We start from the raw sequence: 121,896 nt of genomic DNA, 5'->3' as shown, positions 1-121,896 counted from the left end.
CTCAACTGTAAGAGAGCTGCAGTGCTAAACATTTTATATCAAAATACTAAGTCTGACAGCGTGACAGCTCACATTGTGAACGAGTAACAATTTTATTTCAAAGAAAAAAATAATGTTAAGTAATATTTCCAAAACAATGAATTTTATAGATTTAAGCTCATACAGTTATAAAATCATGTACTGCTTAGATTAGCGATGCTTAGATTGGCGATGAGCCTACCTAAAATATTCATGATCTTTTTGAAAGTAGAATGAGATGGTTTTCTTTAAAGTTTATTTGAAGAAAAAAAAATGGTTTCTTGGTGTTTCTATACATTTTAAACCTGATCTTCCTACTCGCTTATCATGTGGTTATTCTAGGTTCTCCAATTATAATCTGCTATAGTTATTTTTTCCCGGTATTTACTTCAGGAAATTCATATTTTTGGTGGTGGGTTTTAGTTGCCAAAAAATATCTAGCATGTTATTGCTCAACTATATTTATATATGTTTAGAGAACTAGTTGTTTTGTTATGTTTAGAGAATTAGTTAATAAAGATAATACAGTATTTTAATGAATACAGATAATTAGTCTATGATAGAAACTGTTGATTGCGAATATATTGGGTTAAAATCCTCTTCCCGACTTGTTAACCGTAGTATGTTTTCGTGGTTTTCCTCTCCATGTAACGAAAATGCGGCTTAGTTCCATCTAAAAGTCTTTCACCAAGGGTAGTTTCGCCCAATACTTGATACTGTGTCTTCGTTGTTGGGTTCAAAATTATAAGGCTGCTGAGTTGATAGTCGTAAACTCAGAATTGGGTCGACGCTTCAAAATAGTCAAACATATCCATAGTCGTTGATAAGAAAATGTTTTAATTAAAAAAAAGTACGTTTTTGAATATTGTAAGCTAATTGTTAGTATAAGTCAAAATTATGAAATGTTGCTACTGGCCATTTTTTGCAATGGTTACTTCTTTTCAACTTACGGACGTCCCGCAGTGGACTGATCGTTAAGACACGGTTCCCAGCAGATCACCGAAGTCAAGCATCACTGGCTACGGTCAGTGTGCGGGTGGGTGACCACTTGGATCAGTCTGCGTAGGGACCGAGGGAGTGCGGTATTGGTCCTCGTTAAGCTGTGCTACCGTAAAGTGCTCGACTTCGCTTACAGGTCATCGAGCTACCGAAGCAGGGGTGCCATCCCCTCCGCAGAGGATCAAAATTGTGATGGCATGTCTTCGGATCATCCTGCGGGATGTTTCCCAGACCATCGCCAATAGCCCATTGTGCAGCTCTAGTGCGACGTAAATTAACAACAACAATCAACTTACGGACACTTTTTAAAAATTTTAAACAATTTAAAAAAGACCGTGGATAATCATAATGAAATGTGAAGTCGATTAGACTGCTTTTTAGACCCACTGGAACAAGAAAGCGGGAAAGGCCGCTGTTGAAATAGGCTGACTCAGTGGAGTCTGATTTTCTCGAAATTAATGAAAAGAATTGGAGATCAAAGATAAATCGAAAACCGTCATGGAGAAATCTCCTGAGGAAGACATTGGCTCACATTGGGCTGTCTGGCCAACTATAATGATTATGATGACCATTAGCATAAATCATTATAGTGCATTTTAATACAATCGTCTTTTTTGGTAGGTGGGTAGGTACTTCATTTACGTCGCACTAGAGCTGCACAATGGATTATTGGCAACAGTGTGGGAATCATCCCTGAGGATGATCCGAAGACATGCCATGCCAATTTTGATTCCATACCGAGGGGATGACTCCCCTGCTTTGGTAGGCCAACGACCTGCTTGCGAGGTCGAGCACTTTACGGTAGAACAGTTTAATGATGACCGACAAAGCTGACCTTCAGTCCCTACGCAGAAGGATCAAAGTGGTCACCCACCCGCTAGCTGACCGCAGCCAGTGATGCTTGACTGCGGTGCTCCATTGGGTGCTCCTTTACGATCAGTCCACTACGGGACTAGTCTTTTTTGAAAAGGTTTTCAAAGATAACAGATGTTTTTTAGAATCTTTTACCGATTCTTATAAATTAATGATAACGATATTGATTTGACTTTAAAGACGAATTTAGTTTTATAAAAACAACTTAATTGTTTAGTGTGCTGAACTCGAGCAAATCGCTTAAAAAATTGCAACTGTAATTTACCTAGCTATCCTGACTGGGATTTTGTCCACATTGATTATGCTTAGTGCTTAAAAAAGCATAAGTACGAAATTATTCGTTCAGTTGTTGAAAAAGCCGTTTTTTTTAATCCATTTTTTTAAACACGTTTTTTTAACTGGATCCTAAATGAAAAGTTCACAGACCTAATGCTTTTAGTCAAAAATCGCATATTTGACATGAAAAAACCGAAACCATAATTTTAAATTAAGATTGATAATGACTTTTTTTTCACTTCAATAAAACTATCAGAACCATAAAGCACATTTTTTTTTTTAAAAACAAGCAAAATATTAGTTCCGAGAATTATTTTAAATACGTATGTCTTAACTAGGACTGGGCGATATTAGAAATTATATATCGTGATGCATCGTCAGTTTTGCATCGTGACATAGCGATGTATCGCGATATAGTATTTTTGAATTTCATTTGCTTGTGAGGCACAGAAAGTCAGATTTCTATCAAAACTTCATACTCAGATTGATTTAAATCAATTTATAAATTTGACGATATATATGTTTTGCTTAAGAAAGATATTAAATAAATTGACAACAATGTACAAATCTTACTTAAAATATTTGTTGAAATGTTTGTTTAGAAATTCATAATACGCGTAAAACAAAGTGTTAAAAATTTTTTTTAAAGCGTTTTTTACAAATTAATATTTTCTTGTACTAATGCATAAATAATTTCATCATTATTAAGTTCGATCGTAATGTTCAATTTCTAAATGAAACGTTAAAAATTATTTGTATGTTTAAAACAAAGTGCTAAATAAATTTTAGAAAAAAGAAGAAAAAAACGCTTTTGAAACACTATTTTTTATTATTATCATTTCAGTTATTATAGTTCATTTACGTCACACTAGAGCTGCACAATGGGCTGTTGGCGACGGTCTGGGAAACATCCCTGAGGATGATCCGAAGACATGCCATCACAATTTTGATCCTCTGCAGATGGGATGGCACCCCCGCTTCGGTAGCTCGATGACCTGTAAGCGAAGTCGAGCACTTTACGGTAGCACAGTTTAACGAGGACCGATACCGCACACCCTCGGTCCCTACGCAGACTGATCCAAGTGGTCACTCACCCGCACACTGACCGCAGCCAGTGATGCTTGACTTCGGTGATCTGCAGGAAACCGTGTCTTAAAGATCAGTCCACTGCGGGACCTTATCATTTCAGATAAATAATTAAATTAAATTAAATAATGAACGAAAAACAAAGTAAGATTTAATTTCTTAAAAATAAAAAAATTGTGATATTCGATAATATATTTAGCTAATTAACAAATAATATGAAAAGAATATTTTAAAAAAAAAAATTATTATACTCTCTAATAAAACGAAGTGCTAAATGATTTTAAAAAATGAATAAAATACGCAAACCTTTCAAATTTTTTTTGTATAAACAAAGTTGATTGATATATGTTCAAATCCAAACGACAAAAAAAAAATTTTTTTTTTTACTTTATTTCTAAAAATAAAAACAACAAGATTTATAAATTTAAAATCGGTAATAAAAACTCATTAAATTATTTGAAGTTTCATCAAAAAAATTTTAAATAAATTTAAAGAAAGTAAAAAAATAACCTAATAAATTCAATTCTTTATGGGCGCCTAAATTAGATTGCCGATAATTTTCATATTTAAAGATAAAAAGAAGTTTTTTTTAAAAAAAAAACTTATCTAATTAATGAAGAAACTCTTCTTTATATATTCTTTTCAATAATAGATTGCCTTCAGAACGAGGTAACATCGGCGATCACGAAGTTAGTTCCACTGAAAATAATCTACAAGAAAAGTTGCGACAAAGAAGAAAAAAGCTAAAAGGTGCGAAAAGGAACATGCGATATAACGATATGTGCTCTCAAAACTCTGATTCTACAGCTCACCATCAAGGCCATTTCAACATAACGAAACGAACATCGTCTTCCACAGCGCGAGTCGACATCGGAACGTAAAGAGAAGAGTCTTTTATCCCTATATCGTTATCTTATATCCTTGCGTGTCTTATTTCGCTATATCGTTTTGCACTCGCCTTGAATGAAAGTCGCTGTATCGTCTTGCCGATATATGCGTTAAATCGATATGTCTCGATACATCGATTTATAGCCCAGTCCTAGTCTTAACATTTTTACTACGTATAAGAGGCTCACATTTTGTAATAATTGATAATTTATTTTTATTTAACATTAAAATAGTATTTAAAATTAAATTAAGTTGGAAAAAAACTTACTTTATAACGGTTGTAATTTGGTAAACAGATTCACCTAAATGCAGTTAATAAGTTTCTAAAACACTTTAAAAAAAAAAAGAAAAGAAATAAAAAAGTCTGGATGAAAGTTTGGAGTTTTTAAGGTTCCCCTTCTGAAAAAATTGTCACCACAACACTGTTCAAAAAGGAATGCATTTTTTTTAAAAAAATTTAAAAAATGCGTCCCTAATTGAATATTTCAAAAGTTTTGCAAAAATTATTTTTTCTCCTCTTGACTACGCTAGTATAAATGTACGCTCGTAATTTGTGATTTGGCGTTGTTGTGTTCTGAGATTTGGCGTTTTTCAAACTTAATCTGGTAACCCTTTAATTGTTTTCATAATTTACAAAATAGTACTCGTTCAGTTCAATTTGAATTTTTCCAAAGCGACTATTATAAAAAAGCGATTAGTTATTATTAAATTAGTTAATTATTAATTTAATTAATTATTTAAGAAATTATTCTTGATAAAGTTATTCTTGGTGAGTACGTTTTATCTTTAATTTGAACATTTTTTTAAAAACTTTTTTAGTATTTATTTTAGTATTTATTAGAATTTAAAGCGTTTGTGACACGCAATGTTTTTTTGTTGTTGATGTATTAAGAAATATACAGTCGGACCTCTATTTAACGAAATCGCTAAATCCCGATAATAAGTTCGTTATATTGAAAATTCGTTAGGAAAAAAATCACCTTTTGAAATACTTAAATAACACAAAACAGGTTTTAAATTCATAAACACTATAGGTATAACTAAAATCGCAATAGATACACCTTTATTTTGTAGACGATAATCTACTATTTTCTTTATAAATCTTAACCATAAAAGAAATCCGAATGAAAAGCAAGAATAGAGTAGAACATTATCCAGTACATACATTTTCAACTAAAAAAAAAAGCTAAATTTAGGTATGAAATTATAATTTTAAACATGCATTACCACATGCGATCAATTACCACATAAGTTCAATTACCACTGATAAATTTTGTCTGAGTTTTTCGTTTGAAATTCAAACAAAAAGGGATTTTACTGCTTTCTCTAAAAGTTAAGTGACTTCGAAAATATATTCAATGTAATTTCCTCCACAAAATGTGTTAACAAGTTCGAAATGTTCTGAAATATTTTGGGAAACAGGGAAATTGAATCTCAAAGAAAAGTTCGTTATATGGAAAATTCACTTCGCTATTTGGAAGTTATTTTACGAAGAAATTTCCAAAATGTTCTTTGTTCATCGAAAAAAAAATCACAAAATAGAGAAGTTCGCAAAATGGAAGTTCGTTAATTAGAAGTTCGACAGTATTTTCTTTCAGCTGCTATAAAATTAGGTTTATTCTGTATGGACAAAATTTAAAAATGTACTTTTAAATTTTTTAAATTCAATTTCAACTTGTTTGATAAGTGTTTAAATACAAAAATAACAATAAATCAATTTTACTCGGATAGCTAAGTTATAGAAGACGTATTAAATTTATCCAGCATTTTCCTACATAATAGCAATATAGTCATATTCTATCTGATCATTGGTTTATTTTTCATATTTTTACGAATATAGTAGTGAAATTAATTTTGTAGTCAAAAGAAATTTTAAATTGAAGTTAAAACTTAAAATTTAGCTATCCAAGCAGTTGCGAAAATTTTGATTTGACTTCTTGTAGCTGTCTATTGAAACGATTGAAACTATTATGATAAACAAGCAATAATGAGCAACTCTACAGTTTTTCTTTTCTTTTTTGGGGAATTATTCAATTGCGGAAACTTCGGATTTGCCAAACAAAACTTGCTTTGTTTAAGAAAGTTATTACTGCTTCTAATAATTGAAATATTCCGGATAGAACGTTTTGATACATTTTATTTATACATTGTTATAAAATAATAATAGTTTTGAATAGTTAAGTTTAAAATTACTATCATCATTCAATAAATGAGTTTTGGTATAAAAATATTTCATTTTTAATATTTACTTGCATTATCGGTCAGATAGTAGTAAATTTTTTTTTTGTACAAAAACTTCTGAATAGAGATGGGCAAAACGAATAATCTAAGTGATTCAAATCTATAGAATCACTCCACCTTATGATTCGCACCACTGATTCGAATACCTTACTGATTCAAATCACTTACTGATTCAAATCACATTTTGATACTAGCAGTTAAATTATAACGAATAATTTTGAGTAACTAATAGAACAAACAAAACTAATTGAATTTCTTAAATTTCAGTTAGTTTTGTTTCACAGTGATGCTATGTCATATGCAGTTAAAAATTTCTTGTAAAACCAGACAGATCCTTACGGATTCATTATTAAGGGCTCAAGATTTTTCAATTAAAGAATTCGCGAAATTCAGATAAAAAATAAATAAAAATTAATAAAATATTTTTTTTGTAATTTCTTAAAATGTACCATAGTTAAATCTTTATAACAATTAGCAGCATATACAATATAATTATACGAAAGATATAATAAGTATATTTTAGTTGCTTCAAAGAATTTATTAATGAGAAAGAATTATGTATTTTTTTCGATCGATATTAGTTAAAAGAAAAATAGTGATAAATAAATTTTTTTCTAGTTTTTTGAAATTCCGATTTTTTTTTTTGAAGTACTTGATTCGAATCACGTAATTTGAAATGTGAAGTCGTTTATGTCAAGGTATTCGAATCAGTGATCCAAGTTGCTAGATTCAAAATGAGATTTGAATCACTTCTTGTGATCCGAATCACGTGATACAAATCGGTGTTTGAATCACATGATTTGAATCGCAGATCAGAATTAATTGATTCAAATGGTGATCCGAATCGTATAATTCGAATCAGTGATAGGAATCACTTCATAAGAATCAGTTATTCGAATGATTCGCTTTAAGTCAGTGATTTAATTCACTTGATTTAAATATTGATCAAAATTACATGATTTGAATAGTGATTCAAATTACTGATCGAAGCATGCGATTTGGATCAATGATTCGAATCCAGTGATTATCTTGAAAATGTAAATTGTTTTTAGCAGCATTCTAAGTAGCTAAGTAGTAATTATTTTGAAAAATGCTATAAAAACTTTCCACGATCATCAAATCTCATTTCTTTCATTAGCTGTCAAAAACGATTCAATACAAAATTATGAAAAATTCTTTGGTTTTCTGTGCATGTGCACACTGAAAAAATTGGAATGATGGGCAGGGGGCATGGGCAGGGATGATGGGCAAACTTTTTTGATCGAGGGCAAAAAATAGAGAAAAAAAATAGTTTGGTGAACCGATTAAAAACTTCTAAAAGGAAAAAAAAATGATTTACAAGCATTAATATAAATATTTAATGAGATGAATGAAATTGCGATTTCATTTTCAAAAGTTCTTTATATTGAGGTTCGAAGTGAGATGTGCTTATTTTAAGGAACGAGGTTAAATGCTTTTCTGTTAGTCTACTTCTGATATTTTTTCTAAGGTTCGTAGTTGAAAACAATTGTTCACATATATAGGATGGAGCAAACATAACATTGATTTTCTGGACATGAGATATTAAATTTTGGAAGCAACCTTCGGTAATGATTTGTAAAACTCAAACTTTGGCATATTTAAAAACAAATGCTTCAGAGGATTGGTTGATTGCAACTCAATTCTAGCTGCAAATCTGATCTCACTTTTTCACAATTTACTTTAAAAGGCATGATAAGAATTTTAATTCTGTTTGAATGGCACTGAAATCTTGAAATCTGAGTTCAAATTCAAAATGGAGTTTTTTCAAGCCATCTTCATAATTCTTAAGCTTCAGTTTAAAAGCTTTGATATTAAAGACTTAAATGTTAAAAGACTTGAGTGTTAAGATGCAAGGGACTTGCATCTTAAGATTGAATATTTCCCAGGAAATAAATATTCAATAATTCAGATTTTCAATTCAGTTCACGTTGTTCTGGACTATATATTTTATAATAATATTTAATATTAACGATATGTAATGTTAATGCGATATGTTGTAATATGTAATTGAATAGTTTGAGTTAATATTTTTCATAATCTTGTTTAAAGAAGAGACAAAGATAAAAATCGCACATTATTCATAAAAATAGCAACAATTACAAAGAATTTCACCGGAGAAAACATTTACATTATGAAAAAATTTAAAGAAATCCGCGTTGTTGAAAATAGGAAAACCTGCTTAGCTCACTTATTCACCTCTGCTTATTTATCCCTTCCCTCCTTTTTATTCACTCACCCAAATTCAAAATTTTATCTTTTTTATTAAAAAAAAAGATTTAAATAAAACCGAATTATCAGTTTCAACTCATAAATAAGTATTAGATGATTCTTTTATCGAATTTAAATATTTTAGCATCCGCTAATGTCTTGTAGCAAAGACGACTAAGATATTTCATGTTTTGTTGGAGTAGTATTTCAGTGATTGTCAGTAAAAAGTTGCTTCAAATCTAAACTATTTCTAGTATATTTCTGTCTTAGTATTTTTCTGTTCTGTTCATCGTACTGTGTCTACATCGTTACACTTATCATTTTTATAACGAATGGTTATACTGTAGGCAAGTCAGGTACTTCTGTCACATTTTCTTTAAAATGACCTGTGAAAAGTTTTATTACCCGGTATTTAGTACCTGGAACAGTTTTTAGACCCGGTGCTGGGTACCTCGCCAATTTTACCGGGTATCTCGTGTCCAGATGACACTCATTTATGTTCGACGCAACCATATTTAGAAGAAAAGTAACCATATTTTTAGTTTTGGAAATACGCATATTTCATCTATCGATCAAGATGAAATAACTGCAGGACATATTTTGCACAGAATTCTGGGAAACCTCGATAAAATATACCATAAGATCTATATTCTCTTAAGAAATCTGTCTGCTTAGAAACAGAACATGCTGAAAACTATTTAAACAAAATTAGTATGATAGTTAAATAAATACCAAATTATACACAAGGTCAAAGTGAATTAAAAAATAAGGAATAAAATTCAAACTTTAGATAGAGAGAGATATAGATTAGTTATTGATAGATCGATAGATAGATAGATAAAGAGAAATTATTGCAATTTATCCACAATTATTGCGATTTCATTGTTAGGATGACGGTCTTAAGATTGAGTAATAAAAATTACAGTTTTAAAGAGATTCCGCAACAATATGCTTAAAATTACTTTTTTCTTTTCCTTAACTGTCAATAGCTATAAAATTTTAACTGCAACAAATTTATGATAGTTTTTTTTTCCTACTAATTAAACAGTAAATAAAAACAAACATAAACGCTTTGATAGAAGAAAGAAATTTATTTTGAAAAAAAGAAAAAAAGAAAAATCTAGTCTTTCCCCCCTTTTACTCTTTTCTTATTATACAGTAGAAAAGCAAAAGAACTTTATATATATATATATATATATATATATATATATGTTGCATACGCCATGCAGCGCCACCTGTGAGTAAGCAGACTCCCTTACATTCTCTCACTGAACGGCTACGGGGAGCGAGCTCATTAAGATGTTCCAGCTCTAATTATTTTGTACTGCCATTTAAGTGTTTTTTGTCACAATAAAAGCTTTAAAATGCAACCCTAGACTGCTTTGAAGCTTCATCGACACTCCCCGTCCGTAACATGGGGGCTCTACCCGGTCATCGGAACCTGATGCTTAAAATTGAAAGCGATAGCCGCCCAAACAAAATGGCGCAATAACTCTACTTCATAAGTCGGCCAATAACCCCGCCGCATAATTCAAAATATCTTCGATCAATTTTATCTACGAAGGCCAATTTTCCCGCCTGAACTGAAAAGCCAATTTCCCGCTTTGAAAACAACGAACTATTGCTGAAAAATATTCAACTACAAAAGGCCAATTCTCCCGCCTATACTGAAAAGCCAATTTCCTGCTTTGAAAACATCGAACTATTGCTGAAAAATATTCAACTACAAAAGGCCAATTCTCCCGCCTATACTGAAAAGCCAATTTCCCGCTTTGAAAACATCGAACTATTGCTGACAACTGTTCAACTTCAAAAGGCCAATTCCACCGCCTATGATATATTTCCAGATCTAAATATCTTCTACAGCGAAAAATCAACAACTCAAGAGGCCAATTTCCCCGCCTAAGTGTCTAAAGAAATATCTTCCACAACTACGTTCTACAACAAAGCCAATTCAACCACCTGTGTGACCAATTTCCCGTCCACAATTAAGGAATCTCTCTACATCAACATTCAACGAATTAAGAAATCGATACTTCTCTTCTACATAAGTCACGGCATTCAACGTCAACAACGATAAAAGTCGTAGCATCGTAGTGAAACAGTAGTGAATACTTATATCAACAAACACCGATATCTTCAAACAAGGTAGGATCAATCCTTTTTATTATCAAATATGTATCGAAATACTAAAAAAGAAGATTTAATTAATACCGTTAAGGAATTAGGAATAGATATTCCAGAAAATGCTACTATTATTTGTTTAAAAGAACTTATAGAAAAAACTGATACGTTCAAAAATGAACCAGAATTTGTTAAAGATATGATTTATTTAATCGTCGAAGAAAGAAAAGAGGCAGAACAATCGAGAAAAGAAGCAGAACAATGCGAAAAAGAAAAAATCAAGTTAGCTCAAATCGAAAAAGAAATCGAATTAGCATCAATTAACTCCGGCTCAAATCAAAATAATTCCGAAAACACAAACGCGATAATTACAACATCATCTTCAGATCTAGAAAGTCTAATTAAATCAGTTAAAACTCTTAGTATGCCGATTCCTACTAAACCCGAAAATTTTAACTTATTCTTTCATTCTTTAGAACGCGCGTTTACCACCAAAAATGTTCCGCCAGAATTCAAATCAGAAATATTAATAAATATTCTCGGTGAAAAAGCGAATAGTATTTTACTTTACATTTCGGAAAACGAACTCCAAGATTACGAAAAAGTTAAAAATATTATATTACGAGAATTTCAGCCAACACCCCAGGAATGCTTAATTAATTTCCGAAGAGCTCAACGATTACCTAATGAATCACACGTACAATTTTCGTCAAGATTGACAAGCTCTTTTGAATACTATTGTAACCTTCGTAACGTTAATGATTATAAAAGCTTGTGCGAATTAATGATAGCCGATAAATTGTTTTCTACCCTCGATCGTGAAACGCAACAACATATTGCGATACGCCAAAACGAAACTTGGTTTAAACCAACTGAACTAGCGAAAGAATGCGATGTATACTTTGTTTCGAAACGGAAATCTTTAGCCGAAATAAAACACTACCGTCAACAACCGTTCGAGTACAAGCAAAAAAATAACTCATTTCAAAGCTCTAATCGTAATTCATATGAGAGAAATTATACAGAAAACCCATCACGAAATAATCCGCGCGAAAGCTTTCACAGAAACGAAACTAATTCAAATCGTAGATTTAACTCAAATCGAGATCCTGTTTGCAAAGTCGAAGCTAAAATATTTAATGAGTCTAAGCATGAATTACAATATGAAAAAATTTTCGTTAATGATAAACTAGTTGTTCAATCGTTAGTTGATTCGGGAGCCAATATTATTTGCGTACGAGAACACTTAATTCCCTCCAAAACTAAAAGTGTCGGAACTGTTCAATTAACTTGTGCTTTCGGAAATGAAGTACAAGCTGAACTTTCAAAAATAAAATTAGCGCTTCCAAGCTTTCGTGAAAATCCCATAACAGTAACGGCAGCTGTTTGTAAAAATCTTTATTGTGATTTAATAATTCCCCCAAATATTTTGGATGATTTAAATGAAGCAAAAAAAGAATATGATCGAATTTCAAAAGAAAACATGATTTCTCCTTATTCTAAAACTAAATTTCCTTTGCCTAAAAACGAACAACAAAATATTTTCGAATTAAACTCAATGTCTAAAAAAGAAAATCAAAATTCTTTCATTTCCAATACAGAAAACGATAATTTTTCTCCCCCAGTTTCTAAAAATAGATCCGACAATGACGCATTACAGTCGCGTCAGTTAGACGAAGGTCAGTCTTTCTTTGAGATAGAGAATAATAATGAACCACTCCCTTTTCAAACTGAAACCGAAAATTTGTTATGCGAATGCAAAAGTACTTCTACTCAAAATTTATTTGACAAACAAATAAATGAGTTTGATTCAATGACGTCTGCATCTAATAGGAAAGCGGATACTACCGAAACACGTGATCGCTGCGTCACATCCAATGTTCACCGTGCTCTTTCCGATGTAAACAAACAAACCGAAACTGATATTTTTTCGTCAGCCGAAACAGAAACAAACGATTTTAATTCTTCAAATCCGGAAAATAAAGAGATTAAAAATGCGTTTATTGAAAATACAGACTATTGTTTATCTAATATAAATATAGTTTACACCGATGTTGATTTATCTCATTTAGAATCCGATAAGCGTACTGAAATCGAACAACTTATTAAATCTTATAAGCCAAACAAAATTAAAGATACCAACTTACAAATGAAAATAATTCTTTCTGACGATAAACCTATCGCGTTACGACCAAGAAGGCTAGGCCAAACAGAAAAAATTATCGTTGAAAACCAAATTGATCAATGGCTTACTGATGGAATTATTTCTGAAAGTTCGTCCGATTACGCCGCACCTTTGGTTCTTGTTAAGAAAAAAGATCAGTCAACAAGAATATGCGTAGATTATCGCGCTCTTAATTCCAAAACAATTAAACAGAGATTCCCATTACCACTCATTGATGACATTTTCGATAGACTTCAAGGAGGAGTGTTATTTTCCAACCTTGACCTTAGGAACGGTTATTTCCATGTTTCAATTGAACCTGACAGTCGCAAATTTACCAGCTTCGTAACACCAACTGGACAATACGAATTTAACAAAGTTCCTTTTGGCTTGTGTAACTCTCCCTCAGTATTCCAAAAATACATTCAAATTATTTTTAAAGATCTTTTAAATGATGGTACTGTTATAATTTATATGGACGATATCATAGTGCCTTCTAAAAATAAGAGTGAAGGAATTGTAAAACTCAAAAAAGTATTTGAAGTAGCTTCTAGTTATGGTGTCGAATTTAATTTCAAAAAGTGCAATTTTCTACAACGTAGGATAACCTTTCTTGGACATATTATTGAGCAAAACACCATTCGCCCTTCAGCAACTAAGACAACCGCCGTCATGAACTTTCCAGAACCCAAAACAACTCAACATGTTCAATCATTTTTAGGACTAACCGGATACTTTAGAAAATTTATTAAAGACTATGCACTAATTGCAAGACCTTTAAGCGACCTTTTACGAGACAAAGTCAAATTTATTTTTGGCCTTGCACAGAAACAAGCTTTCATTTCTCTGAAACAAATTTTATCATCTGAACCTGTTTTACATCTATATCAGCAAGGTACTCCATTACAACTCCACTGTGATGCCAGTGCTAAAGGATTTGGTGCTATACTCCTTCAAAAGGACTCTGAAAACAATTTCCATCCCATACAATACATGAGTCGTAAAACTTCACCCCAAGAAGAGAAATATTCCAGCTACGAATTAGAAGTTTTAGCGATAGTTACAGCATTAAAAAAATTTAGACACTATCTAATAGGCACAAAATTCCAAATATATACAGATTGCCAGGCGTTTCAAAAGACAATGACCAAAAAAGATCTACCACCCAAAATAGCACGATGGGCACTCTTCTTAGAAGATTTTGATTACGAAATACTTCATCGGCCAGGTAAACGAATGCAACATGTAGATGCTCTTAGCCGTTATCCAGTTATGGTAATACAATACAACGAAACAACACAGAAAATCAGAGAAGCACAAATCAATGATGAGTTTACAGCAAGTATAAAGCAACTAATTAATAATTCTTCAGCACCTGATTATACATTAAAAAACAATGTGCTTTACAAAATAGTCAATGATCAAGAACTTTTGGTAGTTCCACTTGACATGCAAAAACAAATTGTACAACTTGAACATTCTAAAGGACATTTTGGCATAATTAAAACGGAAAATTTGCTAAAACAACAATTCTATTTTCCAAACATGCGAAAGACTGTTGAAAACGTAATTTCCAATTGCATTCCATGTATACTCTCATCACGTAAAGTAGGAAAACAAGAAGGTTTCTTACATCCCATCCCAAAAGGAGACATTCCTCTTGATACATACCACATAGATTTTCAAGGTCCCTTACCCAGTACGCATAAGAATTATAAATACATTTACACCGTCGTCGATGCTTTCACCAAATTCTTATGGATTTATCCAGTCAAGTCAACATCAGCTAAAGATGCCTTGGAAAAACTACAACTGCAACAAATTACTTTTGGAAATCCAAGAAGAATCATATCAGATAAAGGATCCGCATTCACCTCAATAGAATTCAAAAAGTACTGTGAAGACGAACAAATTGATCATGTCACAATCACCACAGGTCAACCTCGTGGGAATGGACAGGTGGAAAAATTTCATGCAACGATAATCTCAGTCATCACCAAGTTATCCCTTGACAACCCCAGCAAATGGTTCAAGCATGTACCAGCAGTCCAACGTGTAATCAACAGCACTGTTTCTTCAACAACAAAGTTTACACCCTTCGAGCTCTTAACAGGAGTTAAGATGAGAAATAAAGAAGACCTGCACATCAAGAAAATCCTCGAAGAAGAGCACATACATATTTTACTTGAAAATCAACAACAAATGCGAAAAGAAGCAAAAAGCAATATACTTGAGATGCAAGAAAAAACCAAGCACAATTATAATACTAGACGAAAGACAGCAACGAAGTATAAGCTCCACGACAGAGTTGCCATCAAACGAACCCAATTCGGGACAGGTTTGAAACTTCGACCAAAATTTTTCGGTCCATACACAGTGACAAAAATCAGACCCAACGATAGATATGATGTTCACAAGATCGGTATAGGAGAAGGACCAACTGTCACATCCACGTCAGCGGACTTAATGAAACCATGGGAAGATCCATAAACTTTTTTTCTTTTTTTTCATATGAACTTTTTAACTGTGCAAGAACTTTTACACAGACTTTCGATTTTTTTAAAAATTTATTTTCATTTTGGATTTTATTGCATAAATCAAAAATTAATTGAACATATTTAACTGAATATAATGACAAATTTCTATTTTAATGATCTATATATTCATATTGATCGTATTTTTCAGAAGTGAAAAAAAAAAAAAAATTTGTGGATTTATATATTTGAAAATATCTTTTTATTACTTATTTAAGATTAGTTAAGATTTAAATTTTCATAAATTTATTGTTTTATATTTCAATTGAATTGTCAAAATATTTCTGTCATCAATATTTATGTTTATTACCTTTAATAATGTTTAATATTTACCTTTGAAGCAATTAGTCGGAGACCGACTAAGTCAGGATGACAGAGTGTTGCATACGCCATGCAGCGCCACCTGTGAGTAAGCAGACTCCCTTACATTCTCTCACTGAACGGCTACGGGGAGCGAGCTCATTAAGATGTTCCAGCTCTAATTATTTTGTACTGCCATTTAAGTGTTTTTTGTCACAATAAAAGCTTTAAAATGCAACCCTAGACTGCTTTGAAGCTTCATCGACACTCCCCGTCCGTAACATATATATATATATATATATATATATATATATATATATATATATATATATATATATATATATATATATATATATATAATATTCCATATTATTTAGTAGCTGTAACAGTGACCGGGTTGATAGAGTTGAGACAAAGTGTCTAAAAACGTACCTTTTTCAAAATTTAGCGGTTAAAAAAATAAATAAGAAACATTATTTTTTCAAAAATTTTTTCTGAGATATATTGTCCAAAAACTGCAAAAATGTAACAAAATCTAAGTTAACTTCAAACTCGTAGTTCTAACTCTTTTTATTGCATTCATCACACATTCTTAACAAAGAGAAGAATGACTATAATCTGATAAAATATTCTTTTCATTTCATTTTCTAAAATTCATTCATTTGAGCAGGGATGAGTTTTTTTTCCTCCTTATATATTTTTTGAAAAAAAAAAATTTATCTTCTTCAACCTGCTTTTCTTTATTTACTACAACGCGATTTCTTGATGCCGGCAATTACTTAAAAGCTAAGGTATGAAAAGAAAAAGCAAATTTTTCCACTTTCCCAAAAGGTCTAATTTGAAGAATTTCTTTCTTTTTTTTTTTTTTTTGCTAAAAAGCTTCACTGGCGAATTTTCTTAATGAACCTTTTTCTTCTTTTAAATACATATATAACTTTCGTTTTCACTCGATAGCTCATTCGAATTTTAAAATCTTTGTGTTCAATTTATTCTTGATATTTCTTATTTTACTTTCGTTAATAAGGGAGATTTATGGTTTTATCGTTTTTGTTCAATTTTCTACGCTTAATTTTATCGCTAAACGAAACTTAGTTCTTCAGATTCGCTTTTATTCCGTTTGAATTACGAATCTCATTTTCACAATTTACGAAGTTATTGCAGCTTGGGAAGTGGAATCACCTCCGTGATTTACGATTAAGATATACGTGATTAATGACAGGTTTTTCGAATCTTAATTTTTGTAATTCATTTTGACCCGATTTATTCATCGTGCTTCGTAATTTAATTTCAATATACTAATCACAGTTGCGATCCAGAGTCGTCGAATGAGTAGCATTACACTTGCAATTTAAACATAGCGTTTTGAAACAATTCGCATTAAAATTCGTCTTAACGTGATTTATGAAGTAAACATCGTGATTTTTATTAAAGTGATTCGTGATTACTATTCACGTTATTTATGACTCACTGCCTCACTTGTGTCCCGAACATTATTATTTTTTACTTTTGCTATTCATTTTGTCTCTATTTAGAAATTATTGTCCGAAATTTAATCTCGATTTGCTAGTCGCACATGCGAACCCTCGTATCAAACCCATTTCATATATAAATAATATGCAGTTTAGGCACGCGATTTATAAATCCCACATCGCTATTCGCATTCATGCGGTGGTTTAAAAACCAAATATAACGATTCCTGTATTAGTGAGTTAAAAATAAAACATGATTCAAGTGTTTTAAATTGCACTTCACAATTTATATTCATGCCCTTTAAATGCTAAACATCGTGAATCACCTTCACCATTGGCATTCAAGCAACTCTAAAATGCATTCCAATTTTGACATAACTGACTTTGACTCGTATATTGCTAAATGATTTCCACCCTTTCTTTTTGCGCACAATTGGAGATTTTTTTCTAAATTTCAATTATATATTTTCTTAATTAAACTAATTGTGTTATCTATAAGAAGGCTGTAGACAATAAGACTTCAAAATTCTCATTTTATTTCATGACTATATAGAATTGATTATTTTACTGGTCAATAATAAAACGAAAAGTTATATTAATTGGTGAAGTTAATAACTCTGATTGAAATCGGTAAGTTATTATTCATCCCTTTTTTTTCTTGTCATTATTAATAAGACATTAATTTGGCCCATCATGACTTTCATTTCTCCTAAAAGCTTGCTTGTCACGTTTGCATGTTATGTTAGCTTGTAAAGAGCATAGAAACAAAAAATTCATGCCTTATTTAAGTTTTTCAAATTAGATATGTTGTGAGCACTAAAGGTTAAACACTGGGTTCTAATGCTTCATGTTTAACACTACACTGTTTTCACCATTATGTAAAAGATGGAAAAAATGAAAGAAAATACAAATAAAATAGCAATAACTTTGGAACAAATTGGAATTTTGAAGAAGAAAAAAAAGCTCATGTTAAATTATCATGCACCAAATGGCTCTTACAGCTCGACAAACTTCAACTGCTTAATTGCGTTTTTGTGGGCTGTAGAGCATCGCACATGATATTTTTCGCTACAAGTTTAACTGATAATACTTCAATCCATCGAACAGCTTGTCTACACGCTTTCAAAATGTCGAGTTTCTAAGTTTTCGATATCGCAGATAAAAGTTGAACTGCTCTTTCGATTTTTTATTAATGTAGAGATTTAAAAAAAAATTATATTGTTTGAAGTTTACTACCTTTACCTTTTCAATTTACTACCTTCTAAGTTTACTACTCTGCTACCTTTACAATAAGTCTTGGGTTCTTTGGGAATTGAAAATGCAGAATTGTTGAATATTTATTTCCTATTCAACAGATTTCAATCAAATATTTAAATTCCAACATTTAAATTTACTCAGCTTTTCAAAAAGGGTAAAAATTATTATGCTTCATTATTCGAATTGTTTTTCGTGTCTTCGTGCTTCGTTGTATTACTTTTTCGACGAGCTAATGGCACGTAAATTTTAGAGTTTACTATTTTTTAATATTAGAGCTTCGTACTTTTTATTATGATAATTTCAATCGTTTCCAGACAGCTACAAGCCGCCGAATCAAAATTTTCACAACTGCCTGGATAGATAAAGTTTTAACTTTAGTTTTTAAGCTGAATGACAAACTTCTTTTGACTACTGAATTAATTTCCCAACTATGGTCGTCAAAATATAAAAATAAATCGATGGTTAGATAGAATATGACTATATTACTATTACGTACAAAAATGCTGGATAAATTTGCTCCGCAGCTTAATAACTTAGCTCTCCGAGTAAATTATCACTTATCAAACAAATTAAAATTCAATGTAAGAAGTAAAAAGTACATTTTTAAATTTTCGGAAGAAAAATATTTCCTAATGCGTCAAGAAAACGTCTATTTCACGTTTCACTAAGCCAGTGATTTCCAAAAGGAAACGTCGTGAGGAAAAATTTATAGTCTTTCAGTAAAACAGGATATCAAATACAAATCGGGATATCAATACAAATGATAAAAAGGAAAAAAACACTTAATTCCACGAGATCAATTAAATTTTACAAAGAAATTTCAGTGTTCTTAAATACTAATTATTGTATTGAATATTACTGTATTTAGTTACTGTGCCCCCCCCCCCTTCTACTAAATAAATTTATGTTCCTTAAGGACTTTGAGATGCTGAATAAAAATTATTAGTTAATTTATGTTATTGCCGGTTTTAAATGCCTTTTACGTTGTGCAAAACAATGTGCTATTTTTATTTAATCGATCGTTATATTTTTGTGAAAAGTTATCACTTTCAAGCTTTCGCTAGTTCGAAATTCTTAACTAGGAAGAAAACTGAAGGAAAATTTTATTTAACAAAATATTTTATTAACTATGCATTTATTTTTTATATTGACTAAATTTTCTAAATATGAAATTATGGAGTATTTTGAAATCTTACAAAAAATATATATTATGGATCATATTTTTTTAAAAAGTTTCAAAACTTAGATATTTTTGATAGATATTTTTGATTTGATTCCATATTTAGTTTCCGTAACAGTGGCTGGGATGATCGAATTGCAACAAAGTGCGATAAAACTTTCTATTTCTAATATTTAGCAGTTTAAAAAAATAAAAATACTATTTTCTTTCTTTACTTTTCTGCGATACATAGATACCAAAAACTGAAAAAATGCAGCGAAATCAAAATTAACCTCAATTACGAAATTGACTTGAGATTCTGCAAAAAGTTTCTCTTTGTGTAAGTGATCAATCTCTTTTATTGCATTCATCACACCTTCTTACTTATTAACAAAGAGAATGATATAATCTGAATAAAATATTCTATCTTTTTCGATTTCATTCTCTAAAATCTAGTAATTTCAGCAGGAATGAGTTTTTCCTTCTTATATTAAAAAAAAAAAAAACGTAAGAAAAAAAATTAAAAATTTATCATCTTTGGCCCGTTTTTCCTTATTTACGACAACGCGATTTCTTCATGCCAGCGCTTACTTAAGAAATGCTAATTAGCTTTTAATGAAAAAATTATTTTTAATGAAAAGAAAAAGCGAATTTTTCTACTTCCCCAATACGATTGATTTAAAGAATTTTTTTTTTTCCCATTGTGCTGAAAAGCTTCACTTTCGGAATTTCGTAACGGTTTTTTCGAAGCAAACATCGTTATTTAAATTAAAGTGATTTATGAATTGCCATCGTGTTTTACGATAAATATTTACATAATTTAGGATTCATTACTTCACCATGTTCACAAATCTTATTCTTTGCTATTCATTTTGTCTCTCTTTAGAAATTACTCACCGAAATTTAATCTCGATTTGCTAGTCGCGCAAATGATCCCGTCACATCAAACGCATTTCGTATACAAGTAATCTGCAGCTTATGCATACGATTTATAAATACCACATCGCGACTCGCATAATAGTATTCACATGATTTAAAAATCCTACCTCGTTATTCGCATTCACGAGGTGGTTTAAAAATCACACATAACCATTCCTATACGCGTGAGTTAAAAATAAAACGTGACTAGCATTCACTTGTTTTAAAACTGCACATCACATTTGATATTCACGGACTTAAAATTCTAAACATCGTGATTCACCTTTACCCAAATTTCAGAGTCAAGCATCATCATTCGCATTCATGCAATTTTAGAATCAAACATCGCGTTACTTATTATCTCTATTTTAAAGTTGCACCTTGAAATTCATATCCACGCATTTGCATTTTATTTTTAAAACGTAGTTTTGTAACTATTTATAATTCAAAACAGTTTTGTATCAATTAGTTTTTCCTGGTCACACAAATAATTAAAAAGATAAACAAGATCAAACAAAATAAGAAGAAAAAATCATAAGTTTATGAATTTTTTTCTTCGGCTATCTTCTTTTTTTTTTTTTTTTTTCGTTCTTGTGTCTTGTGTTTCGTTCAAAAACTCGAAGATCATCCAAATCTCAGTTGCAAAATTATTGCAAGCAGTAACAAAGACATGATGTGTTCTCTCTTTTTTTCAAATCTTACAAGTTACTTGCATCATTGTTCCCCTTAGTTATATCCAGGCAAAATTTCGTAGTAGGCTTATTTCGCATTGTTGTATTAATAGTACAGTTTTTCTAATGGAAGTCGTAGAAATTATTTTAAATCACAGACGTCAAATATCCACTTGCGAGATCTCATTAAATGAATTAAATACGAAAATTGAAGTTCAGTTATGCAAAGAATACACTTAAAACAGAGTTATAAAAGTTACAAACTAACTCTCCTATACTACAAAACTTTTTTGGGTTGCCAGATGCGTTTCTCGAGAAAATAATCATACTATTGAAACCTCTCGATACGCTACCGTTTCTAATCTTTAATCCTGTACTTCAATAAGTCCGGTAAGGCTGGATTAATTTGATTTCGCCATTCAAGGAAACTAATTTTTTTTTATTAAATAGAAACTTAAAAAATTCCCATAGTATTCGTTGAGAATAACATATCATAGAATGGTAACTATTATAGTAATTATTAAGCTAACTAAGAATAAGCAGTAGGAATTTTTACAATGTATATCTTGGCCACACAAAATTAACACACACTCCTTTTACTTAACGAACCAGCGCCTATTTGGGCCAGTTGTAGAGATCTCTTCCATCCTTGTAGAGACCAACCATCTCTTGAACCAGTGTTCCAATTTTAAAATGAAAAGAAAACGATATTTTAGCAGTGAATATCCTGAGTTATCGAATTTAATTGGAGACAATCCACTTAAAAACCATGTTGAATATCTTATACACACAGCATTCTACCGAAATTTTTAAACAGATTTTTACTTTTGATCAGGTGTTAAACGAGGTATAACCTTCTTTTGCGCAAAAAAATGACTAACTAACAATGCATGTCTCTCCATTCAATAATTTTCTTTCTCTCAAAATATTATATTTGAATTATCAAATTTAAAAAAAACGGAAAAGAAAATGGCCTTTTTTGATGAAAAATTGCAATGACTAGATACCAGAGAATTTTTTTTCAGAAATTAATTGTTTAAAAACATTCATCTTCACTCAGTCATTAAAGAAAAAAAATTATGATTTAAATTTTTTTATTTGTTTATTTAAAACAGTAGCCTGCCACTTATGCAACAGCACATTTCTTTTTCTTGCTTGCTAGTATTATTCAAGTTATATCGGGTCTAAACTTTTTCCACCTTTTAAAAAACAGGTAAACGTATGAGTCATTAGTTTTCTAAAATGATTAACTCTTTGCTTAAATTACTTGTTTTTGCCCAATACTATTTGTAATTACAAAATAATAATGATTATAAATGAAAAAGTAAGCAGTTCTCATTGATAGAAAATTATACTTGTGGGTACGTGTAATTGGTCTAGTAAATTTCGAAAATTTTCCAATCATATGTAGTTTTGTATCATGAATACTTTTTAATATTTATTAGGCTTAGTAGGAAATACATTTAAACATGAATTAATCCATTAAACTATTAAAAAAATGCAATAGATCCTATTCACGTCTCAGTTCTGCTTTGCCTTTATTGAGTGCAGAATCCGAAAAACCTATGTAGGATTAATCCGCAGAAAATAATATATCAAATAATACCCATAATATTTCGTGCTTTTATTAGATTCTGGGAAATTTAAAGACAAGAAATCGAATAAAACCTATACGAGAAAATGTAAAATCCTTACGCACCTTTATCAGCTACAGAACCTGACATGTCTTCGAGCAACGAAAAATAATGCGCAAATAAATTCCGCGCCTTTATTAAATTTAAATTCTGAACAATCCTCAAATAAAAAACAAAATGAAAACTGTGAATCTTTTATACCTTCATAATTATTTGCCGTTTATGATGCTTTTAACTTGAACGTACCAAAATTTAAATCCCTTTGAGATGAATGTGACTCAAGTATTTGTCTCTTCATATTATTTATTTGTTTAATTCTCAACTGTAAGAGAGCTGCAGTGCTAAACATTTTATATCAAAATACTAAGTCTGACAGCGTGACAGTTCACATTGTGAATGGGTAACAATTTTAATTCAATGAAAAAAATAATGTTAAGTAATATTTCCAAAACAATGAAATTTCTAGATTTAAGGTAATACAGTTATAAAATCATTTACTGCTTAGATTGGCAATGAGCCTACCTGAAATATTCATGATCTTTTTGAAAGTAGAATGAGATGGTTTTCTTTAAAGTTTATTTGAAAAAAAAAAAAATGGTTTCTTCGTGTTTCTATACATTTTAAACCTGATTTTCATTCTCGCTTATCATGTGGCTATACTAGGTTCTCCAATTATAATCGGCTATAGTTATTTTTACCCGGCATTTACTTCAGGAAATTTAGGTTTTTGGTGATGGGTTTTAGTTGCCAAAAAATATCTAACATGTTATTGATCAACTACATTTATATATGTTTGGAAAACTAGTTGTTTTGTTATGTTTAGAGAATTAGTAAATAAAGGTAATCTAATATTTTAATGAATACAGATAATTAGCCTATGATAGAAACTGTTGATTGCAAATATATTAGGTTAAAATCCCCTTCCCGTCTTGTTAACCGTAGTATGTTTTCGAGATTTTCATCTTCGTGTATCGAAAATGCGTCTTAATTCCATCTGAAAGTCTTTCACCAAGGGTAGTTTCGCCCAATACTTGATACTGTGTCTTCGTTGTTGGGTTCAAAATTATAAGGCTGCTGAGTTGATAGTCGTAAACTCAGAATTGGGTCGACGCTTCAAAATAGATAGTCAAAAATATCCATAGTCATTGATAAGAAAATGTTTTAATTAAAAAAAGTACGTTTTTGAATATTGTAAGTAAATTGTTACTATAGGTCAAAATTATGAAATGTTGCTACTGGCCATTTTTTACAATGGCTACTTCTTTACAACACACGGACACTTTTTAAAAATTTTAAGCAATTTAAAAAATACCGTGGATATTAATAATGAAATGTGATGTCCGTTAGACGGCTTCTTAGACCCATTGGAACAAGAGAGCGAGGAAGGCCACGATTGAGATGGGCTGACTCAGTGGAGTCTGATTTTCTCGAAATTAATGAAAAGAATTGGAGATCAAAGAAAAATCGGAAGCTGTCATAGAGAAATCTTCAGAGGAAGGCATTGGCTCACATTGGGCTGCCTGGTCAACTCTGATGATGATGATGACCATTAGCATAAATCACCAAAGTGCATTTTTACGCAATAGTCTTTTTTGGTAGGTAGGTACTTTATTTACGTCGCACTAGAGCTGCACAATGGATTATTGGCAACAGTGTGGGAATCATCCCTGAGGATGATCCGAAGACATGCCATGCCAATTTTGATCCCATACCGAGGGGATGACTCCCCTGCTTTGGTAGGCCAACGACCTGCTTGCGGGGTCGAGCACTTTACGGTAGAATAGTTTAATGAGGACCGACAACGCTGACCTTCAGTCCCTACGCAGAAGGATCAAAGTGGTCACCCACCCGCTAACTGACCGCAGCCAGTGATGCTTGACTGCGGTGCTCTTCTGGGAACCCTGTCTTTACGATCAGTCCACTACGGGACTAGTCTTTTCTGAAAAGGTTTTTAAAGACAACAGTTGCTTTTTAGAATCTTTTGCTGGTTCTTATAAATTAATGGTAGAGATGTTGATTTGACATAATAGGAATTTAGTTTTATAAAAACTATTTTATTGTTTAGTGTGCTGAATTCGAAGAAATCGCTTAAAAAGTTACATCTGTCATATACCCAGCCATCCTGAGTGGGATTTTGTCCGCAATGATTATGCTAAGTGCTTAAAAAAGTATAAGTACGGAATTACTCGTTTAGTTGTTGAAAAAGCCTTTTTTTTTTGTCCATTATTCCTTCAAAGCGCGTTTCTTTTTAACTGCGTTCCAAATGAAAAGCTCACAGACGTAATTCTATTAGTCAAAAAATGCATATTTAACACGAAGCATCTGAACCATAATTTCAAATTAAGATTGATAATAATTTTTTTTTTTTTTCATTTCAATGTAACTATCTGAGCTATAAAGCACAAAATTAAAAAAGAGCAAAATATTAGTTCCGAGAATTATTTTAAATATATTTTAAAATTTTTACTAAGTATAAGAGGCTCGCATTTTGTAATAATTGATAATTTATTTTTATTTAACATTAAAATAGTATTTAAATTTAAATTAAGTTGGAAAAAAAACTTTAAAACGATTGTAATTTGGTAAATAGTTTCAGCCAAATGCAGTTAATAGCATAAGTTTCTAAAACACTTTAAAAAAAGATGAAAAAAGAAAGAAAACTTTTTTAAACAACGCGAGTTTTATTTGGCAAATCGAAAGTTTTCGCGATTGAATAGTTCTCAAGAAAAGAAAAGAAAATGATAGAGTTGATTATTCAATTTTTTTCCTTCCTCCTTAATTCCTCGAACATGCCCGAAATCATGAACGATACAAATTTTAAAAATGATAGGGGAGAGTCGGGTAGCACCGCCCAGCGGGTACCCCCGCCCACTGTCAATTTCATATGTATAGAATATTTTTTCAATTCAATGGGCCATCGGACATTAATTGTTATATTAAAAAAAGATTATTTTCAAAGTTTCAAGTATTTATGCAGCTGTTAACATGGTAAACAATAGTTTTGAAAACATGTTGAATACAGTAGTCATGAAATTAAAAAAAAATTGGTTGAATGTTTCGATTAAACTTCATTTTAATACTAGACAAAAAAATTTTTTTATACATACAGCATTAAAGTATGTAGTCTTAAGTTTAATTTGCACAAAGAAAGAAGTTTACTTGTGAAAAATTGTTCGAGTAGTTACAAATTTACAAAAAAAAATGGATTTCGGGTAGCCCCGCTCACATGAATGTCGGGTATCACAGCCCAATTTTATTTCGTCGATAAATGTACGGTTGCAACGATTATTATTTTACTGCTTCAAATTTGAATGTTATATGCATTTAAAAAACAAATATTTTTGTTATTAAATTATAGTTATTAAATGATAGAATTCACTAAAAGTATATAAATATGTAATAAATAAAATAATTTTGTGATAAAAATGATAAATGAAGTTTATCTTTTGTCAATACATTGATCATTTTCATTTACACCTTAAAAAACAGTCAAAAAACGTAATTTCTGTAACTGGGCGGTGCTACCCGACACATTTTGAAGGGAGCTGAAAAACATGTTTTTTAAAATTTCTATTTTTTTAAGTTAAACTATTCTTTTTTTGGTTTGTTCTTTTTGCATTATTTAATTAGATGATCAAACAATAGAAACATACAAAAATATTGATTATTACTCAATATTATACAGAAATATAAGCAATACTCCTTAAGTGGGCGGGGCTACCCGATTCTCCCCTACATGTTATTCAACCGATTTATTTTAAATTTTGTACTCTAAAGTTACTTCTTAGATTGTGCAAAGTCACTTTGTTTCAGGTCCGATAAAAATAAAATTCTTTCATCCTTTTTAGAAAAACGTAAACATTTCTAGCAATCCAAGTTTTCCGACTAATAGCTAAAAAACACTAAATTAAAATTGCTTGTCTGATGCGGGTTTCATTCATTTCCTGATCACTACAAGCAGAATGTTACCAACAATTTAAAGTCAATCGAAATTATCAGAATTTTTCAACTAGGTCATATTTTAATTAGAGAAACGCGGTGGTAGACAAAAATTTCGAATAGTTCTTCATAAACAAAACATGGAATTTATCACCAAAAGAAATTTATTATCCTAAATCAAAATTTTAATTTTTCGACTAGCAAATGGCACTTAAATTATAGATTTTATTATTTTTGAATATTAGAGCTTTGTACTGTTTATTATAATAGTTTTGATCACATCCTGACAGCTACAAGCAGCCAAATTAAAATTTTCACAACTGCCTGGATAGCTAAAGTCCAAGTTTTAGCTTTCAGGCTGAATAACAATTTCAAACGTCTTACTGAATTAATTTCCCTACTATGGTCGTCAAAATATAAAGATTAAAAAAAGGAATCTATGGTTAGAAAGAATTAGATTATGTTAAAAAATGTTGGATAAATTCCGAGGAAATTTGAATTTGTTTAATTTTTGTATTTTATCGTTTATCAAACAAAATAAAATTCAATTTTAAAAGTTAAAAGTACAATTTTTAATTTTCTTCATGCAGAATAAATCTAATTTTGTCACAGCTGAAGGGAAAAAAATTCCTATTACGTAAAAAAAAAGAAAAAAGAACGTCTCACGTTTCAACTCAGTTCTATTCTTTCGAGTCACATTTCTAAGCCAGTGATTCCCAAAAGGTGTTCCGCGGAACCCTAGATTTAGTGAAAAGGTCGCAGGGGTTCCTTCAACTAATAATTTTTTCCACACTATTCGAATCAGTTGTTTTTATCAAAATAGATTTAAATTATAATGAATAATTGTTTCTTAAATTTTAATTAGTTTTGTTTCACAGAGATGCTACGTCATATACAGTTAAAAATTTCGTGTAAAACTAAAGAGATTCCTACGTATTCATTATGACTTAATATTTTCCAATGAAAGAAATTCGATGAATTCAGATAAGAAAAAGATTAAAAAAATAAAAACATTTCTGTTGTAATTTTTTAAAACTTACCATAGTTAAGTGTTCATAGCAATTAGCAACACATAAAATAAACAATCAATACATGTAATTATTTTTTCGGATTTAAATATTTTAACTTCCGCTAATGTCTTGTAGCCAAGACGACTAATATTTTTCGTGTTTTGTTGGTATTTAAGTGATTGTCAGCATAAGTTAAACCTGTTTAAAACTATTATTACCTGCTTTAAACTATTTCTAGCATATTTCAGTCTTTTCTATACTGAATCCCATTGTTATACTTTAATAATTTTTATAACGCATAGTTATACTGCGGGTAAGCAACTACCATGCCACATTTTCCTTACCAAGAGTTTTATTAACCGGTATCTGGTACCCGGAGTCGTTTCTTAGGCTCCCGGTGTGCTGGGTACACGGCCCATTTTACCGGGTAACGCTCATTTATGTTCAACACAACCATATTTAGAAGTATAGTAACTATATTTGTAGTTTTGGAAATACATGTACCCCATCTACTAATCAAGCTGAAATAACTACACTGCATATTTTGTATTGAATTCTGGGAAACTTCGGTAAAATATATCATAAGATCGTTTCTTTTTCACATTGCTTTTTGCTTTTCAAAATCTAATCAAAGTGTTTACAAATAAAAAATAATTGTTACTCTTCACTTTCCTAACCAAAGAGCAATGCATTCATTTTTATCCTTGCAGCGATTAATTGCTTTTCTATTCTCGGTATAGTTTTTTCATTTAACATGGCTTATTTTTTGCCAGTACATCATTGCTAAATGATTATTATTTATTATCTCATGCATCAGAGAAAGAGAAAATTTATTGATTGAGAATTGTACCAAAATCATTCATAAATATATATAAAAAACTTCTTTTCAAAAAAAAAAAATACACTTTTTATGTAAATAAAATGTAAGGTATTAATTTCTAATTGCTTACTATTTCTAAATTCATACCATCGAAATATATGTTTTAATATACAGAAGAAAATTCAATAAATTTGATATACTTAGTTTAATTGCATTGTTTTATTAAAATAATTTATCCGCAACATTTATATTTAAAGTAAATGTAGAGTGTAAAAAATAGCCTTTGTTGAAGATTGACATAGTAGCAGACGATTTTTTTCAAAGACATAGTAGCAGACGATTATTTTCAAAGACATAATAGCAGACGATTATTTTTAAAAAACAGAATTTAAATTGCTGTTGAAGGTATTAACCAGGCTGGCAACAAGCATGAAATCAAAGAAGGACATATTGTATTGGCGGTTCACCCTTTCTCTTTGCTTTTTTTCTAAGGAACAAATCGAACATTATTATCTTCCTTTTTGTTCCAAGTTCCTTATTCTTGTGTTTTTTCTCCCAAGGTGAGATTTTTTCGTTAAATTAAACAATACAATTTTATTTGCTTACTGTTTTCTGTGCTACATTTAGTTTATTTATTTAGTAGTTTAGATAAAAGGTTCTCTAATTTTAGTAACTGCCTTATTTCCAAAATAGGATTTGACATTCAATGATAGGGTTCAGTTTTAGTATTTATGTCTAAATAGTTAGTGCAGAAGTAGTAGAACAGAAAATAACGCACGGAGAAAAAGTTACGAGGAAAAAAATTGTAACAAAACCAAAATATATGGTATTTAAACCATTCAATTGGTATTTTTTTTCGTTCGCATTATATTTTCGGCAAAAAGTTGATAATTCTCTAATTATCGAATGTTCATTTTTTAAAATTTAATCTTTATCCCTGTACACTTTTCTATACATCAAATTTCAAGTTTCTAAATCTTACATTTTTTGAACAGTAAATAATAGATCGGGGTTATAAAGCAAAGAGCAATGCTAAGGTGAACCCTCAAAATGGCGGCGACGGTGGCCCCTATATTTCTTTAACATAGAGAGATTATTTGTTAGTTTTAAATGACATCATTTTCTCTTCATTATTTAAATAGAAGTTTTTTAAAATTAGTAATTATTAAGAAACTAAATTGTTTTTAAAATCAAAGCATTTTCTGGAATTAAAAAAATTATTTAATTTAAAAAATTTAAAACGATTCTAATGTTGTTTTTAAATTTCACTTTATTAAAACTTTCTACTTCAATTATTTATTCTTTTAAATAAAATAAAAAAATTTCCATTAAAATGAATTATTTTATAAAATTTATAAAAATACTCTTTAATTTTTATTTATTGCAATTAATTCTATTAGTTATAAACAATATTTTTCGTGTTTTATTCAATATTTTTACTTATATTTATTAAAGAAATAAGTAATTCTCAAGGAAAAAAATCCTTATTTTTTAAACATTTTGCAGAAATAAAAAAATATTAAATTAATAGTTCTTTTATTTGAAAAAATGATTTCAATTTACAAGATTAAATTAAACATTTATCATTTTTTTCTAAATTAAAAATTCAATTTGAAAATGAATATGCTTTTTAATCTATATATTTCTAAAACATTTTTTTCAGTATTAAGAATTAAAAAATTAATACTGTCATTAGCTAGGGTAGAAACAGAATTGCCCCTGCTTTAAATTTAATTCGTTTATTTTCGTATTTTATTTATTTACTTATTTACTTGATTAATTGATTTAGGATGTTTTAGCTTTAAATGAAATTGAAGTAAATGAATATTTAGTAACGAATTTATAAATACACAAATAGTAACATTTGCTTTAATTATTTTTTAATATTTTTTAACACTTTTATTTGGTAGAATGATTTACTTTTTGTTTCATGTTAGAATTTACACCAGTAATTAAGCAGTAATTAAAAATAATAAATTCGTTATATTTCAATATTGGTACTGTTTTTTCGTTGATTAAATGTTAAACATTAACAGATATTTGTCTTTTAAAACATTTCATTCTGTAATAAGATAATTATTCTGCAATTGTAATTATCTAAAACTAATTGCTAATTGATATAAAGCTTCAGTGTGTTCCATTAATATGTCGAATGCTCGTTTTGGCTGGATGCCCGGGACAGTTGCTCTTTCACATCCTAGCCACTATACACGATCAAGAGCAGAGCTGATACTTTAAACCCGTATGACATTTATTCTCTCTGATATTTAATAGACCCTTTAATAAATCCATAAAAATATAAGCCGAAAATTTACTTAAATAATGACAATTTTTTTTTCTTGCACTAAAACTTAACAAATGTACTTAAAATAATTAAGAAAAAAAGCAAAAATGGTGAAGAAATATTTTCAATATGAACATCAATAAAATAATATCAGCTTACGAAATGTTCTTTTTATTTTTACAAACAGTATTAATATAACGGCCCTCACCTGCTCCAGGGACTGCTGGATTGGGTTCAAAATGACAAGGCTACGGAGTTGAATATTAGTAGTCGTAAACTCGAAATTGGGTCGGCTGTGCCATGACTGTTATAAAATAAACTAATAAATTTGGCCGGGATAGCCTGGTTGATAGGGCGTTGGACTCGTGTTCGTGAGAATGGGAGTTTGAATCCAGCCGGCAGAGGAATACCCATGTATAAAATGGTGACTGGTGCATGTTAAATCTGTCGGGGTCACAAAGTCTTCCAAGTTCTCATAACAAATAAATACCTCTGGGTACTAATATAGCAGTTCCCTTGTCTTCTGGATTGGATTCTAAATGACAAGGCCACGGAGTTGAATATTAGTAGTCGTAAACTCGAAATTGGGTCGGCTGTGCCATGACTGTTATAAAATAAACTTATAAATTTGGCCGGGATAGCCTGGTTGATAGGGCGTTGGACTCGTGTTCGTGAGAATGGGAGTTTGAATCCAGCCGGCAGAGGAATACCCATGTATAAAAAGGTGACTGGTGCATGTTAAATCTGTCGGGGTCACAAAGTCTTCCAAGTTCTCATAACAAATAAATACCTCTGGGTACTAATATAGCAGTTCCCTTGTCTTCTGGATTGGATTCTAAATGACAAGGCCACGGAGTTGAATATTAGTAGTCGTAAACTCGAAATTGGGTCGGCTGTGCCATGACTGTTATAAAATATACTAATAAATTTGGCCGGGATAGCCTGGTTGATAGGGCGTAAACTCAAAATTGAGTCGGTTGTTTAACGGCGGTTATAAAAAAAAATAAAACTAATAATCAGATGGTATTTTCTTGTTTTCTTTCTAACTCTTTGGATATTTTCTACGCACATTCAAATTTTCATGTTTCTAAGTCTTACAGATTTTGTAACGTAAAGAAAAAACAATTGAGAAAAAAATTCGTGAAAAAATCATTAAAAATTGCAAATAAAATATATTCAAAATGAATCTAAAAAAAAAAAAAACTCTGTTAAATATATAGTGGCCCCGCACGCCAAATTTTTACTCTGTGCTTAAAATGTGTTTCTTTTGTAACTTTTTCCCCTCGTTCAAAAGATATATGTGCAATAAAAGAAAGGTTCTACATAATAGTCTCATCACAATTAATATATTTACAATAAAGTAATATTATCAAGTTTTTTAATAATAACTATAATGTTAATACACAACAATAAAAAAATAGCGACAGTTTACTTTAGGTGTATAGAAATGGAATTATATTTATAAGGGCCCCATCATTTTCAGTAGCTTAGGGCCGCACCAAGCTTAAATCCGGCCCTGCATCACATACTCATTAACAAAGAGAAGGAAGACTGATAAAATATTCTTTTGATTTCACTCTCTAAAATTCAGTCATTTCAGCACAGGGATTCAGCACCTCCTCATATAATATATTTTTTTGAAGAAAAAAAAAATTATCTTCTTCAAACTGCTTTTCTTTATTTAAGACAACGCGATTGCTTGATGCCGGCAATTACTGAAGGTATGAAAAGAAAAAGCAAATTTTTCTACTTTCCAAATACGATTGATTAAAAGGATTCCTTCCCCCGTATCGCTGAAAAGCTTCACTTTCGGAGCTTCTTAATGAACCTTCTTCTTTTTAAATACATATATAACTTTCGTTTTTACTCGATAGCTCATTCGAATTTTAAAATCTTTGTTGTGATCAATTTATTCTTGCTATTTCTTATTTTACTTTCGTTAATAAGGTAGATTTATGATTTTATAATTTCTGTTCAATTTTCTACTCTTAATTTTATCGCTAAACGAAACTTAGTTCTTCAGATTCGCTTTTATTCCATTTGAATTACGAATCTCATTTTCACAATTTACGAAGTTATTGCAGCTTGGGAAGTGGAATCACCTTCGTGATTTACGATTAAGATATACGTGATTAATGACAGGTTTTTCGAATCTTATTTTTTGTAATTCATTTTGACCCGATTTATTCATTGTGCTTCGTAATTTAATGTCAATATACTAATCACAGTTGCGATCCAGAGTCGTCGAATGAGTAGCATTACACTTGCAATTTATACATAGCGTTTTGAAACAATTCGCATTAAAATTCGTCTTAACGTGATTTATGAAGTAAACATCGTGATTTTTATTAAAGTGATTCATGATTAATATTCACGTTATTTATGACTCACTGCTTCACTTGTGTTCCGAACATTATTATTTTTTATTTTTGCTATTCATTTTGTCTCTATTTAGAAATTATTGTCCGAAATTTAATCTCGATTTGCTAGTCGCACATGCGAACCCTCGTATCAAACGCATTTCATATATAAATAATATGCAGTTTAGGCACGCGATTTATAAATCCTACATCGCTATTCGCATTCATGCGGTGGTTTAAAAGCCAAACATAACGATTCCTGTATTAGTGAGTTAAAAATAAAATGTGATTCACATTTACGAGTTTTAAATTGCACTTCACAATTCATGCACTTAAAATGCTAAACATCGTGAATCACCTTCACCCAAGTTTGTAAGCCAAAAATCATTCGCATTCATACAATTTTAATAATCAAACATTGCGTTTCCCTCTATTTAAAAGCTATTCCCGCTATTTATTAATTTTTTTATTGAAATTCATATTCACGTATTCGCATTTTATTTTCAATGCTTATTTATATACCCTTATTCACTGGTAAGTTTTGTATTTAGTTTATTTGTAACTTAAAACAGTCTTGTATCAAATAGTTTTTCATGGTCACACAAATAATAAGCAAGATCTTTGCAAAAAATTATAAATTTATATAACTTTTCTCCTGCTATCTTCGCTTTTTTTTTTCTTTTTTTTTTTTTTTTTTTTTTTTTTTTTTTTTTTTTCAATTACTCAACGATAGTTCAAATCTCAAGAATAGAAATCGCCATTAATAAGAACTGAATGTGAATCACTTCAGAAATGCAAATAATAATTAATCAACTGGAAATGTTGACCAGATATTATCTGTAATCACCATTTCATAATGCGAAAAATTTATTTTATTACTTATTAAATGCTAAAAGTTTCGTGTATACTAAAATAATTTTTGATAATTTTAGATTAGAAGTATGAAGAGAAGCTCACCATCGTCTAGTGATGCAGCGGCAGGACCGTCTGGTTCTGGGGGACCTTCGGGTTCCGGGGGACCTTCGGGTTCCGGGGGACCTTCGGGTTCTGGAGCAGCCGGCCCTTCTGGATCTTCCCAGGAGGGTCCTCGGAAAAAAATGTAAGTACAGTATAAGCTTTACCTTTTTATTTAATAACCGTCGTTGAACAGCTGATAAAATGTTTCGGTATTCGACTACTAATGTAGCTTATTCCTTTATTATCACTTTTTTTTCTGTTCGGTAAGACATATAACGGCAATTTTCAAAATTTAATCTATATTTTAAGAACTAAAGGTAAAAAATTTTCTGTTTCTCTTTTGTATTTTTTATTAACTTTTCTTCTTCTCAGCGTATTTATTATGACGAAATATTTCTTAAAGAGCATTTCTAATGAACGATATTTTTTTTTATTTACACTTTTTTCTAAAAATATGACGTTGGAAAATGATTGAATTGAGATTTATAGCGTTAAATTTTTTGTTCATAAACTAAGAATGATTTTTGTCTTGGTTTTAATCAAGCTTTTTCTTAAAAAAAAAAAAAAAAAAAAAAACTTTTGCTTTTATGGACATTATGACGTGGTTAATTAAGAGTTTCTATTAGACTTTACTCTTCTTTTTTTCAATTTTTCTAAAAAATACGGTAGTTGGAAAACTGAGATTTCCAGCTATAAGATTTACTGTCAAAATTAAGATTGATTGCTATTTTTTCTGTTTTGCTTTTGTGTATAATCTTTTTTTGTTGTTGGAGTTTTTATTATAGCCCGGCATTTTTAAAAAGAATTTCTGATAGACTATGCCACTTCTAACATTTTATGGATATTTTGCAGATTTTTTTAAAGAAATAGCCTTTAGTCTTTTATAAATCTTAAATATTTCTAATGGATAACTACACTTCTTTTTACTTTTACCCCATGCCAATAATACGAAAGTTTTTAATAACGACTTACCTTTTTCATATATAAAGAATAATATTTATTAATTTAAAAAAAATTTTGCTATTCGCCCACTGAATAGCAACATTTACCGCTTTACTTACAAGATCAAAAATTTAAAAAAAAGTCATGTATGAGATCGTAAGGTCATGTCTTGACTATTAATTGGTCGTTAAATTCATTAAACGGTCAAAACTTTTATAAAATGTTTCACATAAAAATTGAATGATTCTGTTTTTTTGGGGGGAGGAGGGGATTGAAACTTTTTACCGGTTGCTTTCGTTCCAGATTCTTTAATGATGTGCTTTTTTCGTGATTCATCATAGCTATTACTGTCAACGAAAAGATTGATGTTATTATCAGTGTTATAAACTGAGTTGGGCTTTTTAATTTTGTTTAAAAATTGAGATTAAATGGCACTTTTGGATGAGATGAATTGAGCTTCTTTTGTTAATTACATTCTTAATTGGTCTAAAATTTAATTAAATACTTTGCATGTGTTTTGAATCTTCTGATATATGATGCTCAGAAAAACACAGAAACCATTTTGATTCAAATGTTTTTACTGCATTACTGAGTGGCAATTTTATTAAAAATATATAGGGGTGTTCTGTTTAGACCATCCTTAATAAGTATTTTTAGAATCTTTATCGAAAATTTGAGAAAAAAAGGGATATATTTATAGGTGGTCGCAAATAAATGTTTAAGTGAAGAAAAACGCGATCGATATATATATATATAAATTATAGTAGCGAAAACGGTGTGTAATAAAAATCAAAGTTTGATGGTAAAACTCTATAATAATCGTCTTTCAACATTTCTATTTTCTCATGCAATCAAACCTATATTGTTATTTATTGCAGCCGCCATCCTTCATTGTAAATAGTCTGATTTTGATAACTATTTTGTTCTTTTCCTCTCACTCAGACACTAATTTGTGATTCCTAATGTGCATAATTTTGGTTTTCTTTTTTTTTATACGGATTCCAAAATATTTACGAAAATGGCAGGAAGAAAAAAATCCTCCACTTTATTTTGAAATTAAGAACCAAAAGAAGAATTAGGTTCTCACTTTTCCTTACTTATTTAAACTCTAAGCATAACTATTACTGGATACTAGTCCCAGACTTTAGGGTCGTGGTTAACTTTTTAGGTGATTCAAAACTCTAAACTAAAAATATTCAGTTTTAAAACTCAAAATTCAAATGACGTAAATTTTCAACCACTTTTTTTTTGTTGCCTAAACCTAAAATTTAACCTAATGTTTTTTTTTTGTCCTTAATTCTTAGAAAAAAGCAATTTTTACAAAAGAAGTTGGAAATACAGAATGAAATGCTATGTCCATTTTTATAGTTTAAAATGCGTGTCTAAACATTTCCAGCTCTGTTCATTAACAGGCTTTTCGAGCTGTGTCCACTTTTAAAGAAGTCTTTCACGATATCTTCTTAGCAGCAAAAAACAAAATAGATTATTCCTTCATCGGTATATTGCTTGATTTAAATATGTATAATTGAATATGAATAGCTGAATTCTGGGAATTGTTTATTTTGAATTCTACAACCAGATGCTTTGTAATTTACTTTGTTGTTGACTTATTCCTTTCGGTCAGCCGAGACCAAGTCAATGAGCTCGAAAGTCTTCAGGAAATCGAATACAAGTAAGGGAGTAGAGGTCTTTCTTTTCCAGACCAAGAGACAGAGTGTAAAATGTGATCGGGAGAAGTTCTGTGCAGACTTCGTGAAGGTTGAATAGGTCTTTCGCTCAAAAGAGAGACACCTGATGTGTCCACTTATGAGCCTACTTATAGTGGACTGTATGGATCTATCAGCCCCTATGGTAAAGTGGCCCACCAGGAGTGTGTCCATTATACCAAGAGTGGGCCGGAGGGATGTTCCATAGTTGTTGGTTATGATCTTGGAACAAATCTCAGGGAAGGTCGACTTGAAATTGTGCTATCAGAAGCTCCCTGCTTGGCCAAAAAAATCAGCATTTTCATTACGAAAGAGGCCTATGTGAGAGGGAATCCATTGAATGAAGATTTTACACCGATGAGAGAGTTGTTTAATTTTATTAAGTATAGAGGCAGAGTAATTTACTTTAAATCAAAGAAATTGATATAGGCTTGTTTAACTTTTGTTATAATTATCGAAATTTCTCTGAAGTGCCAAATATGCTAATTAGTCTTAACTAATTTACAAAATCAAGCAGACGTTCTCTAAATACCGGTTTTCTCATTGATTTGGAACATAAAAGTACGCACTATCTGAAGGGCACTATCTGAAAAATAGGGTACAAATGATTTAGTCAGAAGAGCTGTCAAAAATTTGGGTCCCACTTTTAAGACACCATTTTGATAATTTAAGTAAACCAAAGAATATTTTCAGAATTATAAAACTTTTATCCTCAATATAATAAGTACCTTGCCAAAATACATTTTAATAACCATTTTTAATTTAAAAAAGGCTGAAAAATATAGAATTGTAAGGTATGCAAATTTTTACGTTATTTGTAACTAGCGAAATTTATATAAGAAAATACAGCATTGGAATCAATTCATAGTTTTTGATTGATGCAATTTTAAAGTAATGTTATTAAATTTTAATTTTTCAAGAACTATGGGACCCATTTCATACAAATTTTGTATTATGTCATTCGAAATTGCACCCTCCTTTAAAATGATGTGAAAATTTGCATATCTTACATTAATTATAATTCTTATTAAATAAAAAGTAATAAATAATTAATAAAATGTATTTTTAAAGTTAAAATTGAATCTATTATTGTTAAAATCTTAGCTTAAATTAATTTATTTCATTTAATTGAATTAGGTACTCTTTTTTATGAAATTAGCGAGTTTTATGGTATAAAATATATTTCTGTATTGACATCTTATCATCATTAATAGTTAAGAATATTTAAGTTCAAATTTTCAAATAATTATGATTGGCACCTAGTACATGAAATCAGATTATTAGACCAAAAGTTAATTAGTGTTTTGCGTAACCACACCGAGGATTTCACTTCTTGAATAATCGACATATATCCGCATACTTGCCAACTTTTATATAAAAACCATGTATAAACTTCAGCTTTTATGTAGGCTTTTATATGAGGAACATTACATAACTTATATGTAAGAACCATATGTAACCATAAAGAACCATGTAAATGTATTAGATGTGTAAAAGCTATTACAATATTTTTTAAATTTATAATAATTTGATTGAACTTCTTGTGTGAAAATTGTTTTTAGCAAAAATATTTTAAGTGGGCAAATTCCAAATTATTGAAGAGCAGAATTCAGGATTTCGCACACATTCATAAAACTTTATTTTCAAGGGATAATTCCATGTAAATTAATTTTAACAGTTTTTATCATTTAATTTATTAACGGTTAAAAAATTGAATAGTCAGATATACGAATCATAACACCAATTTAATTCACTTAAATTTTAAACTTTAAGCAGAATCCGTCGATGGAATTTTTTGAGATACTCAAATAAAGTAATTAAAGGGCTATACCGTTTTTATCAAGAGGGTCTTTAATCAAAATTTATCGAATGTTTATTCAAACGTTTCTGATTTTGTAAAATAAAATATAAAAGTTTAAGCTTTCGAACATTTAAGAACGAGATCATTAAGATCAGAGCATTGGTGTCTTTTTCCCGTAATGTCCGCATATGCTAGGTTTCTATTAAAAATTTCTCTTAATTTACATGCAATACATTTTTTTACATATTATCACATGTACCAGTTACGAATATATATTGGCTTAAATATTTTGAAATATCTTAAATGCCCATAATATAATTGAATATAGAAATGATAATGTGCATTGTTTGACTTTAATAATTTTCTTCTAGGAAGACACAAAGAGTGGAGACACCTGAAGAAGTGAGTGCTTTTAAATAGGCTAAATTAAATAAGCAAAAATGAGCATCTAGAAGTTAATGAAGTTATAAGAAAACTTTTAAAAATTAAACGAATAGTTTTTTTGTAAAAATTTTCTATCAAACCTAGGATTTTGTTTAAGCAGGGTAACCAAGTATGCATAGTATGAAGTCCAAAAGTAAAATTTAACAAAATATTATGAACATACAAGGTAAAAAAAAAATAATTAATGAATTGAAAACAATAATTAGAAGAAGATAAATCTTATTGTATTGTTAAAATAGGTTCAGATTGTATTTAAATAAGGTTCAACAGCTCCACAAATATTAGGTGCGAATGAGCTTATATGTTGTTCTTTTGTAATTTTTTTAATAGTACATTCTACCTGCGATTAGCTATATCTTTTGATTCTTTTTCATGGAAGAACAAATTATTTTCTTGTGTGTCAGCAGTATATTGAATCTTTTTTAAATTTCTTTTGATTTCCAGAATAAAATTAAAAGATGTGCGTATTTATTTGAAAAATAACTAATAAAGAAAGTTTAAAGACATTCCAAAAATTGTAAATAAAACTTTAAAAAAGAGTGATCAATAGTAATAGAGAAATTTTTGAAGGAAAAAATATGATAAAAAAGATTCAGCTGAAAGTAAAGAAAATCAGATAAGTTTCATGCTTATTTACAAGATCAAGTTCACATCAGCCATTGGTTATGATTGTTTACTTAAAAGCAAAAATCTGAAAAGAAATTTTTTAAAAAAAGAATACTTAAAAGTAGTTTAAAATTAAAACTGTAAATTCGAAGCGAAAGAATAAATTTGTTTTTACCTCGTCATTTCACAAATAAAGCTCAAATTATTTCTATCCTAATACGTTTTGCTTTAAATCCATAATCTTTGGATGACGAATGGTTCCAACTTGTTTATTTTTTTATATGTTTTGAATGTTGTTGAATCTAAATCATAATATTTTAATACATTTTAGGTTAGGAGACAAAGAGACGAGAGAGAAGCAGCAGAGAGGAGAAGAATGACCACCGTTGCCTACTCAAAGGCAGAAAGACGCAGGGCACACGAATTTCGACTGCAGAAGGAGAAGGAGGAGAAAAGAAGGAGAAATGAGGAAAAGAGACACATTATAGAAGAGGCTAGCAATGTAGCCACCTCACTAGCCAACGAAAGAATGGTCAACCTGGCAGCAAGATTTATGGACCGGGTGGCACAGGGTTTATCATTCGAAGAAGCCAGGAACCAACTGGACGCTGATATCGAAGAGAGCAGCACAGAGCTCAGGCGATCGATCCAAGAATCATTGAATCGTACATTTCCTATCGAACAGGAAGAAATCATTACTCAAAGGTCACCTGCAGTCTTGGATCCCTCGCCAGTTAAGCAGCCTTCGCCACCACCATCAACAACTTCTCCCGTTGACCCACAGCGTCCAGTTATTAGTACACCATCTGTATCTCCTCCGCTGCCTTCAGTTAGTCCCCCACCACCACCACCACAATCACCACCTCCACAATCACCACCCCCACAATCACCCCCAGCTGCTGTCCCGGTAATTCCAGTGCCACCAATTCAAGCACCACCAGCTCAAGTGCCACCAGCTCATGTGCAGCCAGCTCAAGTGCCACCAGCTCATGTGCAGCCAGCTCAAGTGCCACCAGCTCATGTGCAGCCAGCTCAAGTGCCACCAGTACAAGGAGTACAGCAAAAAAAGCGAGGAAATCCCGGGAATTTCTTTATTTCGTCCGTGTCACTATAGATTATTATCTCAGGTGTCGCTAAAATTGATGCTGAGGCAAATATGATATGAGAAGGGTTAGGAATATTCTTTTTGACATACTTTTTAAGTGTTCCGCAGTGGATTGATCGTTACGACACGGTTCCCAGCAGATCACCGAAGTCAAACATTACTGGCTGCTGTCAGTGTGCGGGTGGGTGACGATTTGGATCAGTCTGCGTAGGGAACGAGGTTGTGTGGTATTGGTCCTCGTTAAACTGTTCTACCGTAAAGTGCTCGACTTCGCGTGCAAATCGTCGGGCTATCGAAGCGAGGGTGCCATCCCCTCTGCAGAGGATCAAAATTGTGATGGCATGTCTTCGGATCATACTGAGGGATGTTTCCCTTACCGTCGCCAATAGCCCATTGTGCATCTCTAGTGTGACGTAAATGAACTACAACTACAGCAACTACTTTTTAAATATATTATTGTCTGTTTGAGACATTGTTCTCCTTTGCTTTCTAATTAATATCAAATACTGCATTTTAGGGGGTCATTGGGCGGACGCTTTAATGATTTCTTATATTTTTTTGGTATGCATGAGAACTTTCGTATTAATTTTAAATTATTGCATGTGTGTTGAAATTTCTAATAATATATACATATGCTGAAGAATGCATATTAAACACTTTTAAAAAAAGTTTTATTTTGTCGGCATCAGGTTAGATTATTAGCACAGGTGTCGCTAAAATCTATTCTTAATCTATCTTGTTAATTAATCTATATTGTTCTATTTTTATATTATATGCGTCGGCTGTTTTACAAATAATTGTAGTGTTTATGTTTATAATATTTCCATTTGGAATTTATATGTATAACATATGATTCTGAAAATATTCTTTAGAACCTATTTTAAAGTAGCAGTTTTAAAAATAGACCAATAAAATTATAATTTCTTAATTTGCTTCTTTTTGCCATGATATAACATATTTTTATTTGTCTCGTATTCGCTTCCGTATTAAAATGTATCATACATTACTGCTTAAATGTCGTCCCTGAAAAGAAATATAATTACATTATTTAAAAAAATCTAGTCTTTTTATTTAATTTTTATTTGTTATTATATTTGTAGATGAGAATAAATTAAAGACGAAAGTGTGTTCTTTTTACTTGCACATTACCTCCAACTTCCTGTTCACTTTTCTTCAGAAAATTCTGAGAGACGAGTCTTTCGTTCATATAGAAAGTTATTCAACATCCCTGAGGGATGGGGGGAGACAAGAAGACTGTCCTAGCTCCTACCCCATCGTATCAACAACTACTAGAACGCTATTCTAGGTGATTATGATCGTATTCATGTTGCCACACTTTTTCAGACTGACTATAACAATGCATGCACACTTTCTCCGCATTCAATTCAATTATAAAAAAGTATTTTGTTAAACGTCACACCGTTTAATGTAAAGAATTCTATTTTTAAATTATTTGGAAGTAGTGAAGAACTGAGTTTGATCTGTCAATCTTTTTTTTTTTTTTTTTTTTAATTTGCTCTTAAATAGCGTATAATATAAATAGTCAATTATAATTGCTCATACACGAATTAAAATATTAAAATGGACTTGTAATATCTACCAAGTTGTCTTATGAACTTCAATAAGGAGGACCTCATTCATTCTGTAGTTAAAATCCAAGTGCTATTCCATCAGAAATAGTTTTTTTTAAATCATGATATGACACAATATTTTTTTAATATAATAAAAAAAAATTAGTATCAGCAAAATGGACATACAAATCAGGATTTTAATCTCTGCTCTCGTCGGAAAAGTTCGTCTTCCTGTCGAGGAAATTTTTAAAAAATACCGCGACAAGAATAAGAATTTATTCTATTACGCCGAATTTTATTTACTTGTCTGTTTTTTTGTATTGTTATAGACGCCGCTTTCTCCATAATTGTGCGATGGAGGAATGTCAAAACTGCACAGCAACTCCTTTAATCGACATATAGCGCGTTTACATTATAACGAAATTTATAATACTGCATATTAAATTTTCTGTTGTTTTTTACTACTTAAATAATAAATGTTCTAGAGCCGATATGGCTTCTTTGATAATTGATTCCTACTGATGAGACTTGGGTTCGAATTCCCGTGTTTATTCATATACTGTTCTTGATTTGCACAGTTCCGACATACAATACTTGCTGCGGAGAATTAAGAGAAATTAAAGAATATATAAGACGCGCGCATGCGCAAAGAATTACGTAACGCTTCCACCCACGTCATCAGATGATAAGTACGAGCTAATTAATACGGTCGCTTTAATGCGGCGCTCTGTCTTTTACTATTGTTGTTGTTCATGTTAATAAAATGTTGTTAATTACGATCTGCTTAATTAATTAAGAACCTCGATGGACATCCTTTAGACAATAATAAGTGAGTTAAACGACATAGTGGCATCCCTGCCTGGACGTGCATCGAATTGATGCAAAGCGGATCGTAAAAAAATTAACTACGCAGTAAAGAAACCATAGTTACGTAAGCATGGATGCTTCAAAACAATTACGAGCGGCTTCACGGACAAGTTTTACGAAAGCCTTAAATAAGTTAGAAGGATTAATACGAACTAAGACACCGGATATCATCGAAATAGAAATAAGTTTGGATACTTTAATGAAAAAATGTAAGCAGCTACGAGATACTCAAAACCTACGAGATATGCAAGCCGCAAAATGCACGGAACCAGCAATGAATTTGAAGCTTCCGAGGAAATACTACGACAAATTTTCTGCCACAAAAGTGAAAGCCGGAAACTACGACGCCGATTCGTTATGATACACCAAATAAGTCTCCATCTACGGCGTATAAGTTACCTGACATCGAACTACCGAAATTTACGGGTGATCCAATGCAGTGGCTTAATTTCTGGACTTTATTCAGCAAAATACACGATGATGAAAGAATTCAGGAACGGGAAAAGTTCCAGTATTTAATACAAAGCACTGTTGCGGGATCCTAAGCAAGATTAATCATCGAGAGTTTTCCAGCAACAAAAGAAAATTATACGAAAGCTGCTGAACACTTGAAAACACGATTTGGAAATGAAAGTGTTCTCACGCAAGTCTACATACGGGACCTTATTAAAACTTGTGTTAAGTGATAAATCTAAAGTTGAATTAGCTACATTATATGATAAACTACAAACACAATTAAGAGCTCTTGAATCAGTGGGATTAACGAAAGATAAATATGCAGATTTCCTTTGGTAGAATCAGCTATTCCCACGGATTTATTACAGGTATTTGAATAGCAAAAGAATTGTGCGACCGATACGTCAGGTAAGACTGATTTAGATTTGTTAATAGAATTTTTACGAAATGAAGTTGAATCTGAATGTAGCTAAAAATTAAGTAAGGAATCATTTTCTTCAGATAAAAATGTTAATAGCAAAAAGGATATTAATAAGTATGAACCAAAACATATTGCTTCTTCATGTGAATTGTTTAATTCTAATAAGAATGAAAATGAATGTATAAATAAGTTTAAGAAATTTGATACGAATATGTGTATATTTTGTGATAAAGCACATACATCTGAGAGTTGCAGAGAATTAGCATCTATGACCTTGGAAACCAAAAAAGAAATAATTAAGAAAAAGAATGTTTGTTTCGTCTGTTTAAAAAAGGGTCATAGAGCTAATACTTGCAAAGCAAAGTATGTTAGATGTTTAATTTGTAATAATAGACATTTTTCTATTTTTTGTCCTGATAATCCGAAAAATAAGATCGATAATGTTTCGAATGAAGAAAACCATGAAAACAAAATAAGTACGTTAAATAATCAAATTCAACTCTCAGACGTATTGTTTCAAACTTTAATTGTAAGAGTGCATAATGGTAAAAAGGAAATGTTAATTCGTGGAATTATAGATACTGGTAGTATGAGAAGTTATATTTCTGAAGATGTTGCACAATGTATGAGTTATATGGCTATAAAACAAATAGGCTTTTTGGTGGGGTCGAAACTGAAGAAAGTATGCAAAATGTATATAATGTAGAATTAAGTAGCATTGATAGGAGTTGCAGATTTGAAGCTTTAAGTCAAAAACAAATCTGTTCTGATATTAAACAGCCCCTGGGTTAAAGAGTTACGGAAACTAAATAGTATTAAAATAAGTGATTTGGGCAAAGAATTTTGATAAAAGAATTAAGTTCTTGATAGGGGCAGATATTGCCGGAAAATTATTTACGGGTAGAATAAAAAAACTTGTGAAGGACCTTGTGCGATTCATACTAGGCTAGGGTATACTTTAATTGGGAAGTTAAATGTTGGCAGTATGCCAAAGCGAGGCTTCTTGTTACATTTCTTCACTTCTCGTGAAGGTAAGAAACAGTTATGATTTATGGAAATTAGGAATTACAGATCCAGAGATAGACAAAACAAAAACTCAGTTGAAGGAAGAAACATTAAATCATTTCGAGAATACGATTCGAGTCAATTTGGCGGGGAGATATGAAATATCTTTACCATGGGTTTTAGACAGCTCGCTTTTGCCTGATACAGTCGAACTCGTTTATAACGAGCACAAAGGGACCGTAACATTTACTCGTTAAATCCGAGTGCTCGTAATAAACGGGTTCTTAAGACAGGCCTGCAACCAGAAGAGGGGGGGGGCTTGGGAGGTCAAATGATTGAATTTACTTAAAATTTAATTAATACTTTACTTTAATTACATTAATTAATTTAATCGCGTTTTTTTTTATTTCGCGAACATTTCTTATCATTTTGAAAAAAAGATAAGACAGAAAGACTAGAAAGATGAGAAAAAAGATAGCAAGACAGAAAAATATTGCTCGCTAAAACCGGGTCTTGCTCGTTAAAAGCGACTTCTGTTCCATAGACTTAACATTGATCCAGCCAAATAATCTCGTTTCTTTCGGTAAATCCGAGTTCTCGTTAAATCCGAGCTCGTTATAAACGAGTTCGACTGTAATAAAAACAACTATGTAAAGGTAGATAATGTTCATTATTTGCCTCATCGAGCAGTGGTTAAGGAAAATTCTAATGCGAAAATAAGGCCGGTTTTTAATGCATCAGCCAAGTCGGCCGGAAAACCATCTTTAAATGAATGTTTGGCTACTGGACCAAACTTAATAGAAATGATCCCGTCTATTCTTAATCGATTTCGTAAGAATTTTGTGGGTATATCTGCGGACCAAGGGCGCCGGCAGCGGGGTGCAAGGGGGTGCACTTGCACCCCCCTGGCTTTTTTTTTAAACAATTAAAGAGATACAGAAAAACAATTTTGTTATAAATTTTTTTATTATAAATTTTTATTAAAAAGCAAATAATTAAATAATTATTGATACATAACAATTAAAAAATAGTTTAATCAAACAAGAATTGTAATCGTCTTGTTTGCTGTCCAAATCTGTTTATAACTTTTTCAATGAATTCTGAGTCATCGTTGATTCTTTTCTTATGCACACTGAGCATGCACAAACTTGGCAGATATCTAAGCAAAATTTTTAAATTTCATTTAATAAAATATAAATAATATTATATTTTCTATTAGTTGTTTAGTTTAACAAAGATGTATAACACAAACTGACTTCTCACAACTACAGAACTTCATCAACACAATAAATGCCAATGATAAGCGTGCACAAGCACGTTAGTATACAAAACTACGGTTTGTAGTTATTTGTGTTTCAAAGTCAGTAGCTATGCCAGCGACATCAATACAGTTTCTTGTGGCAAAATTTGCAAGTACAAGAAAGTCGTACTTTTTTTTAAATATCTTGTTAAAACAATGAAGAAATGTATCTTGAAAAAAATTAACAGATGAAAGTATATGTAATAACAAAACAAAATGTAATAAAAGAATATTAAATTTTTTGGGGGGGAGGGGGGGTAGTTTGTTAGAGGGTTGCACCCCCTTTTATATTATTCTGCCGGCGCCCTTGCTGCGGACATTGAGAAAGCATTTTTGCGACTTTTGTGGTACAGTGAAGACAATTCGGACGAACTTAAAATGTATCAGCACAGAAGGGTAGGCTTCGGAATTACCTCAAGTCCTTTTTTACTTGCCGCTACATTGCGTTACCATTTAAATCGAGTTTCTGAAAATTTAAATAGTACTGCAGATATTCTTAAACAATCATTTTATGTAGATAATTGTGTAACTAGTTTAAGTACAGAAACTGAAACTCAAAATTTTATTTTAGAATCACAATGTATAATGTCTCAGGGTCATTTTAATTTAAGAGATTGGCAGACAAGTTTACCTGATTTATGTGTTAAGGATTCATCTATTACAAAAAATGTACCAATTTTGGGACTTATTTGGGACACGGAGAAAGACACTTTGTCGTGTAAGATTGAACGAGCAGATAATTCTGACGAATTAATTACGAAAAGAAAAGTGTTAGCTGTGGCTCATCAGGTATTTGATACAATCGGTTTTACGGCACCAGTAATGTTATTACCTAAGTTAATTTTACAAGAAACTTGGAGTTCAAAAATCAAATGGGATGACAAACTACTTGATAATTTGATTAAGAAATTTAAATCTTGGTTTATGCAATTACCTTTGCTACAGAACATTAAGATTCCAAAATGGATTTGTCTCGATTTGTCAAATACCTTGATGAGTCTACATGTGTTTTGTGACGCAAGTAAGCTAACCTATGGAACTTGTGTGTTTGTAAGAGTTGAAAGTACCAATGAACCGTTTGTTACAGTTAATTTAGTGCAAGCTAAGAGTAGAGTTGCACCTCTAAAACCATTGACAATACCAAGGCTAGAGCTTCTTGCATGTTGTATTGGATCTAGATTGTTAGCAAATATAATTAAAGATTTGATCTTAACAATATTGATATCTATTGTTGGACAGATTCAACGACAGTTTTAAGTTGGATAAAACGGGAACTCAACTGGAGTATTTTTGTTCAAAATCGTGTAAAAGAAATTCGTTCTTTGACTTCTCACACCATGTGGCGTCACATTCCCGTATCTTTTAATCCTGCCGATCTTGCTTTGCGAGGTTGTTCAGCTGAGCAGCTTATTGAACGTCGTTGGTGGGAGGGGTCTAACTGATTGTATGAAAACGAACAAAATTGACCAAAATCCTTTGAGACCCCCGATGAGAATTTAGTCAATTCTGAACTGCGTAAATCTGTCATTGTAAATTTAAGTAAAAATGATAATGTTTATGATAATTGGTATTATAAATATTTTTCTTCATATAAGAAAATTGTAAATATGATAGCTTGGATTTTTAGATTTTATAATAATTGTAGAAATTTAGATAAGAACTGTTCTAAGTTTTTGAATGTAAATGAATTGGATAGAGCACAGAAAAGTCTCATTTTTTTTTATACAAAAGGACAGTATTACAGGTATCTATGATAATAAATTGAGACAATTAAGGCCATTTTTTGATAATGATGGTATTATCAGAGCTAAAACTAATTTAGTTTTTAGTGGAGATAAATCTAATTTCATTTATCCAGTTATATTACCTAGTGATCACTCAGTTGCCAAATTGTTAATTATTGAACTTTTACATGCTGGTACTACTATGATAATGTCTCATTTAATGTCTCATTTAAGTTTTGGATTTTGAAAAGTCGTAAAACTAAACGAAATTGTATAAGACAGTGTGTAAAATGTTTAAGATTTATATGCTACAAAATGTAATGTCACGCCTAATGATGCATCTGTTTTCGAAATTGTAGGCGCCGATTTAGCCGGACCACTATATCTTAAGGATGGGAAAAAGTCTTATATAGTACGTGCGCTGTGTACCGGGCTATACATTTAGAGTTAGTAACTCTATTAACTACTGAAGCCTTTTTCCTTAAGACGTTTTATTGCGCGCAGAGGAAGAAGACCGTCGGTAATATATTCCGATAACGGAACAAATTTTGTTCGTGCGCAAAAGATTCTTCATTCGATAGAATGGGACAAGTTAGCTTCAAAAGCTGCAGAGCGTGAGATACGGTGGAGGTTTAACCCTCCTTCCGCCGCCTGGTGGGGTGGTTGGTGAGAGCGGTTAATACAAATGGTGAAGCGAATTATACGTAAGATATTAGGACGCTCTTCCTTAAATTATGAGGACTTGGTCACAATTTTGTGAAAGAATAATTAATACGAGACCCCTCACCTACGTATCGGAAGACGTGGACACCGTTTCCCCTTTGACTCCAGAAATGTTTCTGCACGAAATACCTTCTTCAGGTGTTACAGACATCGATAAGGCAGCTAAGGAAGTAAGAGAGCTAAACATCTCCAAAGAGTAAGAGAGTCTTTAAGAAATAGGTTTAGGACTGAATATTTAGGACAGTTACGTCAACAAACTATAAGAGATTTCAAGGATAATCCTTTAGTGGTCGGTGAAATTGTTTTAATTGAAGATGCTAATAAAAAACGCGCTTTTCGGAATTTAGCTAGAGTATTGAAATTAATTCCAGGTCGTGATGGCAAAACAAGGCTTGCTCTCGTAAAGACAGAGAATTCTGAGTTTATGAGACCTGTCCAGAGATTTTATATATTAGAAGTCAAAAGTTAAATGTTTTTGTGAATTTTTATATGTATATGTTTTCTGTTCAAGTTACATGTATGTTATATTTGTGTGCCATTTTATAAGTTTAAGTGCATTTCATTTTGTAAGTGTTTAGTAAGATTTAATTTTTGAGTGTGATTAAGATTAATTAAACTCAAAAGGGGGGAATGTATGTGGAGAATTAAGAGAAATTAAGGAATATATAAGACGCGCGCATGCGCAAAGAATTACGTAACGCTTCCACCCACGTCATCAGATGATATTTAGTACGAGCTAATTAATACGGTCGCTTTAATGCGGCGCTCTGTCTTTTACTATTGTTGTCAGGGCCGGATTTACGTATACGCTAAATAAGCTGTAGCTTGGGGCCCCGAGATAGCCAGGGCCCCCAGATCCAACTTTTTCCTTCTTTTTTTAAAGTTTTATTCGGAGCTGGAGCCCTCTGAAGTCTAAAATCATTTTTTTTTCTTTTTTACATTGGCGAACGCTTTTCAAAATCTAATAGAAGTGTTTACAAATATAAAACAATTGTTCTCTTAACTTTTTTAACTAAAAGAGCAATAAAAAGGCCTTTTGAATGATGAAAATATCCTGTAGCTTTCGTAGCTACCAGTGATGGGAATAGTCCATGGATCCTAAAAAGCGGTACTCCATGGAGTAGTCAAATAGCCGCCTCAATTTACACTGTGGGAAATGTTATCAGCTTTTTTAAATTGCTGTGGGCTTTTTTGTCCACAGAAACACCCTTTTGTCTGATTTCTGGGCAAAAAATTTCTAGGGCTGTGGGAGAATTTTGTTTAGGGTCACTCTGTTTCGATATTTCCGTTTGTGTCTCATTGTCGTTAAAGAGCTTCTCGTTTAATTTTAACTTTTCTTTTTTGCAAAATAAAAGTTAGAAAAGTTTTTTGATTTGTTTAAAAGGTAAATTTGGTCCCATCATTTGATCAAGAGAGTATTTAATATCTGTTTCTAAGAAGCAGTAGGTCGCGTGTGGGTGTGTGGATGATGTAAGTAAAAGAGGCATACAAAAAAAGCCAATTTAACTTCAGTTAATGCCCTCGATATTATATTTTTAAACTCCTCGCAAAAATGTAGTAAAAAAGTTATACAAATTAATTGTCACAAACAAATTAATATTAAGTAAGAACGAATCAAAAATGATATCGAAATATGCTGAATCACTAATGAGACAGGCGGGATGAAAGACATCGAAACCAATTTGATTAAATAGTAAAACTAGAAAGTGTTTCAAAAATCCGGACATGTATCAGGCTTCAATTTTTTTTTACTGCCACAAAATTTATCAAGGACAATTCAATAGATTTCAATGCGGGTTAAATTTTTTCTTTAATTAAGTATTATTAAACATTAACTAATATTTGTGTTTCAAAGCTTTTCATTCTGTAATAACGAATGTCAAGCATTTAAAGTATCCAGTTCAAGAATGTCAAGTTTCCAAATAACTTCATTTATTAAATTTAAAAAAAAAATAATAATAAATAAATATCCGCAAGGCAGGTGTGTATATTTGGGGCTGATTGATTATGAAATGTAAATATAAAATAAATAATGTAATGTAATGTTAATAGGTTTCTGATGATTCTTATGATTCTTGATGATATTGATTAATAATGTAATGTTAAATGTAAATATAAAATATGTTTATTTTACCTATTTTTTCAATTTTTATATTACAAAATTAACTTTTTATATTTAATGCAAGTTAAATAAATTATTATTTATAAAGTATTATTACCTCCCAAAAGAATGGGAAAAGGATTTTTTATGATTCCCAATGTTTGAATTTCGATTTTGTTAATAATCTTTAATTATTATTATTTATTAATTATTTAATTGTAAATTTATATTAATTTTAATTTATTTTTATCAACAATAATCAGAAAAAAATGTTATTTTAAAATGTTAATGATTATAAAAACAAAACTGTGATCAAAATGTGATAATCGATCAAATACTCAATTTGTGTTATTTTATGAATAAAAAAATGGAATATATAATAAAGTTATGAATTTTACTTCATAAATACCCTATATAGTAACTAAAAAAACAATTTAATAGTAAAATTTGATTATTTACAATGTTAACATTCATTTTAGTAGAATGGGTAGACTCGCCCCATACGAGAGATTTGTCAGCAGTTCTATAAAAATATACAGTAACAGCGTAACTGTCAATATTTTCTAAAATCGATTTCACAGCTTTAAAGAGGGATATATAGCGATTCCGAAACACCTATTAAAAGCCTTTTTTCTTTAATATTTACAAAAGTTTGACCACTTGAAAGTTGACAAACTGAAAAAATGGGTAGACTCGCCCCGGTTTACGGTACTCATTTTCTTACTCTTTTCTTTGTTTTTTATACATTTTATTTTTTTGTGATAAAATAAAAAACTTATAGTTGTTCTGCTTCTGAACACTGATGAAAACACAAAATGATGGGCTTCATCAACAATCAAAAATATATACATTTATTTTACAAATTCCATATTATTAAGGTGGCGCCCTTCAAAGAATTAAAAATACAAAATTATCTTCATCGAAGCCGATGCTTTACATCCGGCGTTCAGAGGCAGACTACTACTTCATATTGTTTTACAACACATGGCTTTAGCCCTCTGGTGGGAAAGACTTAAAACAAAACTTACAACAGTTACTTTTCTCAACAACTGAAATTTAGAATAGTGTGATTAAGAAAAATATGTCAACTGTTTGCAATTTCAAATTAATATTGAAATGTACAGGTTTAGAATTTTCTGCAGTGAAAAGTTTTCGGAACTTCAGTATTCAAAAAAGTATACAAAAACTAGACCTTAAGAACGTATCCAATGAGCGAGCATTGGATTGCGAAGCTGTGAACTGTGTGAACCAAAATGAACTGTGAAAGCAGTTCCGGGGGTTGGTGAGCGCCAGCGAGCAGGGGGCGAAGCCTCCTAGTATATCATATTATAGTTAAGAATTGCATAGAACTTTTTATTCAAATGTCAGCTTCAAAATTCAGTCAAATTTACATTTATATTACAAACAAATTCACAGAGTTGAGACATTTTATAAATGAGTAATAATTTTTTGCTTTTGTGCGATTTACATCTGACACCAACAATTTAATTCATTTAACTTGAGCTTATTGCAATCAGTTTCTATATAAAAATAATTTTTTTTGATAGGTTATGATGTACTAAATATTTAATATGAAAATTTGATGATTATAAACCTATGTTTTATAAGATAGTTCTGCTAAGACATTTATGTCACTTTTTCACATTCGGCATCATGGAATTGCCCAGTTGTAAAAACAAAACAATTAACTAATCTAAACTAAAAAACCATGTAGTTAGCAAATTCTTCAAATGTTCTAATTTCTAATGAGAAAAAATAATGAAATTTAAAGAATTTTATCTAGTTTTTTTCTATGAAATTTGCAAAAGGAAATTTGACAGTTTTGCTTTTGCAAATACTGAATATCTTAAAATAATAGTGCTAATTCAAAACAAACAAGAACATTTGACTTTAGATATTAGTTTAAAGAAAATTATATCAATGAATTTTATAAAGAGTACTGTTTGGATAAAATACATTATAAAATGGCTCTATATTGAAATGTAAATAAATATAAAATTTATGAGTGCATAATCAACTGGAATTATTTGCTTAAGGAAAATATATTAAACAGTACTTATCCAAGTTTTTCTTGGGTTACTCCGTATATACTATTAGGTACATTTTGTGCTTTAGCTTTAACTTAAAATGTTTGAACACTTTGAAACATTTTTTTATTCATTACAAGCAATATATTCTACAAGCTAAATATATTATTTTTACTACATCTATTCAAGATGATTCATTAAAAATAACATTTTAAATAAAATACTTCTTAATATTGACACTTTCCTTGCACACCTACCTATACTTAATGATATAAAAAAAATAAAAAACACGCTGACCTGGAAATTTTAAATTTTTTTTCTGGAAAAATGATGGAAATTTGAAGCCTGATTTAAGGGGCTATCCTGTTTATTTTTAACTTTTTATAAGTTATCAACTTTTTTTTATTACTTCTACCAGTCAATTAAGTTTAAGTTTAACATATAACTAAATGCTGTATGTTACACATAGATTCAATAAAGTTTCTTTCAATATTTATTGCTAGCTTTGCTATAATTACGCTTTTCATTAGCGTTCCAATTTTACAGTTTTTTTTTTATCTGACATAACTGCTTCTGGAATATATTCATTGAAAACAATCTTTTTCTTAATATCCTTTCAAGAAAAATGGCTTATAAAATTAAAAAAGAAGAGACGCTTAAGAGTTGAAATTTCAACAAGGTCATGATTTGACTGTTCTAATGTTTAACAATCTAAATTAAATACAACAGGGTTGCCACAGGTGATTATGGCAACTTTTTTTACCTGAAAAGGTTAAAAAAGCAACTATTTTCAGGGAAAGGAGTCTATTGGGAGACTTTTCTGTACTCCTCTCTATGTTTTTTTATAGCATAAATTGAGTTGGCAATCTGTGGAGCTTCTAAACACAATGATTTTTTTTTCTTAAAAAGTAAAATATGTTACAAATTTTGAATTGCAAACTTGAGTCATTATTTTTTAATGCACTAAATTTTCAGAGTTTGAGTAATCACTTTTTACAATGTATATATATGCTAAATCAGTTATTGGTAAAAGGGTAAGTTTTTTTAGAAAGAGTGTGTCTTTTTTAAGAAAAAATATTTTTTTGAATGATTTCTAGTCATTAAAAGTATTTGATTTCTACAAATATACTAATATTTTTTATATAAAAATTTAGTGCTAGAATACTGACATTTATGTAAGAATTATCATATTTGCCACCAACTTGGCTAAATGCATCATGGTTTATGACAATTAAGTCAGTTAATAAAATTTTAGTCATATTATTGGGAATTTTTGTTCTTATTTGGGCAACTATTTTCATAGATTTCGGCATCTATTTTCATGCTTTAGGCTACTAAAAGCAACTATTTTGTACTACGGCAACCCTGATACAAAAATTTTGTCAACTCAAATGGCACTTTAACTAGATATTCTAAACAACCTATCTACATAAGAGTAAGGTATGATTGTAACTCCTTCCCTTTCCTGAAAAACGTAACCACAACATAAAGAATTTAAAAACATATCTAGGAACTAAAATTATGTGGGACAAAATTTAAAGCAAAAGTGTCATTTTGGATTTGTCCTCCCCCACGTGTTTACTGTTTGTGAACTAACCAATGCAAGAACTTCATTTGTGTAGAATTGAAAAGGTGTGAAAAACAAATCTTGATTGGGTGTAGTTTGTCTACGGTAAGAACTCCCTTCGTCACAAAGTCTGAGGCCGTCTGCTGCAAATGGAAACAAGAATAGTTCATTTCAGGGAGGGTAACTTCTCTCCCCTTCTCTCTCCAACCCAATTCAAAACCTGCCCCACACCCCTACTTGAAATAGTTATACTTCGTTACCATGGTCACCGCTACGTGTCCTGACAAATGGCTAGGGGAGTTCTTACTTTAGACAAACTGTTGTATAAAAATATAATATCTTTTATTGTAATAAATGATTAAATTCTGGTTAGGGTTTCAAGGGAAGCTACTAATTGAATCAAATCAAGGTTGTTTTCATTGTCATATGCATTCAATGTATGTAACTTATTATTCTCTGTCAATCTGCACTTATCATGATAATTTCTCAAAATGTCCATACGAAGAAAAAGCTTGGAATTAAAAAAAAATTTAAAGTTCTACTGTGTTTAGACTCTTAAAAAAAGTGCGAAAATTGAGAATTAGTTTTTAGTTTAAATGATAATTATCTAGAGCAAAAAAAAAAAAAAAATCTTGTCATATTAGTGACTTTTTTTAAGGGTTTCATAATTTCTTAAATGCTGAAGCATGGGCGAAATAACTCCATTTTTTTTCTTTAACAGCAGTGAACCTAAGTCCTGGAGGCGAGCAACATTACCCACACTCCACTGTCACAGATACCCGTTCATAGGGTGAGCCACATTCACACAACAGACAACAACACACATCTATGCCCTGAGCGGGATTCGATCCCGCTGCCACTGGCTTCACAGTCAGGCATCCTGAACCTACGCCACCTGGCCGGTAAACTCCATTTATAGATTCCCTGTATTTTATATGATTTATTAAAATAAATTTTGTTCTTATATTCCAGTTCTCACATAGTAATCAGATTCAGAACAAATTCCCTTCAGAATGTGGTGTAAGCATATTTAATAGATTTTCCTGTTAATAATATAAAAGTGAAGGGGCAAAACTGTAAGTGTGCCACTTCACTAGGTTTTTAATAGTACAGTTATTTTGACTATTATCTCTATGACTCTATTATCTCTATATTTGACTCTATACAGAGAACTGAAATATTTTGTGACTCAAGGATTACCACTAAGGTTAAATCATATGATTGAGACAACAAAGACTTCTTTTTTAAATTTATTTCGATAACTGAAAAAGGTTTTAAATTCAAGGCGAATCAAGAAAAAAAACCTGAATGTTGATAAAATTAATAATTACTTATATTTTGCAGTTTTAAAAAATTACTTTTTTAAATTTTAAAAAAAAATTTGAAACAAATTTTTTTACTGAGTCAAGTTTTTTGAAATATGTGTATTTCAATGGCAGATTTAAATCTTTTTTTCTCTCTCCATGACGGGGGGGGGGAAGCTCAGTGAGTTAAACAGAAATAAATAAATAATAGTGTGTTTTATATACTAAAGTGAAAGGAGTAAATAGTGTGATGTATATAAAATGCATTTTTCTGACTTATTGTCTTGTTTGATTATTGAATTTTAATAATGATATAAATTTCATTTTATAATTCATTTTTTGAATAAATGATATGCTATATTCCAAGTTTACAAAAATGTTTAAGATTTTTAAAGTTTTTTCGAATTTTTAACTGAAACAATTTGTATTTTACAAGTGCAAAAAGGGGAGAAAAAGCATTAATTTGTCAGTTTATTAGAAAAAGAATGTACCAAAATTAGTATTTATGTTTTCAAAATTGTCTACTTAATGTATAAATGTTTTTTTTTCCAGAAAAATGTGAATTTTGATGAGGAGCTAAATAAAATTGACTGCCCAACTCATCTGTGAAATGAAGAAGAAAACAAAAACAACAGAGGAATTGAAATTTTTTCTTACATTGAATAAGATGTTTGTAGATGTGGACGCTTGCTCCATTATAGCAATTGACATTTTGTTTAAGAGTCACTTTGTTTTCAATGTAATGTACAGTTAATCAAGCTCTATGTTCTCCTCGTCTCTTTAGTTTATGCTCCATAAGCTGAAAAAGGTGCTTCTGAAAGCACTATAAAAAAAGGAAATATTCTACTATCTAGAGTGAACACATAAAGAATATATGTATAAGAAAGCATATACAATAAAATATCTTTTTTTTCTGTAATTTAGTTGTCTTATTCACTAATGCATTCTCATATTTTATGTTAAAAGTCTTAACCCTTTGCAGTTGTATCATAGCTTTCAGGCACCAATTCTTTTTGCAAGGATGCTGACTGCTGCCCTTCGAGAAGACATCTTATAAAGTGGTAAAGAATTAAAAACTAAGACCTGCATCATTTTGCCGACATGAAAGTTGCATATTTTCAATAATTATCATTGATGTTAATTACAGTGTTGTTTGACCTTGAGAAAGCGTATGACAGAACTTGGCGACATGGTATTCTAATGGACTTGATCAAATATAATATTTCAGGAAACATGTTTCATTTCATCAAGAACTTTTTAGCTGACAGGACTTTTCAGGTACGTATCAATTCAATTTTATCCGATAATTTTAACCAGCTTGAAGGAGTTCCACAAGGAAGCGTTATTAGCGTAACGCTGTTCCTCATCAAAATAAACGAGCTTTTATCTATTCTACCAAATACAGTCAATGGAGAGTTATTTGTAGATGACTTCCGTTTAACTTGTAGAGCTTCATGCATGCGCACAATTGAGAGGCAACTACAACTTTCGATAAACAAAATTATACAATGGGCTGAACTCAATGGTTTTACCTTTTCATCTTCTAAAACATCATGCATTCATTTTTGCCGAAAGAGAGGAATTCACCCTGATCCAGAATTATACATTAATCATGCACAAATTCCTATTGTTCAAGAAACGAGATTTTTGGGTGTAACACTAGATTCTAAATTAACATTTTCAGCTCACATACAAAACATACGAAAATCCTGTTATGCAAAATTAAACATCTTAAAAGTACTTGCAAATACATCATGGGGGGCAGATACTCAATCCATGCTTAGAATACATAACGCTTTAATCCGTTCTAAACTTGATTATGCGGCTACTGTTTATGGATCAGCTAGAAAGTCTGTTTTAAGGTATTTGGACACCATCCATCATCAGGGACTCAGAATTGCCACAGGAGCTTTTCGCACATCACCTATTAGTAGCTTATATGCATTGTATAACGAACCTTCTCTTAGTTCGAGGCGAAATAAACTGTCTCTGAACTTTTACTTTCATATAAAATGTCATCCTTCACATCCATTGTACTCTCATGTTTTAACACCATCATGTTCTACACATTTTAGCAACCGACCTGCTTTAATTCCTACTTTTGGATTAAGGATGAAAAAACTCTTGACTGATTTATATTTAGAAGATTTTAATGTTTTAGAGATTGCAGAACTTATTCCTTCTTGGAATAACATCAAAGTTAAAATTTTCGATATTTTTGAAGGTTTGACTAAGGACGAAACGTCTCCAGTTATATATCAACAAATATTTTATGCTTTCTTACAGCATTTTAATGACTTTCGTACAATTTATACTGATGGCTCTAAATTTGATAATCATGCTGCCAGCGCGGTTGTGTGTGACTCAGAGGTAATTTCAGAGAAGCTACATTCTGCCTTTTCCGTTTTTTCTTCTGAATGCAACGCTATTTTGCTTGCTCTTCAGTTTATTTCTAGGCAACTGTACAAAAAATGGTTGATTTTCTCTGATTCTAAAAGTTGCATCGATGCACTTAAGAATCTTGACAATAAACCTCACTCTATCATACATCATATAATAAATACATATTTAAGCCTCAGTAACAATAGCTTTGAAATAATATTTGTTTGGATCCCGGGACATGTAGGCATTCCAGGTAATGAAAAAGCTGATTCAATAGCCAAGTCAACACACAATCTTACAAATAAACCACACTGTTTACCTGACATTCGAAATTTAGTGGCAGACACTCTTACCCAACTCAGACAGACCAACTGGGATAATGAAATAAACAACAAATTACATGAGATCAAATCAGATATTAAACCATTTGCACCACTGACTAACTACAACAGAAAAACCCAGGTACTTATCAACAGACTACGGATTGGGCACACCCGCTTGACACACAAATATTTAATTTTAAATGAAGCACCTCCACAATGCAATTTTTGCAAAGAGTCTCTTACAGTAAAACATTTTCTGACCCAGTGTATGAAATTTAAATCTAAAAGACGACAGTACTTTAGCTGTGACTTTCCGACTTTATCATTTTTACTTGGAGACACACCTCATCCTAATTTAATTCTGTACATCAAACATATCGGATTTTACAATTTGATTTAGTTCTAGATATAACCTAGTTGACAAATTTTAAATTAGTTTTAATTTTAAACAAGTTGCTCTTTTCAGCCTAATTGTTCTGATTTTAACAAAGCTACAGTAATTTTTACCTAGGTTTGGGCGCGGTATAGCCAAACCATGGCTCTTGCGCCAAAAATTTACATCAATCAATCAATCAATCATATCATTGATGACTTAATGTGATTTTTAGAGTTGTGTTACACATGCATATAACGTTATATAAAAGAAAGTTAAAAATTACCAAAGATCCTATTAATATTTTTTTTTACAATTAAATTGCGTTCAGTTCATTTATAAATTACAATTAAACAAATGAACAACTAAAAAAGGGAAAACCTACATGGCATTGTCAGGGAATTTTATTCCAAAAATCAGGGAATAGTCAGGACAAGTTGAATCCCCCCCCCCACAAAATCGTGGAGAATTTCTATTTTATGCATGGAAAATAACCAGTCTTAACATTGTCAGTAGCAGTAGTTAGTTATTGAGAATCGAGTTGAGCAATTCTAAATCTATTACAATTATTTGTTGCAAAAATTTCACATTTTAGTCAAACTGAAATGTTTCCATCCTCATTTAATGACATATTTTTTTGCACAGAAAATCTAATATTTGCCATTACAAATAACATAATCAAATTTTACTGATGAAAAATTGAATGATATAGATAAAATATGGTCTTGATTTCAGTTGTAATTTACCTGGAAAAGTTAGGGAATTTTTTCTGAAATTGAGTGGGTACCCAGATAAAAAGACGTTATGCTCTTGCCTTTCACCAATATCTAAAAATAGTTTTTAAATATATTTTAACAAACCTTTTATAAATAAAATAATAACTAGAAAAGTTACCATCCCAATAAAAAGGAATGTAGAAGAATTATCAAAGTTATGTTCCCAAGAACTACGATGGAAATGGTTAAATATGATTTAACGTACTAATGAAGTCACTTTAATTACTATTTGAATACCTAAATAAAATGAAAAATTATGTAAACTGTTAATAAAAAATTTGTTTCATTACAAAAAGTTAAAAAATTCTTTTTGCACTGAAGTCTTACAAAGTTTTCGATCTCTAAAGAGTATTACCTTGCAATTATATTCAGCTTATTGTTAAATACAGATGGATTACTAAGCTTTCACTTTTTTTAATCAACTAGCACTGTTTAGTTTTAAAATTAAAAAAAAAGAACTTATTAATTACCGAACTAACCATTGATGAAATTTAAAAGAAATGAATGCTGCTAAATTATTTCTATTACACATGCTAGAAATATTTTTCTTTTCATCTTATTTATGATAGGCATTAAGAAATTCAGTGAATAGAAGGATAAATTTATTTCAAATGTGATTTAAATAACATTTAAGTAAAAAGAATAAATAATGATAGTGTGATTAAAATTTATTCACTTAAATGATGCTAATTATGAATGAAAAATTATTGAAATTCACACAAATTCAAGTTAAAAGGATCCAATCAAGTGAAACATATAATCAATCAAAAACCAATAAAAATTACTTAAGTTTGAGTGAAAACGATCCACTCAAGTGATACTGAAAATCACTCAAACACGATTAAAAATCACTCAAGTTTGGGTAAAAATGATCCACTCAAGTAATACTGAAAATCACTCAAACACTATTGAAAATCATTCTTTCACTTGAGTGATTTTCACTCAAGATGAGAAGGCTCCTTTTTTCTAGATGAAATAGCACTCAAGTTGAGTGATTTTCACTCGTTCATTTTAAGTGAGAACTTTATTAACTCAAAAAATTCATATGTAAAATATGAGATGTGCAAAAATAATACATTTTTGGAAGATCATACATATACAGGGCTACATTTTTTCAAATCCATGACTCATTCCAAGAATTTTTCGTGATTTAACGAAGTTACTATTTTCTCCGACAAAAACACAGCTATAAATTTAATAAAAGCATTATAATAACATTAATTAAAATGATAGGTATAACCAAAACTGTGCATCTTCATATTTATAGATTTTGAACTTGAAAAATAGAGTAAAGAAAGAGGTGAAGCAATAAATTAGCCGGAAAAAAAAGGAAATTTTTTTCTTTCCCGCAGAATTATATTCAAAAGATATTTTTCTTGTTCATCTGAAAGGAGTGAAATATTCCTGATTTTTCTGCTCTCATTACAGAATAAAAAAATTACCAATGACAGACTTGCTTCAGCTAGAATTTTAAATTGATAAAATAATAATAAATAAATAAAAAATATCTGAAATCACAGAAGAGATAATTTGCTCTAGAAATGATGTTCTTTCTTTCCTTTTTTGAAAGAACACCATAATTTTCAAAGAACAGGTTAAAAACATTTTATCTATACATAATAATAAAAGCGGCTGTGTGTGTGTGTGTGTGTGTCTGTAATCACAATATATCGCCCCAGAAGCCTCGCCCAGGCACGAAACTCGGCACATAATTGTGTTTTGACATAATGAAGAAGTATTTTTTTTTCTTTTTTAAAAATTTGGATTAGTTATTTAGTTATCAGTCATTTTGTAAGTCTATGCTTTTCGTCTGCTTTTTCGTCTTCAAAGAGCCATATTCAAAAAACTATTAAAAAATGCATATACTTTTCCCCACTCTTATAAATGTATGCTAATGCGAACCTTACAATTGAAATATTAATTTTCGACAACTTAAACCAATGATATACTAAGGAATTAATAATTTAATTGTAAAGATCGCATTAGTTTACATTTATTAAAGTGGAGAAAAGTTTAACTTTTGTATTAAAAATGTGGCAACATATTCGATACGTAAATAGAACGCTTCGCTTTGATATATTTGTCGCTGTTCATAATTGTTATAATAAGTTTTTCTTCTTCTTTCCACGCTCTATTTTTTTTTTCTTAAGCGAAGACGATAATTTTTGTAGCGATATTGTAGTACTTTGTACAACTAAAAATTCTTTTCACAACACTTTAAAAATATTTACTTTATTTTCTTTATATATACAGAGAACAGTCGGCAAAGAATTCGATTAGGTTGAAAAACATTTTGCTAAAAAGGAACGAATTCCAAAAGAAAAAATAAGCAACTTAAAGAATAAAAATGCTGATGCCAGCCAATTTTTTGAAAGTTAACTTAGAAATAACAAACCAAACGATGTTAAATAACAAACCAAACGATGTTAACAAAATGACGTAGAAAGCGCAACTAGATCAAAATTATACAAGCACAACTAGATCAAATTATAATACCTGAGTGCTTGACGTAACAGATATAGAAATAGAATTTGATACCATAAAAAATTATATAGAAATAGAAATTGATACCATAAAAAATTTATTCGTTTTCGTGTTCTTTTCATGTATTTCATGCATTCTTTTCATGCATTTTAGTTTTTTTTTTCTTAAGCGTTGTAGCTATATAATTTCAAACATCCTCAAGAGCTATAACACATCTGCAGCAGAACTGGATATGAAGACAAAATTGCAGGACAGGAACACTTTAATTGTCCACTAATCTTCAGATTTCCTGCTACGTTTTAAAAAACTTTATTTGTGAAAACCTTCAGCGTGGCGGACAGCTGGCCGCCTTAGGCGGCTAGTATATTAATAAAATATGACTGTTGAGTGGGATTTTCTAATGGGTATTGAGTGGGATTTACTAATTCAGATACATTGAAGTATCGGAACACTGTGAAAGGGTATTTCAAATGGCAGAGGTGAATTGACATGTTAAAAGGTAAATGCACACAGGAACAAAACAAAAAGACATTTCCTCAGGAGCACTCTTGCTTCCCAAGTGAAAGGGTGAATTCCATTTTAATAATTATAATTTTCGGCGACCTAGATTTATGACTTTCCATGATATTTTTTTTAAAAAAATAGTTAAAATCATAACATTTCGTGACAAATTTTGTTCAATATCGAAATCCATGACTTTCCAGGTGCGCAGATACCCTGCATATTCGAGATACATTAAAAAAAAGGGGGGAGGGCAAACTAAAACTTTTCTCTACCCGAGCCCAATAAACGTTAATTTTATCACAAAAGAATACTAAAATATACCATTTCCGAATTACTTTGTTTAGAACAAAAATTTCTGAAGTGAATAGGGCAAAAATAAAGGTAGCTTCTAGTCGTTGGATGACTAAATACAACAGTTAGCAATTAAAAAATTGTCTGCCACTCTTTTCGTCGAAGACTATTCTTTTATTATTATTATAATTTATGGAATTATTATAAATTGTTTACAGCATTCTTATTATTATTTTATTTCATGCTTGATTTTCAACATTTCTCTTTATTTTAAAAATGAACCATTTATGTCTATAATATTTTGAGAAAAAAGCTCAAAAGAAATGCTTTAATTTATAAAAGAAATTTTTTTTTTAATCATTTAAAATTTTCTATTTTTTTAATTCCGCGTTTTTTCTTTCAGAAAGAAACCACAGTTAAAAATGCCACAGCAGGCATACATGAAAGAGAAGAATAGTGAAATAACAAAACCTAAAAAAATAGGTTACAAGATTTGCTTGAAATAAACGCATGTCACCTGAAATCATCATTATAAATATTTGATTATTTAACATTGTTAACTGAGTATTTATACTATTAAGTACTATTTATCGTTACTTTTACTAGTTATTATACCCTTACTTTTATGAGTACGCTTTTCTCATGTGTTTCGAATTACCTTCCTCAATGGGTTATTTTATTTTATAACCGTCGTTGAACAGCCGACCCAATTTCATGGGTTTACGACTACTTACGTTCAACTCCGTAGCCTTGTAATTTTGAACCAATCCAGAAGACAAGGAAACTCCTGGATCAGTACCCCCAGAGGTATTGATTTGTTGTGGGAGCATGGAGGACTTTGAGACTCGACAGATTCTACGTGCATCAGTCACCATTTACTACACATCGGCCGGCCACCATTTACTACTTCGGCCGGCGAGGATCGAACCCACGACCTCTTGGATATGGGCCCAGCGCCCTACCGACCAGGCTATCCCGGCCCTCAATGGGTTATTTATTTTTTCTTACGCTGAGTTCTAGCTCTCCGTCATTAGACATGGATATCAACCCTATAGACATGGATATGGACTGATCTCCACGCGCCATTGACCACAATCGGCCAGGGGGTCTACCTTTCTGCATGTAAAATGACGTGTGCCTGCTTGTGGGTCAGGACACTCCTCGGAAGGGGTCATTAAAGGGATTGATTTTTAGGGAACATTGAAAATTAAAATGCTATTGATGCTGCTTTAAAGAACTGTTATTTCGTAATAATTTATTTATATATATATTTTTAATTTTGTAATCAGAGTGTTTTGATTTTAAATTGCGCATTACTTATTACTTAAAAACAAATTTAATAGTCCTAAAATGACCACTTTTTTTATGGATTAAAATTTGTTCACTTTCTTTATTTCCAATAATAGTTTCGTGCTTATTAATTGTTTGAGCATTAATAAGCACTTATCTACGAACTACTAAACGAATACTATTACTCGTAATAGCTGAAAAATAATAAAAGTTATGATGTTTACCCGTAAGTTTATCTCTTATTTAACGGTATTTTTTTTCTATCCTGTTCTATTTTCTTTATAATGATAGTAATCTTTAAATGATCATACATGTTTTTTGCTATTACGTTTTGTATAAAAATAAAAGGAATGTAAAATATTCTCGTTACAGTCCGTTGCGGGCCAGGGGGGTTAAGGCTCCAAAATTTATTGACCAATGTTATGGTAAGCTCTGTGCGCAGGCCGCCTTTAGTGTATATATATATATATATATATATATATATATATATATATATTAAATAAAATAATGAATTAATTAATTAAAATAATGAACAGTAAATAACTATTTAAAATTCTATAATCGTTAAATTGTTTCATTTATTAACGAAAAATATATTACGATTCAAAGAGAGCGATCATCATTGCGCACGAACCTCCTTTATAGAAAAATATGGCAGTTACGCTATGTATAGTTGATTTTTTCTATCATTTCAGCTTTTTTATGTTACTTTTTCCTTCAATAGGAAATGATTATACAGAAAAGAAAAAAAAACTATTGTCACTGAAAGTAGCGATTCAAAGTATTTAATAACTGTTTTAAATTCTTAGACACTATTGATAGTTGAATTCACATTATTTTTAAATCGCTTTACTAACGAAAAATATATTACCGTTCTGAGATTGTAGTCAGCATTGCGCCCAAACCTCCTTTATTTTAGAGAAATATGGCAGTTACACTATGTAAATTAAACTTATCATTTCAGCTATTTTTTGATACTCTTTTCTTCAATAATACATGAATATACAAAAAAAACTATATTCACTTAAAGTATTCAATTAAAGTAGTGATTAATAATTAACTTTAAAACTCTACAGTAATATTAATAGTTAAAGAAACATTATACAGAAACAAAAACAAAAAAACAAGAAAAAAAACACTAAATATGCACTATCTTTTATGATATGATACAGTGATGTTTGCGATATAGTATGCGTATTGCGTAGTAAAAGAAGAGCAATGACATTGAAACAGGAAACATTTCTTAAAATCTCTACTTGACCCCTTAATACTTGCCTCACTCCCCACACGCGTCTGTCGCACGCTGACTAATGAGGGAGGGCTTTCCGAACTAGTTGTGAGCTTAAACTCAGCCTTTAGATTTTTCTTCCAAGCGATATTATATTTTACGCATGAAAGAACAAAAATTTGTAACATGTAAAAAGAACGAGTATCACACAAATATAACTCATACCTTTTTTATAAGTTACATTTGCATGGCATGCGCGCTCTTTTTTACATGTTATTCTACAATGGGGGTTACATTAAAAGGTTAGATCTGCCTGTTGGTCTTCCCTTGCGGGACGCCATCTTATACCGCCACAATGGGCTTTACACAAAGAAGTAGATATCAGTAGTTACAAAATTAAAAAGAAAAGGGAACAGAAGTTAATTAAAAGGGTAGAAAGAATCAAGGGAAATAAAGAAATTTAAGTCAATTGGATTTATTTTTTTATATTTTATATCAGTCGTTGAACAGCAGACCCAATTTTGGGTTTACGACTATTTATGTTCGACTCCGTGGTCTTGTAATTTTGGACCAATCCAAAAGACGAGGAAACTCCTGGATCAGTACCCCAAAGGTAATGATTTATTATGGCGCTATTATTATTTTTTTCCAGTAGCGCCATCTATGGCCAAGAATTCGACTTCTGCCACACCCGCGTATAGGGCGGACCCATTCATACATCCACAGAACGTAATTTAACCTGAATCAGAGAACGACCGATCTCCAATCCAGTACCCCCAGAGGTGTTGATTTGTTATGGGAACATGGAGGACTTTGCGATTCGACAGATTTAACCTGCAGCAGTCACCATTTACTTCACGGGGAGTCTTCAGTGGGCGAGGATAGAACCCACGAACTCTTGGACATGGGCCCAGTGCCCTACCAACCAGGCTATCCCGGATTTATTGGGTCGTTTGGTTACCGCAGGTGGCCATTCGCCCCACGAAACGGTTTTGCACCTTTTAATGACCCCTACGTAACCCCGGAGGTCACAGGACCCAGCCCGTCGGACCGGGGAAACGCACAGCCGCTACCCAGAAGCCGCGGGTGCGGTCCTGAACACTTAGTGCCCAATCCTATAGACCCACTAAGCCTGTCTATCTGGGCTCGCTGAAAGGGAAAAGATGAGTAGCGCAAATTAAAGAAATAAAAAGTTATCGCCTGCAGACACTGTATGCTGATATGGCATGGTACAAGATTAGCAGGTTATGATGAGCGCGGTTGACTCAATAAATGAACTTGAACTATGTGGAAATCGCGCTTGTTGCATTACGGAATAGGTGAATTAGATTACCTACATTATCTGCTGTGACAAAAGAAAAAGGCTGATTCAATTCAGTGGAGTGTTAAAAAAAAAGAAATATTTACCTTCATGAAACGTGAAGACCAGAAAGCGGATAAGTCTCGCTTCGCTTTCCCCCCCCCCAGTACTTTGCGACTGACGTCATAAAAAAATGGTCGTGTCATCTTCAGGGCAGCATTACATTGTGTGTAATGCTTCACCCAACTCGGAGATTTAACGATTGACACTAAAATATGTTCATCAGCCTATTACATACTGGCTTTATAAAAAGCATAAAAAATGAGAAACTCGGCGGGTTCTGGTATGCGCATTGAAAAGTCGGTTACAAGAGAGGGGCGGCCTTTCGCACATATTGGTCCTGGACTTTTCTCCCTGTTTCCTGTTGTCCATTGCGCTTCCGTTCCCCCCGTTCCAAAAATGGCCGACCTCCTTCAGTAAGGTCCAACTTGGTTATTCCTTCCAACTCAATCTTGGAGTATTTGGAGGTGTTCACTAAAATTAAAACAATTATTACTTTATTATTAATTGTACGCCTTCAATCGATTTCTGCCCTCAAAAAATGTGATGATGTGGCTTTAGCAGCTTGGGAAATTGATCAGTCCCACGCTACTGAGACCTATTAACATTTAAATATATTGTCCAGAAATATATAAAAACCCTCTTTCCAAGGTCAAATGTGCTTTTCTCTACCTATCCACCAGCATGTAAGGTTGTCATTCTGGGGCTCTGGCCCTTACTTTAATAAAATTATATTATTTCTACATGTTCCTGTATCTTTCTCGATAAGCACCGGCCACACTACGAATCTACAATGTTTATGCTTTCAAAGCGTAACATATATATATATATATATATATATATATATGTCCGGCTTACTACCGTTAGCTCTCGCTTAGTGTATTGGATTTATTAAACAAATTTCTATAAAAAAGGAAAGTAAAAGGTTAGGGCTGCCTGTGACTGATTGGGCTTCCCTTGCGGGACACCGCCATCTTACACCGCCACAATGAGCTTTAGATAAAAGAGTGGATATTAGTTACACTTACAATTTTTACTATATCCCTCCCTCCCCCACAAAATGAGAGCCGTGATGGCTCAGGGGATTGAGGGGAGAGGCAACATTTCTTCCCATACTTAATCCAGGAGTTTCCTTGTCCTCTGGATTGGGGTCAAAATGACAAGGCTACATTAGTAGTCATAAACCCCAAATAATGGGTCGGCTGTTCAACTACGGTTATAAAATAAAAATAAAATGTACAATCCCAGTTTTTAAAAATCGATGTTTTTATTACGACATGCGGATTTTAAATCGCGTATCATTGACGCGTTTTATTCGTGCTGATTTTATCGTAAATTTAAGTTTTATGATTACTTTTTTTACTTTTTAAAATCATTATCTCTATGTTTTTCCACGTGATTTTGACGATCCCGTTATTTAAACTACATTGTTATTAAGTCACGCGATTTTCTAATCGCGCATTTAATAATCACTTTTTGACAAAACTTAATTTGCAAGGAAATTGATTGCAAGGAAAGAATCAATTTTAGTCAATATTTCTTATTTTTATTTAATAATTGTCGAAAAAATTTTGAATGGTTATCTACAAAATTTTTAACATCATCTTAAAGTACATAATTTTACAAGGCGGAATACAAAATTCGAGCGAATTACGTTGAATAGTTTATGAGAAATTGAATTTTAAGTACATAACTTTTTTTTAAAAAAAAATTCCATTTCTCAGGAACTATTCAACCGATTTCGCTCAAATTTTGTATTTTGCCACCCAAAATTACGTACTTTAAAAAAGATCTAAAAAATACTGTAGATCATACAATCAAAAAACTTTCAACAATTACTAAATAAAATAATAAATATTTACTGAAATTTATGGAATGATCTTTTGATAGACGAATTTCTTTTATAATTGTGAGGTAACATTTTTCATATCACTTAAAAAATTCTCGAGATATGGTGAAATACGCAAAAAGTAAAATTGACTGCTCCCTTTGCCAAACGACCATTCGTGTTTGCGTATGATTTCGTAACCTAAAACAAAATCGACTCCACTAAGTAATTGGCATATTTGAGGTCACCTCTCTGAACCAATAAAAATTGAGTAACAGAACGTGAACATTCAAAAGTTGCCCTAAGCGGGATTCGAACCATTATCTTCGCAGTCAGACACCACTCGGCCACCTCTCCAACAAAATTAGAATATGAATTATTTAAAAGAATTTAAAACATTTTTTTTTGTACTAAATATTTAAAAAAAATTATAAATATGAATGATTCATACATTGGTTATCATTAAGCAATTGTACTTCTCAACATTTAGTTTCTTCCATTTTTTTCAAGTTTTCAGTGTTTTGAAAGAAATAGGTTTATTCCTGACGAAATAACTCTGATTGAAAATAAGAACTTGGAACATTATTATGCTAATTATTTTGAAAACTAATATTCTAAAAAATCAAAGTTTTTGGCATAGTTCTTTTTTATATAACTTTAATGAATATAAGAAAACAGCTAACCTTTGACAGAAATGACATATTTTTGTATATATGAGTTGTTCGTGGTCTGGTTTTATATGTTGATAAAAACTTCTAATATAACATTTTATCTTAATCTCTAGTGAAATCATCATCATTGATAATCAATTTTTGATTTAAGAAAATACTTTAAACCTTTTTTTTCACCGCAACAAATAATTAATTGAGAAGAAATTTTATTTAATAAGTAAAATTATTTTTTGAGTACACATAAAAAGGGAAATTAGTAAAGTAATTTTTTGCAATTTTATTTATTAAATGACCAAAGATTTGATAAATCGAATATATATTACCTTTATCACCACCATATATTTTTCACTGTTTAAATCCAATACTTTGCAAATAAAAAAAAATCTGGTTGAGATTGTTAGTCATTTTTTGTATGTGTATATATCACGTTTCAATTAAGTTACGGTATACTAACATATAGTTTAATTTATAAAAACGATTTTAACATTTAACTAATAGTTACTGGCTCATATTAAAAATCTAATGCATTAATCAGTATCAGGAGTGAGCGATGTAAGAAATTGTAATATATTGTCTGTTAAATTCAATCGTTTTAACTAATAGTTAAATTCTAATAGTTTTAACTAATAGTTAAATTCTAATAGCTTTAATTAATAGTTGTCCCGCAGTGGACTGATCGTTAAGACACGGTTCCCAGCAGATCACCGAAGTCAAGCATCACTAACTGCGGTCAGTGTGCGGGTGGGTGACCAATTGGATCAGTCTGCGTAGGGACCGAGGGTGTGCGGTATGGGTCCTCGTTAAACTGTTCCACCGTAAAGTGCTCGACTTCGCGTGCAGGTTGTCGGGCTACCGAAGCAGGGGTGCCATCCCCTCTGCAGAGGATCAAAATTGTGATGGCATGTCTTCGGATCATCCTCAGGGATGTTTCCCAGACCGTCGCCAATAGCCCATTGTGCAGCTCTAGTGCGACGTAAATGAACAACAGCAACAATAATTAATAGTCAAATTCGCTAAGTCTTGGCAACTTTCGGGTCCACGAGAAACTAAAAATAAAAAAAAAGAAACATCACAGTAAAAGACCAACTGGAAAAGTATAACTCGTAACCATCCTAGGTCTACGTTTTTTTATACATTTTTCTAAAAGAAAACTTGCAAGTTTAAAATCTATATCTATTTGGCTGTTGTAGCTGACGCGACAGATCACAATAAGGAAATATCCCCTCAATAAATATAGGCTTGTTTTAAGTTTTTATAAATAAATAAAAGAGACTGAAAGTTTTTTGGTTTAAAAATATTCCAAATTCTATCAAATTGCGATACTTACGTGAATCGAAATAATTGAAGAACCAAAAAAAAAAAAAAAAAAAAAAAAAAAAGAAAGAAAGAAGGAGGGGGGAACACAAAGTATACATTATTTAAATACAAAATATAGCCTAAAAAAAAATAAAAAAAGATAAAAATTAAAAAGCAGTTTTTTATGGAATATATTTTTTCTTTATTCATAAATAGATCGAGTTTAAAACGAATCAGCGATCGCAAAGTAACAGAAGAAATACGAAAAATAATACAGTCAAACCCCGCTATAGTGAGCATGGTTTATAGTGAACTCACGGATATAGTGAACGAAATGTTCGCTCCCCTGCCTTGCTATACGCATATATTATTTTTGTGTGGATATAGTGAACCAAAAAAAGAGAGGAAATTGGTTATTATGAACTTTTTTTCTGTCTTCGACTGATTTTTTTTCTTCATTTTTTGGTCATTTTTAAATTTCTACATATACCGATTTTTAAAACCATCGATTGAGTGGAATGTAGCCATAATCATTTTTTTTTGCTTCTTCCATCTCAGTTTTCCATCCCTGAATAAAGGCCATCCTTAACATTTTTGTACTCAAAACGAAGAGTCATAAAAATTAAAAGTGAACACATTTTTTGTTACTACATTAGTTTGTTCAATAATTTTTGTACTTTCTTTTGATGGGTCATTTATTTAAATAATGTGTCATAAAAGGGGAGCAGTTTGGAAAAATGAGTTAAAATTGTTTGCAGTACGGATATTGTGAACTCCCGGATAAAGTGAACTGAAGTTTCGGGCCTATAAAGTTTCACTATAACGGAGTTTGACTTTACACAAGAGATGTTAAATCCCAAGACAACAAAAAAAAAAAAAAAATAATGAACATCCACGAACTAATTCAACTAAAATAATTTACAAGAAGCATTGTTAAATCCCGACAAAATAAAGCACAGCGATTCCCGCAGAAAATAATCTTCAAGAAATAAAAGACACGGGGAGGGGGGGTGGAGGTACATAAAGAAATTAAGCGAGGCATTTTAAATTTCAATGCAAATCCACGCACGAAACCGCGATTTATAATTCAATTCGCATCTTGACTTCATGAAATGAACTTTCTCTTCCTAAAAAACATCATCAACGCGGTAACTGTATTTGCGTAGATAAGGATCTTCGCATGTTAAATCATTATATGGTTAAATCGCGAGCGTTTTCTTCTATCGACGTCTTAAATCAGAATTTGTTTCGCGAAAAACGAAAGCCGCTATATCGGCACGACGATTTATGCGTTAAATAAATTTCTCGTGATATATCGATTTATCACCCAGTCCTAATCAGTATCTTAAAATATTAATTGTTGTTGTAGTTCATTTACGTCACACTACAGCTGCACAATGGGCTATTGGCGATATAGTCTAGGAAACATCCCTGAGCATGATCTGAGAATAAGCCATCACAATTTTGATCGTCTGTAGAGGGGATGGCACCCCCGCTTCGGTAGTCCGACGACTTGGGCGCGAAGTCGAGTACTTTACGGTAGAGCAGTTAAACGACGGCCGATACCGTGCCCCCTCGGTCCCTGCGCAGTAGGATCAAAGTGGTCACCCATAGTTTATTGTCAATCTGACAGAATTATAGAATAAATAGCGACATCTGTTGTAACAAATAACAAACTATTACCATCAAGAATGCCATCAAGAACTACAGACCGGGGCTGATCACAGAGGATGTGGTTCTGCTCCATGATAACGCACGACCACACGTCTCCAGAGTCACACACATGGAACTGGCCAAGTTCAAGTGGGAGACGTTGGACCATCCCCTCTACAGTTCGGACATGTCGTCCTGCGATTTCCATGTGTTTCCATGGTCCACTGAAGAAACACCTGAAAGGGAAGCGCTTCAACTCGGACGACGTACTCAAGGACGCTGTGAAGGACTGGGTCACAGGAATTCTGGGAACAAGGAATCCTGCGGTTTGTTCATCAGTGGGATCGTTGTGCTCAGGCCTATGGTGCATATTTTGAATAAAGTCTACGTTTCGTACCTTTTCATTTGATCACCCCTTGTACAAATTTAGGCATAGCTTACATTTATTTAAATGCATAAAACTTTTGAAATTACTATTAAACTATATCAAATAAAAGAAGAAAATAATTGCTTCAACTATAAATACCTTCAAACCGCAATACCTTCACATAAAAATCAAAACATTTTTTTGAGGAAATGCAACTAATAAATAATAGCAATGTAGAAAATTCCTGAAATTTTATTTTCGTGTAGGAAATCTATAATTTACATTTATTTTAATTTAAGTATTTATTTTATATGAATTAAGTTTAAAGATCGTAAGCTTTTTCAGATGATATTGAAAAGAACAAATGATGAAAAAGGCAGCCTCAACTCGAAATATTTACTTTTATATGCATTTATTGAAATATTTTATTTCACAGACAGTTTATCATTTCAATTAATGCTCACATTGAAACCTTCCTTTTTAAGAACTTTTATCTCGCATGAATCATGAAAAACAAATTTCATAATTAAAAACAGCAGAAATTTATAGAAGTATAATGAAGCTGACATTGTAATGTAAATAATAACAACTTTTTTTATAAATAATAATTGAAATAAATAGAGAAATAGTAAGAAAAATTTATAGTTACCAGCACTGTTTCTGTCAAAAATTAACACTTCTGAAATCCAAGAAGAAATGGCGATACGTCTTCTACGTATTAATCTCTGAAGTGTAACAAATGGGGAAACTGGAAACTGAGATATTATTTTATTCGGCATGAATCATAACGCAAATGCTGCTAAAAGCTATCGAAAATTCTACCATGAAGGCTGATTTATCCTAATGCTTGATCCAAGTGTTTTGTCTTCTGCGTTGGGCTCAAAATTACAATGTTTGAGCGGCGATGGCTCAGGGGATAGAGCGATCGCCTTCCAATGAGGCGAACCGGGTTCGCATCCCAGTAGATACTAATTCCGCATCCGTCTTGCACCGACCACAGTGCTAACGTGAAATATCCTTAGACGGATCATGGGCTAGAGTCCTCTTACAGTCAAGCTAACCGTGGGAGGTGCTCGTGATCTTGTAGATCCTCGTGGTCCTCTCCATGTAACGCAAATGCGGGTTAGCTCCATCAAAAAAAAACCCTCCATGAGGGCAAATTTCTCTCAATACTCAATCCAGGATTTCCCTTGTCTTCTGGATTGGGCTCAAAATTATAAGGTTACGGAGTTGAACATTAGTAATCGTGAGCCCATGAAATTGGGTCGACTGTTCAACGACGGAAATAAAATGTTAAGGAGATTAGCCTTGAGCCAAAGATGCAAAACTTTGATCGGCAGTTCAACGCTGGTTTTAAAATTAAATGTTATAAAATTGGATTTACCAGTGAAAGCTTCTTTTTTATGCCTCTCTACAGTCAGGAAGTAATTATTTCATCGATTTGTGTGACACCTCTAAAATGACAAGCGAGTTCAAATCGTTGCCAGACCGGTCAGGGACTCCTTAAGAAGCGACCCATCGATAGATGATGGACACTAGCCCTGATCACTCTGATAAAGTCTCAATGGTATACAAATAACGAATTTGAGTGTCTTTGTATTAACTATACCACGACATATTTTCGAGCTTTTTTTCACTGTGTAACGCAAATGACGGTGAATTCTCCACGAATTTGAGTTTGTCCCTTTACTTATTCTTCTTCAAAACGCGGAATCGATAGTCGTGTGTAGTATTCTAAAAATAACCTTCATCGATCGTATTCTAAGAGGTGTTTGCTCTTAATAACCAGGAATTCCTTTTTTTTTTATTAAATTGACAAGAATTGACTTAAGATACGTATACATAAAAACTTGCATTTGTAGAAAAGAGAAGTTTTCTTGAGTACTTAATAGAACAAGTAAGTAAAGTATTTTTCTCTCTCTCGTATGCCTGTTAAGGTAGAGAGATGCGATTGTTCTTGTTTTCCAGTGACGCAATCTATGGCCAAGAATTCGACTTCTGCCACACCCATACGTCACCCCGTTTATAGGGCGTACCCAATCATACATTCATTCACTCATCCACAGATCGTAATTTTGACCTGAATCAGAGAACGATCAAACTCCAATCCAGTACATCCAGAGGTATTGATTTGTTATGAGAACATGGAGGACTTTGCGACTCGACAGATTTAACGTGCATCAGTAACCATTTTTACTACACGAGGAGACTTCGGCCGACGGGGTTCGCGCCCACGATCTCTCGAACACGGGTCTACCGCCTAACCGGCCAGGCTATCTCGGCCCTAAAAGTAGACAAAGAATTTGAAGATTATTTCAAAAATAAAACCTTCAGGCGATTCTAAATTACTTTGGCAATCTGCCAGATGTTTCTTTAAAACTTTAAAATGAAAGAAAAGCAAAATTAGAATTTATTTCAAGAGAATTCTTATTTTTTATTGTTTCAATAATAATGTTTGTCACATAATTTTTTAAGCTTCTAAATTTTATGAAAGCTTATCGCATATGCGCTTGCATAAAGGAACATTTTATGCATTAATAAAGAGTGAACTTTACTGACCATTTTCTCTCAGATAAGAGCCAGCTTTTATAAGAATACGATGGCTGCAGCTTAAGACCCCTACTTGGTGTCAATTGGCTTACTTAACCAAACTTGGTGTCAATTTTATATCGTAACAATGTTAATTTTCAATAATTTAAAACTAATATCAAATGATAATGTATGGACGCCGACCCCAAGAAGTTTTACCACGAGATTTCTGTTTTAACCATTTTCCCACTTTAATTCATGTTTTTAATTATTTTTTTGCAGAATAAATGAACAATTCAAAATGTTTTATTCCTAACATTAAATATTTTGAAAATAATTAATAGTCTTTTTTTCGGTTAGTATATTCGCAGATAAAGAATTTCTTTTTTGTTATACTCCCGAACTAAAACGTAAAAATAAAATAAAAATCTGTCACAATAAGCTCAATCATTCAGGATTCCTTAGCTTGCAAATATTGGAAACCGCTGTGTTTACGCTATGTCCCAAAAATTAATTTTTGACAGTCTCAATAAATTTGAATTCTTATGTTGTACTACCACATTTGAAAATTTATAAAATTGCCTGGTATTAATTGTTTTCCCAGAAAAATGATACATTCACAGCGATCTATCGACAAATCTATTTTCACAACAGTACACCATCATTTATATTCTTAAAAAGGAAAACTTTTTTTTCCACTGAATTTTTTGTTTAATTATTCAAGTTTTAATTTTCTCATTTTAAAATCTCACCCACTATTTAGTATCATGTGTTTATCGAAAAAAAAATACTTTCTGACTGTGTCAATCAATTTAATTATTCTTGTTGTACTTCCACGTTTGCTAATTCTTTTTAGTATTATGGTATTCTAATTAAATGTTGATTCACAATATCAATTGATTAATATTATCAGGGCTCGAAAAAACTCAGAAATTTTACCCGTCCCCGAGGACGGCTTGTCCAACAATGTACCCGTCCTCCTTTGAAACTAACCCGTAGCTTCTAAATAAATAAAAATATAATTTTCTCTTATTCATTACAAAAATTTATATAAATTACACAATGAATTACTAGTTACTAGGATTACATTATACAGTAATAAAAGAAATACTAGGTTACTAATAGTAACCTAGTATTTCTTTTATGAAATAATTTAAATGACAAAGGTCAAGTTTTCTGGAATGTCAATTTATTCGGGGGTACTGCGTTTTCTAAATGAATCAAATATAACGTTTGCGAGTTCCACAATCAAGTCAATGATTTACTGAGGTTTATGCACAGAAATCTGAAAGGGGTTTTCCATTTAGATAAATGTTCATAATTGCTTTTAACGCTTCCTGTTTAAGACCAGTACATAATGTGTTTTTTGTAAGTTCATTGCTGAAAAGCCCCTTTCAACAGTTGCAGTACTCCCAGACAGAGAAAATATCAATTCCATTTCAGGGTCATTTTAGAAGTGAGGCGCTAGACTCTTGTAAGATAAAAAAAATTGAAAATGTATCACGAACATTAACTGGAAAATGGCCGTCCGCGCGGACGTCGGATTCGAGAAATTCGTTGTCCGCGGGGAATTTTTGACCGCCGAGGGCGGGTGGACGGGCTGTTTTTCGAGCCCTGAATATTATATATCAATCGTGCTCTAGTCAATTTTCTATTTTTCTCGTTGTGTTTTCGCTTTTGTTGCAAATAAATTTTAGTAAAGCATATTTGTTTATTTATTCTTGTTTATTTTAGATCTTTATTTTCTCCTTTTATTATATGTTATTAGTCTGATTTCTTCGAAATGAATGAATCAGGATTGTTATTCTGTAAACATAAGAAGATATAGCAATTAGATAGATATGCAACTAAAAGTCGTTACTTACAAGAATTCATCGCTAGAACTATGTTTCAAAAATTTTATGTCAATTAATTTTTAAATTATGTCTCCATTTAACTTAAGTTTCCATTTTACAAATGTAATAAATAAAATAACGCACAACGTATTAAGATTAAATTAATTCTAAGAGAATCGGATTTGGGGAGGAAGTTGGTGGTCATCGTGAGTTGTTTATTTTTTTCTTTTTGACGCTTTGCATGAAATTTCGATAGCTATTTAAAAATGACTGGAAAATATTTACTTTAATAAAATGTTTTCTTCAACTTTTTAACTGCGACAAAATGGTCATAATTACCATTGTGTCATTTACTATACCTATTTAATCTTTAATTCCCCTTTTTTTGACATTACATTTGATTTATATATTTTAGGATAATAGAAGAATTTTATTTTGATCAGAAAAGGAGGTACTCTCCACCAATGGGAAGAGCGGCAGCAGGGCCGGATTACCCATTAGGTCATGGCCTGGGGCCCCCAATGATTACGGGTCCCTTTAAAAAAAAATTTGGAAAATAAATTTTAAAAAATTAGGAAAAACAGTGATTTTTTAAAAAAGAATCAATTTCAAATATATAATAATAAAATACGATAATTTTATTAGTTCCAATTTAACAAAATAAAGTAAAATTTAATTTATTACTACTTATTTTTATTTTAAATTTAATTTCTTAAATTAAAAGATATATAAATACTTTTATATTTAAATAAATAAAAAATATATGAGAAATTTTTTTTTATCTAAGAGCCCCAAAAATTTGAATGGCCTAGGGCCCCGGTTGCGCTTAACCCGGCCCTAGCGGCTGCAGAAGATCTCCCCTACGGGGTTGGTGGAGGTGGCCTGCTCTTATTTCCAGGTTTTTTCAGACTTCCTGAAAATTGTGAGAGAGTGTTTGATTTAAATTATTAACAATTTTTGAACATTTTTGCAACCTTTGTAAGATGCCAGATATTTTAAGGATCATGTAATACATTAAATATTATTAACATTGACTATCCCAGAGTCTGTCACTTAAATAGAGTCTGCTTATTTTATCTTATATCCGTCGTTAAACAGCTTCGGGTTTACGACTACTAATGTTCAACTCCGTAGCCCTGTCATTTTGAACCAATCTAGAAGACAAGGAAACTCCTGGAACAGTACCCTAGAGGTATTGATTTGTTATGGGAACATGGAGGACTTTGAGAATCGACAGATTTAACTTGCATCAGTAACCATTTACTACACAGGGAGTCTTCGGTCGGCGGGGATCGAACCCACGAACTCTTAGACATGGGCCCAGTCCCCTAACAACTAGGCTATTCCGACCTACAATCTATTTATGAAAATGTGATATAATAATTGGAATGCAATGGAGAAGAAGGCCTATAGTCAAAGTAGACAATGGTGTATTTAAATATAGGCCATACAGAATTTTTTAACCGGCATCATATCGTATTTTGCAGCATCATAGATTTTAGCGACGCCTGTGCTAACTATTATATATAGACTGACAAGAACAAAATAAAAAAATTTTGTAAAAACATTCTATACATATGCGTATATTTATTGAAATATGACACCACCTTAGCATATGTATATGGTTTTTGAAATTTTGGCAACTATCCTTTGACTTGGTATTTGTACCAAAGTTGTCACTTGAATCCAAAAATTATAAAAAAATTATTAAAGTGTCCGCAAAAAAATTACTCAAAATCATCTTTTAATAATAATAATTAGAAAGCAATGGAGATGAATTCCTATAGACCAAGTAGACTATAGTATACTTTAAATGTAGGCTACAGTGAATTTTTTAACCGGCATCATATCGTATTTTACAATATAATCGATTTCAGCGACACCTGTGTTAACTATCATACATAGAGTGACAAGGACAAAATAAAATATTTTTTTAAAATGTTTTATATATATATATTTCTTAGCATATGTATATGTTTTTCAAAATTTTGACACCTTTCCTTTGACTAGGTATTAGTATCAAAGTTGTCACTTGAACCCAAAAATCATAAAAAATTATCAAAGTGTCCACCAAATGATCCCCTCAAAACCAACTATTAATAATACATAAGTCGAAAGTAATGGAGAGGAATGCGTATAGTCGAAGTAGACTATAGTATACTTTAAATGTAGGCTACACTGAATTTTTTAAAAGGCATCATATCGTATTTTACAATATCATCGACTTCAGCGACACCTGTGTTAACTATCATACATAGAGTGACAAGGACAAAATAAAATATTTTTTTAAAATGTTTTATATATATATTTCTTAGCATATGTATATGTTTTTCAAAATTTTGACACCTTTCCTTTGACTAGGTATTAGTATCAAAGTTGTCACTTGAACCCAAAAATCATAAAAAATTATCAAAGTGTCCACCAAATGATCCCCTCAAAACCAACTATTAATAATACATAAGTCGAAAGTAATGGAGAGGAATGCGTATAGTCGAAGTAGACTATAGTATACTTTAAATGTAGGCTACACTGAATTTTTTAAAAGGCATCATATCGTATTTTACAATATCATCGACTTCAGCGACACCTGTGTTAACTATCATACATAGAGTGACAAGGACAAAATAAAATATTTTTTTAAAATGTTTTATATATATATTTCTTAGCATATGTATATGTTTTTCAAAATTTTGACACCTTTCCTTTGACTAGGTATTAGTATCAAAGTTGTCACTTGAACCCAAAAATCATAAAAAATTATCAAAGTGTCCACCAAATGATCCCCTCAAAACCAACTATTAATAATACATAAGTCGAAAGTAATGGAGAGGAATGCGTATAGTCGAAGTAGACTATAGTATACTTTAAATGTAGGCTACACTGAATTTTTTAAAAGGCATCATATCGTATTTTACAATATCATCGACTTCAGCGACACCTGTGTTAACTATCATACATAGAGTGACAAGGACAAAATAAAATATTTTTTTAAAATGTTTTATATATATATTTCTTAGCATATGTATATGTTTTTCAAAATTTTGACACCTTTCCTTTGACTAGGTATTAGTATCAAAGTTGTCACTTGAACCCAAAAATCATAAAAAATTATCAAAGTGTCCACCAAATGATCCCCTCAAAACCAACTATTAATAATACATAAGTAGAAAGTAATGGAGAGGAATTCCTATAGACCAAGTAGACTATAGTATACGTTATATGTAGGCTACACTGAATTTTTTAAAAGGCATCATATCGTATTTTACAATATCATCGACTTCAGCGACACCTGTGTTAACTATCATACATAGAGTGACAAGGACAAAATAAAATATTTTTTTAAAATGTTTTATATATATATTTCTTAGCATATGTATATGTTTTTCAAAATTTTGACACCTTTCCTTTGACTAGGTATTAGTATCAAAGTTGTCACTTGAACCCAAAAATCATAAAAAATTATCAAAGTGTCCACCAAATGATCCCCTCAAAACCAACTATTAATAATACATAAGTCGAAAGTAATGGAGAGGAATGCGTATAGTCGAAGTAGACTATAGTATACTTTAAATGTAGGCTACACTGAATTTTTTAAAAGGCATCATATCGTATTTTACAATATCATCGACTTCAGCGACACCTGTGTTAACTATCATACATAGAGTGACAAGGACAAAATAAAATATTTTTTTAAAATGTTTTATATATATATTTCTTAGCATATGTATATGTTTTTCAAAATTTTGACACCTTTCCTTTGACTAGGTATTAGTATCAAAGTTGTCACTTGAACCCAAAAATCATAAAAAATTATCAAAGTGTCCACCAAATGATCCCCTCAAAACCAACTATTAATAATACATAAGTAGAAAGTAATGGAGAGGAATTCCTATAGACCAAGTAGACTATAGTATACGTTATATGTAGGCTTCACTGAATTTTTTAACCGGCATCATATCGTATTTTACAACATCATCGAATTTAACGACTCCTGTGTTAAATATATAGTGACGAAATAAATTTTTTGAAATTGTATTTAGTATGAAGTTGACTGTATCGTTTTGGTTAGACATTTATTGAACATAAGTTAATAAAATAGATCAACTATATACGTGAAGAAAATTATTGCGGCTGCTGCAGGTCGCAGTATACAATGAGATGTAGCTCATGAGTGAGCTTGCTATTTTGAACTTTGTCCAAGTTAAGAAATGCACTGACAGCAATGAAATGTGGTGTGGGGGGAGGGGTGCGAGGAGGGTAAAGCGTGTAGTCTTACATTTTTGATATCTAACCCACCTCACCATTCCAGATGGACAAGACATTGCACAAAATTATCCAGTAGCTAAAAATTAACATACGTAATAAAAATTTATAAGTTACTATCAGAACTTAACAAATATATGCACGATTAATCTGAATGTCACATATATGGATATATATTATTGAAAACTACACTAGCGTAATTGCTTTCTTGAATAATAATAAAAAATGAAAGAAACGCGATAAAATTCAAAACAAACTAATTCCTAACCAGTTGAAACTGGTAATACGGTAGCCAATTTATTAATAGATCTTTCATTTATTCCATCTTTTCTATGCACAAGACAAACTCTGAGATTAATTTTATTCTCCAAGAAGCAATGGGTCCCGCACTGTACAGACACGGTTCCCAGTAATCAAGCGTCACTGACTGTGGTCAGTAAGCGGGTGGGTGACCACTTTGATCAGCCTGCGTAGGGACAGATTGATAAGGTCTGGTGGGGGGGTACCCGAAATAAGCAGATCAGGTGTACTTCTATTGGCGAATCAATAATCCAATCCACTAAATACGAAATTAAACTGCAAATTAATATTCCATACGCATCATGCATGGGAGCCACTCAAGACTGAACTTATATCAAGGATACCCACACATATGACCTGTGACGTCAGTGCCAGCTGATTGTCAATAAACAAAATGGCGTGAATACAGCGCCGTGTCGCACATTCAATTTGTTGAAACATAATTTTTTCGTAGATTTATTACTTGATTGTGTATTTAATACCAAGTATGCTTTGTGTACCTGGCAACTTCGAGGCATAATTAATTCATTTGTTTATATTCTGCATGGCTTCGTGCCTGCCTTCATGTTAAATTAGACATTACTGGCGAAAGAGTCTTTGGGAAAGAATCTTTGGTGAAGGATGTATCACTCAGGAGAATTGATACTTCACGAGGTAAGATAACTCCAAATAGAATGGAAAGAACAGTTGCTAACGTAAACAAAGCCATATCACAACCCATCAGGCTCTAGATACACACACTACGTCATTTGCGATATCCCACTAATAGCGTCTTACATTGTTTATCGGAATTTTCATAAATGCATACACCAAAATTTACTTTTCCATGTTAATAGCCTACAATCAATCATTTAGTTATTTTTTCTAAAAAAAAATTTTTCTTCTTCAATTTATGAGCAAAATTATTGCAATATCAAAACATGTTAAAATTAAAAATCATTAATAAAAATGACAGCTAACCTTGAACTTTTTCCTGAACCAATTCATATCTTTATTTTCCGTTTCACCATTTATTTCCAAGCACTAATTCTTCGTTTTTAAATAATCTTGATTTCAATTTGGCTAGCATGTTATGAGCAAAATACAAGTTCAAGCAACTCTTTATTCAGCAAACGTACAAATTTTGCTTACAAAAGCTGAAGTTCAATCCCATTTGCCAGGACTCAATCCCATTTGAGTCTAAAAAGAAGAACAAAAATCCCGACTTCATTCACTCATTGCAGTGAGACATCAGTTTGCAATGTTTTTTATTAAAATATAATATTTTTAGCAAAAAAGTTACATTTCTAATTCTTGCTTTTAAGTATCTAATGTCTAATGATCTTGCTTTTAAGTATCTAATGTCAACAAACATTAAAGAATTTTTGGAACTGCTTCTTTATAGAGACGTTATAGTAATTTAGAAAGTGGCATTACTTGCCCTTGAGGTGGATGCAAGACAAATGCAAATGGACTTAGTCATAAATGTAGAGAAAACAAAATATACGTCATTTTCAAGAAACAGAGTCCCCTATCTTGAAATAGATTCTTATAGATTTGAAACAGTAAGGAATTTTCTTTACTTAGGATCATTCATTACTATTGACAACAGAATGTGCCCTGAAATAAAAAACCGACTCTATCTGGCAAATAGGGTTGTCCATGCACTGAGAAGGTTTATTAAATCTAGGTTTCTCTCTAGAAAAACAAAATTCTTAATCTACAAAACTCTTGTCTGGTCTGTCTTGACATATGACTCTGAAGCTTGGACAATGACAAAACTGGACAATGACAATGGAGGAAAAGTGTATCACAACATTTGAGAGAAAGATTTTGCGGTGTATACTGGGTGGTGTAAATGTGAAAACAATAACTGGAGAAGGAGATTTAACTTTGAACCGTACAAGATTTATAAGCAACCCGATATTATTAAATACATCAAAATAAATAGAATGAATTGGATGGCCCACGGGATTCGAATGAGAGATTGACAATAAAATAAAAAAGGTACTGATGCTGGGGAAGGCTGCGGTTGAGATGAGCTGACTCGGTGGAGTATGATTTTCTTGCATTTAATGAAAAGAATTAGAGATCAAAGATAAATCGGAAGTAATTACACAGAAATTTTTAGAGGACGGCATTGGCCCACATTAGGCTGTCTGGCCAACTATGATAATGACAGTAATTTATCAAAATAAGCGACACTTTGTAAGTGCTGTTGTAAACTAATTTACAAGTTATTTATGTACGTGCTCGTAAAATCTGTGGTCAGTTGCTGAGCAGTACTACGGGTACAATGATCTTTAGAAAATTTCCTTTCCCTTCAAATGCATGTCTAAATTGAAGAAGTACCCTCAAAAACTGGTGGTTTCAAAAAAAAATCCCCCAATAAGGTGAACCGCGTTCGAATAAAAAGGATAGCTGCTATAGATACGAATTTCGCACTCAGCTTGCACCGACCACAGTGCTGACGTGAAATATCCTCAGTGGTAGACGGATATCTAAGAGTCCCCTTGTCGTCAGACTAACCATGGGAGTTTTTTGCAATTTTCCTCTCCATATAACACAAATGCCGGTTAGCTCCAACAAAAAAGTCCTCCAAGAAAGGAAAAATTCTTCCGATAGAGTTCCCTTGTCTTCTGGATTTAGTTGAAAATTACAAGATTACGGAATTGAACATTGGTAGTCGTCAATTCAAAATTGGATCGAGTGTTCAACGTCCGTTATAAAATGAAATAAAATTAAAGAAACTCTGATGTGATGTCATCCTTATTGATGTTTCCCAGACCCTTCCTAATACCTCATTGTACAGCTCTAGTGTGATGTAAATAAAGCAGCAAACACCTAAACTTTATTTAATAATTGGACATTCTAATAGGTTTAGTTAATGATTTGTTCTATATAGAAGAGTATATACAAGTATAAATAAATCGTCATGGAGAAATCTTTAGAGGAAGACATTGGCTCAAATTGGGCTGTCTGACCAGCTATGATGATGATGATGATATGCAAGTATAAATATATTTTTCGGTGGTATTAATTTCTGCTGAAATTCTCAGGAAGAAAAAAATTTATTGAAATAAGAATGATGGTTATGATTAACCGGCCGATCTCTCTGTAGCGATGAGATTCGAATCCCGCCGTATGTATCGTTACCCGAAAAATCTAAAAACTATAGTTAACAAAACATCGATGTCACTCAGGGAAGAAAAAGACGCGATTTTACCCAAACAAAATCGGGATCAACTGTAAGAAACTAAGCAAAAACCTTCAGCTCTCATAGTTTTCTCCTGTCGAGTAAAAAATAATTATAAAAACTTGTTTAAAAAAAATATTTTAAAATTTAAAAATAAGACATTTCAAACTTTTTTTTTAAATAGGTAAGAAAAATTTACTTTTCAACAAAAAAATAAAATACTTAATAATGATGTCAGGTGGAATAAACTTGCGGACTGGCCGCCTGTCTTTTCTTTCCTCTTTGTTCAGTGAATACTGAGGTAAATTTAGTTTTGCTAAAATTATTATTATGAAATTGATTATTAAATTAATAAATATTGAAGATTTCATAATTTGTGTTACAAAATGAATAAACCCTTTCCTTTAACCATCTATAGCATCGGTTGTAAAAGAATTTCACTAAATGTTACTAAAATAAACTATAATATAAAATAGATCATGCATGCCTTAAAATTAAGTTACGTAATTAACAAAATATTACTAAAAAAATTCAATTAAAAAAAACAGTTACCAAGTCTATAGAAACTAATGACTTTGATGAATAAAAATGAAAGCAAGTTATTAAGATTTAAACGAAAACTTAAACGAAACTTAACGAAAACTTAAACGAAAACTTACGAAGTTCATTAAATAAACTATTCACATCAGAGAATTAAAAATAACAGTCAAATAGACTGTTTAAGCAAACAAAAATCTATTCATAAAACTGAGACACTTGCCATTGCTGAGGAATGAAATTATGTTTGCAGAAAAATCTGCAAAATAAGGAATAAAATAATGTTTGCAGAAAAATCTGAAATAGGAAAGTGATAAACTTTTAACTTAAGAATGATTGGAAAAGTAAAGATAAATGTAAGCATAGTGAGAGTGTGTGGAACTTGATATACAAGGTTTTGGAGTAATTATGCTTTAGCAAGTCAAAGACCACTGCAAACTGTAGTGCCATAAAATAAAAATGCAAAAAGTATATATTTTAAAATATTGAAATATAAAGTCAAGTTTTCAAATTTCATATAGAAAAGAGATTTTTTTTTTAAAAAAATTACTGATTGTTTTAAGTAATGATTTGTAATAAATTCCGGTATTTATCCGTTATGGGGACTATGAATACCCTACAGGTTAATGGGATTACAAATCGCTGACATTTTAAAAATATTTTGGTAGTAAAATACAGTTATCCAACTCCTTATATAATCTTTCGGTAAAAAGAAACTTTCGCAGTAAGTATCAATATTAATTATTACTTGCAAGTAATAATTTACATATAATTATTTTTACAATGAAACCAGTTGAGTACCACTAGCTCCCGAAATAGCACTGACCTGGAAAATTAGAGCTAAACATTTTTTAACTTTAAATTTAAATTATAGTTCAAAAATAACAATTTCAAATGACCTGATAAGCTTTTATTTGTATTTAAATGTTCATGAAGAATCAAAAACGGCCAAAAATGACACAATATTCCAAAAACTTACTCAAAACAAGACAGAATAAAAAGAAAAATAAACCCCAGGAGAAATAAGCAGCCACAAAACCAAAGAATTTTCCACAGGATAAGCAAAGCTTTCAACCCAATGTTGAAGGGCCGCTCCACCACTCATAAAATCCAACCAAGTTCCAACATTAATGCGCTCACTGAAATGACAATCATGGAACTTGGAAAAGAGTTTGGAAATGATGAAAACCTCCTGAACCCAGCCTCCCCTCTTTCACCCCTCAAACATACTCTTTCATACGCTGGATTCGAGAAATTTGTTGACCGCGGGGAATTTTTGACCGCCGAGGACGGGCGGTTTTTCGAACCCTGGTTTCTGGAAAGCATCGGGTTTTCGCCCGAAATTAAACGAAGTTTGGGAATATATCCTGGATAATAGTTCTTATTTAATTCTTATCCCGGAAACTCATTTCTCTAACAGGGGGAGCAACCTCCCTAATTATGTTATTTATTTTAATAATAGAAAGTATGTTACCACCCCTTCAGGTGGGACGTGTATTTTTTTCTTTTTTTTTATAACCGTCGTTGAACAACCGACACAATTTTTGGGTTTACAACAACTAATGTACCTGATCTGTACCAGAGAACGATCAATCTCTAATTCAGTACCACCAGAGGTATTGATTTGCTACGGGAACTAGGAGGACTTTGTGCCCGGCAGATTTAAAGTGCTCCAGTTACCATTTACTACACCAGCAGGCGAGAATCGAACTCACGACCTCTTGGATTGAAAAATTGAACAACTATAAGAAAAATTACTAAAAAATCGAAATTCTTCCTTCATGTTAACGGTTTTAATCAAAATATTTTCAATATTTATAAAAATTGTTCTGATAATTGAAATTTCATTTAATTCTAACGTTTATTTAGAATTGCAGAGACACTTCATAAATCCAAGGCTTAAGAGAAGAGAGAAGGATTGGTTCATTCCTTTCTCAGAAATTCCCTCCTCATGACGTCACGCAGCACACAGATCTCGGAGATCGCAAGCATAGATATTGTGAAAACTTTGCAAGAAATCTGTTCGTGATCTGTTGTGATGTGAAGAAATCTGCTTGTGATTTGCTTGCTAATTGTAAAAATAAGTTCGACTTTTTCTTCATATTAGCTTTCAAACTTTACACAATCAACACATTATTTCCGTTCAAAAAATTTTCCTGTCCGTAATATCAAAATAAATACCATTTTAAACTAATAAAAATGTTTTACTAGTTGTCGTAAATGACGATATAAATACTTTATTTTAAAATTTTCAGTTTTAATTTTTTATTAAAAGAAATGAAGGCATATATTGACTCTTTTCTAGCTACATATTGTTCGATAACAATAATTTGTAAAGTCGGCTTAAATTTAGAATCCTGATTTTAAACTATGCTGTCAATGGTAATTTGTTTATGCTTAATCATTAAGAAACAACAACCTTAAACGCTAATTACTAAAACAAAATAATAATTTAGGTTCATAATAATCTTAGAAATTTTACAATTGTTTATAAGTATTTAAATTTAAGAGAATTTAATTTTAACGAAAATCGTAAATATTTAGAATAAGTACATTAAAGACTATATTAGGAAATCAGGAGAATTTTAGCTACTGATTATTTATACTTTTGATTTAAGTTTTTATTTTCTTTGACTTTATCCATTTTTAATTTTTTCGCCTGCCTTTCTTTTTGATGGGCGGTTTCTATTTAGATGGCGAACTCTTATAAAAGTTCTTAGAGGATAAAATAAGGCTGTTTAATTCACTGTGGGTCTCTCTAATTCATTTATAAGTTCTCTAATGACGAAACAATAAATCCTACCTTATCCATTCAGTATTGCTCTCCTGTTGTTGAATGTATTGAGAAGATGTTATTTCTAATTTTGAATCAATATTTTTAAGGCAAAATGCGATATAATTTAGTTCTTCTTTTTCTTGTAATCATTTTGTTTCCCAAATTAAGGTCAATATCCCAAAACATAAGAATGCAGTTAGTTAAGTTCATATATGGCAGTACTTTTACTTTCGTTACTTGTACCGCTGGTAAAAGTAAAAAGTACGTACTTTTACTTGTACTTCGTTACTTTTTAAATTTAGTACTTTTACTTGTACTTTCGTTACTTTTTTAGGGAAAAAGTACGAGTATTTGTAACATTTGTAACAGAAATTTCGAATGAAATCGTTACTTTTTTCTAAGACTCGGTAAGCTTCCTAAAAAAAATTCAATCGATATCCAATCGTAAGAAAATTATATGCGAAATATAATACTGCAGTACCTTCTAGTGCTCCCGTGGAGCGCTTATTCAGCGTGGCTAAGCACGTTCTGAGAAATTCTCGCAGCACTCAGTGACAGCACTTTCGAAATGCAATTATTTTGCAAAATGAATAAAAATATTAATTAGCAAGTTATTTTCATTCATTTTCGAGTTTTATGCATCTATTTAATACATTTTAAATAAAAAATGTTGGATTTTGTTATTACTTTTTTCAATTTTCATTTTGAACTCACTAATAATACATTTTTGTCTTTATACATTTTTTACTAAGTACATTTTTACCTAGTAAATTTTTTACTAAAATTATGTTTATGCCCGACCTTGTCAAACAACGCCCAGTCAAATCTCTAAGTACTTCAGAACTATTTGTGCTATTGAAAACTATTATAATTACTATTTTAACTCTTGAAAACTCGAAGGTATTAATTTAGCCGCTGATACTAAAATTCGTTTACAAATTTTAATTATTCCGCTAGGCAGAAATGTTTGGAAAATGATTTTCTCGCATGACATCAGCATTAGCCATTGTTACAAATAAAACTGTAGACTGTTCTGTTTCAACTTATACTGCACATTCAATTATGTTTTACTAGCTCAAAGATCACAAAGCTATCTGAAACCCCGTGCTTGCTTTGTTTATGTTTGTGCATTTGAAACGCATTTCTATAGAGTAAAACAATTTTAAATCAATGGTAATTTAAATAAATAAAAATAATAAACTAAAAATTAAAATCAATAGATAAAATTTCTTTTTCGTGGAAATCCATAAAAAGTTTGATATTAAAATTATATTTGATTTTAAAATTATATTATACGATTATATAATAAAATTATATTATAATATTCTTCCGAACTTTAAAATAAATTAATGTCCATAACTTTTAAAATTAAAAATAATTAAATAAATAACAACAATTTTGCAAAAACATTAAAGAAGATAAGAATATTATTCAATAAAATTTTAGGTTACTTTGAATTTTCGATTTCCTAGAAATGTACTTTTAAATCGTTACTTTTTTTGTTCAGTACTTGTACTTTTACTTGTACTTTTCACTCGTTACTTTTTAAAATAAGAACTTTTTACTTTTTACTAGTCACTTTTTTTAAAAATACTTGTACTTTTACTCGTTACATTTTAAAAGTAACGTTGCCATACATGGTTAAGTCATATCTTCAATGTTGTCTAGAATATCAATATTTTACTTGCGTCGCACTAGAGCTGCACAATGGGCTATTTTATTTTATATTTTGTAACCGTCGTTGAACTGCCGACGCAATTGTTTTGTGTCAACTAATGTTCAACTTCGTAGCTTTTTAATTTTGAACCCAATCCAGAAGACAAGGGAACTCCGGGATCAAGCGTCGGAAGAAATTTGCCTTCGTGAAGGACTTTTTAATGGAACTAATCCGCATTTGCGTTACATGGAGAGGAAGAAAAAGAGAACCACCCACGGTTAGCCTGACAGCAAATGGACTCTAACCCATGATGCCGTCTATCACTGAGGACATTTCACGTCAGCACTGTGGCGTCCAGACCAATGGCTAGGGGAGTTCTTACTTTAGACAAACTATAATGACGTGAAGAAAAAGCAAAATTTCTAGGTGTCATGGTTATAGACGAGGCAAAATGCTGTACATGACGATATCGAGTACCCTTCAGTACGCTTATTCTATTTAGATTTGTTTTGTTACTTTTTTTAGTTTCTATTTTTAAATTTGTATTTCTTTCTCTTTGTTGCATTATTCTCCAATAAACCATCGCCGCAACGTATTCTATTGAAACTTTTTCTTTGCAGAACCAGGGCAACTGCGACAACGGGTACAACGAGGGACACAATAAGGGCGGGACTTCCAGGCGTGAGAGGGGTGATGCATTTCGTCGCAAATTCGGCACATAAGGCTACACGAACAACGAGGGTCTGATCAGAATCGTCAACTACGTCGCAGACGAGAATGGTTTCTATGCTGAGTTCAAGTCAACGGACTATACATTTCCGCACTGGAAAATGATACAACTCTGAACGCGTACCAAACGATGAATTCTTTTCCTGTCACTTACCTCGCTTTATCATCTTCTATTAAACCTTTCGTTACTCCAGCTAATTAAATATATAGTAGCAAAGTGTCTCAAAAAGGTCGAACTATTCACTCAAAAGAGAGAAATATCAAATTTATGAAATATTTAATGTTAAAAAAATGCACATAAGGATTAAGAAATAAATATTTTTGTCATACAATCGCAACCTTGTTCAGGATTGTTCACATCCCAAAAGTAGGGAAATAGTATCGTGGGATACCGCGTGATGGAGGGGGAGCCAAGTTTCAACTCCTGGTGAATGAACTATACACTAATGGGCTATTGGCAATGGATTCATGATGAAAAAATAACGTCACTGAAACATGTGTGAGAGATACACTATTTAACACATTATTATATGTATACATACATAGTTATCTATAGGTCCACATTGCGGGCTCCCTAATTGGCCTATAATTTCCTTTGGTAGGGTACTATAGAATATAATACCTGGTCTAGTTAGAATATTATGGATCAATATGGAGGGGAGAGACAAGAACCTGTATGAATACAGTATATTAAGCACGATATTCCTCATTTTAACGCTAGTTAACACGTTCTTTACTTAATTCATGGAATTTTTGTTTAGCGATCTGTGAAGATATTTAGGTCATCTCTCGATAGCTTCCACTTTAAGAGATATTTTGAGTATAAGAGTTTATAAATCTTTGGTAAATGTTATTCTAGCCTAAGTGAAATTATATTCTTGTGAAGCTGAAAAACTAGTTAAGAGAAAATTTTAGTTTTGCGGAAGCGATAAGGAAAACAAAAATGTCTACTGCAGTACATATTTTCTTCCGTGAATGTTTTTTTGAAGAGTGGAGAGTGCGGATGAAAAATTCCCCCCCCCCTCCTCTCATTTTTGAACAGTTAAGACATTTAATAGTTCAGAGTTACTTTTGCTGTTTTGAAGAATGACGCATGTAAGAAAAGTCAGATTTCTCCAATGGAATGCCGAAAAGGAATTTTGCAACAAAAACTATACAACATTAAACGTTGAACTTAGAGAAAAAAATATTCAGATTGTAAGCAGTAGACAATGAGACAAAAAAAAAAATAACGCAGAAAAAACAAAGAATCCGGTGTGTGTATTTCATAACCATAAATTAAAATGTTAATTTTCACTGTTTTAACCTGAAATTTTTTTTTGAAAGTTTTTCATTGTATTAATTAAAATTCTACGTCAAAAGGCAAAAAAACAGTTTTGGGGTGACACGGGATTCCGTAAAAGATGAGTCATAATTAAATTGAGGATTTCATTCTTAGAGTTATGAAGAAAAACAAGTACAATTCAAAATAGTTTTTATATTAGGTTTAAAATATTTCATTCTTGATAATGAAAATTTTGCAGTTTATGTTTAGTTAATGAATTTTTCACCATGACTAGGAAAACACTTAAAGAGCGTGCATTTTGGTAGACATGAAAATAAAGCTAAACATTTTAAAACTAGTTAAACTTAATTCAGTCTGATGAAATCTTGATTTGTTTTGACTAATAATTATCCGTAGCTATTACTATCAGTAAAGTATTTATAGAGAAATTCGACTATTATCCTAATATTTCCTTCTTGCAAATTTTAAATAAAACTCGCAGTTAAATTTACCAAACTCTTAAGTTTTAAATTACCACCTAAGAGGCATTAATTTATTTCAGTCTGGAATAGACATTCTTATTTATAAGAAATATGAAACTTACTACTTTGTGCAACAAATATTTATTAAAAAGAGATCATTTTGTAATACATATATTCAAAAAAGCATCTTGACATTACATGTTATTTACATATTAGTGTTAAACACCTTCCTTAATTACATGGAGCTCTAATAACATTCACAAAGGAGTTTAATCAACATTTCACATTAAGCTTTCGCTTTATTTGCACAATATTTTACATAAACTGAAAATTTTACATAGAATGACATTTGTTGACATTGATTTCTTAAAGTGTTATCAAACGGCAACATGGATATTTAATTGCACAATGATCTATTGAGAATTCTCCTACTAAATTATGCATCAATACATAAAGAATGAGCCTCGATTATTAAGCCTGAATGAATTGAAATTTTTAATTGAAATTTCAACTAATTTTGTCATTCTAAAAATAAAATCGCATAAAAGAAAACAAATTTAGCATTTCAAAACGTTTTTACTTCAGAATTAAGTTTGTTTTACAATTGAAACTATTCATTAGTTTTTGAAAATGTATATATGAAAAGCAGATTTGTGCACATTTAGCGTTTAGTTTTTAACTGCAACTTTTAAACTACAATTTTGATGACAACTCGTACTACCTTTTTATTTGAAGTTCAAGTTAACAGTTCATAAAAATTAAAGGCTTGGAAAATTTTAAAATTTCAGAAGAGACCCTAATTTACTTACAATTTACTTTTTTAGGCCAGATTTCTCTTGCGACTGGCGTTATTTAAATCCTCAAGATTTTCTGCTACTAATTTAATTTCCCCTGTAATTAAATAACGTTAGAGTTTAATTGAACACACGATCAATATAGCGAAAGAAATCAAAAGGGTCTTAACAAATCTGTTTAAGTATCTGCGCTGAACGAATAATTATCAAAAATTAATAACTATTTTCAAGTTCTTAAATCAAGACACTACCGTTAAAGAGTTAAGGTCTCTACACAGCAAGAGGATGCTCATCCACCACAAAAGAGTGCATGAGTGAATCGAGAAGTTCCGAAACGGCTGGACGAGTGTGAAATACATTACCTCGTGGATTGTTTCGGCCTTTTTTCAAATTGTCGATTCAAGTTTTTATCAGAAATTTGCCTTCTCCGACACTAAGAACCTATTAGTACTTCTGAACGAGAAAAAACACTGATACAATTACAGAACTTGATCGGTTTAAAAATATGCGTTCGAGAACTTTTGAAATACTCATTTGAGTCAATCTATATTTGGTTTACGTAGCACCAAACTTAGATTTTTGGAATCTTAAATTGACAGCATATAAGTTTTACGTTAATAAGTTGACTATTTTTAAAGCACGTAAACACATACTAAAATACCAATTTAATTTTATTAGAAACATATGCAAGTGGAAAGATTTAAATTATTTTCTTAATAAATATATTTTAAAATAGTAATAAGTTACCCTGAATTTGGATAGGTTGGATAAATCTGGTAATAATACTAAGTTAAAACATTCACAACTCCAATGATTTTAAATTTTCGAATAGATTTAAAAAGATTTGGGTCAATATTCAATTCGCATTAAAGTTTTGCCATCTAACTTAAACTTTGTTATAAAGTAAGTTCTATAATTCGGATCTTTAAGGACGTTATGATTTATGCACCTATTTCAGAAATTAAAAAACATATTACTTTATCAAGTTATGGAATATTCTGCATTCTGTAAGGATTCATTTTGTAAGGAACCTATTTTTAAGTAATCTCTACAATGCGTACGTCGAAAACTAATTTGTCCACTTTTCTAGTTTTAGATTAGTTTAATGTCAAGTTAAGGATCCAGTATAGTTGTTCTTCATTGCGATATGCCTAACAGATTAGCATCCTTTAATGGCCATAAAAAGATTTCAAATGAGTTAGAATACTTTCCAGAGTGTTGAAAACCTGGTTAGAACAGCGATCCATACGGCGGCTCCAGATGCAGGATCTAGCTTACTTATAATTTTATATAATATTTAGTCTAGCAATTTCCCATGAAACTAGTTTAATATACAAGAGCTCTTGAAGTCTACCCGTATTACAGCGAGAATTTAGCCACTATAGACTGCAATAAGGAAACTTAGGATTTATATTAGCATTTTGACTACAAAAATAACAGTGGCTGTCATAGCGAGAATTAAAATTAGAGTTGTCATTTATCAAATTAGTTCCTCATTGGCTATCCCGAATAAAGTAATGTATTGTTGTGAAATGGTAAACTTAAGTTAAATAGCGGTACAGTAAAATTAGCAAATATAAATTCAATATGCAGAGACTTTCAGGCTTAATACGAAATATAAGAACACTTTTCTTGCAGAAATGTGCACAAGTGAACAGAGAAGTTCCGAAACGGCTGAACGAGTGTAAAACACCACGAAGAAGCAGAACGGCCGTCTACCACCTCCTCATAGGATTTTATACTTGTCCAGATGTTACAGAACTTTTCGCTTCAATTATACACACTTTCCGCTACCGAACAATGGCCCAATATTTCGCAGAAAATCTAAAGCTGTTTCAGCATAGTCATCTGACTAAAGTCTGCGATTGCCTTTGAGATCTAAAGTTAACAAAAAGTCATAGATATTGTGGTCTGCTAGTTCAAAACTTTATCGTAAGCCAAGTTTAAGATTTGTTTTATTAATTAAATTTATGCACTAAATGTATCAATTTTGCATATACCCGCTTATCAATTCTGTATTGTTTCGCTCTGCAAATTCATTAAATTGGTAATTAAGGTTTTTCTCGTCACTTCGTAGACCTGAAATATCACTTAACTAGGGCTATCAATTAAACATTTGGAGCCGCGCATCCGCTATCCGAATTTCCTCGCTTGTGATAAAATTAACTCTGCATAAGAGTTAATCTGAGAAAAATTTCAGCTATACGTCTTTTTAACAAGTTTATGTTTGATCAAACTTTACAATCAATTAGTATTCTTTCCTGAATTGCGCATAAGTAACCATCATTTAACAATTCACTTTTACGTACGTATTGACTAATGTAACATTGGATGAAAAAAAATATATGGAATATTATAAAGTTTGTGATAAATTTTAAACGTTAACCTTTAGTTACAATTTATTTCCCATAAATATAGCGAAAGAAAACAATTCAGTAGTTTGTAAGAAAAGGGACCGTTGCGATAAAATGCATTAAAAAAAAGGTGCATAATTTAAGATACGAGACTGTTTCAGACTACTGTTTAGGGTATGTTTAATAGAAAAGATTATCAAAATTAAAGGAGGTAAAGTTTAATCATGTGTTTTTATTTTAATAATTTTACTTTCCTTTGGTATAAGTAGCATAAGCTGTCCAGCAGAGCCGGATTATACCTTTCGTAGGCCCTAGGCACAGCCGTTTTCTGGGCCCTTCCCTCCTTCCCCCACTCCTCCCCTCTTTTCAAAATATATGCTAAAATTTTCTTGCATATTTTTTTTACATTTTTATTAATATGGATTTTAATTTACAAATTTGCTTATCGAACTTTATCTGCAATACCGACATACTGCCGATATTGCAGTTGATATCGATAATACGTACCATTATGATTAGTTCGATCGATAACTATCTAAAAGTAAACACTTAACGTCAACAATACAACAACAAACCAGCAAAGAAAACAGTGAAATTGATAGTGAGATAAATTACAAGAAATATTTATACTACAAATAGCTTCATAGTTTTCATGATTCTACTATGATAACTAAGTGAAGGAAATTAACATTGTCAAAAGTAAATCTTCTGAAATTATTTATAAATAAATTTGCAAGGTAGGTTAAATGTTTACTAATAGAAAAAAAATGATTTAATACTATTTTAATAAAATGTTAGTCACGTTTTGTCAGGAAATGTCAGGAACGTATTACGCCATTTTAGATGTATTAATTTCAGAAATGACTAAAAGACGTAAAGCTTCAGTGATTTGTACGATAATTTCGGTTTTCTTGTTCACAAAAATCTGTCAGAATCTGAGATTAAACTAGAAGCGCAAAATTTGGTGAAAATTTACTCATCCGATTGAGAGGAAAACTTTGTAGATTAATTTTTACTGTTTTCAAATTTGTATGAACATAAATCTGCACAAGAAATGTTGAAGGCTCAAATTAAAGATAAACTTGTGAATACTGTTCCTAACGTTCACATTGCATTAAGAATATATTTGTCGATTCTTGGATCAAATGCAGAAGGAGAAAGATCTTTTTCCAGATTAAAATTGATAAAAAATTATTTGCGTTCAACAATGAATCAAGATCGTTTGGCATCGCTCGCACTTATGTCTATTGAATACGACATTTTGCGTTGTTTGGAATTCGACAGCATAATACAAGACTTCGTTAAATCCAAAAATCGCAAAAAAGTAATATATTAGATCATGAGATTCTGCAAAATAATTTATTACCGAAAAATATTATATTTTTATTTGTATCTTCATAATTTTGTGCAAAATACACTTGTTTTTAAAGCTAAATTATTTTTGTCAACAAATTTTTTTCTCCCAAGTTTTTCGTAGGCCCCTGAATTTCGTAGGCCCTAGGCACGTGCCTAGTGTGCCTATAGGTTAATCCGGCCCTGCTGTCCAGTCATGATAGAAATCACTAGTTTTTAAAAATGTCTACCGAGTTGAGAGCGTTTTAGTTCAAAAATACAAATTTAAATTTGACTTTGTAAATACTTACTAAAATAGATGCATGTTTTTAAAACTTCGCAGTCGATATCTTTAATTTACTGGTAACAATATATAATCCGAATCAGAAATTTAAAAATTCGAACAAAGCTGAATTTTATTAAAATTAGTTTCCAAAATATTTCTCAAATTTTTTTCCGCTTGAATTTTACTGTTGTATAACTTCAAAAATAACAGAAAATTATACGAAACTGCATAATTTCTTAACCTCACACAAAAAATTAGTATCTCGTAATTTTTAAAAATTTTAATAGGTAATACCGCGTCATTATGCCCCATCGCTTAAACTTATTTAGCTGCCGAGTCAATGAATCAATGTTAGTTTGTGATTGAAATATATGTTATAGTTAGTCATATGTTAGTAATTAGCCAGAAATAACGTACACAAAAATATGAATGCATAACGAAATTCCTTAAACACGAACTGCTTTAAATTTGCTCATCCCGCCATATTTATATTAAAAAAAAAAGGGAAAATTCAAAAATTTTTTAATTTTATTTACTTTTTCAAACTAGGGGGTAGACAGTGTGTCAGCACTGATGCTTTTTCACATTTTTAAAATATCCTTTTATCACGTGCTATGCTTATAGCCAGTTTTGCATAGCTAAACTAATCGAATCCTCCGTAATATTGTTCAACATTGAAATTTTTGATTGAACTGATACTTTTGATAACTGAATGTGTATCAAAACAGCTATACATATTTAAGAGCCGAGATTAAACAAATTGATCCATTTAAAGATTTTCGTTATGCAAATAAACTCGGCAGAGAAATAAGATTAAAAACAGGACTAGTTTTGTAGAAGCCCATTTATAAATTATTAGAAATATAATTTCTCGTTTATCGTAAGAAATCACCGGACCAGTTTAAATATTTGTTACAACCAAATTTCTTACCTAATTCATTGTAGGCGAGAATGAGTATAATAAGTTAACTGCAGATAAGTATTTAAAAACTTAATTTAATTACTAAACAGTTATGTTTATTTAATTAAAATTTTTCTTAATAGTTTCATTCCTAAATTTGATGTAGTTCTCATTTGTTTTTAAAATTAATAGAATACATAGAGTTTTATTGCCTATAGATACTACATAAATGCTTGAAAAATTATAAATTTAGATAAGTTTGTTTAGTGTAATTTATCATAACACAATTATAAATACCTAGATAAAAATAAGACAGACTAAATTGTGTAGTATTAGCACGACAAACGTACAACATGTTTCAATTGAGGTACACAATGACTAGGGCGAAAAGAAATTTTGAAAAATACGGTTGCATGACGCGACAGCGAGTCTTAAGCTTTAAGGGTTTTAAATAATGTAAGCGATGATTATACACACAGCAGATTCTGAATTGTCAGATAAATTTTTTTTATTTGGAACAGTGCACGTTACCTTAAATACTAAAACTAGTACTTAATAGTACATTACTGATGAGCTAAGATCTTCATTGCTATCAATTTGATAGTTTTTATTTAGGTAACAAAATTTGCGATAAAGTTCTTACTTAGGTAACAAAATTTGCGATTGCATATTCTGGTTTTTCGGTATCGAAACATCTCGTTACCTCAAGGTGTTTTGAAATTTTATAATGAGAGTTTAATAAATTCTACCGGTTTTTCCCAGCTCACTTTGATTTGTTAAGTTTAAAACAAGTTTAAGAGTTGCTTTAGTATATTTTAATAAACTTGGAGTTGTGAATTTTATCAATTAAGCGTTTCAAATCATTTTTTATTCAAGTTATGCCTAAACTTGAAGTGTATTTTAATCGTAGATTTTGAAACTAGCGCATTTACTTCATCCGATTCTTTAATATGAATCACGTATCTGATAAATTATCCTCTATTCTCCACCAAATATGATAAGGATTTGTTATACCAAAAAATTTGATATCGAATGTTACATTAATCTAAATCTCTGTCTGATAATCTGACGAAAGTACTTTAGTTTTTAATTCCCTGAATTTAAAACTTTGAAACGAAACTGTAACTGGGACTCAAAACAATTCCTTTCAATATTAAAACTAGATTATAGCTCTTTTTACTGGACAACAGTTTAAAGCAGAAACACCAATAAATCGATATTAGTTCTTTAGCGCTGAAAGTTAATTTTTCCTGAATATTAAGTCATAGTTGATAACGAGCAATAGTTAACAATAAGCTTGCCTTAAAATTTTTAAGACTATTAAGACAGCAGAGATATTAGTCGTCGCAAATTGGATGCACCTTCCTTAAGACTAACTGCAATTAATTTTAGATATTTAATGGGTAAACATGACTCAAATAGTAATGAATAAAAATTTATGTATGATAAATAAAAAGAATATTTTTGAGTAAAGATTTAAACTTTCTTCAAGTTTAAAAAAAGCTTTGAAATAAATTTTAGAAAAACGGTACACTTAAATTGCATATAATTTATATGTATGGATTTAGATTTAATTAAAAAATTTATCCAACTCAATTCTTACAATAGAAAGAAACTTAAATGTCCATAAAATAACTGTATGGAATTTTCATATTATTCAAGGAGAATATAAAATAAACCTCTTGGTAAATTGAAGAAATAAGGTACAGTCAGCTCTTCTGTTAGGTCATGAAGACTAGGCAACTGAAGTAGGTCGTCTTGGCAGACTACGGTCCTCATGGAAACTAAGTCAGTAATAGAGATCTCGGCAGGCTACGGTCCTCCTCATGGAAACTAAGTCAGTAATAGAGATCTCGGCAGGCTACTATCTTCATGGAAATAAGTCAGCAATGGTGATCTTGGCAGACTACGTTCCCAATATCAACTAGTCAGAAATTAAGATCTTGGAAAATTTCCCCAGGGCGACGATATGATGATGAAGTGCCCAATACAAAGCCTAGTGTTAAAAAGAACAAGAATACAGCCCTTTTAGTCTGAGACCGTGTCTGATATCAGAGCATCGAGTGAAGTTTTATAACCATTAACACTTTGTACAGGTCTATGTTTACCCCTTTGTAGGTAGGCCCTTGAAATGCAAATCCAAGAGTCTGCATTATTTTACTAAAGTGCTCCTTAATATTACGGTGGTCATATTAGTCTGAACATTTAATTCCTACTCGCAGGACCACTGAGCTTTGTGCGTACTTTTCAAAATGCTGAAGTAAAACACAGAAATCGATATTAACCAATGCAGACTAAATACGAATGAAAACCCTGCGATTAACAATAGTGCAGTAAAAATTTAATTACCAAAAACTTTAAATAATTACGAAATTAAACGATTTTCCTTTTGAGCGAGCTGGAAATAAAGCAGTATAATGTTTGACAGAGCTTTTGTGACAGCGTAAAGTCTAGAGCTTTGTGCCGAATAACTAAATTTCATCAGCCTCCTGATCATTATTAGCACATTTTATCAGTAGAAGTTAAAAATACTCCTCACCACCGAGAAAGTAAAAAGGTAAAAAATTAGTTTCAGATAAGAAAAAATTTAACGTTAGGCTCAATACTACCGCAGTGGTAGATGGATCATGGTTAAAAACTCCTTGCCGTCGGGCTAACCGTTTTAAAAGAAACTAGTTTAAAAAACTACACATTTTTCATGCAATGCTATCAGCTCTACGGTAAATTGTAATGCATCAATTTCAACATCTCCAGATTAATGTTAGAGTTTTGAATCTTAAATTTCAAAAAGACAAATAGAAATATAGTGATTAATATTGAATTTTAAAAGAAAATTTAATATACTTAAAGCTTGATAAAAATACTAAATGCACACTTGCATCCTAGCTTTTAGTTCAACGCTAAAATTACACAAAATCTGAAAGTAAGATTTAAAAGTTTACTCTAAAAATTTTTGTCATGTCTGCTTTAATAAAAGAATGGAAATCACCTTTCGTAAAATTCCTTTAAATTGCAAGAAAATGAAAAATGAATTCGAAAATTTTGTCTTTATATAAATTAATACATAATACTTAGTATTAAAAATTTAACCTTTTAATTTACTCAAATAAAGCATAAAAATGCTTAAGTTTCTACATCCGTCAGAATGAAAAAATTACTATATCATTTCTAAGTATCGGAGATCAAAATTTTCAGGCTTTGGAAAGCTAATGAATTAAAGTTCAAACACTAATAAACAATTTTCGTCAAAATTTCCTATTTTCACCTAGTCTGATACCTTAAATATGTTTATTTTATGTAATAGTTCAATGTCTAAAGTATTTTATAATTCAATCTATGATAAAAATGCTAATCTAAGAGTAAATATGTTAAAATTTATCTTAAACAAATTTCTTGATTAGATCAAAATTAACCTAACTTTCTTACCCAATCCAAATCTGATAATGATAACCAGCATAACCGGCAAGGAATATATTTCTCAATCCAGTATAAAACTTTCTGTAGTAAAGTCTCACCCATCAATTTTTAGGTAGCTTCTTGGATCCTGTAACAAAGAAAAATTATGCTGTGCACACAGTGACGTATCTTTTTTTAAAATATTTTTACATAATGTACTTTAACCTTTAAATGGACCATTTATTTCTAGTAAAGGTAAATTAAAGTACTTTTGCAATTTAAATAGTTATAAGAATAGCAATTTATATGAGAAAAAACTCATTTATGTAATAAAAATTCCATTTTTTGGTGGTAAGTGTATTTAGAACGACCTATTAGGAATTTATTGGCTTTTACTTCTCTTTATTTATAAAATAAATTTTTTTAACTAACAAATGGTTGCCAATTTTATTCAAACGCACGCGAAGAAAGCTGAAGCTATTAACGAATGGAAACCTAAATTAAAAGCGGTAAAAAGTTCACCGTAGTCTTTAAAGATAGGGCGTAAGTATACTTACCACGGCCTTAGAAAGGGTTAAGTTCGCTGATGAACGTTTTATACTTAGGACTAATAATCGATAATATTAGACTAATTCTACGACAATGATAGAGTTTGGTGATAAACATTTATGTGGTGAAATTAAAATCTCTAACTCCGCGAAGAATTGGAGAAATTAAAGACCTAATATTCATTTTACAGTTTTCTGACAAATTTATTTTCTAGTCTGAAAGACATTTTAACTGCTTTCGAATTTTTAAAATCTGTTTTACTTTAGAAGTTCTGAAAAATTATACAGAAAATGACCAAACGATTATAGATTGATGCTCGTAGATTGATCTACGAAGGAAACTTAAAGTACGCAGTAACCTCCACAACTTATTCTTAGAAAGTTACAACGAATTTCTTTACAGTTATAAAAATCATGAATAGATTACATATAAATTTAAACTAAGCCAACAATGTATGAAAATTCATTAATGAATGCAATCAGTAATTTATCTATAACAATCTGATTGTGTTTTAGTACGGAATTATTTAACATAATTAGCTGAAATTAGCCATCGATTTAATGATTTAGATTTTTATTTACTGACTTACTGATTCTAGGAAATATATCAAAATACAGTAGAAAACTTATAATCTGAAAATTATACAGCACTTTGATATTTTCCATCATCTTTCTATTCTAAATTTAAACTTTGAAGAAAGTTGTTACAGTTAGAATTTCTATTAACCAATACATAAGCCACCATTATTTATCTCAAGAATTAAAGAGATGGAATTGGGAACAAAGTTTGCAGACAAGATAATCACAATTAAATTCAGACATTTTACAATCTGTTATTATTTAACGACTTATTGAATTAAAAAGTTCTCTTTGAATTCCAAATGAATCTTTGCACATTGCCACAAACCAGTTTATGGGGTGGGCCACATTCAGACGCAACAGAGGACAGCACAAAGAGAGAGAAACATCCATGCCCAGAGCGGGATTCGAACCCGCAGTCAGGAGCGAACAGCTCGGTCACCTGGCCGGCAGTTTCTTTGAATTGAAATGAATTCGTGCGACTGATTAAAATAGTTTGATCACAAGAAGCCTTCAATATAGTAGACATTTTGCTTTCGTTTAACCAAACAAGTCTTCGCTTCTTAAATTAATTTTAAAAAAAATTTGGTATAAGCTAATCGTTATTAAAATATTAATATTTCAAAATATAGGGATTAAAACTACTTTGAATATAAAAGGAAAGATTATGCAACTCAGTGCGTACCCTTGCGTAAAATATACAAAATGTATGAATATTTCTTAACATTGAGTGGGAATTAAATTAAGCTTTAAACAGTAAGTTAATTAAATTTTAGAAAGAAAAGAAATGATAAAGTTTAAGCGAAACAGTTTAAGAACAATGGTTTAAGTATGTACAACGTCTGGAATCACGTATTCAACCATTACTAATACTCAAGTTGCAGGCTGTTAAATAAAAAATAGCAATTATTTAAATTTTAAAATTGTTTCGTAACATCTTTTCCAAAAATTGTTTCGTAAACTTTTTGGAAAGCAGTAAAGGAAAATAAGCAATATGATAAGTCAGTTTTACACAACAAGATAAAACTGGTTTTAATTTAGCATAACCCTATATAAATTAATAATCAATTTGAAAACTAATAATTTAAGAAAGCTAATATCTTATCAGAAAATGAAGAAACTTTTAAATTATCCTAGAGAGTACATTACTATACTAGATATATTAATTATTCTTAAAACAAATCCCAAATCATTGACAATTACTAGCATTCTATCAAACTTGAAAAATTTTAAAGACACATGTAAAAATTAGAACAATTATAAAGACTTACTTTTGAGTTCTCAAAAGAAAAAGTCATCAAAAAAACAAACTTCAGTAATCTCACAACAACGGGTAATACAATTATATCTTGAAGATCATTAGAATAAAGCTATAGTTCTTTGAAACAAACACAACACAGATTTACACACGGTAATCATCTGGGTATTTAAAAATGAGACTAAATACACTATGTCTAACCTCTGATATAAAACATACAAGCAACGGAGAAAAAACGAGCTCGTTAGATACCAGTCATGCCTCGTATTATATATCCCTTAATATCGATAACGATTATTTTCTAGCAAAACTGACTTGAGTTGAGTTGAAGATAAAGAGGATGTGTACTACACACTTTTTGGGGGTAAGCTTTCTTAAGCTTGAGCTATCTGTTCTTCAAATTGATAAAAACTTATATTTGTGGTTGTTAATTTACGTCGTACTAGAGCTGCACAATGGGCTATTGGCGACGGTCTGGGAAACATCCCGGAGGATGATCCGAAGACATGCCATCACAATTTTGATCCTCTGCAGAAGGGATGGCACCCCTGCTTTGGTAGGCCAACGACCTGCTTGCGAGGTCGAGCACTTTACGGTAGAACCGTTTAACGAGGACCAATACCGCACACCCTCGGTCCCTACGCAGACTGATCCAAGTGGTCACCCACCAGCACACTGATCGTAGCCAGTGATGCTTGACTTCAGTGATCTGCTGGGAACCGTGTCTTAACGATCAGTCCACTGCGGGACGATAAAAACTTATAAGCTGAACTTTATTTACGTCGCACTAGAGCTGCACAATGGGCTACTGGCGACGGCCTGGAAACATCCCTGAGGAGGATCTGAAGACATACCATCGCAATTCTGATCCTCTGCAGAGGGAATGGCTCTCCTGCTTCGGTAGCCCGACGACCTGCAAGCAAAGTCGAGCACTTTACGATAGAACAGTTTAACGGCGCACCCTCATTCCCTAAGCAGGCTGATCAAAGTGGTCACCCACCCGCTTGCTGACTTCAGCCAGTGATGCTTGACTTCGGTGTCTTTACGATCAGTCCACTGCGGGACTGCCGTACTTTGAAATGAGTATACAAGGTAAATACATAATTTACATAGCACTATGGGCTATTGGTGACGGTCTGGGAAACATCCCTGAGGATGATTCGAAGACATGCCATCACAATTCGTGAGGGCACTTGCTTAATTCAGGCTCAGATCTGTCGCCAGAACCCTGTACCCATTTTACGGCTCAGAGACAAATTGCAGGACTTTAGATTCTATAGAAATGAGCATACAAGTCTGCATATGTATGTGTGAACAGTAAATAAATTAATAAAACGATACAATATTTAAACAGAGAATGGTTTTGTGATTGAAGAGCTTCACTGATGGACTGATGGCGAAAATCTGCGATTCATCCTCAGTGGTTATTCGATGCGTATGAAATATAGGTGCATGCGCGCATTACGCTACCACAATTTATACCGAGCAGATGAAAAAAATTGCCCCAATCCTTACACCACGCTCCCCAGCCACTTAATCGTGCGTGTAATGTTATGGCTCTTAAGCTACCACACATACATCTCTTGGCTCTTAAGAGCCTTTGCTATGGCTCTTAGAATATCAGGCATATTATAGTCAAATCTAGATTTGAAAATTATATTGCTTTACATTGTGAGTGGATTAATTACATATATTTGCCTTTTCGGTAGACCTAACACTAAATGCTTATGGTGCGAAGAAGGGGTGATTTCGATTTCAAGTTAGTATTATATTCATGCAATAAGTGTTGGTTCCACTCCGTTTAAGCAATGAGGTTCGTCTGTGATTTCAGATACGAACTTGAAACCTTCTCCTTTGTCGTCCAAGAGATTAGACACCCAGCTTCTCACTTTCGAATTAAGTCCGTCCATGTCTGTCCCGCAGTGGACCGATCTTTAAGACACGGTTCCCAGCAGATCACCGAAGTCAAGCATCACTGGCTGCGGTCAGTGTGCGGGTGGATGATCACCTTGATCAGTCTGCGTAAGGACTGAGGGTGTGCGGTATGGGTCCTCGTTTAACTGTTCTACCGTAAAGTGCTCGACTTCGCGTGCAAGTCGTCGGGCTACCGAAGCAGGGGTGCCATCCCCTCTGCAGAGGATAAAAATTGTGATGGCTTGTCTTCGGATCATCCTCAAGGATGTTTCCCAGACCGTCGCCAATAGCCCATTGTTCAGCTCTAGTGCGACGTAAATTAACTACAACCAAATAAATAACCATCCATATCTTTCCGCTGATCGTTTTAGTCAGGCCGGGATAGCCTGGTTAGTAGGGCATTAGCCTCATGTCCAAGAGGTCGTGGGTTTTATCCCCGTTTGCCGAAGACTCCCCGTGTAATAAATGGCTACTAATGTACGTCAAATCTGTCGAGTCTCAAAGTCCTCCATGCTCTCATAGCAAATCATACCTCTGGGGGTAATGATCCAGGGGTTTCCTTGTCTTCTGAATGGGTTCAAATTAACAAGGTTACGAAGTTGAACATAAGTAGTCGAAAACCTAAAAATTGGGTCGGCTGTTCAACGACGGAAATAAAATGCTAAGGAGATTAACCTTGAGCCAAAGATGCAAAACTTTGGTTCAGCACTGGTTTTAAAATTAAATGTTATAAAATTAAATTTACCAGCGAAAGCTTCTTTTTTATGCCTCTCTACAGTCAGGAAGTAATTATTTCATCGACTTGTGTGACACCTCTAAAATGACAATAACCAATAAAGTTTCTCTACCGATATTTGCATTTTCAAACAAAATTGCAACTAAATACTACGGTTTTACAAAATCACTCTTGCAAAAAATATTATTAACGCTTAACACTAAAATGGTTTGAAAAATGTCTACTGCTCTGTAAAAAATTATTCTAAATTTTAGAAAGTTTGAAAAAAGAAAAGTCAACTGAAACCTCCAAGAAAGCGACCCTCTCTATTTACAGCCACTGTAGGGAGGGCGTTGAAGAAAACCTTTAGGAAAGACCATTAAAATCTCTCCCAGCGACATCTTCACCCAATGCGGTCAAATAAGGAAGCACCAAAAATATTTTTTTAAAAATATTGAACGTAACAAAAAAGTAGATTAAAATGTATTCAAAATATTTTTGAGACGCTCTTATTTCGAAAGCTCTTTTTGACGATACAGCCTCCATGTTGTAGTCAGAGTGCACTAAAGACGGTGATTTACTTTTAGAGTTGAAAGCTGGATCAGAAAAAAAACTAGCGTCTCAAACAAAACAAAAAAACTCTTCTCATCTTCTTAAAGCTAACTTTTATGATATAAAATTAAATGCAAACTTAAGCAAATAAACTTTATTGTTTATTTAAAATAGCTTTATTGTTATTTAAAACTTAAATTAACTTAAATTAACTTTATTGTTATTTAAAATAGCGTTTTGACAAATTAGTTTTTACACATAATTATGTCAGTTTGGATCATTTTTATAGACGCTAAATTTTACACACTGATACGTCTTTTCATGAAGCCAACGTAAGTGGCATTACCGCACCAAGAAAATGACACTGACTAAGATTACAATTGTTTGCAAAAAATCTTGCCATTTCGATAGCAATTTTGAAGTTAATAAAGGTTTCCAAGATATTTTACTGCATAAAGGACACATTAAGAATTGATTAAAATTATTTAAGCAAGAAAGAAAAAATTTTTTTACTGATGTCCAACCTTTGATTATCGCAGGAAAAAAAAGAAGTGACGAGGATTATGAAAATCATTTCCCCAGGCAATCAAACCTCTGTATGTATTTTTACATTTCCTTCCTCATTAGTGATTTCACAGATTTCTTAGTTCCTTCTTTTTTTATAACCGCCGTAGAACAGCCGACCCAATTTTGGGTTTACGACTACTAATGTTCAATACCGTTTCCTTGTCATTTTGAATCAATCCAGAAGACGAGGAAACTAACTCCTGGATCAGTACCCCAAAGGTAAGGATTTTTTATGGAGCTATTATTCTTGTTTTCCAGTAGCGCCATCTATGGGCAAGAATTCGACTTCTGCCTCACCCATACGTCACACCCGTATATAGGGCGGATCCATTCATACATCCATAAAAATATAATATTTAGATCCCTACTTTTGTCGATTAGTAATTAGTTGCTAATAATTCTGAATTAATTGCTTTTAATTCTTTTTTTGAAGAAATTTCGAAAAATAAATTAAAATACCTCTTCAAACATGATAAGCATGATATATATGAAGCATTTCTTGTATAAGTATGTAGCTCTTGTGTGTAGTTTTCTATTGTATATTTAGGAAACTAAAATAATCTTTCATAACTTTTAGCTCTTTGAGCCCATATAACTTTTTTTTTAAAAAGTTAATATAAGCATTATATTTACTCTGATTATAAACTTTCCCATTTTCAGGATAGCTTATGATTTCATGTTTTGTATCAATGATTGCATTATCTGAATAATAATGTCTTTTTTTGCATAAATATGTTTTTTCTTCAATTCGTCATTTTATGCCGCTTCCCTTACAGATTTTCTTGGGAAAAAAGTCAGCATATTTTTTTTTTATTTAAATCCAAGGAACTAAAGCAAAACATTTATGTGTATAACGTTATGTATTTATGTGTAAAAAATTCAATCTACAAACAGTTTACAATCCCAAATTATCTCCGGCAAATTAAAAAAGTTCAATATTAGTCTTTGTATATGTTCACATCTTCATCATCTGAAAAATCATCTGCAGTACTTTCACTTTCACTAGCGAACGTCATTTTTTTTACTCTTATTTATGTAAATTCATTTACCATCGTCTATACAATTGTGCAAACACGCCTGCAGTCCCACAAATAGCAAACCTCCCAAACAAATATTAGCAAACTACCAATCACTGGAGATCATTTCTTGTTTTGCCTCCGGCCTAATAAGAACGAATTCTGCTATGCATTAGTTTACTCGGGATAATAAATGTTTTCAATTTATGCTACATAACCGAGTTAACTCGAGAAAATTAGGACAGCAGTTAAAAATTTATTAATTCTGTTTTCCTACCATTTTACGGTAGTTACCGCTCGTGCGCCATTTTAATCTTGCCTTTAAACATAAATTTTTTTTGGAAATAAGAAAAACACCTATTAACCTTTGATCTGTTCATTCGATGTTTCAATTATAAATGTTTCAGCTGAAAATATTTTCTGCAAAATTTGTATATATATTATATTCTGTAATAAATATTCCCCATATGGAAAAATTCCCATATTTTTCCAATGTTTTATGTTGAGCCGTGATGACTCAGGGGATAGAGCGTTCACCTTTCCATGTTGGATGGCTGATTGATACAATTCCGGCTTGCGCTGACAACAGTGCTGACGTAAAACATCCTCAGTGTAGACGAATCATTGATAAGAATCCCCATGTCGTCAAGCTAACCATGGGAGATTTTCGTATTTTTCCTCTCCATGTAATTCAAATGCAGGTTAGTTTCATCCAAAAGACCAAATGGTGAATGATGCAAGTTAAAATCTGTCGAGTCCTCCATGTTCCCAAAACAAATCATATTTCGATCAATACTGATCAAGGAGTTCCCTTGTCTTCTGGATTGGTTCAAAGTGACAAGGCTACGGAGTTGAACATAAGTAGTCGTAAACCCGAATCTGTTCAACGACGGATATAGAATAAAATAAAATGTATGTGTGAGAGCCGCGGTGCCTCAGGAAATAGAACGTTCCCCTTTTTATGAGGTGAACCAGGTTCGAACCCAGCGATGGCTGGTTGATACGAATTCCGCTTACACCGACCACAGTACTGACGTAATAGTGGTCGACGAATCACAGGCTAGAGTCCCCTCCCAGGCTAACCGTGGGAGGTTTTTCTCTCCATGTCACACAAATGTGGATCAGTTCCATCAAAAAGTCAAATTTCTCCCCGGAGTTCCCTTATCTTCTGGATTGGGTTCAAAAATGACAAGGCTAACAGAGTTGAACATAAGTAGTCCAAAATTGGGTTCGGCTGTTCAGCGATGGTAAAAATAAAACAAAAGTAATATAATAGAAATAAAATAAAAACTTTAAAGGTTCCTTCGTAAAAAGATTTTAACAGCTTGTTAAGAGTATGTTCTATATTTATGGAATTCTCTGAATTAATTAACGTTGTTGTCGTAGCAGCTCATTTACGTCGCACTAGAGCTGCACAATGGGCTATTGGTGACGGTCTGGGAAACATCCCTAAGGATGATCCGAAGACATGCCATCACAATTTTGATCCTCTGCAGAGGGGATGGCACCCCTGCTTCGGTAGCCCGATGACCTGCACGCGAAGTTTAGCACTTTACGATGGAACAGTTTAACGAGGACCCATACCGCACACCCTTAGTTTCTACGCAGACCAATCCAAGTGGTCACCCACCCGCACACTGACCGCAGCCAGTAATGCTTGACTTCGGTGATCTGCTGGGAACTGTGTCTTAACGATCAGTCCACCGCGGGACGAATTAATTAATGTGTTTATTAAATGGCCTTAAAGTTTTTTATATTTTGTCATTGTACGAAACTGCTATAATTTTTACTGAAATTTTTAAATAGTTTTATAAGTATCGGTATTGTAACGGTAAATGAAAGTACTTTTTTCTGTAAAATCGATTTGCAGATTAGATCGTATCTTTTTTTTTAAATACTATTAAATAAATTTCTTGTTATTTGCTTTAAAAGTTTTCGGGCATTTCGCCCAAATACGCATAAAGTAAAATTATTAATTAAGGGACCACAATTTCTACAGCTTTCTTCAATGAACAATGGGGCCATATTTTTCTGATTGCAGCACCCCTTTTATTTTGGGGGTCGACAATCATAATCCGTAGAAAAATTAGTGTGTTAATTCAGAAAAAAGTTTTTTTTGTATCACATTACGTAACTTAAAATATCCGCACTAGCTAACATACTTGAAGTCACCCCCACCCTTAAACTATTAGTTTTTTTAAAAAAATGGTCTAAAATTTTTGTCATTTATTTATTTTTTGCACACTGTTCATTTCTTTAGTTTTACAAAAAACATTCACAAGATGTTCAAAAACCACATTAAAACTTGTAAAATTAACCAATAAATGTTAATTGAAACTTACCAGAAGTGCACAGCTCTGTATGGATTTATTTCCACATGATAAAGCTTCCTACTCTTTTCAGCTAGATCGTTTTGTTTATAATACTTCTATAGAAATAAAAGGAGGTAGGATCTGGGCGAGGCATAATTTCACCAACTTTATTAAGCCATCCATTATAAAATATTTGCCAATTAGTATTAATAGATAAATATTTTATATAATATTATAAAATAGATATTAACTATTACTATGGAAAGCTCACTAATTGGTGCTCGGAGGTAATTTTAAAGTTGACAGTTAGGTATGGTGTGTTTTCGAATGTTTGTACTTAAAATTTGGTGTTAGCAAAATTCTCGTGCAACTATTTTGACATTATAAAGAGCTGTGGTTCGATCCCCAGTAATCGACTTGAAGCTCACCCTGTTAAAACACGTACTAGACACGAACTGATTAAAAACAGAACTGAAAATATTAAAGCACGAACTAGAACATAATTAAAACACAACTCTGTTTGAAAAAACTACCAATACTAACGTTTAAAACTTAAGAACTTTTCAACAATCTTAAACACAACAATTCTACCAAAATAATAAACATCATACTCAAGAACAAATCAAAACTGAAAAAACAACGGCGGCGTAACTAGATCGCTTAAAAAATACAACAATTACGAAGGCGCAATTAAATCACCCATCGTTTTGTAATTTATTATCGTTTTCAAATTCCAGAAAATGATCTAGTTCATCACTCTTAATACACCCAGCTTCAGATCGATGGGTACCAGCTGGTCTGGGAAGTAAAGGTTGCTTTTGAGAAGGGCTGATCACATTTCTACAATCATGATGTTGGTCACGAAATTGTGGAGTCTTATCATTCATGCCCCTTCTGGCACACAAAGGGCAGTAGAGGGAATCCCTTAATTGACCGCTATTTTATTTTTTATACGACGCTGTGACCACCGTTTTTAAGAAGTTCAATGAATATTGCGATGGTGGTAAAAAGTAAATGAAAACATTACGCAAAATTAAAAAAAAAAGAAGAAAAAAAAAAGAGGAAGGTAGTTAAAAACCTGGTTGAATCATCAGTAGTTTTAAGCAATGCAGATACGGAAGTAATCACATTTTCCCCACAAGTTATGAAAAGTCCATTTGAACGTGACAAAATTTCAAAACTAATTACCAAATAGTTAAGCATTTTCTGGAATTTTTTTTAAAAAGCCTTTTGAACAAGGAAGGAATTATTTTGCAATGTAAGAACACTAAGGAAAAATAGTATTATAAAAATTTGTTCATCTTATAATTCAGAACTAGTCTGTGAATTTAACCATCTGACATAGCACCTAATTTTGAAACTATTATTGTTAAAACGATAAAAAATGTACTTAATTTCTCCCTTCAAATAGTCTTTCTTTGTTTATTAAATCGGTTTTCCGTCGATCGATACTTTAGGGTGCCATAGCCGGAAAAAATTGGAACCCCTCCTCCAGAGAAAATAAGTTTTCGAGTGATTTTATATTTAATGTGGCATCCGCAGCGGTTAATGAAAATGAAATATTACGATGATCTCGTTTTTTTTCTTCAGCCAATTCGGGGGCGTCCTTTTAAGAACGTCCGTGCTTCCCTCAAGAGTGTGATGCATCAACAGGTGAGCTGGGCAGATTAGACAGGCATCGGTGCAACGGGGAGCCTTAAGCCCCTCTTGCCCTCACAGCCACAGCATGAACAGGGGCCTACCTTCCTACATTAGAGAAGTAAAATAACGGAAATTTCACTAAGCGACACAATTTAAGGTTTACGACTACTGAAGTTGTAACCTCGTCATTTTGAACCCACTCCAGAAGACAAGAGAATTCCTGGATCAAGCATTGGAAGAAATTTGCTTCGTAGAGGATTTTTTTATGGAACTAGTTCGCATTTGAGATACATGGAGAGGAAAACCTCTCATGGTTAGTCTGACGATAAGGGGACTCTAACCCGTGATCCGTTTATCACTGAGGATATTTCACGCCAGCACTGTAGTCGGTGCAAGACGGATGCGGAATTCATATCAACCAGTCATCGCTGGGATTCAAGCCCGGGTTCTCCTCATTGGAAGGCGAGCACCCTGAACCACTTAGACAATTAACACTCAACATACTGCAGTTCTGGCAAATAGCACCATCAGTTGAGGAATGAGAGAAATATTTTTGGCATCAGTGTCTATTTTATCACCATTTTTTGAGAAAAAAAATTACTTCAACAAATACATAGAAATTTGAGGAAATCAACAGGAGATAGTCGTAAAATGCAGGAGTCTTCGTTAAAAAACAGTAGACTTGGCAGGTATGCAGGGGTGTCTGTATGGATACGCACTCCATTAATTTTAATTCTATTGAAAACCCATTCGATCTCGCATTAGAAGAAATTAGTGACCAAAGGGAGGTTTGAAGCGACGTGACATCACTCATCATATTCTGCATTAATTGTTCTTATAATTATTTATGAGCTTTAATTTTGTTTTAACTACAACTTTAATTATTACTTTATAGAATTGCATTTTAATGTTGTTCTATTATTTAATCTTTGCATCTTGAATATTTGATCCTGCATTTAACCTAAACTATAGTCATGTATAAATTGTAAATAAATGTAAATATTAATTATTTAATGTGTTTATAAGTTCAAACCATTCATTACGCTTCAGGTTTATATAATTCTATATTCCCTCAAAAAAAAAAAAAAAGAGTACTCCAATTTAGAAACGCAAAGGTATAAGGCGTCCCTCGACTTATTCTTTGAGAACCCCTCTTTTATCAAATTTAGTGAGAGGGCCTTAACACCTTCGCTAATGTAAATCACATAAAATTACTCATGATCCCAGTCCATTGAGAGAGCATGGATGCTATTCTAGAAAAAAAGAGCCCTACTCAATCGATCGACAGCCTTTATTTACAATTCAACCGATGCCGATGACTATGGATTCAAAATTATACTAAAGAAAAAACGTAAAACCGTTATTACGGTTGATTTTGCTAGTGAAGCATTCCCCCCCCCCCCCCGAACTTCTCCCCTCCGTAGTCGGAAAATGAAAATCAAGGGATGGAAACATCCCATGTGGAAAATTCCCGGCTAGGGGTTCCAACGAACTTTTTGATCAAATCGAGGCAAAATTGGCCTTTTTTCTCCCTTAAAGAGAGAAGCATCGTCCATGCGAGCAAAACACGCCGGACAATTTTATTTTATATTTTATAACCGTTGTTGAACAGCCGACACAATTTTGTGTTTAAGACTACTAATATTCAACCCCGTAGCTTTGTAATTTTGAACCAATCCAGAAGACAAGAAAACTTCTGAATCAGTACCCCCAGAGGTATGATTTCTTATGGAAACATGGAGGACTTTGTGTCTCGACAGATTTAACGGGCATCAGTCACCATTTACAATACGGCCGGAGACGGTCGAACTCACAAACTCTTGGACATGTGCCTATTGCCCTACCAACCAAGCTACCCCGGCCCATCGCTAAATAATTCATTAAATTAAACGTATCGACTCCTGATGAGAATCGGAATGTTTTCGATTTTTTACTCACCAGAGGAGTAGAGTTTAATGGTTTTGCCCTACAGGAGTAGCGATTACTTAAAATCGACATAAGAGGACCCCCTCTCTCGTCGAAGATATCAAAGCCCAGGTAGAGATTCAGGGCTTTGAGGTGCTCACTCAATTAACCAGACAGGGAGCTAAGAAAATCCCCGTGCCCCTATTTCACCTCGAAATCGCTCCATCAGAAAATTCGGAGAAAATCTTCGAATTGACTGAACTCCTAGGAACCGAAATTTAGGTGGTGTATTTCGAGGAAGGAAAGGCCCAAAGCAGTCCTATCGCTGCCTTTAACCATTCCTCGGAAATGTGACAACGTCCAATTAAACGCCTTCGTTTTGATCAGCCACATCAGGTTAAGGAGTGCACACATCCCTTAAACGCACCATTTTTGTGCGCTAAATGTGGCGGGGAGCACGCCAGTAACTGACGTCAATGTCAGTTATATGTCAAGATCATTCTGGTTATATCAATATCATTTCCCGAAAACGGGAAACCTAATAATGGAAATAATGGAATCCAAAAAAATGGAAATATTATTCAAAATAAGAATGAAAGCAATAAAAGCAAAAATAAAAATGCCACTAAATCCCGGGCGAAACAAAAGAGTTTTCCACAGTGTGCGCAATGCTTTCAACCCAACATCAGCTATTCAGCTATGTTGAAGGGCACTAAGCCGATCTCGCTTCTCCCACTAATAAAACCAATCCAAGTTCCAACATTAATGAGTTCAGGGTACTCATGGAACTTGGAAAAGAGTTTGGGAATGATGAAAACCTCCTCAGCGCCACGCAGCTCAGCTTCCTCTCTGTCACCCCGAACATGCATATACCGATAAAGCATATCTAACATATATCAACTTCTTCAAAATTAAAGCGGCCACCGCCGTCCCCACACCTTAACCCCTATGACTGGTTCCCTTGCTATTTGGTTCTAGAACGCAGCGGTTTGAGCGCAAAATTCCCATAATTTCGGGAATACATCCTGGATAATAGTTTTGATTTAGCTCTTATCCAGGAAACTCATTTCTCTAACAGGGGCGGCAAGCCCCCTGAATAGGTTATTTATTTTAATAACAGAAATAATGCTACTACCGCTTCAGGTGGTAATTTTCCGTCACTAACAGTCTTACCTAAGACCTTAAAAGACTATGATACCTTTTCCGGCTAGAGAATTTTCTAAATTATTCTCACTCTCTGCAAATATCATCCTCGCAGGAGATGCCAAACACACCTTTTGGAATAATAATTTTAACAAATTGTATCGCAATATTCTGTTAAACAGGGCCAAAAGCACCGGCAACAGGATTGTAGCCCCCTTCCAAACACATATACGAAAACATATATACATATTTGAAAAACATATACATATGTTAAGAAATACGTAAAAAACATTTTTTTTAAATATTCTATTCTGTCCTTGTCTCTCTATATCAGGGGTTTACAACTTACATGAGGCCGGGGGCCACAATTAAACACATAAGTCAAATGGCAGGCCGCAACTTTATGAAAATTTTACATGGGACTCTTTTTATGTTAGAAGGAACATTAAATATTACTGTCCGATTTTTATCAAGTTGTACAAAACAAAATTATTGAATTACAAATTAAAATACCAAGCATTTATTTAATTGCATATTAAAAAATTCTGGCTACAATAGCTTTAATGTGCACCTATGTATTAAACAATTAATGTGCAACAGATATCAAATTGTTAAGATATAAAACTTTAAAGAGGTTGGTATTAAAACTTACATAGTAGTACACAAAATGTTCAATGAGAGAAATGAGGTTTGTCTGTTGTACTTGCATTCGAATGGAAACTTAATAAAATAAAGATTATATTTTGCTTTTAAATATAAAGTTTTTTAATATTAAAAAGCAAAATAACAAGCATTACAAATAATTTTGTTACCTATCATTTTGAATCTTCTCTTGATCAGAAACTTAGTGACAAGATTTTTTTTTCTTCTTTTAAATTTAATTAAGCGATAAATTAACATTTTTTCCAGACCTATTAGGATTTATAGCAGAAGAGAAAAAAACTTCTCGGGCATCTGAAATTAATATTTTTTTCTTTTCCGCTCACGCCCTACTCGATTCAAATAATTTAAATAAATACAATATTCATTATCTCCTTTATGAAATATTCAAAAGTAAATAATTTCGTCCCAAGTTAGTGGTTTCAAAAAGTTAAATCGGGGAATTTATTCGAGAAAATTTCTGATACACACATGCTAAATTATATTCACAAAATACAAAAAAAAGAGCAACATACACGATTATTTTTTTATCTGAATAAATATTTTTTTGGGTGCAAAACCTAAAAATAATTTTTTTTTCACCGTTGGTATATTAAATATCACAGAAACAAAGAGATTATGCTTTTTAACGAAATAAAAGCATTTTAAACCCATACAGATATTTTACGAAAGTTGTCCGAAAAAAAATGACAACTAATGTATTTTAGTACACGGGCCATAAAAAAGGCTTCGAGGGCTGGATGCGGGTGCACAGGTGGTGCTAAAATCGATGATGTTGCAAAATACGACATGAGGCGGGTTAAAAAATTCTGTATAGCCTACATTTAATGTATACTATTATCTACTTCGCTTATAGGCATTCCTCTGCATGCTTTCCAATTATTATTAGTAACTGGTCTTAAGGAGATAATTTGGTGGACACTTAAAATTTTTTTATAATTTTTGAATTTCAATAAAAACTTTGATACTAATACCGAATCAAAGGATTAGTGTCAAAATTTTGAAAAATATATACATATGCAGAGAAATATTTATAAAGCCTTTTTTAAAAAATATTTTATTTTCTCTTTGTATCTCTATAATATTTGGCACAGGTGTCGCTAAGGTTGATGATGGTGTAAAATAAGATATGAGGCGGAAAACAATTTCTGTATGGCCTACATTTAATGTATACGATTGTCTACCTTGTCTGTAGACATACCTCTCCATTGCCTTCGAATTATTATTAATGGCCGGTCTTAAGGGGATCTCATTTGGTGGACACTTTAATAATTTTTTATAATTTTTGAGTTTCAATGACAACTTTGATACTAATATTAAATGAAAGGATAAGTGTCAAAATTTTGAAAAATATATACATATGCTGAGAAATATCTATAAAGCATTTTTTAAAAATATTTTAATTTTCTCCTTGTATCTGTGCAATATTTAGCACAAGTGTCACTAAGGTTGATGATGGTGTAAAATAAGATATGAGGCGGAAAACAATTTCTGTATGGCCTACATTTAATGTATACGATTGTCTACCTTGTCTGTAGACATACCTCTCCATTGCCTTCGAATTATTATTAATGGCCGGTCTTAAGGGGATCTCATTTGGTGGACACTTTAATAATTTTTTATAATTTTTGAGTTTCAATGACAACTTTGATACTAATATTAAATGAAAGGATAAGTGTCAAAATTTTGAAAAATATATACATATGCAGAGAAATATTTATAAAGCCTTTTTTAAAAAATATTTTATTTTCTCTTTGTATCTCTATAATATTTGGCACAGGTGTCGCTAAGGTTGATGATGGTGTAAAATAAGATATGAGGCGGAAAACAATTTCTGTATGGCCTACATTTAATGTATACGATTGTCTACCTTGTCTGTAGACATACCTCTCCATTGCCTTCGAATTATTATTAATGGCCGGTCTTAAGGGGATCTCATTTGGTGGACACTTTAATAATTTTTTATAATTTTTGAGTTTCAATGACAACTTTGATACTAATATTAAATGAAAGGATAAGTGTCAAAATTTTGAAAAATATATACATATGCTGAGAAATATCTATAAAGCATTTTTTAAAAATATTTTAATTTTCTCCTTGTATCTGTGCAATATTTAGCACAAGTGTCACTAAGGTTGATGATGGTGTAAAATAAGATATGAGGCGGAAAACAATTTCTGTATGGCCTACATTTAATGTATACGATTGTCTACCTTGTCTGTAGACATACCTCTCCATTGCCTTCGAATTATTATTAATGGCCGGTCTTAAGGGGATCTCATTTGGTGGACACTTTAATAATTTTTTATAATTTTTGAGTTTCAATGACAACTTTGATACTAGTATTAAATGAAAGGATAAGTGTCAAAATTTTGAAAAATATATACATATGCTGAGAAATATCTATAAAGCATTTTTTAAAAATATTTTAATTTTCTCCTTGTATCTGTGCAATATTTAGCACAAGTGTCACTAAGGTTGATGATGGTGTAAAATAAGATATGAGGCGGAAAACAATTTCTGTATGGCCTACATTTAATGTATACGATTGTCTACCTTGTCTGTAGACATACCTCTCCATTGCCTTCGAATTATTATTAATGGCCGGTCTTAAGGGGATCTCATTTGGTGGACACTTTAATAATTTTTTATAATTTTTGAGTTTCAATGACAACTTTGATACTAATATTAAATGAAAGGATAAGTGTCAAAATTTTGAAAAATATATACATATGCTGAGAAATATCTATAAAGCATTTTTTAAAAATATTTTAATTTTCTCCTTGTATCTGTGCAATATTTAGCACAAGTGTCACTAAGGTTGATGATGGTGTAAAATAAGATATGAGGCGGAAAACAATTTCTGTATGGCCTACATTTAATGTATACGATTGTCTACCTTGTCTGTAGACATACCTCTCCATTGCCTTCGAATTATTATTAATGGCCGGTCTTAAGGGGATCTCATTTGGTGGACACTTTAATAATTTTTTATAATTTTTGAGTTTCAATGACAACTTTGATACTAGTATTAAATGAAAGGATAAGTGTCAAAATTTTGAAAAATATATACATATGCTGAGAAATATCTATAAAGCATTTTTTAAAAATATTTTATTTTCTCCTTGTATCTGTGCAATATTTAGCACAAGTGTCACTAAGGTTGATGATGGTGTAAAATAAGATATGAGGCGGAAAACAATTTCTGTATGGCCTACATTTAATGTATACGATTGTCTACCTTGTCTGTAGACATACCTCTCCATTGCCTTCGAATTATTATTAATGGCCGGTCTTATAGGGATCTCATTTGGTGGACACTTTAATAATTTTTTATAATTTTTGAGTTTCAATGACAACTTTGATACTAATATTAAATGAAAGGATAAGTGTCAAAATTTTGAAAAATATATACATATGCTGAGAAATATCTATAAAGCATTTTTTAAAAATATTTTATTTTCTCCTTGTATCTGTGCAATATTTAGCACAAGTGTCACTAAGGTTGATGATGGTGTAAAATAAGATATGAGGCGGAAAACAATTTCTGTATGGCCTACATTTAATGTATACGATTGTCTACCTTGTCTGTAGACATACCTCTCCATTGCCTTCGAATTATTATTAATGGCCGGTCTTAAGGGGATCTCATTTGGTGGACACTTTAATAATTTTTTATAATTTTTGAGTTTCAATGACAACTTTGATACTAATATTAAATGAAAGGATAAGTGTCAAAATTTTGAAAAATATATACATATGCTGAGAAATATCTATAAAGCATTTTTTAAAAATATTTTAATTTTCTCCTTGTATCTGTGCAATATTTAGCACAAGTGTCACTAAGGTTGATGATGGTGTAAAATAAGATATGAGGCGGAAAACAATTTCTGTATGGCCTACATTTAATGTATACGATTGTCTACCTTGTCTGTAGACATACCTCTCCATTGCCTTCGAATTATTATTAATGGCCGGTCTTAAGGGGATCTCATTTGGTGGACACTTTAATAATTTTTTATAATTTTTGAGTTTCAATGACAACTTTGATACTAGTATTAAATGAAAGGATAAGTGTCAAAATTTTGAAAAATATATACATATGCTGAGAAATATCTATAAAGCATTTTTTAAAAATATTTTATTTTCTCCTTGTATCTGTGCAATATTTAGCACAAGTGTCACTAAGGTTGATGATGGTGTAAAATAAGATATGAGGCGGAAAACAATTTCTGTATGGCCTACATTTAATGTATACGATTGTCTACCTTGTCTGTAGACATACCTCTCCATTGCCTTCGAATTATTATTAATGGCCGGTCTTAAGGGGATCTCATTTGGTGGACACTTTAATAATTTTTTATAATTTTTGAGTTTCAATGACAACTTTGATACTAGTATTAAATGAAAGGATAAGTGTCAAAATTTTGAAAAATATATACATATGCTGAGAAATATCTATAAAGCATTTTTTAAAAATATTTTATTTTCTCCTTGTATCTGTGCAATATTTAGCACAAGTGTCACTAAGGTTGATGATGGTGTAAAATAAGATATGAGGCGGAAAACAATTTCTGTATGGCCTACATTTAATGTATACGATTGTCTACCTTGTCTGTAGACATACCTCTCCATTGCCTTCGAATTATTATTAATGGCCGGTCTTAAGGGGATCTCATTTGGTGGACACTTTAATAATTTTTTATAATTTTTGAGTTTCAATGACAACTTTGATACTAGTATTAAATGAAAGGATAAGTGTCAAAATTTTGAAAAATATATACATATGCTGAGAAATATCTATAAAGCATTTTTTAAAAATATTTTAATTTTCTCCTTGTATCTGTGCAATATTTAGCACAAGTGTCACTAAGGTTGATGATGGTGTAAAATAAGATATGAGGCGGAAAACAATTTCTGTATGGCCTACATTTAATGTATACGATTGTCTACCTTGTCTGTAGACATACCTCTCCATTGCCTTCGAATTATTATTAATGGCCGGTCTTAAGGGGATCTCATTTGGTGGACACTTTAATAATTTTTTATAATTTTTGAGTTTCAATGACAACTTTGATACTAATATTAAATGAAAGGATAAGTGTCAAAATTTTGAAAAATATATACATATGCTGAGAAATATCTATAAAGCATTTTTTAAAAATATTTTAATTTTCTCCTTGTATCTGTGCAATATTTAGCACAAGTGTCACTAAGGTTGATGATGGTGTAAAATAAGATATGAGGCGGAAAACAATTTCTGTATGGCCTACATTTAATGTATACGATTGTCTACCTTGTCTGTAGACATACCTCTCCATTGCCTTCGAATTATTATTAATGGCCGGTCTTAAGGGGATCTCATTTGGTGGACACTTTAATAATTTTTTATAATTTTTGAGTTTCAATGACAACTTTGATACTAGTATTAAATGAAAGGATAAGTGTCAAAATTTTGAAAAATATATACATATGCTGAGAAATATCTATAAAGCATTTTTTAAAAATATTTTATTTTCTCCTTGTATCTGTGCAATATTTAGCACAAGTGTCACTAAGGTTGATGATGGTGTAAAATAAGATATGAGGCGGAAAACAATTTCTGTATGGCCTACATTTAATGTATACGATTGTCTACCTTGTCTGTAGACATACCTCTCCATTGCCTTCGAATTATTATTAATGGCCGGTCTTAAGGGGATCTCATTTGGTGGACACTTTAATAATTTTTTATAATTTTTGAGTTTCAATGACAACTTTGATACTAGTA

The 121,896-nt window shown here is 31.7% G+C and overlaps 3 protein-coding genes and 1 long non-coding RNA gene across 4 annotated transcripts; 3 read left to right on the top strand and 1 right to left on the bottom strand.

Moving 5' to 3' along the window:
* Window positions 1-4,773: 4,773 nt before the first annotated feature.
* Window positions 4,774-56,761, top strand: LOC107443666 (uncharacterized). The gene is made up of 5 exons (XM_087150406.1): window positions 4,774-4,909; window positions 34,186-34,352; window positions 39,031-39,061; window positions 40,041-42,120; window positions 56,433-56,761. Exons 2-4 carry the CDS (start codon window positions 34,195-34,197, stop codon window positions 40,821-40,823), a joined length of 972 nt encoding a protein of 323 aa, XP_087006532.1. The 5' UTR covers window positions 4,774-4,909; window positions 34,186-34,194; the 3' UTR covers window positions 40,824-42,120; window positions 56,433-56,761.
* On the top strand, window positions 47,020-47,876 carry LOC147816716 (uncharacterized). The gene is made up of 2 exons (XM_087157249.1): window positions 47,020-47,599; window positions 47,674-47,876. The coding sequence occupies exons 1-2, from the start codon at window positions 47,020-47,022 to the stop codon at window positions 47,874-47,876; spliced, it is 783 nt and encodes a 260-aa protein (XP_087013375.1).
* Window positions 56,762-57,113: 352 nt separating the features above from the next.
* On the top strand, window positions 57,114-58,985 carry LOC147816715 (uncharacterized). The gene has a single exon (XM_087157247.1). The coding sequence runs from the start codon at window positions 57,114-57,116 to the stop codon at window positions 58,983-58,985; it is 1,872 nt and encodes a 623-aa protein (XP_087013373.1).
* A 38,430-nt stretch (window positions 58,986-97,415) lies between these two features.
* On the bottom strand, window positions 97,416-103,949 carry LOC147816714 (uncharacterized). Its single transcript, XR_015428809.1, has 3 exons — window positions 103,715-103,949; window positions 101,347-101,464; window positions 97,416-99,916 (listed from the first exon to the last, which is right to left on the bottom strand). It is a non-coding gene; the product is annotated as an uncharacterized LOC147816714 (long non-coding RNA).
* Between the last annotated feature and the right edge of the window lie 17,947 nt (window positions 103,950-121,896).

Source organism: Parasteatoda tepidariorum, chromosome 1 (genome assembly GCF_982258835.1).
Source record: "Parasteatoda tepidariorum strain Cologne lab strain chromosome 1, Ptep-v5.0, whole genome shotgun sequence".
NCBI lineage: Eukaryota > Metazoa > Arthropoda > Arachnida > Araneae > Theridiidae > Parasteatoda > Parasteatoda tepidariorum.
This window is presented reverse-complemented; position numbering and strand designations above follow the sequence as displayed.

Bases quoted from the DNA above. Each gene is read 5' to 3' on its own strand.
- LOC147816716 (XM_087157249.1), top strand. From the start codon at position 47,020: ATGTCTCAGGGTCATTTTAATTTAAGAGATTGGCAGACAAGTTTACCT. The intron at 47,600-47,673 runs GTATTGGATCTA...ATTGTTGGACAG, and splicing joins GCTAGAGCTTCTTGCATGTT to ATTCAACGACAGTTTTAAGT.
- LOC147816715 (XM_087157247.1), top strand. From the start codon at position 57,114: ATGTTTCATTTCATCAAGAACTTTTTAGCTGACAGGACTTTTCAGGTA.
- LOC107443666 (XM_087150406.1), top strand. From the start codon at position 34,195: ATGAAGAGAAGCTCACCATCGTCTAGTGATGCAGCGGCAGGACCGTCT. The intron at 34,353-39,030 runs GTAAGTACAGTA...ATTTTCTTCTAG, and splicing joins GAGGGTCCTCGGAAAAAAAT to GAAGACACAAAGAGTGGAGA. The intron at 39,062-40,040 runs GTGAGTGCTTTT...AATACATTTTAG, and splicing joins GAGTGGAGACACCTGAAGAA to GTTAGGAGACAAAGAGACGA.